The 143203-nt window shown below is 44.4% G+C and overlaps 4 protein-coding genes and 1 non-coding gene across 8 annotated transcripts in view; 3 read left to right on the plus strand and 2 right to left on the minus strand.

The window, feature by feature from the left end:
- Nucleotides 1-5750: 5750 nt before the first annotated feature.
- Narf (nuclear prelamin A recognition factor) lies at nt 5751-22947 on the plus strand. 2 transcript variants are annotated; one of them, XM_028884961.2, is made up of 11 exons: nt 5751-5917; nt 7081-7161; nt 10322-10465; nt 12695-12827; nt 14514-14648; nt 14900-15018; nt 16089-16218; nt 18468-18531; nt 19815-19952; nt 20341-20498; nt 22458-22947. In XM_028884961.2, the coding sequence occupies exons 1-11, from the start codon at nt 5891-5893 to the stop codon at nt 22697-22699; spliced, it is 1371 nt and encodes a 456-aa protein (XP_028740794.1). In that variant the 5' UTR covers nt 5751-5890; the 3' UTR covers nt 22700-22947. The 2 variants fall into 2 exon arrangements, with proteins under 2 accessions (XP_028740794.1, XP_028740795.1); XM_028884962.2 differs by lacking the exon at nt 7081-7161.
- Nucleotides 22948-33270: 10323 nt separating this feature from the next.
- Nucleotides 33271-81482, plus strand: Foxk2 (forkhead box K2). Of its 3 annotated transcripts, none has more exons than XM_028884964.2 (9): nt 33271-33766; nt 56690-56884; nt 59035-59182; nt 62587-62733; nt 69084-69277; nt 69918-70093; nt 71784-72080; nt 72807-73016; nt 78305-81482. In XM_028884964.2, exons 1-9 carry the CDS (start codon nt 33375-33377, stop codon nt 78499-78501), a joined length of 1956 nt encoding a protein of 651 aa, XP_028740797.1. In that variant the 5' UTR covers nt 33271-33374; the 3' UTR covers nt 78502-81482. The 3 variants fall into 3 exon arrangements, with proteins under 3 accessions (XP_028740797.1, XP_028740798.1, XP_037057291.1); XM_028884965.2 differs by having other exon boundaries at nt 78308-81482; XM_037201396.1 differs by lacking the exon at nt 33271-33766 and adding an exon at nt 55873-55940.
- LOC114703964 lies at nt 71593-71699 on the plus strand. Its single transcript, XR_003736209.1, has one exon. It is a non-coding gene; the product is annotated as a U6 spliceosomal RNA (small nuclear RNA).
- Nucleotides 81483-90168: 8686 nt separating the features above from the next.
- Wdr45b (WD repeat domain 45B) lies at nt 90169-111863 on the minus strand. The gene is made up of 10 exons (XM_028884966.1): nt 111647-111863; nt 107935-108009; nt 104338-104439; nt 102261-102348; nt 100611-100705; nt 98938-99128; nt 93519-93604; nt 92562-92663; nt 91744-91865; nt 90169-91415 (listed from the first exon to the last, which is right to left on the minus strand). The coding sequence occupies exons 1-10, from the start codon at nt 111711-111713 to the stop codon at nt 91309-91311; spliced, it is 1035 nt and encodes a 344-aa protein (XP_028740799.1). The 5' UTR covers nt 111714-111863; the 3' UTR covers nt 90169-91308.
- Nucleotides 111864-115198: 3335 nt separating this feature from the next.
- Rab40b (RAB40B, member RAS oncogene family) overlaps nt 115199-143203 on the minus strand; it is a 33842-nt gene continuing 5837 nt past the window's right edge. Inside the window, exons 2-6 of the mRNA XM_028884967.2 lie at nt 121946-122006; nt 118748-118808; nt 117969-118046; nt 116956-117178; nt 115199-116385 (exon numbers count right to left, since the gene is read on the minus strand). Coding sequence (XP_028740800.1) covers nt 116114-116385; nt 116956-117178; nt 117969-118046; nt 118748-118808; nt 121946-122006 — 695 coding nt within the window. The 3' untranslated portion in view covers nt 115199-116113. The remainder of the gene's footprint in view (nt 116386-116955; nt 117179-117968; nt 118047-118747; nt 118809-121945; nt 122007-143203) is intronic.

The raw sequence follows: 143203 nt of genomic DNA on the forward strand, positions 1-143203 counted from the left end.
CGATACCAGAGAATGGAAAGGGCTGCCTAATAAAACTGCTGGCGAACAACTATCTAGTCATTCAAGGGCCATCAGAACCATTTGCAGAATTTGTAGATCGCCTGCTTCAAATAGCAGGTAGAGTATTTGGGGATGTTGACCAAGCCATACCTATAGTAAAGCAACTGGTCTTTGAAAATGCCAATAAATATTGCAAAGAGGCCATTAGGCCTCATAAAAATAAGAGCTTAAATGATTATCTTAAACTATGTAGAGATATAGACGGACATCACATCATAGGACAGGTAATAACTTCAGCCATAAGGGGGAAATATTCTGGAGGAGTACAGTGTATGGAGCCCTGGATACACCTGTCCCAACCCCAGTTTCCCACCATCCCATCCAGTTTATTCCTCAAAGGAATCCCTTTCTGTCCAAGACCTTATCAGAAGTACCCCTGGAAGCACAGGATTGGACCTCTGCGCCTCCGCCAGAGCAGTATTAACATCTCAGATGGGCCCCCAGGCTCTCAGTACTGGAGTCAAGGGCCCACTACCTGCAGTGTCTTTAGGTCTGATTCTGGGCAGGAGCAGTGCTCTTATGCTAAGTATTAGAGTAATTCCAGGAGTGATAGATGAAGACTCTGAAGGAGAAATTAGAATCATGGTTGAGGCTGGAAAGGGGGTGACAGTTATTCCCCAGGGTGCTTGCATAGCACAATTGCTTTTGATGCCTCGATTTCAAACTCCTTCTCTTAAACCACACAGAGGTGAGGGTGGATTTCGCTCTACAGGCCCTTTAGCCTGCTGGGTTTCCACCTTAGAACAAAGACCCACGCTAAATTTAAAAATTAATGATCGCAGTTTTCAGGGTCTTTTAGATACTGGTGCTGACACTTCAGTTATCTCTATAAAGCATTGGTCCAAAGGTTGGCCCCTTAAAAATTCCACCTCTAACCTACAAGGTATCAGCACAGCTCAGATGCCATTACAGAGCAGGCTACTCTTAAATTGGAAGGATGAGGAAGGTCATGCAGGAACTTTTCAACCCTTTGTGCTACCTGACATTCCAGTGAACTTGTGGGGACGGGATGTGTTAGAAGGTATGGGAGCAGTGCTTACTACACAGCCTGTACAACAGATGCTGAAGAGTCAGGGCTACTGCCCAGGCAGAGGCTTAGGGGAAATGTTGCAAGAAGATCCACTACCTATGGCAGACAAAAGCTGTGTTACTAGATGTCCTGGGGATACTAGAGAATTAGGCTGTTGCTCAGATTATATTTAAGGGAATCAAAGTTCAGTGTTCAAACTTTTGGTAAGGAGCCAGATATTGTGGTGACCCCATACACCCAGTCTCAAATAGCATGATTACAAGCTAATGATAAATGATTAGACCATATTGACATGCTCCATGCAGCGTCGGTTTGATACTCATTACCCCTCCAATGATGTGTGTCAATTTTTTAAATTGTATCCTGTTATATTTCCCAAGATGGTACAGATGACTCCTATTCCTCAGGCCCGTGTGGTATTTACTGATGGCACTTCACATGGTTTTGTTGTGGTAGTTTCTGGTAACATAGTGAAGAGAATGAAAGTCCAGGGCACTTCCACCCAGATGGTGGAGGTACAAGCACTGTTGCTTGCTTTACAGATGTTTTCTGATGAGCCTGTAAATATCTATACTGATAGCCAATATGTGACACATGCCATTATGCCTTTGGAGACAACAGCCTACATACCATCCATCTCTCCCATTCATGAATATTTATTGCAAGTGCAAGGACTCATATGGTCCTGCTCACATAACCTTTATGCGGGCCATATTAGAGCTCGTACTCTATTGCCTGGACTTCCAAACAAAGATAATCAGAGGGTTGATGTCATTACTCGTATGGCTGTCACATTAATTTGTTCTGCCTTTGAAAAGGCTACTCAGTTGCATCAACGTTATCATCTTAATGCTGGATCTCTTTGTCATCATACCGGCATAACCCCGGAACAAGCCATCCAGATAGCTAAATCATGTCCTATTTGTGCTGAATTTTTACCTGTTCCTCATTTGGGAGTTAATCCCCAAGGACTTTTACCTAATCATGTGTGGCACATGGACATCACACACGTGCCTTCCTTTGGAAAATTACAATATGCCCATGTGTCTATCAATACATATTCCTCTCTAATTTTTGCCTCTGCCTATTCAGGTGAAAAGGTTAAGAATGTAAAGAATCATTGTCTTCATGCTTTTGCTTATATGGGAGTGCCAAAATGCATAAAGACTGATAATGGTCCCGCCTACGGCAGTACAGGATTTTCAAAATTCTGCCAAGACTTTTCTATTGTTAATAAGACTGGTATTCCTTATAATCCTCAAGGACAGGCTATAGTAGAATGCTGCCATCATACCTCAAAAACATATTTTGCTAAAGTAAAAAGGGGGGGAGTTAGGGGCTCAGCTCTCCTCTCCACATTCTATTCTTTCCCTTGTTTTATGTATTTTAAATTTTTTGTCAGTGGATTCTGCTGGAATATCTGCTGCAGATAAGCACTGGAGGGCTCCTGTTGCAAATCATCCTCTGGTACGATGGAAGGATCTTTCTACTGGCACTTGGAGGGGATCCGATCTGGTGTTGGTGTGGGCCCAGGGTTCTGTTTGTGTCTTTCTGCAGGATAATAAGGTTCCTCTTTGGGTTCCTGAGCACTGTGTGTGCCCTGTGGCTGCTGCCGAATCCCAACATGGCAGAGACCTATTGGGCCTTTGTAAAAAACTCTCCCCTTCTGATGCCAATGGGAATTGAGAGCCCAATACCGCCAGCCTTGGCAAGCATTAACCTAAGCCTAGGAACTGTAGCCATGTGGTTGGATTCTTCAGAAGGTAATGTATGGTAACTGCTTTTTCAAGTGTGTTTGAGAACATGTCACCCAGAAACCTTGGAGATTAAGGATAACCCTGGAGGTCACTGACCTCCATTTGTTAACAGTAGCATGCCAGCTAAGCCTTTTCATTTTTGTAATTCTCTTCAAGCTGGTATAGTACATACCTTTTAAGGAGTGACTCTGTGCAACATTTATTGGCCTCCTGAAATTCATCTAGCCTCCTTTGAAGATACCTTAAAATTTATGAGCCTGAATGTAGCCATTATGAGACCATGTTCTGCTCCTTGTTTGCGATCTGTTTTTTCTTTATGTTTCTCAGTTGTTCTCTTGCAGACCTGCCAGCCTAAGTAGTGCTGGGATCAAGAAAAATGGGCCTTGGTGGTTCATGTTCCTGGAGTTGTGTCCATGCCAGTGGATCGTGGCAATTAGACACAGATTATGCTCACACGCTCCAGAAGAGAATTTGACATCGCTGCTGCCATTGTTGTTGTTATAGCAGTGATGGCCACTGCTGCTACTGTTTCTGGGATTGCCATTTCATAATTGGTTACTACAGCTAGCACAGTGGAGACCCTGGCAGCAATAGTAGCTACCACAGTTAATTACTATTTCATTCTATTGGGCATGATAAATTTAATTCAACAGTTATATACATTTTTATTGGCTTTGAAAGTTATAAAATTTATAAACTCAAGTTCCACTTGCTTTTGGGATACCATCTTAGGAGGACTCCAATTTGCAGTAAGGTTCCTTAAAGAAGGGAATGGCTCAATTGCCTTTAGCCTACTGGCTATGGGTGGTTTGGACTTTTGTTGGTCTTTTCTATGTCAAACGCACAGGTTGCAAGCCCAGCACCACTTTGAGATCTTTGGCAGCAGTTAACTCTGCAGCTCACACATGATTGAGCCTGCATGATAATGAGTATTCAGAGACGGGTAATGCCTGGGGGGCACTCATCAACCTAAGACAGAGCACCTGTATGGCCTGGGCAGGTATCTCCATGATGGGTAAGGTGACCTGCTGACGTCCCATGCAACCTAAGTCAGAAGCTCATTTTTTAGTAAAAAGGGGGAACCTGTAGGGCCCTGGCCCCCCATTTTGGGTAGCTATTGCCTTGCTTGCTGACCTTGACCAGATGTCCTCCCTATGCTGATTCCCTGCTGGTTTCCTTCTTCCTGAACGCTCACTGGAGGTTCTTTGTTCATGTATCCTGCATTTGGTGTAAACAGCTTAGATGCAAGAATATAGAACATTCGGTAGCGAACTTCTGCCCTCTGGGCTTCTTTCATTGTGCTGTAAGCCTGTATTTAAGGCCTCCTCCCTCCTTCAATAAACGGCATTTGGCTTTCTGCTGAGGCGAATGACCCACTGTCTTTTGTCTGTTTTTTGATCCACAGCCCCTCGCTCGGACATGGTGAACAGGTGATGGTAGCTAGTGCAACACTTAAATTCATAAGTGTATTTCTTTTTGTTTTATGAGTGTTTTGCCAGCATGTGTGTGTCTGTGGCCTCCAGTAGAGGCCAGAAGAGGGTATTTCATCCCCAGAAGTGAAGCTAGGGATTTTTTTTTTCTTGTCGGTCATATGGATCCTAGGAGGATAAAAGGGTGCGGTGGCGGGGGGGGGGGGGGGATAATAGTGTTTTCCTGGTATGAGGGATTAACTGCTTGCATTTTGCTTTTGTAATGAGGGGAGGGAGTAAAACAATTTTCTTGCACAGCTGTGGATTCCCTACATAATTGTAATGTACACCTTTGATATCCACCTTTACAAACCCTTCCTTTAGCCCCCTTCTGGCATGTTCTTTGGCTCTAAGACTGCCATCCCTCTGGTAGCTATAAGAATAAATTCAAGCTGGGCGGTGGTGGCGCACGCCTTTAATCCCAGCACTTGGGAGGCAGAGGCAGGCGGATCTCTGTGAGTTCGAGGCCAGCCTGGACTACCAAGTGAGTTCCAGGAAAGGCGCAAAGCTACACAGAGAAACCCTGTCTCGAAAAACCAAAAAAAAAAAAAAAAAGAATAAATTCATTTAATCTAAATTTGAGTTGAGTTTAAGTCTTTGGTCTTTCTCACTGGATTCCAACGCCACAACAAAAGAATGAGGCATTTGGTCTGCCTTTGAGACAGATAGCAGTGTAGGATAGGTTGGCTTTGATTTTACCATTCTCTTGCCTCAACCTCCTGAGTACTGGGATTACAAACCTTTGCTAACATGCTTGCTTATCCTACCTGACTTTGCTGTCCTGGAAGTCGCTCTGTAGACTAGAGATTGGTCTGCCTCTGCCTCCCGAGTGCTGGGTTTAAAGTTTGAGCCACCACGTCCAGCCAAACTTTAGTACTTTCTTAATTGTAAGTGATATATGGTATAATACCACGCCAAACGTCAAGGTCAGCCAGCCTATGTTTAGTCTTCCCTCCACACTCAGCCAGCTAAGCAACGCAAACCTACTGCGCATGTGCACTTTTGCTGCACCAGCCTACGTGAGACTTTGCTAGATGGTCATGGCGGTGACAGAGGGCGGTGCCTACCACGCCCTCGAGGAGCTGCAGTAGAACTGAGCTTAGGACACTGACTTCACTGAGCTGGCCAGGCTGCGCCTCGGCGCAAGGCGCTCTGCAGTTGCTGCGGACCGCTTCCTCCACTCGGTCAGCGCATTCTTTCTGCCTCATACACCTACCATTACCTCTTTCACCGCCAGAAAAAAACCTAACAGGAGATTATGCCGCCTGTCAACTTCCGCCCGAAGGTCAAGCTCCTCCCCCATTTTCTGATTGGCTTCAGGGAGGGGCTTACCACTTCCAGGCACTCTCATTGGCCTAGGAGGATATCGCCCTCGTACTCTTCTCATTGGCCCAGGGGTGTGGCTCATCTTGTTTCGACTCTTTCATTGGTCTACCACAGTCCTGGGGGCGGGGCCACCGCCGATGAAGACAACAAAGGGTCGCGGGTCGCTAGCCAGTGGCAGGTGGCGGTGTTCCAGTCTTCCTTATTCCACATAGCTGGGGTGCGTCGGCCTCCAGCCAGTCCTGCTCCAGATGAGGTGTGAGCACTGCACACGAAAGGTGAGTGCGGCGTCCGGTGGGACTGGGTGCGAAAGCCGAGACTGCAAAATGTGCTGAATGTCGGGCTCGCCCGGTGTGCACCCTCCTTTCTGTTATGTCAGTCTCTGATAGCCGTCACCTGGCTGCCGAGGACTAGGCGGCGAGCTGGCAGTAGGCCACTGCGGGCGGGTGCACCGCCTGACTAGTCGTGGAAGCTACTGTTCTGCGGCCAGTGCCCGATCGCAGTCCCGGCACCTTGTTGTGGAAGTAAACGATTAATGAAGTGATCAGAAATGCATTGAGCGGCTCTTACATTAAAACAAGGACAACAAACTTGCATACTTATAGTATCAGTGAAAACAAGTGGAGAAGGAAATAAGCGCAAGCCCTTCTGTCCTGCTCCACTAGGTGATAGAAGCGACTGACAACCACCACACTTGCTGCCACATGGTGATAGTGGTGTGGTGCATGTGTAGGAATCTTTTCTTTTCTTTCAGGGATTGTATCATATACAAACACCCCATAAGTTGTTCTTTTTTAATTACCACCATAAGTGGTAAATAAACATCTTTCAGGGAATCACCTGTATTTTTGTGTAATAGCCACATCTAAGTGTTCTTGTACTCATTAAGGTTATATCACTTCTGTTGTTAATTATCAAAAACAATGCAGATGAGGTGTGTGTGTGTGTGTGTGGTGTGTGCGCGGCTCGTGTTTCTGTGTATCCATGCTTAAATAGGAATGATTTTATTTCTATAGAAATGGTTTCTAGAAGTAAGATTAACTGCTCAGGATATGTTTTGGTTTTTGGCAATGAAGAGAATCACACTAAATTATTCTTGGCTGAGCTTGGTGGTACATACCTGTGATTGAGAGATTAGCCAGGAAATCATGTACCCAAAGTTAGTGCAATTTATCAAGAACCTACGTCATTTAAAAAAAAAAAAATCTGGTACAGTAGCACACACCTTAATTCTAGCACTCAGGAGGCAGAGGCAGGAGGATCTCTGTGAGTAGTTCGAGGTCAGCCTGCTCTACATAGTGACTTCCAGGGCTATATAGAAAGACCTGATCTCAAAGAAAGCTGAAATAAAATAAAGAAGAATTTTCCCCTTCTAACATTCTAACATTTCCTTGTCATTCCCCCCACTTTTTTTTTTTTTTTTTTTTTTTTTTTTTTTAAGGAATGTAGTAAAAAATCAAAAACTGATGACCAGGAGAATGTGTCCACTGATGTATCAAGTCCAGCCCAGGAGAATGAAGAGGCAAGTAAACATTCCAGTTGTGTCAGCCTAATGTGAGTGGAGTAGCTGCTGCTGAGTTTTCTCCCGCTAGACATTCATAGCACCTTGCACTTCACTGCTCTAAGAAAGATTGAAGTAAAAAGTGGTAAGGGCCATGTATAGGACAGTCTTGATTTATCTCAAACATACCAGGCTAGGTACTGAGAAATAGCATCATCCTGGTGCACTGTTGAAAGCTGTATTCTATAAAATGTAAGGAACTTAGATTATGTAACATGTGAAAAGATATAACTCAAGTTTCATGATTCTTTAAGCTTGGTGTTTAAATGGCTGTTTCTTTAGTTCAGTTCTTGTTTTAGCTAGTAATGATGCTTATTTGTAATTATTGTATCACACTCTGAGCTGGGTTTTAGACCTACTTCATGCTCTTGAGGGGCATTTGCCTCTGCATGTGTCTTGCTATGTTCTGGATTCACAGAGAAAGTTACAGTCACTGTTCTCTTAGAAAATATTAGGACTAGTCAGGCATAATGGCATACCTCTGGAGTCTCAGTTTGAGTCCAGTCTAAGCTATACATGAAACCTTATCTCAAAAACAATAACTAAGGATTTAAGTCAACTGATAGAGTACTTGGTTAGCTATCCTGAGGCCCTAAGGTCAATCACAAACAAACAAATTGATTTTAGAGCTAGTTAGGTAGTTCAGCTAGTAAAGACACTTGCCACCAAGCCTCAGGATGCCAGCTTGATTCCCAAGACCTGTATGTGACATATGAACACATAGGTGACAGGAGAGAACCAGCTTTCACAAGTTGCCTTTCTACCTCTATACCAACACATATGCCATGACTCGACCCCCCCTTCCCCTGTCCCACTATTAAGCAAGCAAGCAGTCAGTGTAAAAAACAAAAACAACAACAACAACAACAAAAAAAAAACAAAAAAGCCAGCTTTTTTTTATATAAGTGGAGAATTAATAACATGGGAGAAATAGGTTACTAGGATTTTCCTCTTAGATTTAGTAGTTCTGCTGTACTGATGGGCATAGTTCTGGCTCTCCTGTGTGCATTATTGTGCTTTGGAGACTAAGCCTTTGGGGAAGAGCAGTGCACCAAGGGTGTGCCAGTTTGGGCCAGTGCTTTAGACAGCAGGACTGCTCCCTAATGTCCACACTATTGTATGACTTTGGAAAGAAATCTAATCCCATTGGAATGCTAGTACATACTTCAGAAGTAGAGGCAGAGTGTCATGAGTTTGAGGCCTACCTAGACTACACAGCAAAATGAAATAAACCCACAATACTTTGTGGCCCTATTTCTTATCAGTGTTGTGGGGAGTTGGGTTTCTTCTCTCCCAGGGTTCTGGTAAGGATGAGATAAGTTTGAACACAGTCTAACCAGCACCTTGGTAGTTTAGTATGGACATACTTTTTTTTTTTTTTTTTGGTTTTTAGAAACAGGGTTTCTCTGTGTAGTCTTGGTGCCTGTCCTGGATCTCGCTCTGTAGACCAGCTTGCCTCGAACTCACAGAGATCTGCCTGCCTCTGCCTCCCAAGTGCTGGGATTAAAGGTGTGCACCACCACCACCTGGCTGGACATACTTTTTAAAAGGCTGAGGGGTGTTTGGGAGGAGTTGGTACACTGGGCCCTAAAGGTTAGAATTCAAAATAGGATGGAACATCTGATGGATGTCTGCACCATATAAATGCCTGGTGTTCATTGATGTCAGAGGAGGATGTTTGAATCCCCTGGAACTGGAATTACAAATAGTTATTAATTACAAATAGTTGTTGCTGGCAACTGAACCTGGGTCTTCTAAAGAGCAGCTAGTGCCCTTAGCTGCTGAGCCATCCCCAGCTTCTATTTATTGATCTTTCTTTTTGAGACAGGGTCACACTATGTATCCCTATGGCTTGGAACCATGCTGGCCGTAAGCCCAATGATTCTTTCTCTGTCTCAGGAGTCCTGAGATTAAAGGCATGTGCCACATCACCTGGCTTATTTTATTTTTTACTAATACAATTTGAACCTAGAGCCTTGCACTTGCTAGGAGTGGTGTGTCAGTCACCTACACCTCTAGCACCTAAGCACCTTCTAGGCTCTTAGAGGGGCTGGGGAGCATAAGGAAAATAAAATGCCAACCTCTGTGAGGCCATTAGGAAGGGACAAGCAAGTTGACACTGTGTTAGTTGGCACTGAAAATAAATCTCAGGATGCCAGCTCTGTTAGGGCCAATAGGTGAGTGAGAGCTCATTTGGAATATTCCCTGTGAAAGAACTCAAGAACAAAGCCAGTGTGACTGAATGTGAGCCCCTGGGCCGGGCCGGGCGGGGCAGGCAAAAGCTGTGCTGTGGGCCCTGTTCCAGAGAATGCTGTCAGGGGCTTTGAGCAGTGGAAATGTGACTTGTGCTTTAGTAGATTTCTCTGGGACCAAAAAGAGACAGAGTGGGGCACAGGGGTGAATACAAAATGGGGTTAAAGGGACCAAGGTCATATTCCAGGTGATCAGTCTCCCTTTATTGAAGTAAGGTGGGGCAGAAATGAGCACCAGCATTCCCAGAAATGAGCTGGGAGCTGAGGTCTGTGTTGCATACAGGAGGAAACCTCAAGCAAGTCCTGACTGTATGGAAAGTCTGCTCAGCAGTGTGGAGCTGGAAGAGTAGGCAGGGAAACCTGAGGCTTGTTCACAGGCACTGGACAGGAAGGGTGGAAGAAGAGGATGTGGAGATAGCCTTTAGGCCAGTTTGCAGCAGGCAGGAGTATCATCTTTCCACACGATAACACTGGGGCTAGTTTACCCTTGCTTGTCATCTGCATGATCCTAAGTGCCATCAAGAGCCTGTGCTGTGACATGTGCCTCCACTGCCGTGAACTGTTCAGAACAGAGACCATTGCCTAGTAGCTCCTCCTGACACTTCAGGCCTGACTTTGTCTCCATGTTAAGTGTAGATTCTTTTTTATTGTGCTTATGCAGTTACCTTCCCTAAAGAAATGATGCTACCAAAACAAAACAACAAAACAAACAAACAGGTGGATCTCTGAGTTCGAGGCCAGCCTGGTCTACAGAAAAGAGTTCTAGGACAGCTACACAGAGAAACCCTGTCTCAAAAAACTGAAGAAGAAAAAAAAAAAAAAAAAAAAAAAAGGAAAAGAAACAGTGTTAACACCATTTTCTTTCCTAGAAGGGAGAATTCCATAAGTTGGCAGATGCGAAGATATTTCTGAGTGACTGCCTGGCCTGTGACAGCTGTGTGACCGTGGAGGAAGGAGTCCAGCTTTCCCAGCAGAGTGCCAAGGACTTCTTCCATGTCTTGAATCTTAATAAGGTATGGTGTCTGCTGGAACTGATGGTGCAGGCCTGTAATTCCAACTACTGGGAAACTGAGGCAGGAGAATTGCAAGTTCAAGACCACCCTGGGCAACTTAACAAGACCTTGTCTATGAATGAGTGAATGAATGAATGAATGAATAGCTCATTGATAGAACACTTGTACTAGGTTCATTCCTGAAAATAGATAGATAGATAGATAGATAGATAGATAGATAGATAGATAGATAGATAGGTATGATAAAGTCCTAGTTAGGGTTACCATCTATTACTGTGATAAAACACTATGACCAAAACCAAGTTTGGGAGGAAAGGGTTTATTTGGCTTATACTTCCACATCTTGATGCAGATGAGTTCTTTTTTTTTTTTTTTTTTTTTAAATTATTATGTATACAGAGGAGGGTGCCAGATCTCATTACAGATGATTGTGAGCCACCATGTGGTGGCTGGGAATTGAACTCAGGACCTCTGGAAGAGCAGCCAGTGCTCTTAACCTCTGAGCCATCTCTCCAGCCCATACTTCCACATCTTATCGCATCATTGAAGGGAAAGTCAGGTTAGGAGCTCAAACTGGGCAGGAACCTGGAGGCAGGAGCTGATGTTCCTGGAGGAGTGCTGCTTACTAGCTTGCTCATCATGGCTTGCTCAGCCTGCTTTCTTATAGAACCCAGGACCACCAGCCTGGGAAGGCACCACTCAAAATAGGCCCTTTCCCATCCATCACTAATAAAGAAAATGCCCTGCAGCTGGCTTTTTTCCCCCTTAAACAGTGTTCTGCTTGCATGCATGCCTGCAAGCCAGAAGAGTGCACCAGATCTCATTATAGATAGTTGTGAGCCACCATGCGGTTGCTGGGAATTGAACTTAGGCCAGTGCTCTTAACCTTTGAGCCATCGCTCCAGCCCTGCTGCAGCTGTATCTTATGGAGACATTTTCTCAGTTGAGTTTCCCTCCTTTCAGATAACTCTAGCTTATATCAAGTTCACATAAAACTAGCCAGCATAGATAGATGGTAGATAGATGATAGATAGATGATAGATAGATAGATAGATGATAGGTAGATAGAGAGATGATAGATGATAGATGATAGATAGATGATTAGATAAAGAAAAATATCCAGGGTACTTGCCAGCCAGCCATGACCTGAGGATCTGACCCCATCAGTGTGGGTCAATGCTCCTTGATTCTTTGTATCTGCAACTTGTTCTTGATGTGATGGGGTTCACTGATGCTTTGCAAAACATATTACATTCTATTGCTACATTCCACAATGTTGATTGTTGTAGGTGTGTTGGAATTCTATGGTTAATGTGTCAGTTTTGTGTATGGCATTTTATAAACTTAGCATATGACTGATTTGCCAAAGTATTTTAGTTTTATAAGTTTATTAGATGAAAAAAAATTCAATTTTGTAACCATTACCTTTTTGTGTTGTGTGACAGGATCTAATATATATCTGAGGCTGGTCTCAAATTTTCTATTCCCCTGTCTCAGCCTCTACAGTGCTAGGAGTATAGGCATGTGCTGCCATGACAGAAGTTTTGTACATCTTGTTTTTGGATAAACTGGTACAAAGTAACATTGGTGATAAGTAGTACTGGTTAAAACCTTCCTTTGGATATTAGTAGAAATGCTTTTAAGTTTACTTCTAAATTGGATTTTGTTAGTAATTTATTGTCAGTATCCCTGTCATCCTGCATTTCACCTGCAGATAATGAGCCCCATCTGGAGCCTCATAGATAACACTGGAGGCCTAGGTGTACAGATGTGCTGCTGATCCTCCTGCCTCCTATCTCCTGAGTGATAAGTTTATAAGTCAACTACTTACCGCCACACCAAGATCCTATTCATCTTTTTTGTTTGTTTTTTGAGACAGGGTTTTTCTTTTCTGTGATAGTCCTGGCTGCCTTAGAACTTGCTCTATAGCCTACATCTTTTTCTTTTCTTTATTTTTTTTAAAATTTGTTTTAAAACTTTTATGTTTTGCTGGGCTATAGTGGTACATGCCTTTGGAGGCAGAGGCAGGTGAATCTCTGAGTTCGAGGCCAGCCTGGTCTACAGAGTGAATTCCAGGACAGCCAGGGCCATATGAAGAAGAGAAACCCTGTCTCAAAACAAAGAAACAAACAAACAAAAATTTCATTTACTATGAATTTTCCATTAAGGTGTCTTACTTTGCTCCTGATACAATCAATACACATGTGACATTATTGTTTTTTCTTCTAGAAATGTGACACCTCAAAGCACAGAGTGCTGGTTGTGTCTGTGTGTCCTCAGTCTCTGCCTTATTTTGCTGCTAAATTCAACCTCAGTGTCACTGATGCATCCAGAAGACTCTGTGGCTTCCTCAAAAGTCTTGGTGAGTCAATCTCTTTTTTAGTTTTTGAGACAGATTTTTTTTCTGTGTAGCCCTGGCTGTCTTGGAACTCAATTTGTAAACCAGGCTGGCCTCAAACTCACAGAGATCTGTCTACCTCTGCCTCCCAAGTACTGGGCTTAAAGGTGTGTGCTACCACTGCCTGGCCAGTTACTTTTATAATACTGTAGGAGTATACTTTCAGTTCATGAAAGGTCGTTTTTTTATTTTTCAAGTTCAGTTTTCAAGGGCATAGGATAGAAAAACTTGGGAGAAATTCATGAAATGTCAAAGGACCCCATCCCTTGTGTCAGGAATCCAGCTTCCTACCAGTGGTAGGTGGGGGTGTTACATACCCTGTGTTGTGCGAAGATAGATGTTTTGTTACAATGAGATTGACTGGTCTGTAGTAAGAGGTGACCCCCTGCTGACAGTAGACAGTGACTACTAGGAGGCTCTATACTTGCCTCTAGCTCACAGAATGATTATTTGATACTTATTTCTGCAATGACTAATGTCCATTTTCCTAAGAACCTTTTCTAGCTAGGTAAGCTGTAGCCCTCACCTACATCTCTAGCCCCAGGCATGTGTTTTTTATGTGAGGAATGAAAGGTAATTTGCTCCAGTGGTCACATAGCTTTAATCCCAGCACTGGGAGGCAGAGACAGGTGGATCTCTGAGTTCAAGACCAGCTTGGTGTACATGGTAAGCACTAGGCCATCCACAGATATACAGTGAGACCCTATCTGGAAAAAAAAAGAGCTAGGTGTGGCAGCCAAGTCCTATAACTTCAGCATTGGAAGAATGGAGACAGGTCGTTTTCAGGGGCTCCCTAGCTAGCCAGTCTAGCCAAAATAGCACACTTCAGATTCTGTGAGAAAACTATCTCAACAAGTAAGGTTCAGCAAAATGGTTCAGCAAGTAAGGGCTCTCTCCAATACAGGAGAGTGCTGGTGTAAATTCACTGTCCCTCAACACCATACATAAAAGTGAGAGTCAGGAAGATACTGTAGCACATCTATAAGTAGCACTCAGGAAGCAGAGGCAGGAGGATCATCCATGAGTTCAAGGACAGCCTGGTGACCATAGTGAGTTCCAGGCTGGCTAGGACTATATAACAAGACTTTATTTCAAACAATAAACAAGTAAAATGCCCAGTCTGAACCAGGCTACTGTTGTAAGAAAAGTATCAAGTCTAACTGTGGTCAGGTGGTAAGGAGAGGCAGGTGTCATCAAATCTGTGATCTGTGTTTATGTCTGAAACAGTTGAGGAAGAACTGGGGTGCTCAAAAGCTGGGGATGGTTGTGTCTACCTATAGTGCTCACATTCCTGGGCTCGCATCCACCTGGGCTACATAGGAAGACCTTGTCAAAAATAACCACAAGGTTGGGGATTTAGCTCAGTAGTAGAGCGCTTGCCTAGCAAGCACAAGGCCCTGGGTTCGATCCTCAGCTCCAAAAAAAGGAAAAACAAAAAGCCAAGTGTTGTGGTCCATGCTTTTCATCATGGCACTTAGGAATCAGATATATCATCACAAGTTCAAGGCTAGCCTAGTCTACATGACCTAATAAGCTCTGGACCAGTAAGGGCTGCATAGTAAGACCTTGTCTTAATATAAAATGAAAATCAGATGTGATCTGGATCCATACTTGGTCTGAGAGAAACATCCATGTCTCTCTTTCCTGCAGGGGTGCACTATGTATTTGACACCACAATCGCTGCAGATTTCAGCATATTGGAGAGTCAGAAGGAATTTGTACGCCGGTATCACCAGCATAGTGAGGAGCAGCGTGAACTGCCCATGTTGACCTCTGCCTGTCCTGGTAAGCACAAGCCTGCTGGTACCATTTCACCAGAACTGTAGAAAAAATGTGGCCCTGGATTTGGTTGGAAGTGGGCAGGCCTATCTCACTCAACCTTGTAGAGCAGGTCACCTTATGAATAGGGACAATGTAGAGGAGGTGTCTTGGCTCATCCTGGGATGACAGTCTCAGTCAGAGGGCAGGAGGAAGCAGAGGGAACTGACTTCATGTGTTCTTTCTCTCCATCTTTCTGTTTCTCCTTCTCTCTTTAGGTTGGGTCAGATATGCTGAGCGTGTGCTGGGCCGCCCAGTCATCCCACATCTCTGCACTGCTAAGTCCCCCCAGCAGGTCATGGGCTCCTTGGTGAAGGATTACTTTGCTAGACAGCAGGTAAGCCAGCCTCTCCAGAGAACAGCAGCAAAGGGTGGACTCAAGGTGAGTAAGGCCTGAGGGGAACACTGGACCTCATCTATGGAGACACTGCCTGATTGCTTCTGTTCTGGGTACCTCAGGAAGCTAAGCCTCACCTCTATCCTGGCTTTTTGCTCCAGGCCACAGATGCCCACCCCGCTCCCAGCCTGCCTTTTTTTTTTTTTTTTTTTTAAGATTTATTTAGGGCTGGAGAGATGGCTCAGCGGTTAAGAGCACTCACTGCTCTTCCAGAGGTCCTGAGTTCAATTCCCAGCAACCACATGGTGGCTCATAACCATCTGTAACGAGATCTGGTGCCCTCTTCTGGCCTGCAGTCATACATGCTGTATACATAATAAATAAATAAATAAATAAATAAATAAATAAAGGATTTGTTTATTTATTATGTATACAGTGTTCTGCTTAAATGCCAGAAGAGGGCACTAAATGGAATTATAGATGGTTGTATGCTGGGAATTGAACTCAGGACCTCTGGAAGAGCAGCCAGTGTTCTTAACCTCTGAGCCACCTCTCCAGCCCTGCCCCCTCCTCCCCACTTGCCCTCTTATACCTGCTCTGAGAGTTCTGGTGTTTCTTAGTCTTCTCAGGGCTTCCAGCCCTGTGCTGTCTGAGTGGAGCCCAAAGTTACAGATCTGATTGCAGCTGCTAGTAGGAACAGCTGGGCCTAGAGTTCTGGGCTGTAGCAACCTCTTGGCTTAACCCCTAGAGGCCTAGATCAAGGTATGTTTCCTCTTGGACTCTGCCCCTGCCCTGAGTGTGGCTTTTCTACTCTGGCCTAAATGTAAAAGTCACTGGGCAACTGGCTCTTGGTTTGCCTCAGGAGAGGAATGGCCTAGATGTTGTTACTTGAACAGCTTCAGAAAGTCTTCCAGTAAAACAAGTGGAACACAGACCTGTTCTTACCTGTGCAGAGCTCATGAGGCAGCACCATACATGGGGTAGGGTGGGAGCAGCATTTGGGACTCCCCCATGCTCTAGTTGCCATCATTGCTTCCCTGAAGCTCTAAGCTGTGTGCTGTCCTCTGCAGAATCTGTCTCCAGAGAAAATTTTCCATGTTGTCGTGGCTCCTTGCTATGATAAGAAGCTGGAGGCTCTTCGAGAAGGACTTTCCACTACTTTGAATGGTGCCAGGGGCACTGACTGTGTGCTGACTTCAGGTGAGAGGTGGACTCAGAAAGTGAGCATGTCTCTGACAGGCCAGTCTGGCTAAGCTGTCTGATGGCACTGATAGCTAATTAGGATTTTTGGGAGCTCAGTGGCCTAAAGTGAACAGGAAGATTCTTCATCTTGCCTCCTCTCAGTCTTCCTCCAGATGAGTCAGGACTGTGGAGAACGATATTGGCAACATGGCTCTTAGGTGATGTGTTTTTATATCACAGCCCATCAGCATTCTTTCCTGTAGAGGGCAAAATGTGCTTGTGCACTGGAGAAGCCAGGAAGGTTAAACATGTAAGCATCCTTCAGAGTAAAGAAATGCTTAACCTGTCCCCCTCCTGGAATTCTGGTAGTAGGTGTAGTTTACTATCTGTTGAGCCAGGCTTTGCCTGTATCCTCCAGAATTTAGGTTTTACTTATTCTAGACCCTTTCCCCATCAATCTTGAGCATTGTTTCTAGGCCATAAAACCCATCCTTATGAGAGATGTCTTTTGTACTTTACAACAGCCTGAGTGACTTCTATGTTATCTTAGGGTCAGACCAAATCCTGACTCCCATGGGCATTATGTTTACTTCAGTCATTATCCCTAGACCCTTATCTTGAGCATTGCTTCTAAGTCAATAAGAAACCTTATCTTAGGGATGTATTTTGTAAAGAGCTTCAATATAAATATGTCTTAAGCTTTGTGGTAATCACAGGGCCAAGTTAATTGTTATCAGAAAACTTGTTTCCAAAATTGTGCTGTGCTTAAATATAGCTGAAGTAAATGAACTGGTGGTCGGGGCTGGAGAGATGGCTCAGAGGTCCAGAGGTCCTGAGTTCAATTCCCAGCAACCATATGGTGGCTCACAACCATCTATAATGAGATCTGGTGCCCTCTTCTGGCATGTAGGCAGAACACTGTATACATAATGAATTTAAAAAAAAAAAAAACAACAACAAGAATGAACTGGTGGTCAGACTCTCAAAGTCTTGGCCCAGCACCAGTACCAAAAATCAGGCTGAATTTTCATTCTCATCTCCTTGTGGATGCCTGCTTGTAAAACCTGCAAAGACCCTCCACACTTTCCCACAGTGAGAAAACCAGTATACTATAGGACACAAAGAATGTTTTACACTGAATGAAGTGGAAAATTCATTTATACTCTAGTAATGTTGCATTTAGTGGCCCTGTTGGTAGCACTTTGCTTTAGGGCAGCCGTTCTCAACCTGTGGGTTGCAACCCCAACAGGGGTCACATATCAGATATTTACATTATGATTCATAACAGTAGAACAATTATAGTTATGGAGTAGCAAGGAGAATAATTTTATGTTTGGGGTCACCACACATGAGGAATTTTATAAAAGGGGTTGAAGCATTAGGAAAGTTGAGAACCACTGCTTTAGAGACTGGCAAATTTGGTTGGGGATGAAAATTATCCACTGGTGTCCTGGGAGCTTTTCAGAAGAAAGAAGACCAAGAGTGCTTGTGGGGAGCTTGTTAGGATCCAGGCTTGTCTACTTGAATCAGACTCAGAAAACTGATCCTTGAAGGTGTTTAGACCAGGGTCAAGAGGCCTGGTTATCTCTCAGGATGACCTTGAAGATCAGGAACCCTCTTCCTCCCTTTCCTGGGATTCTAACTTTGACCAAGGTGGGACAGTGTGGCAGGGAGGGCAAGGTGTTCAGTGGTGCTGTTCTATACTTCCTGAGCAGGGGTCCCAGTGCCTCTCTACTTACATTGATGGAATAAGAACCTTCAGGGGACTGTCTTAGAACCACATTGAGAACTCAACCTGTGCTGTGTGTTAATGATGTCCTACTGTTGTCTAGGGGACTCTACCAGGAGTTTTTCTTGGGAACCCTTATGTAGAAAAGTGGTGGTATACAAAGTGCTTCTGGTTATGAGCAGCTTTTGATGCACAGTGTCCACATGTCACAACGTAGCAGTATGGTGTGCATACACAGGCTACCACTTTGAGGCAGCGTGAAGCAACTACAGAATTACCTCAGTTCAGGGTTCAAAAGAGGATTGTGTTTTCACATTTTTTTTTGTTTTTGTTTTTTGTTTTTGTTTTTTGTTTTAGTGTTTTTCTGATGTTAGCATTATTTTTTCCTGGTGAGGAGCTCCTGATAAATAAAATGGGTTATACAGCAAGGAGGGATCCTAGGTTTCTAATGTAGACTTTCTCTGGGAGAAGCAAAGCCTGGCCCAGAGTTCTGGGCCACCTGTCCTTTCAGTAACTCATGCCTCTTGTTTTTCTCCAGGTGAAATTGCTCAGATAATGGAGCAAAGTGACCTCTCTGTGAAAGACACTGCTGTGGATACTTTGTAAGTGGCATCTTTGTAAGTTGGGAGGGGCCTCTGGTGAGCTTAGCAGGCCCCAGGGCTGCCCTAATGAGATCATGTGAGTACTGAGACAGGTTCCTGCAGCCTTACCAACCTGGCCTTTGAAACAGATTCAGGCAGGATCCTGGACTGGGACACTATTCTCTAGTACTGCCAGGGGATTTGGGAGTTTACTGTATCCTTCAGGAAGAAAGGCAATCATAGAAGCTATGTGGAGCAGAGCCACACATCTAACACTGTGGCTCCCTCTGGTCTCCTTGCACCAAGAACACAGCTGCTGGGTTTCTGTTTCCCATGGTGACCCTGATGCCAGCTAGGACTGGCTTTTGCTGCATCCTTGGGTCCCATACAAAGTATAATGCAAAGACCAAGTGAACAACCTTTGGCCTGGGTGCTACATTTGTGTCACCTTTTATGGGAGGTGAGATGGAAGTTTGTAGAATTACAACAGCTGGAGTACCTGCTGCTGGAGCCTACCTGGTGATCCAGGGTGACCAAGGGTCCTCATTTCTGGCCTGGACATGCTTAAGTCACCACACCACTGTCCTGCCCTGAATGCATATGTAGCTGCTCAAAGAAGCAAGTGAGTGAACCCAGTGACATAGCCCCACTTGCAGTCTTGGGTTAGATGTGAGATGACATTTCATGTTGATCATTAGACCTTATTAAGAATATGCTTTTGGAGTCATTTGGAGATGACTCGGTGGGTTAAGAGCATTTACTGCTCTTTCAGAGGATCCAGGTTTGGTTCTTAGCACCCACATGCTGGCTCCCCAAAGTTTAAATACCTGCAAGGACTAACCTTTAGTGGCTCCCTGGATCCTGTTCCTATAAAAACTGAGTTAGTATTTTGTCTTAGTCAGGGTTTCTATTGCTGTGATGAAATACCATGACCAAAGAGCAAGTTGGGGAGGAAGGGGTTTATTTGGCTTACACTTCCACTGAAGGAGGTCAGGACAGGAACTCAAACAGGGCAGGATCCTGGAGGCAGGAGCTGATGCAGAGGCATGCAGGAGTGCTGCTTACAAGCTTGCTTCCCCGGGCTTGTTCAGCTTGCTTTCTTATAGAACCCGTGACCACCAACCCTCCCCGTTGGGCCCTCCCTGTTGATCACTAATTGAGAAAATGCCTTACAGCTGGAGGCATTTCCTGAACGGATGCTTCTTCCTCTCTGATTACTCTAGCTTGCATGTCAAGTTGACACAGAAAAGTACATACTTGCTGCCTCTTTATCAGCACTAATGATTTTATCCTATCTGTTTGAGGTTTGGAGATGTGAAGGAGGTGGCAGTATGGCGTCACGATGGAGTGAGCTCGGATGGGCATCTGGCCCACGTCTTCAGACATGCAGCCAAAGAGTTGTTTGGCGAGCACGTAGAGGAGATCACCTACCGTGCACTAAGGTTTGAGCCAGCATATCTACAGCTGTGTACCCAGCAGTGGTGCTGCGAGATCAGCCAGAGCCAGGGTGTGCTGTCTGTGCCTATACGCAGAATGTGCAGTGTGCCTGATGGGTGTGGTGTGCATGGCTGTTCTCCCCATGGCTGCTCTGAGAGCAAAGCCAGCACTGGACAGAAGGGCCTTTTGTGTGTCCCCCACTGAAATTATCTTGATAACATTCAAAACTTAAATTGAAAAATGGGCAAATGTGGTAAACGTAGCACTGGGGAGACTGAGGGGAAACTGAGTGAGTTCAAGGTCACCCTGGTCCACATAGTAAGACTGTACCTCAAACAAACAGAAATGATCTTTAGGTCACTAACCATTAAAATCCATTTTATTGATTTATAGAAACAAAGACTTCCATGAGGTTACCCTTGAGAAGAATGGGGAGGTTTTACTGCGCTTTGCTGCAGCATATGGCTTTCGCAATATCCAGAACATGATCCTGAAACTCAAGAAGGGCAAATTCCCGTATCACTTCGTGGAGGTCCTCGCATGTCCCAGAGGTAAGGGGTGCAGAAGGCCCACTAATAGCCGCTAATGCAGGGCATGTTGCTTCCTCATGCCATGAAGGTTCCCTTCCCTCAATTGTAGTGTGAAAAGTGGAAAGTTGTATCCTTAGACATTCCCTTGTAAGTGCCATATGTGAGCCCCACGTGGTACCAGATGGGAACCAGCTCCTAAGGTCACTAACATGGAGTTGGTACACAGGGACTATGAGGAGAAGCGGATCCTGTGAAGAGTGGCAGTAGGAAGGGACTCTAAGAGGTCCCCCTGCTGCAAAGGGAAATTAAAACTATCCAGGTGTAAAGACCCAGGCAGGTGAGGAAAGTTCTCATCTAGGGTGGAGAGAAATGAGAGCAGGCCAGAACTAAGATAAGTTGTAGTGCCTGGAATCTCTTGCTGAGAGAAGGTATAGGTATTGGAGAATGAGGGGAGCCTCTGATTTGAAGTGGTCTGGGTGTGAAGGAGCTGTCTCAAGACCAGGAATGCCCAGGTCACCCTGAGTTTGGGGTGATAAAAGGTACTCAAGTAGGAACACTAGAGTTCTCAGAAAGGCCCAGAGGGAGCCAGGCAAGGTATACCATCAGAAATGAAGAAAGGATCCGTAAAGAGTGAGACAAAGGAGAGGCCTATATTTCTAGTCCGTGTCCTACAGGATCTTCTAGAGGAGGGAAGCTGCCAGCGGCCAGCATTTGAGAGGGGGATGAGAGCAGGGGCAGCTACTTTTCCCGTTGGAACCCTGTGCTACAGTGAGCAGAGACAAGATGGCTGGTGGGTGGAGCCTCTGGGAGGGCCCATCTTGCTTTCTGGGGAAAACTGTGCATAGGCCTGGAAAGGAGAGGAAGTGGGTGCATGCCCACTGAAAAAGTGGACATCAAAAGTCCAGCTGTTACGTGGCTTGGATCAGTGGAGAGTGAAGTTTAACCAGGTGGGAATTTGTTCCTGTTTTTCCCCATTGGTGCTGCAGTCTGAACCCAAAGCATTGTATATGGTAGCTAAGTGCTTTCATATAGCTTTCCACTGAGCTATATATTCCCAGCCTATCTCCTGGTTCTTTTAATTGAAAGTCTTGATTCTAGGAGTGGAACTTGAGCCTTCTAGACATACACTCTACCTCCAAGCTATTGTACTTAATGCATTTTGGGGTGTGTGTGTGTGTGTGTGTGTGTGTGTGTGTGTGTGTGTGTGAGAGAGAGAGAGAGAGAGAGAGAGAGAGAGAGAGAGAGAGAGAGAGAGAGAGAGAGAGAGGGAGAGAGAGAGATCTGCAGGTTTAAGAGTGGGTAGTACTGACAATAGAAGACACATACTTACTTAGACTACATGGATGCTCATGGAGAGCTCATAGCTCACTCAGCCCTAATGCAGCCTTGTTGGGCCTACACACTGACAACAGTGTGTCACTGTGTGCAAGTAGTTGTGCTCACAGCTTTTCAACCATTCCATGCTCTTTGGGTAATTATCAGAAGAAGCCAGGAATCCAGATAGGAGAAAGCTGCCCACTTCTAAAGGCTTTTAGGTAAAACCAGTTTATGGTGGGGCTGGAGAGATGGCTCAGAGGTTAAGGGCAGTGGCGGCTCTTCCAGAGGACCCAGGTTCAATTCCCAGCTCCCACATGGCAGCATACAACTGTCTGTGGTTCCATTTCCAGGGGATCTGACATCTTTACACAGACATACAGGCAAAACACCAATGTACATAAAATAAAAATAAATAAATTATTAAAAAGAAAAACAGTTTATGGGTAATGTATATGGTAAAACTAAAGAACATCCAGGGCTGTCCTCCTGGGCAGGCTCCATGATACCCTCAGAGAATACTCTGAGCCCCAGAAACAAGCTCAGGTCACATGGTACTGCCTGTTTCATGCTTCTCTTGCTTCCAGCTGTGACCCTTGATGTACAGCTCCCCTGTAACTGGCTGCCCCACAGGGAAATAGAGGTCCACCTGTGTGTATCTTTCAGGATGCTTAAATGGCAGAGGCCAAGCACAGAGAGAGGACGGCCACACAGATCGTGCACTACTGCGGCAAATGGAAGGGATCTACTCCGGCATTCCTGTGCGGCCCCCAGAGAGCAGTGCACATGTGCAGGAGTTGTACCAGGAGTGGCTGGAGGGTACTGAGTCCCCCAAAGTCCAGGAGGTGCTGCACACCACATACCAGAGCTTGGAGGCCTGCACAGACAGCTTGGATATCAAGTGGTGACAAAGCCAGGAGGGCAGGCGGGGACAGCGCTGAGTGGAGAGTGGTGGACGCTTCAACAACAGCGGGTCGCTCCAGTTTTGGCAGTGCTCCTCCGACACATGCAGTTTCACCTGGTGCTATCTTTGTAGTGTGTGAGGGACTGGAATGTTTTCACATGGGAGAAGCCTTTTTCTTCTCTGAGTATTCTTTTAATCCAAAATTATAAGAAAGATCCCAAAGAGTGAGGCCAGGGACATAACCCTGTCTTTCAGGTTTTGTTTGTTTGTTTTTATCGAAAATGTGTTCATGTTTTTGTTTGGTTGTTTTTGTTTTTCGAGACAGGGTTTCTTTGTGTAGCCTTAGCTGTCCTGGATCTTGCTCTGTGGATCAGGATGGCCTTGAACTCACAGAGATCTGCCTGCCTTTGCCTCCCAAGTGCTAGGACTAAAGGCGTGTGCCACCACCGCCCATCTCAAAATGTGTTCTTAAAGACTCAAGCCCCTGGAGTTGTGATCCATGAGCCTCAGTTTATTGCTGCAGAAATGAGGATGTCAGGAAGGGCCAGGCTGCTGTAAGGTAGATAACTATGGCTTCTGCACAGGCCCAGTCTTCCTGCCCAGTTTGGCTCTTTTCTTTCTTCTTCTTCTTCTTCTTCTTCTTCTTCTTCTTCTTCTTCTTCTTCTTCTTCTTCTTCTTCTTCTTCTTCTTCTTCTTCTTCTTTTTCTTCTTCTCCTCCTCCTCCTCCTCCTCCTCCTCCTTCATTTTTTTTTTTGGAGCTGAGGACCGAACTCAGGGCCTTGTGCTTGCTAGGCAAGCGCTCTACCACTGAGCTAAATCCTCAACCCCCAGTTTGGCTCTTTTACTTGTACACATTTTTGAAAATAATTTTGAATTCTAGGGCCAGTAAGATGGCTCATTGGTACGAACCTGAATTTGACAACCTTAGTTTGACCTGTGGAGCCCACTTGGTGGAAGGAGAGACCAACTCCCATAAATTATCCACAGGCACCGTGGTGTGCATGTGTGCCACCAAGGTCACCCCCTAAAAAGTAATTTTAAAGAAAATTATACTAATTTTAAGTTGTAGTAACAGTGAGCCATGCTCTTCGTAGTCACCAAAGATCAGCAGCTACTACAACTCTTGGCAAGCTGGATCATTGGTGGGTGAGTCAGTTTCTACCTGACCTGTGCATTCAGCTTTGAGTTGGACTCATCTCATAGCAGAGGAGAGGAAAGGCAGATGAAGAGTGTCAGCTATGCACTGAGTGGAACACTGGCTTAGCATATATGAGGACCTGATTTGATCCAATGTACATTTAAAAACAAATAAGTAGAGTAGAAAATTAAGAGGGTAGCCCACTTAGGCTTTGGGTTCTAAGGAGGTCCAGCTCATCGGTTACCTTCACGGGGCAGGAAGATAGAGTTGAGGCTCCATGGACCCTGGAATGGGTGAAACTGCTTTCTAATGTCCAGCCTCCTCTAAACTCCTCCCCAGAGCCTTTTGGCATAAACAGGATTGTCTTTTCATACAAATAGGCATGGCTTGCGACCTCAGCTCCACAAAGCCCACTGTTCTGTGGCATCATCCCTTTAGCCCTCACTACTGCTGCTGTGAGCATGCCTTAGAAAGGAGAACTGGTGTATCCACACACAGAAATAGCTGCCCAATGACAAAACCTACACAATCATGTGCCACATACTAGAGTTCATCCAGGAGACAATGCCTGAAGAAGCAGAGGTGGTTTTATAAGCACTTGGGTTTTGCTCATGTGTGTGATTACCTTGACTCCTCGGTGTTGTCAGCTTTGGTTTATGTTTTATTACTCCCGTGAGTGTCTAAGTGCATCGCTGGGTATGTTGTAAACCAGCGGTTCTTAACCTGTGGGTCTCAACTCTCCAATAGGGATTGCATATCAGATATCCTGTGCATCAGATATGAACATTATGATTCATAACAGTAGCAATATTACATGAAGTAGCAATGGAAAGAATTTTATGGTTGGGGGTCAGGACAACATGAGGAAATGTATTAAAGGGTTGCAGCATTAGGAAAGTTGAGAACCACTGTTATAAATTACAATTTTTTGCTTTCAGTCCATATGCCTTGGTACCTATCCCCCAAAGTAACTGATTATGGAATAAACAATGCAACAGGGTCTGAGTGTAGAATTGAACGACCCAGATGCTGTTCTGCTTATCCTGGACTAAACCCTGCAATTTGCAGCCCTTACCATCACCTAGCCTGAATGATATTACCTTGTTTCTGAGTCCCTTCCTGATAGGTCAGGAGGATGCCCAGCAGGCTCAGGGCACTGAGAGTCAATGTAGGAAGGGATTGACTTCCTAAAAACTTCATGGCACTATCCATGACAGCAGCTGAGGCTAGGTGCTATGATATGAGATGTAGGGCCTTCTGTTTTGCTGATGATAGGTTATGGCCCTGTGAGCTTTTCAAGACTGCAAGTGTCTTTCTGTTCATCCATCACAGTGGAAGCATGAACAGGGTGGTGGTGGCACATGCCTGTGACCTCAGTATTTGGAAGGCAAAGGCAGGTGAATCTCTTAAGTTCAAGGCCAGCCTGGTCTAAAGAGCATGTTCCAGGACAGCCAGGGGTGCACAAAGAAACCCTGTCTTGAAAAAACCCAAAGCAAAAACAAAAACAGTTTAAGCACAAAGTAAGCAAGGCCTTGACAGACAAGACCTGGTCAAAGCAGCATGACAACTGTAGTCAGAGTAGACAGTGTCTCCTGATGAGTGACTGGTTCTAACATGAGAAGACAGCACAATCCCAGATTCATATCTGCCCAGTACTCTCTTTTACAGTGCCTATGGTCTAGCTTGGCAGAGGACCAATTTCTTAGTTGGTTTCCTACCTGGCCTGAGCTGTATTGGTTTATGCCACTGTGGATAACCATGCTTAAACACGATGAAATTCTGTCACAAAAACAACAAATTGGGTTTCTTTTGCAGGTAATTTAGAAATGGTTCTGTCAGGGTGGGGGCCATAGTTCAGGAGCAGAGTGTGTGCCTATTGTACCTGGGCACTGAGTTCATCCTCTAAAACCACAAAAGCAGAAAGTTGGGGGGAAAAGATTCACTGCATTCTTCCTGGTAACGTGCACTTGGGATTGCTGCAAGATCTGACTTGCAGTATGTGCCCTACTCATTGGTTGACACCTGGGCTTGCCAGGTGCATTTCAAATGAGCCAGCCATAGAAGTTGGAGTTGCAGCTGGTGCTGAGTGGGTGCAGCACTCATCTGAAGGGCACAGCTAGCTGTAAGGGTAATGCACCAGGCACACTACATGTTGGTTCCCTTCTGCATCTACAGATGGGAAATTGCCTGAAGAGTTTACTTTGGCTTACCATTTGAAAGGGTGCAGTCCATTATGGAAGAGAAAATGCCTCACATCTCACCTTTCATGAAGCACAGTATTGCCTGTGGATATGTCTCCTTGTAAATACTAAGTTGAAATGGATGTAAACTGAATGCAGTTTTTAAAAGATTTATTACGACTTTTATTTGTGTGTGTGTGTGTGTGTGTGTGTGTGTGTCTATGTGAGTGAAAGTCGGGTGTGTATGGGTATCCACAGAGGCCAGAAGAGGGTGTTGGATGCCCTGGAGATGGAGTTAACAGGCACTTGTGAGGTGGGAATTGAACTTTTGGTCCTCTAGAAGAGCAGCAAGAGCTAACTGCTGAGCCATCTTTCTAAATCCCTGGGTGTAGTTTTGCTTAAATGAGTGTGTGTGTGTGTGTGTGTGTGTGTGTGTGTGTGTGTGTGTCTGTCTGTCTGTCTGTCTGTCTGTCTGTCTAGTGCTGGGAATGGAACTCAGGAATGTCATGTGCTAGGCAAAAGCTACCACTGAGCTACATTTCTAACACACACACACAAAACCCCTTTCTCTCACACTCTATTTTGAGACAAGGTCTCACTAAGTCACCCAAGCTAGCTTTGAGCTCACGCTGTAGCCTGGGCTGGCCTTGAAGTTTTCTGTCCTCATGCCTCTACTTCCCAAGTGCTAGGATTGTAGATGCACACCACCATACCCTGTCTATACAGTGTTGAGACTGAATCCAGAGTCTGGGACTATACTAAGCAGGCTCTGAGAGCTGAGCTATGTCCCCAGCTCTGTCTCTCTTTTCCCTTTCCTGCCCTCCCCTCTGCTTTTTCTCTTTCTCTCTTCTTCCTCCCCCCTTCCCTTTCTCCTTTCCTCCTTTCCTTTTATTCCACCTCCACCCCCCTGAAACAACCTGGTGCCCAGATTGGCCTTGAATTCTGGCTCAAGGGATCCACTCAACCAACCAAGTAGATGTGACTCTAGGCTCATATCACTGCTGGAGAAATTTTTATAGAGGAAGTCTCAGAATCATGCCTTCTCAGCCAGATATGGGGATATACACCTTTGATCACAGCACTTATAGGGTAAAGGTGGGTGGATCTCTGAGTTGGAAGCTGGTCTAGTCTACATAGTCTCAGACTAGCCAGAACTAAATGGTAGAGATGCTATCTCAAAAACCAACCAACCAACCAACCAAACAAACAAACAAAAAACCCAAACCTCCTTTCCTCCAGCCTTCCTTCCCTGCTTCCTTTCTTCCACCTTCTGTGTTTTTGAGACAGGCATGTACCACCCAGCCACATTCCCATCTCCTTCCCCAACCCCATTTCCTGCCCCTCCAACTCCCTCTCTCCTGTTTTGCTTTGAGATACAGTCACATTTAGTGAAGGCTTGCTTTGAACTGATTCTCCTGCGCCTATCATCTCCCAAGTGCTGGGGCTACAGGCATGAGCCACCATGCCCAGTAACACTCCCTTTCAAATCCTGACAGTAAATTTAGGGATAGGGGTGGTTGGAGAGATTGCTCAGCAGATAAGTATGCTTGCTGCTTTTTCAGAGAACCCAAGTTTGGATCCCAGGACCCACATCAGGTGACTTAACTTTTTTTTTTTTTGGCTTTTTTGAGACAGGGTTTCTCTGTGTAGCTTTGGAGCTTTTCCTGGAAGTTGCTCTGTAGACCAGGCTGGCCTCGAACTCACAGAGATCTGCTTGCCTTTGCCTCCCGAGTGCTGGGATTAAAGGCTTGCGCCACCAATGCCCGGTGACTTAACCACTTTTAACTATGGCTCCAGAGGATCTGATACCCTCTTCTGGCCTCTGTAAGTACCCACATGTACCTGGCACACAAATAAAGAAAAAAAAACTTTAACCTTTAATAACAGCACTGGAGGGCTGGAGAGATGGCTCAGAGGTTAAGAGCACTGGCTGCTCTTCCAGAGGTCTTGAGTTCAATTCCCAGCAACCACATGGTGGCTCACAACCATCTGTAATGAGATCTGGTGCCCTCTTCTGGCCTGCAGGGATACATGCAGGCAGAACACTGTACACATAATTAATAAATAAATCTTTTTAAAAAAATAATAACAGCACTGGAGGCAGAGGCAGGTGGATCTCTGTGGTTCAAGGCCAGCTTGGTCCACATAGCAAGTTCCAGTCCTGCCAGGGCTACACAGTGAGACTATCTCATAAACAAACAAACAAGAAATAAACCAGGCAGTGGTAATACATTCTTTTAATCTAAGCACTCAGGAGGCAGAGGCAGATAAATCTGTCAGTTTGAGGCCAGCCTGGTTGACAGAGCGAGTTCTAGGACAGCCAGGATGACACACAGAAACACTGTCTTAAAAAACAAAAAGGAAGGCAAAACCTAGAATATTTTTTAAAATTCAAGAAGTTTATTTTAAAAAGATAAGATCTATTTTCCTTGCCTAGCATGCATAAAGTCCTAGGTCCATCCTGAGCACCACATAAACAGGCATAATAAGTGCTTTTTATCCCAGGTTTTGGGAGGTGGTGTTAGAACCAGAAGTTCAAGGTCATCCTCAAACAGTGTCTTTGGCCAGCCTGGGGTACATGATACCTTGTTTTAAAAAAATAGTTTGAGGGCTGAGAGATGGCTCAGAGGTTAAGAGCACCGACTGCTCTTCCAGAGGTCCTGAGTTCAATTCCCAGCAACCACATGGTGGCTCACAACCATCTGTAATGAGATCTGGCGCCCTCCTATGTATACATAATAAATAAATAAATCTTTAAAAAAAAATAGTTTGAAATGAAGAAAAGGAAGCCAACCATCTCCCATAGTGTCTCACAAATTCCTCAGTTGCTTCACATCAATGCCTGGTCTTTATGTCAGTCAATTTTAGTCCCTCCAATAGGTATAAGGATTTTTGTTTTACATTTGTTTTTGGAGAAAGTATTTCCAGCTATTGAAGTGATCTTAAACATACTTCTGCCATTTTGTAGCTGTGTATTTATATAAATCGGTGTTCTTAGTAGTGATAATCAGAAAATCAAAATTTGCTGGAGTATACATTAAATCTCAGTACTTGGGGTGCAGAAAAGGGTGACTGAATTCCAAGCCAGTAAGGCTACGCAGTGAGACCCTGTCTCCAACAAACAAAGCATATGGATCAACTCTGAAAATCATCAAAGATGTATGTCTGCAGATAATGTTCGCTTGCAGGATCACAAAGTGCAAGGAGGAGGAGTGAACAGGAGGAGGAGTGGACACAGGAGGAGGAGTGGACACAGGAGGAGGAGGAGTGGACACAGGAGGAGGAGTGGACACAGGAGGAGGAGGAGTGGACACAGGGGGGAGGGAGGAGGAGGAGTGGACACAGGAGGAGGAGGAGTGGACACAGGAGGAGGAGTGGACACAGGAGGAGGAGAGTGGACACAGGAGGAGGAGGAGAGGACACAGGAGGAGGAGTGGACACAGGAGGAGGAGGAGTGGACACAGGAGGAGGAGGAGTGGACACAGCGAGGAGGAGGAGTGGACACAGGAGGAGGAGAGTGGACACAGGAGGAGGAGGAGGGAGACAGGAGGAGGAGGAGTGGACACAGGAGGAGGAACAGGAGGGGAGTGGACAGGAGGAGGAGGAGTGGACACAGGAGGAGGAGGAGTGGACAGGAGGAGGAGTGGACACAGGAGGAGGAGGAGTGGACACAGGAGGAGGAGGAGTGGACACAGGAGGAGGAGGAGTGGACACAGGAGGAGGAGGAGTGGACACAGGAGGAGGAGGAGTGGACACAGGAGGAGGAGTGGACAGGAGGAGGAGGAGGGACACAGGAGGAGGAGTGGACACAGGAGGGAGGAGTGGACACAGGAGGAGGAGTGGACACAGGAGGAGGAGGAGTGGACACAGGAGGAGGAGGAGAGGACACAGGAGGAGGAGAGGACACAAGGAGGAGGACACAGGAGGAGGAGTGGACACAGGAGGAGGAGGAGTGACACAGGAGGAGGAGGGTGGACACAGGAGGAGGAGGAGTGGACACAGGAGGAGGAGTGGACACAGGAGGAGGAGGAGTGGACACAGGAGGAGGAGGAGTGGACACAGGAGGAGGAGGAGTGGACACAGGAGGAGGAGGAGAGTGGACACAGGAGGAGGAGTGGACACAGGAGGAGGAGTGGACACAGGAGGAGGAGGAGTGGACACAGGAGGAGGAGTGGACACAGGAGGAGGAGGAGTGGACACAGGAGGAGGAGTGGACACAGGAGGAGGAGGAGTGGACACAGGAGGAGGAGGAGTGGACACAGGAGGAGGAGTGGACACAGGAGGAGGAGGAGTGGACACAGGAGGAGGAGGAGTGGACACAGGAGGAGGAGGAGTGGACACAGGAGGAGGAGGAGTGGACACAGGAGGAGGAGTGGACACAGGAGGAGGAGGAGTGGACACGAGGAGATGGAACAGGAGGAGGAGTGGACACAGGAGGAGGAGGAGTGGACACAGGAGGAGGAGGAGTGGACACAGGAGGAGGAGGAGTGGACACAGGAGGAGGAGTGGACACAGGAGGAGGAGGAGTGGACACAGGAGGAGGAGGGAGGAGGAGGAGTGGACACAGGAGGAGGAGGAGTGGACACGAAGGAGGAGGAGGAGTGGACACAGGAGGAGGGGGACACAGGAGGGAGGAGTGGACACAGGAGGAGGAGGGGGGGAGGAGGAGTGGACACAGGGAGGAGGAGGAGTGGACACAGGAGGAGGAGTGGACACAGGAGGAGGAGGAGTGGACACAGGAGGAGGAGTGGACACAGGAGGGAGGAGTGGACACAGGGAGGAGAGAGGAGGAGTGGACACAGGAGGAGGAGGAGTGGACACAGGAGGAGGAGGAGTGGACACAGGAGGAGGAGTGGACACAGGAGGAGGAGGAGTGGACACAGGAGGGAGGAGGAGTGGACACAGGAGGAGGAGTGGACACAGGAGGAGGAGGAGTGGACACAGGAGGAGGAGGAGTGGACACAGGAGGAGGAGGTGGACACAGGAGGAGGAGGAGTGGACACAGGAGGAGGAGGGAGGAGGAGTGGACACAGGAGGAGGAGTGGACACAGGAGGAGGAGTGGACACAGGAGGAGGAGGAGTGGACACAGGAGGAGGAGGAGTGGACACAGGGAGGAGGGAGGGAGGAGGAGGAGGAGTGGACACAGGAGGAGGAGTGGACACAGGAGGAGGAGGAGTGGACACAGGAGGAGGAGGAGTGGACACAGGAGGAGGAGGAGTGGACACAGGAGGAGGAGTGGACACAGGGAGGAGGGGGGGGGAGGAGTGGACACAGGAGGAGGAGTGGACACAGGAGGAGGAGGAGTGGACACAGGAGGAGGAGTGGACACAGGAGGAGGAGTGGACACAGGAGGAGGAGTGGACACAGGAGGAGGAGTGGACACAGGAGGAGGAGGAGTGGACACAGGAGGAGGAGGAGTGGACACAGGAGGAGGAGTGGACACAGGAGAGAGGACATTTGCAGGCAGATCCTGGGTACTCACTGGTCAGGCAGCCCTGCCAAAATGGTGAACTCCAGGTTCATTGAGAGATCTTGTCTCAAAAAAAGGGGAAAAAATCCATTGAGGAAGCCATCCTGACATCAATCCCTGTGTCCACACGTCCCACAGTGGGAAACACTAGCTCTTCTACAATACATACACATAAATAGACAAGCACATGCATCCTATTAGTATGCAGATTTGTTTTAATCTAATAAAATGTAAACTTATATGTACATTGAATAATTGCCTTAAAATAAATATATGATTTATTGTAAGTGTTTGATTTGGCCATATATAGTGGTATATGCCTTTAATCCCGACACTTGGGGAGTAGAAGTGGGTGGATCCCTGAGTTTCAGGTGATCCTGGCCTACACAGTAAGTAGGGCTATAGAATAAGACTCTGTCTTTCTCTCCCCACAAAAAGTACCATAACCAACCACAAAAGCCAAACAAAGCAACATAACTAGTTGTATGTTTATTTTATATACCTGTAATAGCCAGGGTTGTGTGAAAAGTTATTGGACAAAAATTGGTGGAGAGTGGAAAAAGATTTAGCCCTGTTATAGATAGATGTTTGAAGCATGCTGCAGAACCTTAAAACAGCCCTGGACCCAAACATGTATAAAGCGGGAGCTCAGTCGGTGTCTGCAGTGAGGGCAAATCATTTCTTGCCTTTTCCTTTGACTGTGTTTTGTCTCTAGACTCTTACCTAGTTACCATTCCCAAGGTTATCTCTACATCATCTACAATCCCTAAACGAATAATGAATCGTCTTCTTCCATATTTATAGTACAAAGCAGTTTGAACCTTTAGCAATTTATACTGTAATTACAGACATATATGTCAAATAAGATATGTAAATGTTATAGCGACACATTGATTTCCATTACATTTATCGTAAGACACAGAGAATGAATTAAAATGCAAAATCTTCTGGGGCTTCTATTTAGAAGCTCTTGCCCAGAATGTGCAGATTAAGTCCAGCCTGTTCTCAACCTTTCCACTATACTATCCCTGACCTGAACTCCTTTTGTGCCTTAGAGAACACTGCATCCCATCGCCTGCACCTAGGGGCCACCATATTGGTGTGACGTTCTTCGTGACCACGTGCCTCCCTCAGCAGTGCCAAAGCAGGTGCACCGACTGCCCTTCGGTCCTGGAAAAGACACTGGGGCCTAAGCGTCACCTCTGTATTGGCACTGGCTTCATGAGCCCCTCACAGCCTGCTCGATCGGCATGGCTCTGCTGTTCTCACGGCCCCCGGGGTGGTTTCTTTTTTTATGGGAATGATGGGATCTCTCACACACAAACTGGCAAAATGCTTAGATTTTTGCAGTCATTGGTATGAATGACCGAGTGCAGAACTAGAATACTAGGGTAGTTTTGAAGTACAGCCCTGAGCGGTGGCACACTAGTCAATTCGGCGGGTTTCCGAGCAGCGTGCGTGGCTCTGCGCAGCCTAGGGCGGAGTAAAAGAGTGGCCACCGGCACTCGGGGCGCACCCGCGCCCGTCGTGACCTTGGACCCCCGCTCACCCCGCGAACGCGCGCGGCCCCACGCCGGCTCCTTATCCGTCCCGGGTTTTCCGCGCCGCCGCGGCCGACCTGCGTCGCGCGACGCCGCCGGACGTGCGGGCGCTCGGCGGCGCAGCTCGCCATTGGCCGGGCTTGGTAGCCCCACTGCGTGCGCCGTGCCTATTGGCCAGCGTGCCCGTCCGTCGTAGGGCCCGGCGCGCGGCCGTGCGAGCTCCCGCCCTCGCAGCTCTCCTCGCCGGCCGGCGGTCTCGGCGACCGTGCTCGGCTCGCGCGGCCCACGACCGCGCCCGGGCCTCGGCCCGCCAGGGCGCCCGCGCGGATCGGCCGGGCCTCGCAGGCGATGGCGGCCGCGGCGGCGCTCTCGGGCGCGGGCGCCCCTCCCGCGGGCGGCGGGGCTGGGGGCGGCGGATCCCCGCCGGGCGGCTGGGCCGTGGCGCGGCTCGAAGGCCGCGAGTTCGAGTACCTCATGAAGAAGCGTTCGGTGACCATCGGGCGCAACTCGTCGCAGGGCTCGGTAGATGTGAGCATGGGTCATTCGAGCTTCATCTCGCGGCGCCACCTGGAGATCTTCACGCCCCCGGGCGGCGGCCATAGCGCTGCCGCCCCGGAACCCGCGCAGCCCCGGCCGGACGCGGGCGGCGACTTCTACCTGCGCTGTCTCGGCAAGAACGGCGTGTTCGTGGACGGGGTGTTCCAGCGGCGCGGGGCGCCGCCGCTGCAGCTGCCGCGCGTGTGAGTGGCGGGCGGGGGCTGCGGCCTGGACCTGACCCACACTAGCCACCCCTAGGGAGGGAGGGACCCAGACCCACTACCCGTGAGCAGGCAGGACTCAGACCCACGTCAGCTACCCACGAGCAGGATCAGACCCTGAACCAGACCTTTGGTCACCATCAGGGAAGGATCCTGACCGCTATCCAGGAGCAAGGCTAGACTCACCACCAGTACCCATTCACTGTCCATAACCAAGACCTACAGCCAGAACCTAGACTTAGGAACCCACCCTAGTTTAATACCCACTACCAGAACTGGACCACATCCCCAAACTCCGCCAGGAACATTTAACCTGCTGGTCCACCCATGCCTGCCTTCATACTGTCAGATCCCGTGCACTGGTATTCCAGCCCCACAACCCTTTGTCCAGTCTGACATGGGACTCCCAGGACACAGACCGTCGTCATTTCTGCCGTCAGCCTTCGGCTCTCCTTACCATCATCACCTGTGTTGGTGGGTGGAAGTTTTATGGGCTCTCTGTGCCTTCCGGGAGTTTGCATAAGTTGTTCATCATCATCAGGGAGGTCGCACCCAAGGGAGATGTTAAGCTGTGTATGGTAGAAAACTGGCCCGAACTGAAATACCCATCTTAAATGAAGAATAGATGTCTGTTACTTTTTGTTGTTGTTGTTGTTCACGTTTTTAGTGCCAAAAAGTTTTGATGGTAGTGTCTTAAGCCTATCAGTATTCTTTTCCCAGTAGTTTTATAGCCTAAAAATGGAAAACTCCAAACATGAAGGATTTAGGAACTGTCCAGAACCTTAGAAATCTGGAGAAACTGGATACCTTCAACACAATATATTTTTAAAAAGCATCTCTAGCCAGGTGTGGTGGCTACAACCTGTAATCCCAGCACTCTAGGGGCTAAGACAGTAGGTAGAAATTTGAGTTCCAGGCCCAGTTGGACTGTGTAGTAAACTCTAAACCAGTTTGGGTTGCATGGTGAGACACTGTCTCATAAAACGAAAAACAGAACAAAAGGTGTTTGGTTTTTAAGGAATTAAAAGGTTATATACAGTGACAAGTGAGCCTCATAGGGACTGTCAGTTGTGGTATAAAACAATTTCATTTACTTCTGTGGTTGGATAAAGTTATCATTTACTGTGCTTGAAAAACAACTTAGCTCTCCAGGAAATGCTAATTATTCCCCAGGGATTCCTTTCTAGATCATTGCTAGTGTAGCTTTTGCCACAGACTGAAGTTTTTAACTGCTTTCAGTTTTTGGAGATACTGATAAGAGCTGTGCTTTTTACTAGGTTGATATGTGTGTATGCTGTATTTTATAGCCTTGGAAGGGTGTTCTAGCATGGGCCACTGCTTGGCTACAAAGTTCACTTATTTTTTAAAAAATTAACAGTCTCAGAAGTTAAGAGCACTTGTTGCTCTTGCAGAGGACCTAGCTTCAATTTGCAGCATCCAAATTATAACTCCAACCATTTGTAACTCTAGTTTAGGCATCAGATGCTCTCTTCTGAAGGCTCTGATCACCAGGCATGCACACAGTGCACAGACATACATGCAGGCAAATACTCACACACATAAAATAAAATTAGTTTAAATTACATTTGTTGCTAGGTATAGTATACCTTTAATCCCAGTACTCAGGAGGCAGAGGCAGGTGGATCTCTGAGTTCAAGGTCAGCCTGGTCTACATAGAGAGTACCAGAACAGCCAGGGCTAATATAGAGAGACTCTGTCTATAAATAAATAAGTAAGTAAGTAAAATTACATTTGCTTATGTGTGTGCCTTGTTTACATCTGCCACAGCACACACATGGAGGCCAGAGGACAGCAGTTTTCCCAGTCAGTTCTCTCTCAACTGTATGGGTCCTGGGTATCAGACTCAGATTATCAGGTGTGGCAGCATGGACCCTTACCAGTGAGCCATCTTGCTGGCCTGTAAGTTCTTTTTTATTTTTATTTTTTATTATTATTTCAAATTAAATTTAAAAATTCTAGATTTAAAAAAAACTTAAGAGTATGTGTCTGTGTATTGGTATGTGTATGTGAGGGTAGGTGTCCTCAGGCATCAGAGGATCCTCTGTAGTTGGAGTTGAAGGTGATTATGAACCATCTGACAGAGGTGCTGGGAACTAAACTCAGGTCTTCTGAAGGAGCAGTACGTGTTCTTAACTGATGAACCATCTCTCCAGCCCCAAATTATTTTTAAATCTTTTTTTTTTAATTTTATTTTTATTTCATGTGTATAGGTGTTTTACCTGCAAGTGTATGTCTGTGTACCACATGTGTGCCTGGTGCCTTCACAGGCCAGAAGAGGGCTTTGGATTCCCTGGAGCTGAAGTTACACAGTTGTGAGCTGCCATGTTTGTCCTGAGAATTGAACCTGGGTCCTTTGAAAGAATAGCCAGTGCTCTTAACCACTGTGCCAAGACCAAGGGCCCAAATTAATTTTAAGTTTAAACAAATACACGTACATGCACGTGTGTTAAAGAAAATTATGCTGAGGCTGAAATATTTTTTATTTTTATATTTTTGAGACAATTGGTTTCTGATTGGAGACCAAGGTGACCTTGAACTGGAAATCTTCCTGTCGCCATCTGGGAGCTGAGATTACATAGTGCTCACTACACCTGGTGTAAATACTTGTTTTAAGACATGTTCTTCCTCTATAGGCTAGGCAGACTTGGAATTCATTATGGTTTTAGACTGGCCTTGAACTCCTAGTGAGTCATCCACCCCAGCCTTTTTCTTTTTCTTTGTTTTTCTACACAGGGTTTCTCTGAGTAGCCCTGGCTGTCCTGGAACTCTGTAGACCAGGCTGGCCTCGAACTCAGAGCTCTGCCTCCCAAGTGCTGGGATTAAAGTTGTACACCACTACAGCCTGGCATCCACCAAACCTGAGTGCCAGGATCTATGAACTACCATGACTGACTCTGCTTGGAAATATTCTTAGATATTTGTTTGTTGGTTTTCCTGTTGAAAATCATAGTACACTGGAAAAAAAAAAAACAGTCCATGGTTTGATCTCTTATTTAAACCACCATGATTTTATTCTAATTCCAACTTTTATGTTTGCATTTTGTAGTTTGCTTTAAAAATTCAGAGAGGTGCCCTGGCATCTTAGTGCATGCTACCCAACACTTGGGAGGAAGAGGCAGGAGGACCTCTGAGTTCAGGCTATAAGTGCCACCCTGCCTAAGAAAACAAAGTTCAAAGATAATTTGGAAGAATAATGAAGTGCAATAGTTTAGGTTTAAAGTGTGATTGTTTTCTTTGAAATAGTATGTTCTGTGTGTATTTGGCATACATATTTGTAACGGACTATCTTGGCTTTGGTGAATATCTTTAGTAACTGGTTTGGGTAGTGCAGGTGTCTCTGCAGTGGCTGGGGAGCCCTGTGCCCACTGTGGATGGGTACTTGGGACTCAGTATGTAGATGGGTACTTGGGACATTAACAGGGGCATGTATTTTCCGAAGACAAAACCCCCCATGTGATTCTGAAGACCTTGCTTTTCAGTCAGGTATGCAAGGCCATATATAAGGGAAATGTGACATTTTCATTTTGAGACCCTGTGACTCACTGGAAGCACTGGTGCTCTGGACCAGGATCTGTGGGAGCTCCTGAAAATGGCAGGTAGAGGTAGCCTTCCACTTGAGTGAGCCTATAACCTAGCACTGGAGTAGACGGAATCCAAGCTGGATGTGATCTTAGGGGACATGCAGCAGCCCGAGTGTGGGTGTCTGGACTGTGGGACAGTGCTTCCACTCTAGTTTCCGTCCTGTCCCCCACAGGCGCAGGTATTCGAATATGTGGCCCCCAGTTGGGGACCATTGGAGAGGTTTAGGAAGTATGCCTTGCAGGGGTATGTCACTGAGGGTAGGGTTTTCTTTTTTTCTTTCTTTCTTTTTTTTTTCTTCCAGAAAAGGATTTCTCTTTTAGCTCTGGCTGTCCTGGAAATTAGTTTGTAGACCAGGCTGGCCTTGAACTCAGGGATCTACCTGCCTCTGCCACCTGAGTGCTGAAATTAAAGATGTGTGCCACCACAGCCCAGCCTGGCCCAACTCTTTCTTTCTTTCTTTTTTTTTTTTTTTTAGGTTTATTTATTTATTTTATAAATGAGTGCTCTATCTGCACACATGTCTTTATGCCAGAAAAGGACATCAGATCTCACTATAGATGGTTGTGGGCTACCATGTGGTTGCTGGGAATTGAACTCAGGACCTCTGGAAGAGCAGTCAGTGCTCTTTAACTGCTAACCCATCTCTCTAGCCCACTTTCCCCTTTTAAATATTGATTGATTGATTGATTTACTGCCCCAGTTTTTAAAAGAAACATTCATCTGTGTGTGTGTGTGTGTGTGTGTGTGTGTGTGTGTGTGTGTGTGTCCTTGTCCAGAGCACAAGCAGTCAGGAAAACTTGTGGAAGTCCCTCCTACCATGTGGGTTCTAGAGATGGAACTCAGGTCAATAGGCTCGATGGCAATTGTCTTTTCCTGCTGAGCCATCAATTTTGAACTTTGAGACAGGGTCTCTTTACAGAGCCTTGGCTGCTGGCTATCCTGGAACTCACTTGGTAGACTAGGTTGGTATTGAACTCACAGATCTTCCTGGCTCTGCTCCCGAGTGATGGAATTAAAGCTCTGTGCCACCACGAACAGCCAGGGTTTTTTTTTTTTTTTTTCTCCTTCTTCTTCTTCTTCTTCTTCTTCTTCTTCTTTCTTCTTCTTCTTTTCTTCTTCTTCTTCTTTCTTCTTTCTTCTTTCTTCTTTCTTCTTTCTTCTTTCTTCTTTCTTTCTTCTTCTTTCTTCTTTCTTCTTTCTTTCTTCTTTCTTCTTTCTTCTTCTTTCTTCTCCTTTCTTCTCCTTTCTTCTCCTTTCTTCTTCTTCTTCCCCAGAGACATGGTTTCTCTGTACAACAGTCCTAGCTTTCCTGGAACTTGCTTTGTAAACCAGGCTGGCCTCGAACTCACAGAGATCCGCCTGCCTCTGCTTCCCAAGTGCTGGGATTAAAAATGTACACCACCACTGCTCGGCCCCAGCCAGTTTTTGACATGTTTTGAGAAACAAGCTTGTGTCTTGTTACTTAGGATAGTCATTTGCAAACCTCCTGGCTGACAGCAAGGATCGATTCCTTAATAGACAGTAGCCACATTCAGCCTGCCACTCAGCCTTTCTGGGTTCTAGTTCCCTCCTTCATGCTGGGGATAAGTGTCTACATCACAACACAGTTGCTGCTGGACACCTGAGGCCACATTTGTTTTATCCATCATAATCCTTAGCATGGTGCTTGGAACCTGGTCCTGAGGGCCATGAGACTCTGGCACACAGCTGGGCCCCACTGCTGTCTCTGGCAGCCCCTTCTGCTGCTGTCCACCCCATCTTTCATCTTGGCAGCACCGAGGATCCTGGGAGAAGGAAAGTGGAGGACTGGTTTGTGTGTAGTATCAGTTTGGAGGCCTGCTTGCTCATTAGCCTTATACCTTTGGTACTGTTTTTCTCTTTTCTTTTTAAACCTTATTTTGCTTATATAGGGTGTTTTGCATACATATGTTTATGTATACCACATGACTGCCTCATGCCCACGGAAGCTAGAAAAGGGGCATTTAATTCCCAGGGACTGGAGCTAGAGAAGTTTGGACTGTCATGTAGGTGCTAGGAATTGAGTCTGGGTGCTTTGGAAGAACAACCAGTACTCTTAACTGCTGATTCATCTCTCCAGCCCCTGTCTGTCTATCTGACTTTCTTCCTTTTGTAGCCCTGGTTGTCCAAGAACTATCTCTGCAGACCAAGTTGGCCTCAAACTCAGAGATCCTCCTGCCTCTGCCTTCTGAGTTCTGGAACTAAAGGCATGTGCAACCACCACCTGATCCTGTTTTTCTTTTTAAGCTTTTAATTTTCATTTAATTTTACAATTTACTTTCCTGTTAGGGGGAGAAAGGAGCTATTAATTTTGAAATTGCATTCATTGTTCCATTCTTCAGAGATAAAACAGCAGTTTCTACTTGTCTTTTTGGTTAGTTGTTTTGGTTTGGTTTTTGAGCTACAAGTCTCTGTAGCTCAGGTTGGCTTTGAATTTTGTGGTGCTCCTTCTACATCTACCTCTTGAATGCTAGGATTACAGACATGTGCCATCTTGCCTGGTTCTGATTGTCCTCATAGAGGATGGGAATGGTCATAAGAGTTTGACCACTGCTTCCTAGAGGCTGGGTCTCCTGGACAATGGCAGGAAGTAGATAGATGTGGGACTGCCAGTGGAGGAATCCTGTTTCAGGGCTCCCACCCTGATGCCAGACAATCTTCCAGGATGACCATTGTCGAGGAGGCCCACTACCGCTCCCCAGGGTGAATGGGGATATCTTAATTCTGGGATCGGTTTGTTGGAGGTTGGAAGTTCAAAGGAGGTTGGAGATAGTAGAATGGTCATAGAGCTGTCATTATCTTTGGATCTGTCACCCTTGGATCTTGTGTAGTATTCCCATAAGAATAAAATAAGGGTTCTCTTCTTTGTCTCTTATGGCTTGGGGGCTTTCTAAATTCCTGGTTTCTTTTCCCTTCATTTAGTACCTGGGTATTCTTCAGTTTCCAGTATGAGGTGCTGCTTTCTCCATTTTGACTTGTGAGCCACCTTCTGTTTCATAGTAGGTGGAGAGTCAGCACTTACTCTTCTTATAGGATCCCATCAGAGTCTGGAGTTTGGAAAGTTGATGCTGTGATTGTCCCTCTTGGTTTCTGTCAGTCTCTAAATTGCTTTTTATTTATATTTTTTAAATTCATATTTATATTTATATATGAGACCTAGGACATACCTTTTTCTGGGAGGAATGGGCATTTGAAGCGGAACTCTATAAGGTTTGAAAGTCTTCTCTTGCCTTCCAGGTGGCACAGCAGCTTAGGGTACCCTGGGAGTGGTTGGTAACACACTGTTCTCAAGAACAGCCTGGCAGTAGCCCCTTGTGTTGCCAAGTTAGAGAGGCAAGAGGGTTTCCTTGCTCTCCACAGCATTTTGTGGTCTGCTGTCATTATCATCTTGAGTTCTAATTCCTCTTTTCACACAGCTTTTTCCCCTACTAGTCTTCCAGATCCCAAAAAGATGTGCTATCCCTAGAAATGGCACATCATAGCTGCCTGGAATCTGTCGGTATTTGCTGGTTTAACATGCTACTCTTAAGCAAACATGTTCAGGTGCTGATATCATAGGATGGGATTCTAGCTGGATGTGGCTCCATCTGCTCTCCTCCCCATGTTCTAGAAGGTCACTCTGGATCCCCAGTTGCAGAAGCACAGGACAGCTTTTTGCTCTATTGGAAATATTTCAGGAGAGGATTCTGTAGTAAGTAACAAATTTCTCCATTGTGAAAATGCAACTATTTTTGTTTTGTGAAAGACGTGTTTTTTTTTTTTTTTTTTAAACCAGAAAGAGAAAGAGGGTTTCTAAAACAAGTTAATTTCTAAGAAAAACAATTAGTATTTTGGATAATAATTCTTTTTTTTTTTGTTTTTGTTTTTTCTCTGTGTAGTCCTGGTTGTCCTAGAACTCGCTGGTAACCAGACTGGCCTTGGAATTCACAGAGATCCTCCTGCCTCTGCCTCCCAAATGCCAAGTGCTGAGATTAAAGGTGTGTTCCACCACCACCTGGTTTATGTTTGATTTTTTTTTTTTTTAATTTTTAAAATTTCTTTGTTTTTATTTTATGGCATTGGTGTTTTGCCTGTATGTATGTCTATGTGAGGGTGTTGGATGCCCTGGAACTGGAGTTAGAGACAGTTGTGAGTGGCCATGTGGGTGCTGGGAATTGAACTCAGAACCTCTGGAAGCGCAGCCAGTGCTCTTAACTGATGAGCCATCTCTCCAGCCCTGCTTATGTTTGTTTTTCAAAGCAATTTATAACATTTTAAATTATGACAATATGTTTAAGTCAGCTTTCATGCTTCTGGTCCTACTTAGAAATGAGTCTTTCAATTTACTAATTTGATTTTACAGTCTGGCATGCTGGTACACGATGCCGTTTCTGTTGTTCAAAGCAGTATTTAGCACCCTATCAAGTTGTTACCTCTCTTATCCCAGGAGTGGTGGTACAGGAAGATGTAAGGATTCTTCCTGAGATCTCAGCGTAGTTGAGAGGTACTGCTTTCCCTCCACATGGATTTGGAGTATGTGTGGGCCTTCTAGATTGTAGCTACTTTGAAGAGGATTCCAGTTCTTTAGAAAGTATGTGCTTTTTGCTCCAGTTGACCATTTGACAAAGCTTATATGCCTTATAAAGTGAAAGCTATAGTAATACAAGAAGTGGTTCCAGTGTCTCTTCTCAAGACATTAGGCAATGTGGACATGTTTGTTAGGTATATGTAGAGGACTGGTATATTGGTATCCAGAGACTAAAGACCAGAGATGTTGGTACAAATTCCACAGTACTCAGGACAGACCCGTACAATGGATGACAGTCCAGGTGTTTAGAATGACAGTTTTATATCACTCTTAGTCTTTTAAGTGGTAAGCTTGGTATGTTTTTCAAAATATTTTGTGTGTGTGTGTGTGTGTGTGTGTGTGTGTGTGTGTGTGTGTGCGCGCGCGCGCGCGGACATATAAGGACAACTTAGGAAATTGATTTTCTCCATCATGTATGTGGGTTCAAGGATCACACTGAGGCTTAAGGCAAATGCCTTTATCACTGAGACATTCTTTTTTCCCTTGGCAGATTAAAAAAAAATACATGTGTATGATTTGTGGGGAGCTAATGTGTGTCATGGTACATGTGTGGAGGTCAGAATAATCTCAGGTGTCTGTCCTTGCCTTTTACCTTGAGACTGGGTTTCTTGTTTTGCTGCCATATAAGGTAGGTTAGTTGGTCTAAAAGCTCCTGAAAAGTCTTCTGTCTGCCTCCCACCTTGAGGCTGTATTACAGACCACATCTGGTATTACGTGAGTTCTGGACATCTGCCCTCAGGTCCATATGTTTACAAGGCAAGTTTTACTGGCAGAGCCACCTCCCCAGCACTATTACTTTCTTTTGTGAAACTAATACACACATTTCTACTGCAAATGAGAACACCAATGTTTCCTTTGTGTGTAGGTGTGTGTACATGCACATGGAGGCCGGAGGTCACCCTTGGGCATTGTTGCTCAGATGCTGCAATTGGGTTTTTAGACAGGATCTCTCACTGGTACCCTCTCTTGCCTCCCTAGTGCTGGAATTAAAAATGCTTGCCACTACATCTGGCTTTTTACATGGGTACTAGGGGGTCAGACTCAGGCCCTTGTGCTTAGGCAGCAGATCTTTTCCTGGGCTAACTTACCAGCGCCTCATTTTTTTTTTTTCCTTACAACTCCAATTTTTAGAAATCATATGTACTGCATAGTTTTATGCCATCTGAGAGGAAGAGATCTCAATTGAGAAAATGGCTCCATAAGCTCAGGCTGTAGGCAAGCCTGTAGGGCATTTTCTTAATTAGTGATTAGTTGGGGAGGGCCCAGCCCATTGCGGTGGTGGGGCATCCTTGGGCTGGTGGTCCTGGGTTCTTTAAGAAAGCAGGCTGAGTGAGCCATGGGGAGCAAGTCAGTAAGTCCTCCATGATCTCCAGGTTTCTGCCCTGCTTGAGTTCCTGTCCTGACTTCTTTAGATGATGAAGTGTGATATGGAAGCATAAGCCAAATAAACTGTTTTCCTCCCCAAATTGTTTTGGTCATGGTGTTTCATCACAGCAGTAGTAACCCTAACTAAGACTCCATAAAAAATCTTAATTTTCTACCCTAATTATAAACACCCGATCATACTCTTCAGTGTTCATTCTTTCTTTCTGTCTCTCTCCCTCTCCCCCCTTTGCCTGTCCTTTCCTCCCCTCCTCTTTTGAGATAGGGTCTCACTATGTGTTCTTGGCTGACCTGTAACTCTGTATATAGACCATGCTAACCTCAAACTCAGAGATCTTTAGGCCTCTGCTTCCTCATTGTTGGGATACCTGGCTCCCAATATTCTCTTTAATGAGTTTTATCCCAGGGTCTAGATTTCCTGAGCCTGTTGGTACTTCTTGGGTGAAATAAAACATGCTATTGATGTCACTGATCTATATTCAGATCCCGGATATTTCTTAAAAATTACAAGCATTGCCGGGCGGTGGTGGCGCACGCCTTTAATCCCAGCACTCGGGAGGCAGAGCCAGGCGGATCTCTGTGAGTTCGAGGCCAGCCTGGGCTACCAAGTGAGCTCCAGGAAAGGCGCAAAGCTAAGCAGAGAAACCCTGTCTCGAAAAACCAAAAAAAAAAAAAAAAAAAAAAAAATTACAAGCATTAAATTAGCAAAAGATTCTTCATATTCAAAGAGTATAGAAAATGAATGTAAAAAGAAAACTGCTCAAAAGTCTTCATATGCATAAATTACCCCAATTATTGTTGTACTATCTGTCCTAGCAGAGTAGTACAGTTTACCCATGTTAACTAACCAGCAAGAAAGAATGAAATAAAATAAAATTTACTTCTAAACTGACTTTCATAACCGTTGCCATTGTATTTTCAGAATGACTCCATTCACATAGTCACAATGACTGTAGACACAAATTTGAGAGACACTCTCTCTCGCTTTACTGCGAACTCCTTTGAGAACTTAGTTCTCTTTCAAGCTGGATATGCCTATAACTTATGAGAGAGACATCTCAATTTTGCCCTCACAATAGTGTCTGAATTATGTCTGTAACAAAAGCTGCTCTGGGCTCTTAGGTCCTCTCACTGCTGGCTGACACTTGAGGTGCCCTTGTGGTAGAGGGAAGGACCTTAGTTCTAGAGCTGAGAATGGAGTCCTGGAGATTCTTTGTTAATGATTCTAAGCAGACTGAATCTTTTTTGGAGGGGGCGGGGTGGATTTTCTTTGTAGAAAACCTGAAAAGATTCTAGGGTCAAGATTGAATTAAACATTTGTAATGGTTATATTGAAGCCTCAAAAGGTGGTTCCACAGTAGCTTGGAAAAAAATATTGTAGTTCTGAAAAAAACTAAAATTCCAAACTCCAGGTTACTGGGTTTCTGTGTTGGTGTTACCCAGCTAGAACCCTGACTGCTTTCAACAGAGCATGCCTTTTCTAACCCTGCAGAAGGAGCCTGGGAGGGTCTAGGCCCTGTGTGCGACCACTAGCCAGATTTTCAGAATATAACATTTTGCTGTGTTCTGATTGGCACAGAAGCTCTGTTCCAAGGTGGTGGTAGCTATAGTTCTTCCACTAGACATTTGTACTTCTGTCCAGTTGACTTGAGTTTGACATAGTCTTCTTGGACACATTTATGGTTAATGAGGGTTGGGTCAACACTGGTTGGAGTTTTGTTTTGCTTTTTCGAGACAGGGTTTCACGTCCTCGACAAGCTCTGTAGATCACACTGGCCTCGAACTCACAGAGATGCACCTGCCTCTGCCTCCTAAGTGCTGGGATTGAAGGCGTGCACCACCACTGCCCAGCTGTTTTGTTTTATTTTTTGTTTTACTTCTGCCACCCTGGTTTATTGGAGGGAAGGTGGACTGGTATGTATTAGAGTCGCCATAGCTAAACTAATTGTTAGCTTCCCAAGATACTGAGACTCACTCAGCTGCAGTAGCAAAACTCAGGTTTGTTAGAGACAATTAGAAGAGTGTAAAAATGCTGTTTTGCCATTTCTAAACTGTTAGAGGGGTCATTTTCATGGCCATCTGAGTTTGGTGCAGAAATATGTGGCTTAAAAGTTAGCTGTGCATTCTTTTTAAAAATTATTTATTTTTATTTTATGTGCATTGGTGTTTTGCCTCCATGTATATCTGTGTGAAGGTGTTAGAACTCCTGGAGCTGGAGTTACAGACAGTGGTGAGCTGTCATGTAGGTGCTGGGAATTTGAACCCAGGTCCTCAGGAAGAGCAGCCAGTCCTCTTAACTGCTAAGCCATCTCTCCATCCTCCATCCTGGCTTTTTAATGAGTCTTTGTCTACTGTGCCCACTTTCCTACTGGAGCATATCCTAAATAGACCTAAATAACCATTCAGGTCCTGAGTATGTGTTTTGTAGATCTGGATGACTCCTCTTCAAGTTCTCTTCCTGGAGTTATAACCTGTGACCTCCGCTAGGTCAAAAGACTTAGTGGGACTCAGGTGTTTGCTAGTGAATTGTTCAATGTAGGCTAAAAAAAAAGCTATATATAGGTCAGAGGACACACACACACACACACACACACACACACACCACACACACACACACACAACCCATGGGAGTTGGTTCTCTCTACTGTATGAGTTCCAGAGATAGAATTCAGGTTGGCAGGCTTGGCAGCCAGTGCCTTCACGTGTTGAGCCATCTCACTGGCCCTTGATGTAGGCTTTTTATTTTATTTTTGTCTTTGTTTTGAGATAGGGTTTCTCTGTGTAGCCCTGGCTGTCTTGGGACTCCTCTCCAGACCAGGCTGGCCTCTAACTTGGAGATCAGCCTGCCTCTGCCACCTGAATGTTGAGATTAAATGCCTGTGCCACCAGCCCATCAATGTAAGCTTTTAAAACTTGACTTTTGGGGGGTGCAGAGATGGCTCACCAGTTAACAGCACTGGCTGCTCTTACAGAGGACCTGGTTTGGTTCCTAGCACCCACACACATATTGCACACACACACAGAGACACAAAAATAAAAGTAAATTTTAGGGTCAGATGTCGTGGTGCAGTAGAAGCAGACAGAGATCTCTGAGTTGAAAGCCAGCCTGGTCTATAAGTCACAGGCCAGACAGTGAGACCCTATCTCAAAAAAACCAAAAATCTTAGAACAGTAAAACTCGAGAGGTGGCTGGAGAAATGGCTCAGCAGTTGTGAGCACTTGCTGCTCTTGCAGGGGACCCATTTTCTGTTACAGCATCCACAGCGGACTGTAATTCCAGTCCCAAAGAATCCATTGCCCTCTTCTGGCCTCTGGGCACCAGGCATGCACATGGTACACAAACATACATACAAATAAAAGACCCTTATATATAAGATAAAAGTAAATCCCTAAACAAAACAAAATAAAAAAACCTCCGGGTTTAATGAATGCTGCAGATCAAGACAGGAATGTTAGAGGCAATTCAACCTTGGTTCTATAATTACTCCTCTACTTTCGGGAAATCTGGGGAATCAAACCCCTGCCTTTATACATGTTGTATTAATGTTCTACCTTTGATCTACACCCTCAGTCAAACCCACCTCCCAGTTCCCTTAGACAGGGTCTCATTATGTAGACCAGGCTGGCCTCAAACTCGAGATTTGCCTGCCTGTGCCTCCTTGTGTTGAGATGATGATATGGGCTGACATGCCCAGCCACCTATTCATGATTTAGTTGATGATGGACTATCCAAAGTGGCTTTTGTTTTTGTACTATGTGTTTTAAAGGTAAATATGGCTGATACATGGAGAGGCAACCTGTGGAAGCCTAGGTACATACACATATAGTTTCTTTAAGTAAAAATGTGTATCAATATATATAACTGAAGGTGGTAATTGAAAACCATTATTGGTTTGTTAGAGGAACAAGTCAGACCTGCTGTTGGTCTTATTTTGGTGCTAGACAGAAGGACCTGGTCTTCCCTATATTCCTGCCATTATTGCTTGTTTTTGCTTCTCCCACAGATCATCTGTGACTCCAACTCTCATCTGACCTAGATTCCTGTCTTCGTGTCTTGGGCTGGGAGTAGGGTGTGGTGGTCTCTGTTTATTTGCTTATTCATTATGGTGATTGAGTGTCTAAACTGGAGCATATCCTTCTCCTAAACCAGGCCTTTTCCAGTTGTACGTACTATCCTGACTGGGCCAGCCTGAGTTTAGTGACTTGGTAGCTCAACAACTTTCACTTTCCTCCCCTCCACTTCCTTCCCTGTTTCTTACAGAATACTGTCAAACTATTTGAAATTAGCTTCTCAACGATTTAAAAAAAAAAACTTTTTAGTTTGTTTTGAAACAGCTGATCTGGACCTCTGAAGACCAAGCTGTCTTCACACTTGCTGCCATCCTCCTGCATCTGCCTCCTAAGTGATAGGACTAACAAACTTATCCTGTTCTTTTGTAGAAGTTTTTTCTCTGTGTGCATTTTCCTTCCTTCCTTCCTTCCTTCCTTCCTTCCTTCCTTCCTTCCTTCCTTCCTTCCTTCCTTCCTTCCTTCCTTCCTTTCTTTCTTTCTCTTTTTTTTTGGAGAGGGTCTCTCTATGCAGCCCTGGCTGTTCTGGAGATCTCTAGTTCAAGGCTGGCCTTGAACTCAGATCTTCTGTTGCTTGAACTCAGAACCCAGTCTCCTGAGTGCTGGGATTAAAGGGGTGAGTTACCACACCCAGCTTTCTTTCTTTTTTAAAGATTTATTTTGTTTTTAATTATATGTATGTGTGTCTATATGTGCTTGTGAGTGCAGGTGCCCAGGGAGGCCAGAGATATCAGATACCCTGGATCTGGAGTTGTAGGTGATTGTGAACTGTCATAGTTTCATTGCTGGGACATGAACTCTGATCCTTGCAATTAGTACACTCACTTAACCACTGAGCCAGCTCTCCAGCCGCCAGATTTTATTTCATTTGTTTGTTTCTTGAGACAGGAAGAGCAGCCAGTGCTCTTGAGCCGTCTCCAGTCTGACTTTGCTCTTTTTAAAAGAAAAAAATTGTTTTAGATTTATTTATTTCTGGGCTGGAGGGATGGCTCAGTGGTTAAGAGCACTGCTTGTTCTTCCAGAGGTCCTGAGTTCAATTCCCAGCAACCACATGGTGGCTCACAACTACCTGTAATGAGATCTGGTGCCCTCTTCTGGTCTGCAGGTGTACATGCAGATAGAGCATTGTATATGTAATAAATAAATAAATCTTTTTTTTAAAGATTTATTTATTTCTGTGTATGAGTATTTTGCTTGCATGTAAGTCTGTGAGCCACAATGGTCAGAAGGAGGCATCAGATCCTATGGAACAGCTATTGTGAGTAGTTGTGAGCAGCCATGTGAATACTGGAAACAGAATCCAAGTCTTCTGTAAGAGAAGCAACTACGCTCAACCATTGAGCCATCTCTTTGGCTTCGGGTGGTTTGTATTTTTGTTTTTTTTGTTTGACAGAGTTTCTCTATGTAGCCTTGGCTGTCCTTGAACTCAAAGATTCACCTGCCTCTGCCTCCCAAGTGCTGGAATTAAAGCTGAACACCACCACTGCCTGGCTAGTTTGGGGTTTTTGTGTTTCCTTTTCAGCCTGTTTATAGGCTATGAAGCTGTTCTGTTTATGGTAAGACATCTGCTATTTTTCTAAGTTTGCATTAGATACTTTTCTGTTTCAATGATAAAATACCACGACCAAGGCAATTTATAAAAAGGAAGGGTTTATTCGCACTTACCGTTCCAGAAGATTGATAGTCCATCATTATCATGGCCATGGTGGGGAAGCATGACAGCTAGAGCAGCAAGTGAAGAGTTCACATCTTTAACAAGGAGAGTTGGAGGGGAGAGTGAGAGAGAGTGAGCGGGAGAGTGCACTGGAAAGCCAAGTGACATGCTTACTCTGTCAAGGCCACATACATCTCCTAAGCCTGCTAGAACTTTGCCAATAGCTGGGGACCAAGTACTCAAATAACTTAGGATGTGGGGGACATCTCATTCAAACCACCACATTGTTTTAATTAATAATATCAGATGTAGTTTTCCCCCTCATCTCACTCCCAAGGAGAGTTTGAAGAAATCATAAAGGAGGAAAATGTACTTGACAGTCCTTGTCTGCATTTCTGGTAAATTAGAGCAAATGGATCAGATGTAATAACCTGAGCAGATTAGGATTTTCTGTTTGATCTCTTTGAATTCTGTTTTTCCTATGATAAGAAATCAAGACCCGTTTTTAAAAATGTGTGTTTGGTGTCTGAGATTATAAGAAATGAAGTCAATTTGGGGCAGCAAGATGGCTCATTCGATAGATAGAAGTGGTTACCACCAAGCCTGAGCATCTGGGCTCTGAATTCAATCCTCAAAACTTACATAGTAGAAGGAGAGAATCAGCTGTGGTGGACACTTCCTCCCCCAAATAAATAAGTAAAAATGTCAAAAAACATAAATTAGCCAAATAAAAGTTTTAACAAAGAGCTGATTGATCACTGTGGAGATTAAATTCTTTCTTTGTATGAATTAATACTGTCTATAAGGATCTGAAATTTTAAACAATTTAAGACTGTGTGTCAAGGGTGCAAGCTAGTAGGGTTTTTTGGTTAGGCTTTTGTTGGTTTACTTTCTGGTTTTGTGAAAAGAGGATTACTAAATTTGCTACCCAGGCCTGTCTCAGACAGGAAGAGAATTCTGGTTTCTCATTTTGACTGGGTTGATAATATCGTTTCTTTTGGATTTAAGGTAAATGGAAGATGATTCTTATCTTGCTGTGGGAGGGAGTGATAGCCTGGTTCACTGTGTTCCATTTGCAGTCGTGCTAAGCAAACCTCCTCTGTAGAGTCTGTTCCTGAGGCTAAAGTTGGCATGTGGTAGGAACAGTTGAATCTTGGGAAATAGGGAATCTAAGGAAAATAAATGTCATTTCCTGTTGTCAAGTTAAAACATAAAAGGATAAATGGTGAACTCCCTTTTAGAATGAAATTTTGTTTGTTCATTTTGTGGTACTAGGGGAAGGGATTGAACTTAGGTCCTCATAGATCCCAGGCAAGCATTCTACCAACTCAGCCATTTTAACCCTAGAATGGAATTGTGTTTTGTTTTGTTTTTGGAGACAGGGTTTCTTGGTGTAGCCCTAGCTGTCCTGGAACTTAGACCAGGCTGGCCTCAAACTCAGAGATCTGCCTGTCTCTGCCTCCTGAGTGCTGGCTTAAAGGCTTGTGCCACTTTGCCCGCCTCAAAATGTCTTTTTTTTTTTTTTTTTTTTTTTTTTGGTGGGCGGGGGTTGTTTTTTTGAGACAGGGTTTCTCTGTGTAGCTTTGGAGCCTTTTCTGGAACTCACTCTGTAGCCCAGACTGGCCTCAAACTCAAAGAGATCCACCTGCCTCTGCCTCCCAAGTGCTGGGATTAAAGGTGTGCACCACCACCACCACCACCACCACCACCACCACCACCACCACCACCACCACCACCGCCTGGCTTCAAAATGTCATTTTTTAAAATTGTATTTTGAGCAGCTACAGGTTCAGTGTGTTAAGGGTAAAGAGATTTCCTTTAATAGTCTGCCCAGTGACCAAGGATCATATAAACTATGAGTCAAAATTTTGCTTAACTCACTAGGCAGCAGCTGAATACTTTTGTCTAGTGTAGTATGTGAACCTCTGCTCCTTGCAGCCATGTTGGGCTTTAAGACATGCCCAGTAGAGGGCAAGAGTTACCAGCTTGCTTCTTTGCTTGTTTCTCTGGATAATTTTGGGCCTGCTGAGAGAGTGATCAGAAATACTGGTAAGTATCCTGGGAACATTTATTACCTATCAGTAACAATAGAAATACTAATTAGTGGTCTAGGACAGCAGCTTAGTGGACTTACTCCTTTCCTTATAATCATCTAATTTGCCTCTTCAACAAATCAGGATATTTTAGAGAAATTCTGTGAGAAGTGGTACTGTGTTAGATACAGTACTTGTAGGGGTCTCACTGGAAACCTACAGGTCTGGTGGACTTAAGAAAAGTGGACACTATATGGGCTGTATGTGATTTCACACTCACAGTACCTTGTGATCCACACTGTTAGACTTCTGAGGCAAAAACACAAGGATGTTCTCACTAAGTGGGGCAATTGAAGGCTATAAATAACTCTACTACTTCAATGCAGGTCAGAATGGGCTGTCAGGGGATTTGAGGTTAGATTTTCAGAACCTTTGCTTTTGGAATTTGGACAAAGGACTGTAGACCTGTATAAGATACAAAGGCAATCACTGGGGAAGGGCAGGAAGAATAAAATGCTAAGAGTAGCATGCTCGGGCAGCTCTGCTGTTTCTTCCTTCCAGGTTTTCTCCTTAGTCCTAGTCTTTCCATAGCCTGTGGGTTCATCACCTGCCTACCCACTTCTCTGAATACACAGAACTACTTACCTGTTCCTTCTTCTCACTTGAGCATTCCTCTAGTCCCTGCTGAGTCACTAAGAGATAGATAGCATTTTTATCATCATCATTGCTTCTTTACTGTAATACAAATGCAGAAGTATCCTGACCCAGGTAAAACTTAATGAAGGCCACCTCTGTGGCCTGTCAAAGTTAGGATGCATATCATCAGTGTCCGTCTTGACTGTTACCCCTCCCATACTGTGCCTCCTGAAACCACTGTCCTGAATTCTAAACCATATATTAGATGTCTATGCTTTTAGATGTATATGGAATAAAGAATAGACTCTGAGGTGAAGGGATTTAGATAGTATGCTTATGAAATTAGTCTATGTCTTTAACATAACTGTGGTTCATTTCATTTTTGTAAAGCTTGCTTTTTATTTCTTTTGTTTGTTTGTTTTTTTGAGACAGGGTTTCTGTGTGTAACCCTGACTGTCCTGGAACTCACTCTGTAGACCAGGCTGGCTTCGAACTCACAGAGATCTGCTTGCCCATGCCTCATGAGTGCTGGGATTAAAGGTGTGTACCACCACTGCCCAGCTTCATTTTTGTAAAGCTTTTTTTTCTAAAAAAATAAATCTATTTATTATGTATACAATGTTCTACCTGCATGTATGCTTGCTTGGATGCCAGAAGAGGGTACCAGATCTCATTATAGATGGTGGTGAGCCACCATGTGGATGCTGGGAATTGAACTCAGGACCTCTAGGAAGAGCAGCCAGTGCTCCTAACCTCTAAGCTGTCTCTCCAGCCCTCTATAAAGCTTTTAAGAATGCAAATTTAGTAAGATTTATTCTACTACTTATAGACACATAATTTTATTTGGAGCTATTATGGATAATGCTGTTATGAATATTCTCAAGTGTTTTGCCTGCTTCACTCTCAGGACTGTCATGGTTACAGGTACATACTACCATGTCTAGCTCTTTGGATAGATTTTAAGTTAGGAGGCTTTCCTAAAAAATTAGTTATCCCCAAACTTTTATTTATTTATTTATTTATTTATTTATTTATTTATTTATTATTTTAGCATTTGTTTATTGAGATTAAGTACCATTCTGTGGATCAGACCATCTTGGAACATCATATAGTTCAAGCTGGCCTGAATTCTTGGTAGTGCTGCCTCAGCTTTTCAATATTGAGATTACAAGTGTGTGAAACTATGCAGCTGTGCCTGGCTGGCTTTGTTCCTTTGAAACAGGGTCTCACTATGTTGCCCAGGCTGGTATGGAACTCTGAGTGATCCTCCTTCCTGCCTCAACCTCCAAGAAAGAATTTCTGTTTTACTTATTTTGAGGCAGGGTCTCACTGTATAGCCTTGGTTGGCCTAAAACTTGCTATGTAGACCAGGCTAGCCTCTAGTCTGGCCTTCCACGTGCTAGTATTAAAGGAATACACCACCACACCCAGATAAAGTATGTTTTTGCTTATTTTATTTTATTTTATTTTATTTTATTTTACTTGAATGCATATGTGTGTCTTGCCTGCATGTATGCCTGTGCACATGTGCGCCTGGTACCCATGGAGATCAGAAGATAGCATCAGATCTCCTGGAACTGGAGTTAGATAGTTGTGAGCTGCTATGTGGGTTTTAGGAACTGAGCCCAGGTCCTCCACAAGAGCAATAAGTGCTCTTACCCATTGAGCCATCTCTCCAGCCTCCAAAAGGATGTTTGTTTGTTTGTTTTTTTTTTGTTTGTTTGTTTGTGGCGGAGTTGAGACAGGGTTTCTCTGTGTAGTTTTGGTGCCTGTCCTGAATCTTACTCTGTAAACCAGGCTGGCCTGGAACTCACAGAGATCTGCCCCCTGAGTGCTGGGACTAAAGGTGTGTGCCACCACCTCCCAGTCAAAAGGATGTTTTTAAATAGAAACGTGTTGTTGTTCTGTTGGATGTTTGTTTGTTTGAAACAGGGTATCTTAATGTAGTCCTTGCACTTGCTTTGTAGACCAAGCTGGCCTTGAACTCACAGAGATCCACCTGCCTCTGCCTTCTGAGAATATTCTAGTGTATATTTTTTTGGTGAGCTCATCTATGTTTCTGCTGGGTTTGCTTCTTAGCTTTCTCTTGCCTGGCTGAGGGGTGGTGCTTGCATTTACCTTTTATGGTTATAGCCATATAAAAGATACTGTGAACTGTAGCTCAGAGTGCTTTGCTTCATCAGCCTTGACATTTTCCCTCTTTTCATTTCTGGTACTTTAGCAGGTATTGTAGTTTGAATTTGTGTTTCCCTGCTAGCTGATAACATGAGGATCTTTTCATGTGCTTATTAGCCATTCCAGTGACATTTTTTAAGACAGTCCTCTTGAGTGCAGGTGTGATGTAGAGTGTTGGGATCTAAGGCACATTTAGGTGGGCTTGTGGCATTTGTCACCGCAGGTGCCTGAGTGTGGTGGAGGACAATCTTGTTATCAAGAGTTCTGATAAGGAAATACTTCACCCAGAGTCAAACATGTAAAAACTCTTTACTGCTATGTGATTATCAACTTCATTAGTGATTAGAGAAAAAGTACTTCTAGACTTTAAACTCACTTTGTTCAGACCCTTCCAGGTAAAGCAACAGTAACACTTAGTCTAGGGTGTCACTTCAGAGTTAATGTACACCCTGAACTGTGGTCAGAGTGATTTTCAGGGGTAGGGAAAAGGACACCACTGTGGTTGGTTTGGTGGTTTGTGTTTTTTGTTTTGTTTTTTCGAGACAGGGTTTCTCTGTGTAGCTTTGTACCTTTCTTGGAACTCACTCTGTAGACCAGGCTGGCCTCGAACTCACAGAGATCTTCTTGCCTCTGCCTCTCGAGTGCTGGGATTAAAGGCGTGCACCACCACCGCCCGGCTTGTTTGTTTTTAAATTAATTATTGTTGTATGTCTGTGAGTATGCACACTTTTCACAGGACATTTTTCAGGAGTTCTTTATTTCCACCCTGGGTTCTGGAGTTCAAACTTAGGTGATCAGGCCCATACAGCAGGTACTTTTACCCACCAAGCTATCCTGACTTGGTTGGTATTTCTAATAAGCTCTCTTTGAAGTATACTTTATATAGAACAGAACAAACCTAATTTGAGGGAGCCTTTCAAAGAGTTGATTGATGCTCGTGTACATCCTGGCAGTGTCCATCCCAGTCTGGAGAATAGAGCACCACATTTACCCTCAGAATTGCAAGCATCCTCTTCCTGCGGGAGCCCTGGTAGTCACTGCTGTGTTACCCTGGATTAGTCGTGTGGTTTTCAGGATTTCATTAAATACAATCAGGTGGAGCAAACTCTTGTGTTGACTTTCTTTGAATGATGTTTTTGAGATGCATCTGTGTTACTTGCATGAGTGATTTTCCTTTGCATTCGTTGAGTGGCATTCTGTTGCATGGGAGAACCATTTGTGGATCCATTCTCCATTTGCTTGGTATCTGTGTCCTGATGTCATCAGCTCCTATCTGCTCCATTTGTTCTCCTGTTGCTCTGTGTTTGTTCCTTCTCTTTTCCTACTGGTTTGAAGCTAGACACACACTCTTATCACTTAGCTAATCATTACCTTTTTACTCTTTATTTTGAGATGGGGTCTCACTCTATAGCCCAGGCAGGCCTTGAGCTTGTGACCCTTTCCTCTGCTTTCTGAGTAGCTGGCATAACAAGCCTATACCACAATTGAGCCAGCTTTTCCAACAACATTTTCAGACAGAACAGTGGTGTAGAGCTCTTTTCAGAGTCTTGGTTAATAGAATTAGGGGACAGAATTGTTGAGACAAAATTGGTTGTGTAAGGAAACTCAGATGAGCCACCCAAACTGCTCATCACAAGCCACTGGGACACTGCACCAGGTCATGAGAGTCTTTGGAATCAAGGTTCGCTGGTAGGTATGCACAGAAGCAAGTCCATCTGTGGAAATGTACTGCCCACTAATGTTTCATTCATTCTGTGTATGGGTGCTCTGGTTAACTAAGGCCGTTAATGTTACCAAGTTTCAGTGTTATTTGATTCCTGAGAGGACATTTAAACAGTTGGGCTCATTGGAAGTGGTCTTTTTTTCTTTCTTCTTCCAAACTCCTCTAGCCTAGAAAGATGAATTTTTTTCTTTAAAAATTTATGTTTTTGTTTTTGTTTTTTTGATATAGGGCTCGTGTGGCTAAGGCTGACTTTGACTGGTCCTCCTGCCTCCATGTCTGATGTGCTGGGATTGCAGGTGTGTACCATGACATCAGTTTCAGAATTGAAATTTAAGAAAGTGTTTTAAGAAGTTGGCTCAACAGTTAAACACACTGGCTGCTCTTGTAGAGGACCCAGATTCAGTTACCACATGGTGGCCTGCAACTCTCTATAACTCCAGTTATAGGGGATCTGATGCCCTCTTCTGACCTCCATGAGTACCAGGAACTCACACAGTATACAGACACATCTTTAATCCCAGTGTTCAGTGTGGTGATATATTGTATACCCTAATAAACATGTAAAGGGAACTTAGGTGTTGCTGGGGACTACACCTGGCAGACATTTGATTTTCTTTTTTTTTTTTTTTTTTTTTTTTTTCCTATTTTTGGTCTATACTTTTTATTTTCTTATGCTGGTCTGAGTCTCTCTCTCTCTCTCTCTGTCTCTCTCTCTGTGTGTGTGTGTGTGTGTGTGTGTGTGTTCGTGTGTGTGTGTTCTGTCTGGACCTCTCGTCTGTCTTTTTGGGGTGAAGGGCATGTCTCACTCATGTAGCCTAGGTTGCCCTCTACCTTTGTTCAGCTAGAGTTGGTCTAGAACTCTTACTCCTACCTCCCAAGTGCTGGGTTCACAGGTGGATGCCACTGTGTCTAGTGTTGTATGAAACACCTTATTTGTGGTCTCATTCATTAGATGACTGGTACATTATGGGTGGGCTTTGAAGTGTTGAAGCCCAGGCTTCTGGTGGACAGCAGACGGGAACTGACCATCGGTTTTTGTTTCCAGGTGCACTTTCAGGTTCCCGAGCACAAATATCAAGATCACATTCACAGCCCTGTCCAGTGAGAAGAGAGAGAAGCAAGAAGCCCCAGAGTCGCCCGTGAAGCCTGTGCAGCCCCACATCTCACCCCTGACCATCAACATTCCAGACACTATGGCCCACCTCATCAGCCCCCTTCCCTCTCCCACGGGAACCATCAGGTATAGCAGAGGCTGAAGGTAGCACATTCACAGGTTTTTTAGCCACATAGGTGTACTCAAAGTGACCCTATCTATTTTCACTGTAACTGGCTATCAGGAGTTTACTTAAAGTTTCTGTGTTGTGAATTGTAGTTCTCACATGTTGGTAGGTTGTGGGATTACTGTTTTGTTTGTATCCTTTTGGGGTTTTGTTTTGTTTTAAAGATTTATTTATTATGTATACAGTGTTCTGCCTACATGCATGCTTGCAGGCCAGAAGAGGGCACCAGATCTCATTACAGATGGTTGTGAGCCACCATGTGGTTGCTGGGAATTGAACTCAGGACCTCTGGAAGAACAGCCAATGCTCTTAACCGCTGAGCCATCCCTCCAGCCCCTGGTTTGTTTTTTTTTTTTTTTTTTTTTTTTTTTTTTTAACCAGAGCCATTTCTGTGGCCTTGGAATTACCCTTTGGAGTCTGGTGAGCACACCAGTGGTTATATAACTGAAGGCAATTGCACTCTTCCCAAGTCTCCCAAGTTACTGCTACCCAGAGGTAAGGCCTAGGGTCCCATGATCCCTTCCACTATCCATAACTGATGGTTAAGAGGGCTTGCCTTGTGCAGATCTGGTATGAGTTTATGATTACATTGATCGTGTCCTATCTAGAGGTGGAGATTTCACTACCCTTGTCTCCATCTTCCAGTTTATTCCCTGAGCCTTAGAGGGGATAGTATAAATGGCTTATTTCTGACTGAGCTCTCGTCCATCATTTATTCTCAGAATTGTGGGTATTCATGTGTTCCTTCACTTGCTGGTGGCAGAGAAAAGCATTGAGGGGAGCTGTGGTGGCAGGGGGTGGAACTGGGGTCTTTGGGGTCTCTAACCCTGATGACTAAGTCTGGGGCTCTTCCTTCCGTCTCTCCCCTCCCCTCTCCCCCCAATCCCTGAATTCACAGAGGTCCTCCTGCCTCTGCCCCTGCTTCTGGATCCCAGCTCTAAGTCTAGTCCTGTTCCACTTTTTAAAATATGTATTTTCATTGAAGAACTGACAGATTAATTATATTTCTTCCAAAACTTCTCATAGAGTGAGAGTGATTGAGTCTTTAGGTACCATACTTGGAAGCTGAAATTTAAATTTTTAAGGGGCCAGAGAAATGGCTCAGTCTTAGAGCACTTCCTGCTCTTACAGAGGGACCCAGGTTCAGTTCCTAGCACAGCGTAGCAGCTCACAAACATCCAATTCCAGTTCCAGGAAATCCAACACCCTCTTCTGGCCTCCACACACACCAGGCATGCATATGGTACATGTATACATAGGTAAACACTTCAAACATGTAACATAAATCTTTTTTAAAAAAAATTTAACTTTGGGGCTGGAGAAATGTCTCAGAAGTTAAGAAAACTGGCTGCTTTTCCAGAGGACCCAGGTTTACTTCCCAGCATCTACATGGTAGCTCATAGCCATCTATAACTCCAGCTTCAGAGAATCTGATACCCTCACACAGACATACATACAGGCAAAACACTAATGCACATAAAATTTTAAAAAAAAGTTAAATTGCTGTTGGCTGTGATGGCTTACTTTCTCTGGCAGAATAAATGGAACACTGCCTTCTCACAGTTTGTCTTGACAGTTGCATTTCCTGACACATTGCTACATGAAGAAATCTTAAACACCACAAAGAATTCCTAGAAGTACATTTTTTTTCTTAAGAAATACTGCTATTCTTGGGTTTGGGATTTAACTCAGTGGTAGAGCGCAAGGCCCTGGGTTCGATCCTCAGCTGGGGAAGTGGGGGTGGATACTGCTATTCTCGTTTTTCTTCTTTTCAGTTTAGCTAGATAGACATGGTAGCACATACAATTCCAGTGCTTCAGAAACTAAGGCCAGAAAATTGCATGTTTAAGACCAGCCTGAAGTACAGAATGAAGGGCTGTTTGAGGAAAAGTAAGTGGCTCTGGAGAAATGTAACTCCAATTCTAGGAGATCCAACACCCTATCCTGGCTTCCTTTAGGCACTCACATAAGCATACATGAGGCAAAACACATTTAAAAAAATTAAATAAATACATCTTTAAAAAGAAATGTTTGTTTTCCCTGATCTGAAATATTTATTGTAAAACAGTGCTGTTGCTATAAAGTAGACTTTCTCCCTCCTCTTTCACAGTGCTGCAAACTCCTGCCCATCCAGTCCCCGGGGAGCAGGATCTTCAGGGTACAAAATGGGCCGTGTGATACCATCTGACCTCAATTTAATGGCTGACAATTCACAGCCAGAAAATGAAAAGGAAGCTTCAGGTGGAGACAGCCCAAAGGTAAATGTCTATAGTCTTGTACCTGGGCCTGGGGAACATTATGTAAACATTGGTCATCTGTGTGACAAGTCCTTTTAGGAACACCATGTTGTTGTAGTTCAGTTTCCCTGTTGTTGTGATAAAACCCTGACCAAAAGCAACTTGGGGGAGGAAAGGGTTGCTGTGTCTTACACATCCATATAATGGTCCATTACTGAGGAAAGTCAGGACAGGAATCCAGAAGCAGCAACTGAAGCAGAGACCATGAGAGGAATGCTGCTGCTTACTGGCCTTTTGCTTGCTTATACCGTCCAGAATCACCTGCCCAGTGGTGACATGCTAACAGTGGCTTAGCCCCTTTCACATCAATAATTAATCAAGAAAATGCACCACAGATATTCCTATAGGCTACTTTGATAGAGGTAATTCCTCAATTGAGCTCTTCCCCATTGATCCTCGTTTATGTCAAGTGGACAAAAACTAACCAGCACACCACCTCAGTGAAATAGGCATCTATATGGATTTGATTAAGTTCTTTTTTTTTTTTTTTTTTTTTTAGATTTATTTATTTATTATGTATACAGTATTCTGCCTACATGCCAGAAGAGGGCACCAGATCAAATTTTAGATGGCTGTGAGCCACCATGTGGTTGCTGGGAATTGAACTCAGGACCTCTGGAAGAACAGCCAGTGCTCTTAACCTCTGAGCCATCACTCCAGCCCCGTGTAGTGCATTTTTTAAATCCTTCACCACACAATTGAAGACCCTAGGGCAACTGTAGGCACAGTGCTGATAGCTGAATATGTATGAAATTGTTAGTAACAGAAAAGCTGTTGTTGTAGTGTTAAGAGAAAGAACAGTCTGTACTTGTTGCTCCTTCCATTATATATTTGAAAAATGTGACATGTTCACACACAACACAACAGGGCCATGGAGTGAGCAAGTCATAGCGGTGTACCTTGTGCACACAGAGGCATTCTTCTGTGGTAGAGTGAAACATCACAGTAGAAAGGTAGTGACTATACTGTCAGAGCTAATAGTGGTCTTTATGAGGCAGGAGTTGTAGACTAAGGGCCATGCAGGAGCTGCTGGGTACTGGCTCTACTGATGCTCACTTTGCAAAATTTGTTCCACCCATTTGGATATATTCTGAGCATTTTCTATATTAAATTATTTAAAAATAAAAGTATTTTTATGCTCAGTATGGTATGCCTTTAATTTCAGCACTTGGGAGGAGAGAGGTGGGAGGATCTCTTGAGTTCAAGGCCATTCTAGTCTGCGTAGCAAGTTTCAGACCATTGGAGGTAGTTAGTGAGACATTGTTTCTAAAAACACAAAAACAGCATTTTTAAGGCCAGCAAAATAGATTAGCAGATAAAGGCACTTGTCACAAAGACTGAAGGTCTGAGTTTGATTCCTGGGATCCACATAGTAAAAAAAGAGAACTGACTCCCGGAACAAATGAAGACATCCTTAGAAACTTGTAAGAAAAAAGCCCTAGGGATACATTGGCCATTTGATCAGGGATGGAGTTGAGCACATGGTGTAAGGACAGCTTCTCATCCACATCTCGGACTCAGGTTCTGTTATCCCTGGTTCTTTTCCTAGAAACTTGGAATGGGCTCTTGTGGGTGCTTAGGCAGAGCCTTTTGTAGCCTAAGTGATAGCAAAATAAGGTTAGCTATTTAAAGTGGGCTGTGGTAGTCTTCTGGATGCTGGCATTGGTTGGATGGTTAAGGTTTTCCATATGGAGAATTGCCAAACATCTCTGTACCAACAACTTACAGGACAAAACTGTCTCGTCTTTGATCAGCTCTGTTCTTTTATGCCTTCTGATTCTGCCCCTATCCCTAAGTGCATCTCTAGTGAGATGGTGTTCTTGTTCTTATTTTGTTTTTTGAGATAGGGTCTTATTCTGTAGGCTGGCCTTAAATTCACTATGTAGCACAATAATGGTTTGTTTTAGAACTATGTAAAATCTAAAAATAAAAGTCAGGGTTGGAGAAGAGTCTGGAGATGTAGCTCAGCAGTTAAGAATACTAACTACTCTTCCAAAGGACATGGGATCAAATCTTAGCACCCACATGGTGGCTAACAAACTATAACTCCAGTTCTAAGTGAATCTGATTCTCTCTTCTGTCCTACATGGCACGGCATACACATGGTGCAGATATAAATGTACAGGCAAAATACCCACACATTAAACAAACAAACAAACAAGTAAATAAAGTATATGCTTTATATGTGAATAGTTTACATCCTTGCAGTGATGGTGATCAAATCCAGGTCTTATACTGAATGTGCTTTGAATAAGTGATATTATTTGAATATATTCTTTTACAGATTGCTTCCTTTTCTTTTTTAAAGATCTATTTATTTATTTATTTATTTATTTATTTATTTATTTATTTATTATACAGTGTTCTGCCTGCATGTATGCCTGCACACCAGAAGACAGCACCAGATCTCATTATAGATGGTTGTGAGCCATCATGTGCTTGCTGGGAATTGAACTCAGGATCTCTGAAGAGCAGCCAGTGCTCTTAACCTCTGAGCCATCTCTCCAGCCTGCAGATTGCTTCTTTTAATTTATATTGTTTTGCTATTTTCCAGAAGTTCATATAGGAACTAGGAACTCTGTCCTCAGAGGCTTTTGCTGATACATGTGGGATTTTAATATGCTGGAAAAATGGAGCTGTCAGCAGACTAGAATAAGCAGTGACTCTGTTTGAGTTCTTTATAGGCATCATTTTACATGTAGTGCTCTTGTGACTTCTGGTGTATGGGAAGATCCCCATCAGCACCACGATTGGGCTGCTGCTTGCTCTGCATCCCACCTGGACTTAACAGTTCCTCTCCATGTCATAGGGTGCTTCTTGATATGAATTGCTTTGGATTTCACTGAAGTCCAGTGGCCTTGATCAGTTTTATTTTCTCCTATGTGATTACCCCCAACTCCATAGCATTTCTCTGTGTTACACCCCTGGCTGTCCTGAAACTCTTTGTAGACCAGGCTGGCCTCAAACTCAGAGATCCACCTCCTACTGCTTCCTGGGTACTGGGATTAAAGGCATGTACCACCACTCCTGGCTTCTTATATGATTTTTAATCTTTCTGTGGTGTTCTACAATTTTTCTACTTATTTTTCCCAAATCTTCCCGATTATATTACTTTTATAATAGAAACACCATTGTTGCCAGGTGATGGTGACACACACCTTTCATCCCAGCACTTGAGAGGCAGAGGCAGTCAGATCTCTGAGTTTGAGGCCAACCTGGTCTACAGAGGGAGTTCCAGGACAGCTAAGTCTACACAGAGAAACCCTGTATTGGAAAACAACAGCAACAACAAAAAACCCAGCACTGTTGCAAGAACACCTAAAAGAATGCTCTTGACTCTTAGGTGCTTTTTTTCTCTAACACAGGATGACTCAAAGCCACCTTACTCCTATGCACAGTTGATAGTACAAGCAATCACGATGGCTCCTGATAAGCAGCTCACCCTCAATGGAATTTATACACACATCACTAAAAACTACCCATACTACAGGACTGCGGACAAGGGCTGGCAGGTAAGTCCATTTCAGCTCACTCTCATCCTGTGCGTTGAAGATGCTGCTTGTCCAGAGAAGATGTTAAAATTCTGCTTTTTAAATGCTAGAAGTCATTGGAGGAGGGAGTCTCCCACTGAAGTGCTAGGCCTCATAGTTCCCTGCTCTTCTACACAGAAGGAGCAGTGGTTCTGAAGAAAACTGAAACGGATGCTTTTACTATCCAGGAAATCAGGTTTTCCATGGGATACATAAAGCCTGGGATAGTAAACTGAAGTCTATTCTTACTCGTTCACCTCTGTCTGCTTCGGGAAATATAGGAACTTTATATTTCACAGAGACAGTTTTTTAAACAATTTTACTGGTGTTATCCCTCTTTTTAGAATTGAGGGTTTTTGGTTGTTTTGGTTTTGTTTTTGGTTTTTTCAAGACAGGGTTTCTCTGTGTGGGTGTCCTGGATCTCGCTCTGTAAACCAGGCTGGCCTCAAACTCACAGAGATCTGCCTGCCTCTGCCTCCTAAGTGTTGGGATTAAAGCGACACCACTGCTGGCTAGAATAGAGTTTTTATTCTTGGCCTGTATTATATACAGTTACTTTGCAGAATTCTCCCCATCTAAAGAACCTGCACTTCCAGCCTCTTCACAGTGCTGCTGCTCCGGGGGCTGGGGTTTCCCAGAAGGGTTTGTTTAGGTTTGGTTTTTGATTTTTGGGTTTGTTTGTTTGTTTTTTGAGAAAGGGTCTCACCATGCAGCTCTGGCTGTCCCGGAACTCACAATGTAGACCAGGCTAGCCTTGAACTCACAGAGATCTGCCTGGCTCTGCCTTACAAGTGCAAAGATGAAAGGTGTGTGTCTCCCTGGCCTCCCCATAAGTTTTAACCCATACACTGCACAGGCTTTTCTCTGTGTATCCATTCTGTGTTGCCATTTTCTGGATGTGTAGAAAACTTCAGAAATTGAGGTGATTTGGGAAGGCTTAGGTTTGGAATGCAGAATGTTAAAAAAAAAAAAAAAAAAAAAAAAAACAATAAAAGAGAGGTATTGTGAATTTTTAAAAATTTACTAAATAACCAGGAATGACAACAGCATTATTTGAGACTTTGGTTTGATGAACAAAGATAATTTTTTTAAATTTTTTATTTATTTTTTGGGCGGTGGGGTGGGGTGGAGGGTTGAGACAGGATTTCTCTGTGTAGCTTTGTGCCTTTCCTGGAACTCACAGAGATTCGCCTGCCTCTGCCTCCTGAGTGCTGGGATTAAAGGCATGCGCCACCACAACCCGCCCCCCCCAATGTTCAGTTGAGATTGTAACATGGGTGTGTGGGTGGGTGATTTTTCTGTTTATTGAAAGAGAAAAAAGAAACACTTTAAAAATTATTCTGCTCTAGAACACTGTTAATCAACCTGGCTTTGAATTCACAGAGATCTATCTGCCTTTGCCTGCTGGGTGCTGGGATTAAAGGTGTGTGCTACCATGCTTAGTTCTAAAAGCTGTTTTTACTTGCAGATATATAAACATGTTAAAACTAGATTCTTGCTGTTGAATTTTAAGGGATCTTTAATCATAGAAGGTGAAAAGTAAGACCCTCATCTCCCTCCCTGCCTCTCTTTCCTGATGTACACAAGCTGTGTTTCTTAATCCCCAAGGGAGTCACAGGATTAGGAGAACATTGCCATTTTCTGTTCTGTGTGAAGGGCCTTAACATAGTACATATTAAATTCCAGCTGTATTGAGCAGGCAGTGCTCTTAACCCCTGAGCCATCTCTTCAGCCCCACATTGACGTTTTAATCTGTGAGAATAGGCTTTGAGTTCAAGTAGAGTAATCGCTCAGCTTGTCCTAGGTTTGACTCTCAGCACTCCCCCCCCCCCAGCATGACATTTTTCTTAAAACACTATGATGATTTTTAAAAGTCTCAAAGAATACTGACTTCAATCCACTCTGCTCAGGTGACCACGGAGACCATGGAATACAGTCAGTGTGAGCATGTGAAGGCCCTTAAGGTCTAATGTTTTTTTGTTTGTTTGTTTGCTTGGGGTTTTTTCTTGTTTGTTTTGTTGTTGTTTGGTTTTTTTGTTTTTTTGTTTTTTTCCAAGACAGGGATTCTCTGCATAGTTTGGTGCCTGTCCTGAATCTCACTCTGTAGACCATGCTGGCCTAGAACTAATAGAGATCTGCCTGTCTCTGCCTCCTGAGTGCTGGGATTAAAGGCGTGTGCCACCACCGCCTGGCTTGTTACTGTTTTTTAACGTTCAGAATTCTGATGATTTGAAATACCTGTTTCCAGGGGCCTCGACGAGGTATTTCTGAAAGCTTGAGTAAGACTTCAGTGTGGTTGGTTATGTCTGTGTGTTTCTGGTATATACTTCCCTGAGGGATCCTGAGCTCACAAAGCTTTCTTGCAAAAGAGCTTGGAAGGGTAAGGCCAGCTTGTGCTGTAAGACATGACCCTGGGCTCTGATTCTTGCCAACAACTGGGAATGACTTTACAACCACTTAAGACAGGGAAGTACAATGCAACTGCGAGAGACCCTTTGCTGTTGAATGGCTGTTAACTCTTCTTTTACCCAGACATATTCTCTGTACAGATCAAGGTTCATACGATGACTGTGCCTCTCACCTGAGTGTGGCTGCTCCAGGAATGCTTCATGCCTTCTGGCTCCACATAATTTAGGGGTAGAGGGATTGCCTGCTCCAGAATCTCTTTTAACTCATGGGCATGCATTTTTAACTTGCTCCTATCCTTGACTTTGGGATATTGACATTTATTAGGTCTTTTACTGCCATGAGAGCTGGGCTACCTTTCCAAAAACTATCACTTAAATCTCCATATGTCATACCTTATTTATTCGGACATTTCTTTTGGGGGAGGGGAAGGGAAGATATCTCAATAGAACAGCCTGTTTAAGAAAAGTGGATTTCCAGGGCTGGAGAAATATATCAATTGGTTAAAAAAAAAAAAAAATCAACAGTTACAACTTGTGCACAAGGACTTGAGTTCCATCCACAGAATCCATGTAAAAATCTAGCTGCTGGAGAGGTTGAATACGGTCATCTCTCTTGGACTCACTGGCCAGATAGCCATAGGCTGTCAGAGACCCTGTCTCTGTACCAATGTGTTTGGCTCCTAACAAATGAACCTCAAAGCTGTTTTCTGGCCTACACACACATTGGCACACACAGGCACAGAGGTGGGTTTCCACCTGAGTCCTCTTCTCTAGCAGTGGGTTTGGAGGATATGAGTGCCCCCCCCCATCTCAAAAGCTTGTGTCCCTAATTCAGTCTGACTTTTAGGATATTAACAGGGTCTGCTCATTGAACAGCTTTTTTGTTAATTTACACAGGAAATTCTACCATAAAATGGTACAGTCTGAGTGATTGTATAGAAAGAATATTCATGTTTATATTTTCTGTCACAGTACCTCCCCCTCTCACCTCTTGCCTATCAAGTCTCCCTGTGTTGCCTAGGCTGGCCTCAAACTTGTGATATTCCTGCCTCAGCCTCCTATATAGCTGGGGTTACAAATGTACTGTAATACCTGCTTCCAAAATGATTACTTATAATTTTATAATTATACCCAGCCTGGAGTGGGATGTTTACTGTGCCTATAAAAAAGTATGAAAAGACTGGGCTGTCATCCTGTGAAGAGACCAAAGCATCAGATAAGAATGCACTGAGTGATAGGAGCTGGAGCTCAGGTACTAAGCTGGGATGGCTGCCTACTGGGAATGCTCAGAGCTGAGGATCACTGGTTTTGGGTGCCCTTTATATTTAGCATTGAAGAACTGCAGCCTTCTTTGTGTCTCTGAAGAAAGACAGAATTACTATAGCATGAATCCTAATTGATCTTAATAAAAACATGAGGCAGTTATGGGGTAAGTGCTGAAAGATCAGAGAGACAAAGGAACAAGCCACAGTCACCTCTCACCTCACCAACTCCTCAGCCGAAAGGACTGAGCTCCTGTTTTTTTCCTGTCTTATATTCCTTTCTTCGCCCAGCTATATCACTTCCTGTCTCAACCTCCCTAGTGCTGGGATTAAAGGTACATGAGCCTCCCAAGTACTGGGAGCAAAGGCATAAGATCCCAAGTGCTGGGATTAAAGGTGTGTGCCACCATTGCCTGGCCTCTTCTCTAACTAGTGGCTGGCTTTGACCTCTGATCTTAAGGCCAGCTTTATTTGTTAGAGTATACACAAAATATCACCAAAAATTACTCTTAAGATTACACTAATTTATAGGTCACCAGAGTATCAGTTAGGATTTTCATACTTTTAAGAGCAGATTGAAGGCGCATTAATCTTAGGCTTGGCCATAGTATATAGACCTAAAATTATATGGAAAATGCGTGCTTTTCTGTTTGTCCCTGAACTAAGTATCTTGTCACTTCCTCCTATTTTAAGAGTGTTGGTTAGGGAATTGTAGGTGACCATTTATGAATTTGACCCCATACTGTATACAGATTTCTGGAAGGGGGTGGTTAGGTGGATTCTGTTAATACTCTGAACTGAAAGTATCAGTCCCCTGATCCCAAGTACTACATGAGTCTCGTAAGCACGTGAGTGGTAGCAGAGGAACAGCTTTCATGGCTCATGGTGGGTGGAAAGCCTAGTTACCGCTTCCATTTTCCCATTATGCTAATAACATGCAAACCAAGTTGTTCCCATGGGCTAGTGTAGCCGGTGTCTATGGAATGTCTTCTATACTGCGGCTTTGTGCTCTGAGTGTGGGACTAGAGTCTAATGTTTCTAGCGTGCTCATGTTTGATGGCAGTTTGGCACATAAAGGCAAGTACAGATTTTCTACTGGAGCATCATGTTGCCCTCAAAGTTTTAGATTTGGGTTTTTATTTTGTTTTGGTTTGTGTTTTGCTCTTTTGAGACAGGGTTTCTCTGTGTGACTGCCCTGACTGTCCTGGAACTCTCTGTGTAGACCAGTCTGGCCTCGAATTCACAGAGATCCACCTGCCTCTGCCTCCCAAGTTCTGGGACTGAAGGCGTGCGCCACCACTGTCCGGTGATTTGGGAGTTCTGAATTAGGGGTGCTGAGCCTGTGTCATCTTTGTCTGGGTTGATTTTCCTAACATACAGCCTTTGACTCTGCCTCTCCTCCAAACCTGAAAGGTCTGAATGCAGCTGGTGAAGGCTTGCCTTCTGTGTATGATGGGCACCAAGAACAGTCCCCTTTGATTTTCTGGAATTGGAAGAAAGGTTGGTTGTCAGCAACACCTGATAACAAAACATCGTATCACGTATCTTGGTTTATAACAGTATTCTAAATCTCAATGAGTCAGACACAGCCAGGCCCCTTCACACTGCTCACGATGTAACTCAGGTCCACAGAATAGTCAGAGGCCTGGTTTCCTGCCTGTGACTAGTTGCTTCTGGAACAGTCCCTGGGATTGATTATAAAGTAATGCTGAACAATGTTCAATTTGTTAGATTTCTTAGCTGCCTGTGTCAAGTCAGAGCTTCAGGCCATGGCTAGTTTTATTAGAAGATTAATGGGAAATTGAGAAAATTAGGGATTTTTTTGGATATCCCCAGATTTTATTTTGAGTTATTACCATTTTGAAATTTTGATTTTAAATGTACTCAGAGTTGTAAGAATAAGAGATAATAGCTGTTAATTCATGACTTTTCATCCTACATGTACTTCAGTGGTGTGGTCACATTCAGGTCACAACAGGCACTATCTCAGACTCCTGGAAAACTTGAAGCTGAACTTTCTGAAGAAGAAAGAGTGACTGCTTAGGAGTTGGTTTTTCTCGGCTTTCCTAATGGAGTTATTGACAAAGTTCAAATAAATACATGGATGTTCTTTCAAATGCAGAGCCAAGTACTTGACTGGAAGGTGGAGTCAGTTATAACTCCTGGTCTTTGCTGACTTGCAAAATAAATACTTTATACTATACTAGTTAGTATACTAGTTATATAGCATGACAGATTCTGTCAGATAATTATGTGCAAAAACATGAAATAACAAACATTTTTAAAGGAGTGGCTTCTGTCAGCTGTTTATCTTCAAACAGAAAGAGTTGGCGATTTAGTCTTGATTCCACCTGGCAAAAGTCAAGGAGGCAGTGACAGGCCTGTGTCCTGCCTTAGAAGGAGGTAGACATGGGAGATGGCAGAGCCCTCATCTTTCCCATGCCCAGGTTCCCCCTCCACCTGAGATTCCCTGAGTTGTGGCCACAAAGGCTCCAACCCAGAGCAGTCTCATTCAGCCAGGGAGTGCTGGGCCTCGAAGCCTCACTCTTGTGTCTGCATTGAGCATCTAGGTTTCTGCTTTACAGGACACTAAGGCTTGGGCACATCTTCTTTTCTCAACAAAGAATTATATGAATTCTACGTATTTTTTTATGTTTCATAGAATTCAATTCGCCACAATCTCTCTCTGAACCGTTATTTCATCAAAGTGCCACGTTCCCAGGAAGAACCAGGCAAAGGCTCCTTCTGGAGGATAGATCCAGCCTCCGAGAGCAAGCTGGTAGAGCAGGCTTTTAGGAAGAGACGGCCTAGGGGCGTGCCTTGCTTTAGAACCCCCCTGGGACCGCTCTCCTCTAGGTAAGGACACAGGAACCAGAGACCGCACCCACAGTTGGTAATATCACCTCGGTGTGCTGGTGAGCTTCTTTCCAAAAATGAAGGCTTGCGGATGCCCTTCCTGGCGTTGGGGTGGGAGTTGGGGAAAAGGTTGGTTATGTTTCTGTTTCATACTGTCACGGGTTCCACCTGTTTGTTAGCTGATTCCTTGAACTTGATGCACATCTTAAAGTAATTAGACCCCATTAGGCAAGGTCATGGGACCACATGGTGTTTTCCTTCCTTTTGGCATGTGAAAAATCCTTTAAATCTACCTTCAGTTCTATAAACTCAAGATTTCTCATTTGCCTGATTTTAAAACAAACACTTATTGACACTGTTTTTAATGGAAAATAAATGAGCTTATGAGAAGCCTTAAGGCCTCACAATCTGCTCACAGCTGCGTCCTGCTGGCTAGCTGCACAGGAACTGCTCAGGGAGGAGGGTACCAGCCTTTTCATGGAACTGAGCAGCCTCTGACATGCATGGGAGAGAAAGTCAGAACACAGAACTACACTCAATTGGCAGGAGACAGAAGGCTCCCCTTTACAAAGTGAGATTGAATGGATAAGTCCTCTAGAGCATCACTGTGAAAATCCACTGTCTTCTTTTGGTGACCCAGGAGTGCCCCAGCCTCTCCCAACCACGCGGGAGTGTTGTCTGCTCACTCGAGTGGCGCCCAGACCCCTGAGAGCCTGTCGAGGGAGGGCTCCCCTGCCCCCTTGGAACCTGAGCCTGGCGCCTCACAGCCCAAACTTGCCGTCATCCAGGAGGCGCGGTTTGCCCAGAGTGCACCAGGTGAGACCACAGGAGGAGAGGTGGTGATGGTTAGGCAGTGGGGCCAGACAAAGATGCCTGTATTTGGCATTAAAGCAGTGGTAGAACCCTTAGGAAGCTGTGTACCTTGTGCCTGGTACTTATGTATAGTACCTGCATTTTATGTGGAATGTTTTGGAAAACCCAGTGGCACTGGGAAGTTTTTTTTCTTCTCTCCTCTTCTCCCCTCCCCTCTCCTTTTCTTTTTCTTTCTTTCTTTCTTTCTTCCTTCCTTCCTTCCTTCCTTCCTTCCTTCCTTCCTTCCTTTCTTTCTTTCTTTCTTTCTTTCTTTCTTTCTTTCTTTCTTTCTTTCTTTCTTTCTTTTCTTTCTTTCTTTCTTTTCTTTCCTTCCTTCCTTCCTTCCTTCCTTCCTTCCTTCCTTCCTTCCTTTCTTTTTTTTGGTTTTTTGAGACAGGGTTTCTCTGTGTACCTTTGCACCTTTCCTTGGAACTTGTTTTAGAGACCAGGCTGGCCTCGAACTCACAAAGATCCGCCTGCCTCTGCCTCCTGAGTGCTGGGATTAAAGGTGTGTGCCACCACCGCCCGGCCCCTTTTCTTTTTTTATCAGAGTCCAGGTGTGGTAGTGATAGTACCCCAACCAAGAAGCTGAGGCAAGAGGATTGCTGTGAGGTTAGGGCCAGCCTGGGATACAGAGTAAAACCCTGTTTCTAAAAACAAAATTCAAAAGACTATTTCTCAATTACTTTATTAAAAAAAAAAAAAATCCTCTTCCCATTAAAAGAAGTTACACAAACTAAGCACTGATTGGAATAAAAATATATCCATTCAATGAGTAGATGAATATTGCCACTTCATTTGCAAAATCATAATATAGAATAAAATGTGTGCCTGGGTAAGGTTGAAAGATGAGCGTTTTAACACTAAGCATGATGGATGGTCCAGAGAAACTGTAGGCTGCCACCTGTCTGCAGCTGCTGATGTCCACTTGCTGAAAGCCAAAGGGAGTGACTCTGGAAGTCTAGGTCTGCTTCTGAGCTTTGTGCCTCTGTCCTACCAGGGTGAGGATGGCTCGTGTCTCTGGGCCCTCATATAGGGCATATTCTTGAAGGAGTAACCATTGAAAAGTTTTGTGAGAAATCAAAACAAAGCAAAGTTTGCAGTTTTTAATAATTAGATATGGAAACTAAAAGTCCCTGTTAAGATACTACATTTTCAGCAGAAGAGATGGCTCTGCGGTTGAGAGCCTTCTCTGCTCTTGCAGAGGACCTGGGTTCATGTTCACAACTACATTGTGGTTTGCAACTATCCATAATTCCAGTTCCAGTGTATTCAGTGCCCTCTTCTAACCTCTGTGGGCACCAGGCACACATATGGTGCACAAACATAAAAGCAAGCAGAACACTCAAACAGGTAAACAAAAATAAATCTTGAAAAATTTTAATAAAAATATACTACGTGTCTCTCGTTAGTAATGTTCTGTATTTTAAAGTGTAGTGTTCATGTTAAAAGAGCTGAGTGTGGTGCTCGCTTTGGCAGCACATATACTAAAATTGGAACGATACAGAGAAGATTAGCATGGCCCCTGCACAAGGATGACACACAAATTCGTGAAGTGTTCCATATTTAAAAAAAAAAAAAAAAAAGAGCTGAGTGTGGAAACTGAGACCGAGGGCCATGTACGCCTTAACCCTGCTCGTGTCTTCTCCCACAGGGTCACCTCTCTCTAGTCAGCCTGTCCTAATCACTGTTCAGCGGCAGCTGCCCCCGGCCATCAAGCCTGTCACCTATACTGTTGCAACCCCAGTGACCACGCCCACCTCTCAGCCGCCTGTTGTGCAGACGGTCCATGTTGTCCACCAGATACCAGCAGTGTCGGTGACCAGTGTGGCTGGACTGGCCCCAGCAAACACATACACAGTTGCTGGACAAGCTGTGGTCACTCAGGCTGCGGTGCTGGCTCCTCCTAAGGCAGAACCACAAGAGAATGGCGACCACAGAGAAGTCAAAGGTGAGCAAGGAGATGGCATCTCCTGTTGGCTTTTCATTCCCATGTAAATCCACAGGCTCGGCTGTCCTGGCCTGTTTTAATAAGTTCCTTAGTTTTTGTGGATTGATTGTTTCTTCCTCTTCTGGGTAGCCATGCTGGAAATAGGGTCCACATACACATACATCCTAGATAAACCTTATATCACTAAGTACACAACACACACACACACACACACACACACACACACACACACACACACACGAATCCAGGTACCCTCTCAGGTCAGAGGTGATGGGTCCTCTTGGACCTAGAAGTTATTGACCAACATGGGTGCTGGGAATCAAAACCAGGTCCTCTATGAGAGTAGTATGTCCTCTTAGCCATTGAGCCATCTCTCCATCCCATTACTTGGTTTTAAACATTTTTGCAATACTAGGCGTCAAACCCTGTACATGTCAGGCAAGTGCTTTATGGCTGAGGTATGTCCCCAGGTTTTTTTGTATTTTTTATTTTTTTTAAGACACAGTTTCAAGTTGCCCCGACTAGTCTTGAACTTACTTTGTAGGCCAGTACCCAGACTGGCCTTAACTTGCAATCTTCTTGTCTTATCCTTGACAGTAGCTGGGGTGGCAGTCCTGTGATACCCATGTTGGAATTAGGCTTGTGCCATCATGACTTGTTTTTAAACTGCTGAAATCTTGGCTTTGCAACAGTATATCATCTCTTTTCCTTTTCTTTTGATTTCAGTGAAAGTAGAACCTGTCCCTGCAATTAGCCCAGCCACACTAGGCGCTGCTAGCCGAATCATCCAGACATCCCAGGGTACCCCTGTTCAGACAGTGACCATAGTACAACAGGCGCCTTTAGGTCAACACCAGCTTCCAATAAAAACTGTAACGCAGAATGGAACTCATGTGGTACCAATGCCTACAGCAGTGCACAGCCAGGTGAACAACGGTAAGACGCATTTGTTCGTGTCTCTTACTGGCTCTCTAGATGTTTCAACTGGGAGCAGAGGTTCTTAACTCATGGACAGAATCATCCCATGTTTGGTTCTGATTTGACTTCGCATTTTTGTCTTAGAAATGTTTGAGTTTTGAAGCCATGGGAAGTGCAAGTGATGCTGTGGGAGTTGGCCATGGGGGCTCACATTAGAGTAACTACAGCCCCTTTGTCCCTGGAAATATTTTTTATTTTCTTTTATTCATTTACTTATTTATATTGTGTGTGCATGGGTGCTGTGCCTGTGTGTACGTCTGTGTAATGCATGCATTCAGTGCCCACAGAGGCCAGAAGGTGTCAGACACCCCCGGAACTAGAGTTGCAGACAGTTGTCAGCTGCCTTGTGGCTGTTGGGAACTGAACATGGTTTCTCTGTAAGAGCAGCCAGTGTTCTTAATCACTGAGATATTTTTGCAATCTCTCCCCAGAAATTTTTACAACATCCTAGATATATAGAAATATATAGATTTGCCAATAGGTGTCTCTTTGTCTCTGGGACAAATACCTAACAATTTAATTTAATGTAACAAGGGTTTGTTTGGGCTCAGAGTTTAAGAATATAGTCTATCATGGAGCTTGAGGCAGCTGGTCACATTGTGTCTACTGTTAGCAAGCAGAAAGAGATAAACTCTGGTGCCCAGTGGGAATATAAACTGTGTGTGTTGTATGTGAAGGTCCGAGGACAACTTTGTTGAGTTGGTTCTTTTATGTGGGTCAGGGATCAACCTTAGGTTGTCTCATGGGAGCAGCAAGCACCTTTACCTGCCCAGCTAGCTTACAGTGGCCTACAAGACAAACGTGTGCTTAGTTACTTGTTAGAGAATTTAATCTTGCCTTCATATTTGATACTGTAGGACTTACAGTAGCTTCACATTGTTCAGCATTGATAAGTTCGTTAAAAAAATTGGGGCTAGAGAAATTAAGTGATTAAGAGTACTTACTATTCTTCTAGAGGTTATGAGTTCAGCAAACACCTATAACTCCAGCTCCACTGGATCTGACAGTGTCCTCTGGCTTCTCCAGGTACCCACATTGACAAGTTTGCACATACACATAGAGATTCACAAACATGCACATAAATAAAAATCTTATAAAAAAGTTAGAAAACACCAGGCAGCAGTGGTGCACACCTTTAATCCCAGCACTCAGGAGGCAGAGCCAGGAGAATCTCTGTGAGTTCAAGGCCAGCCTGGTCTACAGAGTGAGATCCAGGACAGCCACCAAAACTACACAGAGAAACCCTGTTTCAAAAAACCAAAAAAAAAAAATTATAAAACTGTATGGTAGGGTACATGTGCCATACATAGCACACATGTGGAGGTCAGGACAACTTTGTGGGTCTGTTCTTTTTTTCCACATTTGTGTAGGTTTTTAGAATTGAATTCTAGTGGTCAAGCAGCAGGTGCTTTTACCTGCTTTATAGTCTAACTATAAAGACTGTATGTATAGTCACCAATGCTGAGGAGACAATATCTCATACATAGTACAAAATAGAATATGTAAGGTCATTAGTTGTTGGATACTCTGTTCTAATCCCAATACTTTTTTTTTTTTTTGCTTTTTCGAGACAGGGTTTCTCTGTGTAGCTTTGCGCCTTTCCTGGAACTCACTTGGTAGCCCAGGCTGGCCTCGAACTCACAGAGATCCGCCTGGCTCTGCCTGCTGAGTACTGGGATTAAAGGCGTGCGCCACCACCGCCTGGCTCCCAATACAAATTTTATTGAATGATTTTTTTTAAATGAAAATTGTTAGCAATTCAAGCAGTGTTTGAACATTTTAACAGTGCAATGCAAAATATGCTAATTTGGTATTTAAATGCTGGGGAATACTGGTAGGGAAATACTCTTCTTTTTCCCATAATTAAACCTCCATGTTACTATGGTAGTAGGAAACTTTGTATATACATTACACATTGCATTTCATAACAAAGATTCAGGAGTCTGAGCCAAGGTGTTTCCTGAAGCCTTTGGTGGCATTGCGTGGCATAGTGTGGCATTGCGTGGCATAGTGTGACATTGCGTGGCATAGTGGCATGAGCAGTGCCAGTGCTTGTTTAGAACTCGGGCTCTGACACTTAGATTCATTATGTGTTTGTGGGTTTTTTGGGAGGGGTCATTGCCTATTCAGAAACTGTCTGTTGTTGGCCAGTTTGTAAGGGGGGCACCTCCGTGTTCAGTGTTGTGACCCAGATATAAGAAGCTGTATGTTAGTACAGGAATGCCACTACTTAAGCATCCTCAAATTTTTTTGAGGCTTTGCTGTGTAGCAGTGTTCTCACTGTTGAGATGTTTGACTTCTGAATTTTGAGAGATTGAAGAAACTGGAAGTAGAGAATGCTGCTCTTGGTGCCCATTGTTCTCATCCATGGAAAATTTCCAGGGAAGGAGAACTGTGGTGTACACACACACACACACACACACACACACACACACACACACACACACACACACACACGAATAAACAGATGGAAACCAGTGGTAGAACCAAGCATCCTCTTTAAACCTGCCTGATGGAGCACTTTGTTTTTTGTTTTTAAAGATTTACCCCTGAAACTGGAGTTAGAGTTGGTTATGAGCCACCTGACCTGAGTGATGTTGGGAACTAGACTTGGATCCTCTGGAAGGGCAGCAAGTGTTCTTAAACAGGCTGATTGTGATTGGCCCTTAGTTCACTCAGGATTGTGGGACACTAGAGAATTTATAATGCACACAAAATTACTGGCTCTTAGGGTTGTTGGCCTGTTTAATGTCAAGACTCTGCCTACTGTTGAAGATACGTGGCAGAAGGCAGGGTTGCAGTTGTTTTTTTTTTTTTTTTTTTTTTTTTTTTGTTGTTGTTGTTTGTTCATTTGGTTTCTTGAGACAGGTTTTCTCTGTAGCCCTGACTATCCTGGTACTCTGTAGACTGGAATGACCTTGAACTCAGAGATCTGCCTGCCTCTTCCAAATGCCGGGATGAAAGGAGTGCACCACCACTGCCCAGCCAGGTTATTTTATAATGCATGCAGTCCCTCATAATGTCTCTGATCTACCTGGAGAAGTCTTCATGCCAAAGTCCTGCCTTGTGCTGTTACAGTGGCGATAACCTGAAGTCACAGCAGTGACATTGTATCCTGTGTTGATGTTCCACCTATACTTCCCAGATACATGTATTTGAGGGTATACATCTTTTTCCAGTTAAACCTCTGTGGTCTTGTCTGTCTACAAACCCTTGGAGGAGGTGGGAGTCCAGTGAGGACCAGCACAGCAGCTCTTTCTCTTTGCAGTGCTCCCAGTTCATAGTCTTAGCTTGGGTCGGGAGGCTCTCCTGCTCATGTTGGATTCATGTCTTTTTCCTCACAGTTCAGGAAGTGGGCAGGGCAGAACCTGTGTGGGAGCTGTTTGTATAAGTACACAGGCTGGAGCTGAGGAAGAACACCTCTGACTTGAGGCTGTGAAGTCAAGATTTGAGTTCCAAGACAAGCTAGAGATAGCCTGGGCTTGAGGATGCCTAGGCCACGTACCCAGGCCCTCAGCACTTATGTCCTACATGATTTAGGGGTGATTAGGCAGCTGGCCAAGCTAAGCACCAACACATCAGGAAGAACTGAGAAGGGTGGCTAGTGCCTTCTCCATAGCAGCTTGATGACATGACTGCCACTTAGAGTTGGATATGCCCTTCGCAGACTTTAACATGTTTTCCCAAGTGCTCATGGCAGTTCATGCTGCATGTACAGTGGGGTAGGAATATGACGGAGCTTGTCTAGCACGCACAAGACTCTGAGTTCCTAATAACCAGCAGGCTGTGTGTGTAGGACAGGAGCAGGGTCTTCACTTCCTTTACAGCAGTGTTCATGCTGTGATCCTATTTAACTGGTGCCTGTTGAGCTATGAGGCTCTGCTCTAAAGTGTCTGGCAACTCAAAGGGGCTTTGTCTGTACCTGGGCTGGAGGACAGTGTTCTGTCCCTCCATAGGCAGTGAGCTAGTCTGAAGTTAGGCAGCCAGTGTGCTCTTGGTGTAGCTTCCTTCTTGTTCCCTGGTGACTTGATGACTTACATGTCTCGGGAATGCCACCACCTGTGACAAGGAGAGCTTAAGCTTGAAAGAACAGTGGCAACCTCCCATTGGCACATTGGAGCTATTTAGAGAAACAACCAGCAGGACTAATGTACACGAGTATATGCATGTATGAGAAAAGAGACCTCGCAGGTTGTGGTGGCACATGCTGATAAGATATTCATGAGGCTAAGGCAGGAGGATCACAACTTGAGAAAAATCAACTTTAAGGAGTCTACTCATTTAGGTGTGAGGCCAGTTAAGTCAGACCTTCCAGACAGAAAAGAGGATTGCTGCAGTGTGAAGGCTAAATGTAGAACAGAGCTCTTCTCTCAATGAGAATCCTCAGTCTTGTTAATGTCGTGAGACTCATCTAGGTTGGCAGGTACTTTGCTCAGTATTTATCTCATGTAAACAGTTGCTTCAATAGAACTCCTTGGGATCATTCTGATGACATGTAGGTACTGTGGCTCACTCAGACAAGTTGGCATTGCCTGACTCAGCTGGAAGTTTAGCCTTTAAAACAGTCAGGGCTGGGTTGCTGTTGCACTGGGGCAGAGGGAGATGGAGTTCCAGGCCAGCCAAAGCTATGTAGTGAGACTGGGAAAAAAAAAAGAGGGGAATGGAGGGCCTGTGGGTATCTCATGGATGTGTTCTCCCCAAAAGACATTTATTGCACTCAGGGAGAGGGCGGGTACACATGAAGGCCAGAGGGCAACTGTGGGGGTCAGTTTTCTCCTTCCACCATGTATGTTCTAAGTCAAGTTCTCAGATTTAATGGCAAGTTCGAAGTTAACTTGCTAGTGTAAGCGTGTCTACTTTATAGACAAATGCTTTTAGGTAATGGGTTGAACAGGTGAAATATGGCTGTCTTTGAAACCAGAATAGCCTCATTTCTTCCTTGGTAGGAAATAGCTTTCTGTTCTCCAGGTGAACAGAAGCCACCTTGTCTTGACAACACTGAGCTCAAGTATCTTATGCATCTTTAGAAGCTACAAAATTTATCCTGTTGATGGAAATACCCACTAGCCAGGCTTTGACTGCTGCTGCTTTCCTGATTCCCTCTGTTTAGGATCCTCTGCCTTTGGCCCTACAGAACCATCCCTGGGATTCTATGAAAGGTTCAGTAGATTTGGAGTGCTAGGGTGGGCTTTGTGGTCAAGGTTTTATGCAATAGCACGGGGTTCTGATTCACTGTTTCTCTTCAGCAGTGGCGAGTCCTCTCCATATGTTGGCAACCCATGCATCAGCATCGGCATCCCTGCCCACAAAGCGCCAGAATGGTGACCAGGCAGAACAGCCAGAGCTCAAGCGAATTAAAGCAGAAGATGGTGAGAGCATTGTCATTGCCCTGAGTGTGGATGCACCACCAGCAGCTATGCGAGAAAAGGGGATCCAGAACTAGCTGCTGGGAGACCTTTTCTTCAGACATCAACTTTGTGGTGCCAAAAGGAGATGCTGCCTCTTACTGAAGCAGGGAGCGCATCCTCAGTGGGTAAAGGGCCCTGCGGTTGGACTTCACCTCTTAGCACTGAAAACATGAACCCAGGTGGCCTTAAAACTCCTTAATTTAAAGACAAGTTACACTTGAACAGACCCACAACAGCAACCCTGGTTCCAGAGGTGGTGTCTCCTACAGAGCACTCGCTGGGCTGTCATCTGTGGGCTCAGCTTTTACTACAAGCAAGAACTCCAGGTCATGAAGGACTGAGTCTCTTGTGTGGATGCAGCACATGCTGCATGTGGATCTCTCTGACTTTCCTTTAGGGGACAGAGCCACAGCCATCGGCTGCCCTCATAGGACCTGATGACTGCGGCTGAGAGACAAGACAGTATTTTGTTGTCTACATGTGGAATTAGAATACTTGGAGATGTCCTTTCTTTACTAAATAATGGGGTCTTTGACATTTCATATCACTCCATTTCTACTCTGGAAATTTGAGATTCATTTGGGGGAAAGAACGTCATTCTGTTTGTTTCTGTGGTTTGTTTTCAGCCCATGGGATGGTTTGCTCTAGTCTGTCCTGCCTGTGTTTGGGTGGCACTCCCTTAGGATACCTACTTGCCCATTTCCGTTCAGAGCAGTTACCTGATGAATTGGACCTACCCTGTGCCAGTGTAGAGGGTGGGTGAACTGAGGCTGCATGGACCCATGAGGCCAGGGGGCATGGGGCACGGGACCCCGGGAGCCTTCTAGCCTCTGGGCTGCACGTACCTGCTCTTGTGGGTTTTGTCGTCTATTTCTTTATGTTGACTTTGTCTCTGGCGTAATTTCCCACTCTAGTAAAATGAGTCTCCTACATATTGTGTATGCTTAAAGCAACAGACCCCTCCCTCCCTCCCTTGGGAAACAGATCCAGGCTTTTTTCACACCTTTTTAGACTGAGGTCATAGATCTCTCCCAGAACCTGGGGAGTCTTAGGGGTCAGCTCTCGCTTCTGGCATCTGACTGGTTATCTGCATGGCACACTCACGGCATGAGCTGTTGGAGAGATGTTGCCAGTTAACTTGAGGGTCTTAGAAGGAAGACCCAGTGGCCAAGTATCAAGCATCCAGGCCAATTTCTGATTCTTAAGAGGTTTCTCTGGCTTTTCAGAATGAAGTACCACACTAAGTCTGACTTATGTCATATAAGTAAAATTTAAGAGGGAAGGGTGAGGAAAGGTGGGAGGCCAGCAACCTAGCCCACACTCAGGATCACCGCTCATCTTTCCAGAGCATTCTGGACTTAGAGCTGAGCAGCAGGCAGAGGGTGTTAGTCTCATTGTGAGGTTTTTTTTTTTTTTTAATATCATCATAACGTTATTTATTTAAATGTAGTTATTTTGGTATTTAATTTTTTTTAAGAGGGGGGGAACCCTGTATTTTCCTGGTAGAATGAAATGGCTCAGAATGGTATATTTAGGCAATTTAAAACATTATTTACATAAAGACCAAATATGATAAGTCTGTTCTAAGTATTGCTTCACCCATAGTATGGAGCCGTCACAATGTTACTGCAGATGATACGTGTTGACGTTAATGGAGTTAACAAGCTGGATTTATATAACTCATCCACTTAAACAATAAAGGTGAGACATCATGTGAGTGAGCATGTGAGTGAGAACATGTTGTTCCCACAGCAGTCTGCCTTTGGACTGCAGCCTGGGGGACTGGAGCCCCTCCAAGCAGCAGTCTGCCTCCTCTACCATTTTGCAGGTAACCTTGGAATATGTATTTCTTAAAGGTTTGCAGTTTGCAAAGTACTTTGGGGTGTATTGTGCCCAGCATGTGGGTCCAGACAATGGGCCTCAGTTAATGTGGTGCTCTAGCAGGAGGCCACCCTAGTGAGGTGGGCTCAGGCACCACCAACTGAAAACATACTGTGTGTCTGGAGACATCTATGTGTAGCATGCTTGACCAGGACTTGGGTAGATGTTCCCTATGTGAGTGAAGTCTGCAGACTCGTTACCTCTGAGCTCCAAACAGACCTTAGGAGTCTGCAGGGGTTTCTTTGGGGGGATCATAGAAAAATTTTGAAGATGGAAGGAGGATTTTTTTCTTTCTTTAAGCCACATTCTCAGTCTCAAGTGAGTGAAGTGTTCTATACAGCCCCAGGCACGCACTCATCTTTAACCCTTGCTGCTGTATCGGCCATGCTGCTGCTCTGGTATAGGAATGTAAAGCTGTCAAGGAGAGGGCAGAAGCTAAGCTGTAGATTAACAGAGTACTGAACCCAGGTTTTCTTCCCAGTGTTGAAGGCACTGCTTTAGTTTATGTTCATCTGAGTTCCCAGAAGCCCCCTCCACACACCAGGGCTGGGCTCATGTGCTTTACCCCCCAACAGATGTCTGATGTGGGGACTTAAGACCCTGATACCACAAGTAGCTTGCCGCAGTTCCCAGGTCCACTGTGGCACCTCAGTGTTGAATGCTTAAGGAGTCTCTCTTTGACCTTTACCAAACGTCTGAGCTCCCTCAGGGACTAGATAACTTCAGTAGCTTTGGCTTGAACCACACAGAACACAAAGGGAAACTTACCTGTGTCCTGGGTACAGTGCATTCCAGAAAGTGTGTGGCATACTTTGTATAGATGAATTCTCCACACTGCAGAACGTGTTCACAGACAGCAGCAGGTCTCCATAAATAGCCCACCTCACTTCCTTGTCCTCGGCTTGGGGGGGGGCTGGTCACAGAGTAGCTGGAGTAGTTCAGAAGGGGTTGGGGAGTGTCAGGACTTGGGTTTTCTACGCTATGTGACACAAGGAGAGAAGTGACAATCGTGAAGTCCAGGCATCTGCTGTTACTAGAGTAAGCAGAGTGGTGATCTGTGTGCAAAGATTTGGAATTTTTAAAAAGTACCAAGTTCCTGAAATTCAATAAAATATTTTTATTAATTTTAATTGAATGCAGAGTATCGTTGTCTTTTGATAAGCAGATACATCTATCTTCTTAGCATGTGCTGGGGAACACAGATGGGCAGCAGCTCAGGCTTCATCAGGGGTGAGAGCACAGGGCGTGATAGCTGCAGCTGTACAGGCGGCTGGGTGGTATCCAGTGTTGGAGTTTTGTTACGTTAGAGTTTAAGTTGTGGTTGTTGGTGTGTAACCCGCCCCCATGCTTGCCCTTTGACCTAAGGATCAAGATCACTGAAAACAACAAGAGATGGCAAAACAAAATGTTTACCAAAAAGATATACAGGTGCTGAGATTCCTGGGTGGTAACACTGATTTCCCAGCTGCTGTCCCAAGGCTGAATATATGGAAAGTGTAGGTTGGGGATGCGTGATCAAATCCAGGAGAACTTACAGGTGACAACAGTGGCCTAACCTACACTTGAGGCAGCCCAAACTTGGGCAATGAGTGTAAGTACTAGAAACCCTTACACATGGACAGCATCTTGAGAAAGCGCTCCCGCACAGGTGACAGTGGAAGCCCACAGTGCTGGCAAGTAGTGGCATTGGGGACACTGAGGACTTAGAAGGACCTTGGCAAGAAACTGGGAGGGTTGGTTGGTAAAATGTTTACCTTGCACGTACAAGTCTGGATTCGATCCCCAGAACTTCATACATAGATGGGATAATCCTGTAATTCTAGCCCTCAGATGGTAAAGGCAGGAGAATCAGAAATCCAAGGTCATCCTTGACTCCATAGCAAGTTTGAAGCCAGTCTGGGCTACATGAGACCTGCTCAAGGGAGTAACGGGTACACTAGCTGGCTGGTGGGTCCAATAATGTTTCCCATTGCCCAATTCTTTCTATTATGGCTTCGAGCTGAACCAGTTGTAGGGTACAGGGAGGCCAAAATCTAAACCTTTTAACTAACAGCAGAAAGAGGGTGCCTGGGAGACAGAATTTGGGGATACCAGCATGCATAGGAAGTTAGAAATTCTCTGTAATACTGCACCCCACAATCATCTGCAGCCATCATGGCGAAACTGACCTGAAAGATCTGTAAATTGTCCAAACAATGCATGCAGGGTATCACCTGAACAGCTCAGAACAGGCTGGGAGAAGTCCTCACACACACAAAGATGGGTGTGGCTACACAAGGTATGTGGACATGAAGTCTGCACTGTAACACGAATTCTAATTGGTCTTAATAATAAAAACCTAGAGTCAGATATCAGGAGCTGAAAAATCAGAGAAACAGTGCAACCAGCCACTGAGAAATGAATCCTCAGACCAAAAGGGCCAAGCTCCTGTCTCCGCCCCACCTTGTCACTTCCTCTCTGTCTTTCTGGCCCTATATGTTCGACGCATCTTGTGCTCTATTTTACATGAGATAAAGTTCCAATCCCTAAAAGGTGAACATTTACATCCTGAAGGGGCTAATTTGGATGCCAAGATTCAGGTGCAATTGTTAGATCCGCACCTGTGTCTACAAGATCTTCAATGATGACATCATTTATTTGTATTTTTAATTTTGGTCTTTGTTCATTATAGAAGTTTACCAAAATACTCACTTTGTGGTTTCTCCTGAATTTTTTTTTTTTTTTTTTTCGAGACAGGGTTTCTCTGTGTAGCTTTGCGCCTTTCCTGGAGCTCACTTGGTAGCCCAGGCTGGCCTCGAACTCACAGCGATCCACCTGGCTCTGCCTCCCGAGTGCTGGGATTAAAGGCGTGCGCCACCAACGCCCGGCTCTCCTGAATTTTTTGTTCTCTCTTCTATAGCTGTTCTATCATCCAGAGCAGTATGGTTTCTTACAAGAGGCATTAGGTTCTTTAATTGCTCTGAGAAGGAGTTTCCTCCACGATAACAGAAAACAACTGAACTGAATTTGACATTGGGGCCTGTGAGAGGCCCCTTAAGGCATGTCTGTCCCTTGTTGATCTACATTCATTAGTCCAATGCCTGCCTTTGCCAAGCCTTCTGCATAATCCAGAAGGGAGGGGTGTTCTGTTGGGACTACTAGAAAAAACATTGTTTCTGGGAACACCCTGCTTAGTCTCTTTTTAGGTGACCTTGTTTACCGCAATTGAAACACTTGACATTTCAATTTTTCTTCAAACCTCTGGAAATCACCTCTCCTATCCAAGCCTCATCATGTTTATAAGATTCAATATTGATTATATCTTGGATCCATTCCTCTAAGGGTGCTGCTCTTGCCTTTAACAGCCAAGTTACCCTTTTGCATTGTGCATTAGCATTTTTGAAAGCCAGAAATTCATTCATTATCTGTCTACCTGCTGAATTGGGTATCATTGTATTTACTGCTGAAGTCAATCTTTGTAAAAAATCAGTGAAGGCTTCTTTTGGGCCCTGTATCACTTTAGTAAATCACTCAGTTTTCTTTCCTACTTAATCCTGTCCTAAGCATTCAAGGCTGCTGCATGGCATAAAGCCAGGGTGTGGTCATCATATACAGATTGTGTTTCTACAATAGCGTAATAATCACCCTCTCAGCCAGGCAGTGGTGGCACATGCCTTTAATCTCTGTGAGTTAGAGGCCAGCCTGGTCTACAGAGCAAGATCCAGGACAGGCACCAAAACTACAGAGAAATCCTGTCTTGAAAAACTTAAAAAAAAAAAAAAAAAAAAAAAAAAAACCATACATAAGATCACTGGCTGCTCTTCCAAAGATCCTGAGTTCAATTTCTTGCAACCACATCGTGGCTCATAACCATCTATAATGAAATCTGGTGCCCTCTTCTGGCATGCAGGTATACATAAAAGTGGACACTACATAATAAATAAATAAATCTTTAAGAAAGCCGGGCAGTAGTGGCACACGCCTTTAATCACAGCACTCGGGGAGCAGAAGCAGGCAGATATATATTGGTTTTTCAAGTCAAGGTTTCTCTGTGTAGCTTTGTGCCTTTCCTGGAACTCGCTCTGTAGACCAGGCTGGCCTCGAACTCACAGAGATCCCCCTGCCTCTGCCTCCCGAGTGCTGGGATTAAAAGTGTGCGACAACACCACAGTTCTAAACTTATTTTTGATCTGGGATATAGTTCAGCCACATAATGCAGAGGACATGGTAGTACACACTTGGTTTTTTTTTTTGGTTTTTCAAGACAGGGTTTCTCTGTGTAGCTTTGCGCCTTACACTTGGTTGTTTTTGGTGGCATATACTCATAATCCTAGTACAGGAAGCTAGTAAATTTGAAGCCAGCTGAGCTATAGAGCCAGATTCTCTCAAAGAAATAAACTCTATTGAGATGGATTAGCAAGTAAAGGGGATTACTGCCAAACTACAGGAATTCAATCCCCAAGACCACATGGTGGAAAGGGGAGAGTCAATGCCTGCAAGTTGACCTGTAACCTCCTCACATGTGCCAAACACTGTCTAACTTGATTTTTTAAAAATGCCTACCCTGCTTCTGGTGGTTTAAATGAGAATGGCCCACATTGGCTTACATATCTGGATGCTTGGTCCCCAGTTGGTGGAACTGCTTGGCAAAGATTATTAGGTCTATCACTGGGTTCTAGGGATTCAACTTTAGTCATCATGTTTAGCAGCAAGTGCCTTTACTTACTGAAACATCCTACCGGATGGTTGTTTTTTATTTCTGTTTGTCTGTTATTTGTCTGTTTGTCTGTTATTGAGTCATCCACTACCCCATCCTGCCCCCTGCCTCTTGATTATGGATGTGAGCACTCAGCTACTGCTCCAGTACAAGGACTGAGGCTGGATTCCCAGCAACTATGTGGGCGACTCACAGTTGCTTCTAACTCCAGCTTCCTAGGATTCAGTGCCCTTTTCTGGTTTCATGGGCTCTGAGCTGCCTTGCACAACAACATCCCACCCCCACCCCATGCACATAATTTTGTTTTCTGAGACAGGGGCTATGTAGCCCGGGTTGTCCTAAAGCTCTCTATGTAGACCAGGCTAGCCTCAAAGTCACAAAGCTCCACTTACCTCTGCCTCCTCAGTGCCGAGAATAAAGGTATTCATGCACATAATTTCAAATAAAATCTTTATAGGGAGGGTTCTGGAAAGACAGTTTATCAGCAGTTAAGAGCACTTGCTATTCTTCCAGAGATTCCAGGTTCAATTCCCAGCACCTACATGGTGGCTAACAACCACCTGTAACTCCAGTTCTAGGAGATCCAGTGCCTTCTTCTGGACTCTGCAGGTACTGTACACAAATGCACACACATACATGAAGACAAAACACATAATTTTAAATAAATCTTTTAAAAAGGGGAAGATAGATGTGATCTTTCTATAAATGCAAAATACTGTTTGACAAAACTCAACTCCTAGTGTCATGCATGTGCCCTTGAGGCCTCTAAATCCTCAGCTCACAGCCAAGTACACCTCGGTTTTCTTCCATGCTACCTGATCGCACCACAGTGTGAGTTCAAACAGTGACTATAGAAGAATTTGTAACGTTCACAATGGGCCATCTGCAGTGTCTACAATCTAATACAGATGTAGTGACAACAAATGTGAGCCTCCCTCAGAGCAGAAGAGGACTAGCTGGATTTACTCTAGCCTCAGATGTGGAAACCAGCAGGTAACAGCTTTAATATGTGTACTATAAATTAGCACAAGATATAAAGAAACATATTTGAATGAGCAAATTAAACTCCTTAGTTAAGAACTAGAAACTAACTTTGGAACTGATAAACCCACCTGAAGTTAAAAGAAAAGTAAAAACAAAGAGTGACAACAGCGTGTGCCTGGACAGAATGGGCGGGACAATGACTGAGCCACACCAGTGACCTCTCAGACGATGACCAATAGAAAGCACATACCTTGAAAGAGGCAGAAAAGTATTTTAACATATGGCTTGCTTCAATGAACAGTAGGACAATATAAAAAGTGTTATTTTATGAGTCTGACTTCCTAAAAGAACTGGCTGAAAAACAACTGAATTTTGAGACTCAATAAACCTATCAATTTAAAATTCCCAATCGGGAAACCCCACATCAGAAATACAAAGACCTTATCTTATCAGCTTTCCAAATTGTAACTTTGTGAAATAGTTTTGAAAAAACAGGAACCTGGGAAGCACACAAATGTGTGACTTCATGCCACACAAGCTACAGAGCTCCCTGTTTTAATGCTCCCGCCACACATAACACACCAACCAGGCTGGTGCTCTTACAGTGCTGGTGCCCAGAGCCAATGATGGTTCTGTTTGAAATTCCACTCTCATCATTTTAAGATATTAGTCCACATTAAAATTCATACAGATGAGCCAGGCGGTGGTAGCAGTTAATCCCAGCACTTGGGAGGCAGAGGTAGGTGGATCTCTGTGAGTTCGAGGCCAACCTGGTCTACAGAGTTCCAGGACAGCCAGGACTACATAGAGAAACCCCATCTCAAAAAACCAAAAACAAGAAACAAACAAATTCATACAGATAAAAATAGTTTAAGAATACGTAAGGTCAGCATCAGTTCTTTTCTGTTTTAGGGTAGCCGGGAAACAGTGAATGAGGTGATGAATGGCAACCGCATCATTTATCATTCCAGGCCTGTTATTTTATTTTTTCAGACAGGGTCTCATGGCCTAGGCTGGCCTTGAACTTCTGATTCTTTTACTTCTCCACGAGAACAGGTGTGTAATATGCCTGTAATCAGGACACCACCAAACTATTTATGCAGCAGTGTTCTGCTTGCATGCCAGAAGAGGGCACCAGATCTCATTAAGGATGGTTGTGAGACACCATGGTAGTTTCGGGAATTGAACTCAGGACCTTTGGAAGAACAGCCAGTGCTCTTAGCCTCTAAGCCATCTCTCCAGCCCTCAAACCAGAACTTTTAAGAGTTAAGGAAGTGAGCCCAGTGGTAGTGTATTTTTGTGATCTCAGTATTCTGGAAACTTAAGCAGGACAGTCTAAGGCCAATTTGAGCTGGAGATAAAAATAAACTAGGGAAGAAGGAAAGTGGGCATGGTCCATGCCTGTTAATTCCAGCAGTTGGGAGTTGGAAGCAAGAAATCAGGAATTCACGGTCATCCTCTGCTGTACAACAGCCTGGGCTACAAGAGACAAACAATAAACCAGAACCGTAAAAATTAAAAGCTGTATGGTTAAGAAAAGACACCCACATCTATTTAACACAGAGCAGAGTGTATCAAAGAGATTCAGTCTTATAATTAGGGACAGATGGCAATAAGATCTTACAAAAGAAAAGCAGTTAGGGTTTGGCTCACATGAGAGCACTTACCTAACATGCAAGAGACCAGGAACACACAAGAAAAATTCACAGATGACTATCATCCATGTTCAGACAATCCAACCTATCTATACATGAAGATCTTATTCTTCAATGACTTGTATTGGGCAGGGCTGAGGTCAGAGCTTGTGTTCCCAGGAGAGGCAAGAGGGGATATTGGTTGAGGCTGGAAACATAACAGGAGTGTTTCAATAAATAAATTTGAAAAGAATGTGCCCAGTCTGGTCCTAGTGCTGAAGTTTAAACAAACAAGTGAATGAGCATCAAAATTGAGAACTCTCTGGAGCCCTCTGTGGTATCCAGACCTTTCATCCTATTAATCCCAACACTCCAGAGGCACAGGCAGCAGGTTCTGAGTTGGATGCCAGCCTGTCTACACAGAGAGTTCCAGGGAGATCCACAGCCTGTCTCAAATAAACAAGTAAGTAAATAAAAATTGAAAACCTTCAGACCCAGCAATTACAGCTCCTTTATTACAAAAAACAAAAACAAAACAAAACAAAACAAAACCCAAAAAAACATAGCCAAGCTTGTAAAACTTTGTGCACAATTATTTCCATTTTAACATCGATTGTGCTACCAAAAGTGCAAATATCTTTGGGCAATCACAGTATTTCTAACGTTAGAACTTGTTTTTCTTTTTTAAAGCAGCACTTGGAATGTGGATGCTCCAGGAATTCAAGGCCATCTTTAGTCACATAAGGGTTTAAGCCCAACCTGGGCTACACAAGACCCTGTTCTCAAAAAACCAACTAACTAAACAAACATTTTTAGAAAAATTAAAAATTAGCACCTAAGGCCAGGCATGGTGGCCAGCCTGGTCTACAAAGTGAGTTCCAGGCCAGCTAGGGCTGTTAAACAGAGAAACCTTGTCTCAAAATCAAAAAACTCAGCGCCTAATGCTGTTTGAAATTAAAATTTTTTCATCAAGGGCTTGGATCTTTTCTGGTGGTAGACATGTGGGACAATTTCACAACACTGTAGTTCTCTGTATGTTCTTCTATCGTTCGTTATATTTTAAATCATAAGTACTTTCCAAAATGTGAAATTTAATCAAATGCCTCTTACAGCCAACTGCAGAGAGGTTATGGATCATGACCACTAGGCTACTGACAGACCATGCTTGCACCCAGAGGCATGATTTGCCTGAAGAAAGAAAACATTAAACAAAGACTTGGTCCAACAGTGATGTTTGCCAAAAGGGCAGGAGGAATGGCCAAGGGTCCACCCAGGGTTATTTCATACATGGAGAGGTTCACTCAACCATGTAAGCCTGTGGTTTCTGAGAAAGGTAAACGAAGGTAAGGACCTGGCATCTCTTGCCGCAATGAAAAGGTAACATTTAGCTTGCTGAGAAGACTAGGCAAGGCAGAAACAAAGTGCAGTTTTTCATATCCATGTCCTGGATGATCTCAGATGCTAAGGCCACACCTAGGAAACAGCCAACCAGGAGCTTCTGGAATCCCTGGAAGTGCTGGCATTCACACATCCCCTTTTGGGTCAAGGTCCAAAATGGCACTGACAAAGCACTGGATGTTTGAAGTCTGCTGATCCCTGTAAACCTACAGAGCTTTGCCTGGCAGTCCATCAGTTCTGTCTTTATCCAGAAACAAGCAAAATCTGGGGAGCAGACAGTGCTGGAGTCTCCTCCTAAGCCTTGCTCTGTCTCCACAGGGAGCTCATGTGCACTCACTGTCCCTACAAAACAAGTAGGAGCCTGGAGGACTCCTTGCATTGTGTGCCAAAGCCGATACCAACTTCAGATGCTGAGGGAGTCCCAAGGATGATGTGGGCTAGGAAGATGACTAGGGAGGCCACTAAGGAGACTGTGCCCAATGACGTACAGCCTTAGCTGGTGACTGTAGATGGTAGGACCTCTTGTGCCACCTCATCATGTCTCATGCCAATACCATGGTGCTAGAGCACAACACTGCCTCAAATCCTGGTGTGCCATCTGCTGTCACCTGCTTGCCTCCCCAGTTCTGATGAACCAATGCACACTGTGGGAAGACCTACTCTTCAGAACCACTGCAAGCTGGAAATAACATTGAAGGATCATCACATTGTCTGCCCCCCGAAACTGCACATGTACATAAACCAGTCTGACACCAGCCAAAGTATATAGATGACTGGTGCCTCACAGTATCTTCCCATAGGGCAGCATGCTGATAGCTCTGAAACCAGGGAGTCAACACTGGTATAGCACAGGACAATGATACCAAAAAGTTTTTTTTTAATGAACTGTTCCCTCTGTACCTGCTCTCTGGCTGGCCCTAAACCATACAAACTCAGTTTCTCTTTTCAGTGGCTGTGCTGGTGAGGTAGATGTCCATATAACAGGGAACTCCACTCCCAGCTCAACAGCCTACAAGTCTGTCCTGCAGCAGACGCAGGACCCCCAATCCCATTATATACTCAGGATGAGAACATTTGGTTTCATTACACATGGCTTTGCTCTTTACAGATAGAGTACAACAAAATTAGTCACTTTTATTTCAAAGAAACAGTACAAACAAGTGTGCAAAATTAAGTTTCATGATTAAATACACATAAGGTAACATGCATACTTGACATCAAATCCACAGTTAGCCGATTACAGGAGTGTGAAGGAACTGGCAGAACTGAGAACCTGCTGCTGAGCACAATTTAAATGTTTGCAACCTGAAATCAAAACCGCAAAACTGAGCTTCTTAGAAGATATGTAAAAAAATTAAACATATACCTCAAGTGGCACAGAAACATGGACCCTGCTGCCTGTGTCAGTACCAGGATGTGCCTGCCATCCCCACTATTAGTGTGTGTCCTGTGGATGTTGGGAGATGAGACAGGGCAGACACCACAGGCCAAGGCAATTCCCTCCACACAACTGGTAGCTACAGGCACATGGACACTGCACTGAGAAGGCCCCTAAGTTAAGTAATGCTTTCTTCTGGGAGTAATTTTAAAAGTCTATGTGTTACTTTGTTCCCTAAACGTAATGGGAAGTTCTGTTTTAACCCAAACTAAACCAGGAGACCCTGCCTCCCTTGCAGCCTGAGGACTGTGCCTCAAGTGGGTGCCACAAGCATTCTGCTCTCTGGCAGGTCTGGGATGTGACTCACTCTAATGACCCAACAATGTCAGAACACTCCATAGTGTTTGCTCTGAACAGTGCTCCTCATGTGTGGTAGGAGGTACTCTACCGGATAAGCTGCTAGTATTACCCTATTGGAATTATCTAGGATGTGAGCCCTGACACACTCATTCCTACAAGCTTCCACTGACTCATGCTTGGACAGTCAGTCCCCAAGGACTGCAGGGAGCCTGCTGGCATGAAGGTATGGTGGTGCCACTAATGCTAACATCACAGTTGAACTAAAGGGTAGTGGCCAGCAAGGGCACAAGATGCCCAGAGCCACAGAGTATCTGCAGAACTGTGAGGATGATTCCTTTTGATATGGGAATGAGAAGCCTTGCTCAGGAAGGCAGACAACCATGTATGGCTTCGAGACCAAGGTCCTCGAGGGAATCCTTGAGCCCCTCACCCACAGGCCTGGGGCACTGGCACCAGCCCCAGGAATCCACAGGGCGTTGGGTGGTGGCATCAGCTGCACTCACAGGCAGAGTCACAGCTTGTCATCGGTCATCTCCAGGAACTGTGCACACACGTCCCGGACACACTCGCCCTTGGGACTGAACAGGAACTTGTAGTAGCTGCCATCTGCACAAATAGCTGGGAGAGGAGACCACATCAATACATGATTTGTTACCTCCCACAATCAAAATCAAATAAGCCTCAAGAATCCTGAGTACAGCTAGCCAAGAGTTAAAGCCTGCCAGGTACATGCCCATCCAATGAGGGTTGGCTACAGGAAAGCAGTTTGAGGTCATCTTCAGATCTGCCCTCAAAGCATTCCTGGGGACCTGGAAAGGTACTAATAGCATCCTGAAAGCTGAAGGCTTTGAGTAGGACCCACCCCAGCCACAGGAGGAGGGAAGGGAACTTTGCGAGTTGGTCCAGCCCAGAACACATGCTGAGGCCTCCCACACAGACCACTTACCAATGACTGCGTTGGGCTCTGTCCCAAAGGCACAGATGCACGGAGAGCCTGATGGAACCTGAAACTTGGAGAAGCTCCACTTGGAGCTGAAGTATTTTGGAAGGAAACTGGCTGATGCCAAACTGTAGGGACAAAAAGAAAAGAGAGGCTTTATATTCACTAAGATAATGACACAGTTACTGGCTTAATTCCAGGGTGCTGCTGAAAATTCTAAAATTCTTTTACAGTTTAGGACTGTTTTCATTTTTAATTAATTTTATTTTATGTGTATGGGTGCTTTGCCTGCACATATGTCTGTGCACCACATGGATGCCTGGTGCCCAGAGGCCAGAAGAGGCATCAGATCCCCTGGGCCTGGAGTTACAGACAACTGTAAACTGCCATGTGGGTGCTGAGAGTTGAACCAGGGCACCCTGGAGGAGCAGCCAGTGCTTCTGAGGAACCACCTCTCCATCCCTGGACTGAGTGATCTCATTTCTTACATAAAAATTCATGGTTTTGTACTAAGACAGCACAGCTCTCAGCACAGGAAGGGGCACAGGGCTCTCACGCCATCAGATTAACCCGCTAAGAGCATTGCAACATTCAGGAGCCAACCTGCCCAGAACCAAGTGTCAAAGAACTTGACAATAATGGGGCCTTGGGAGTGGGACAGTTAGTGCAGAATCAATCTACATTCAGTTTCGAATCCCACATACAGCAAATTAATGAGATATGAAAGAGCTCAACCTAAATTAACATTAGATTTGTCCTTGTAGGAAACACAGGGGATCCTCTAATTTTGGGTTGTTCCCTACCACAACACTTCTAAAACCCACCTAGACTGTTTATTCCTTTTTGGATCTTCAGCTGCAAAAATGTGCACAGTGCCATGATCACTGGACACACAGATGAGAGAAGCGTCCTGATTGAAGTTGATGCTGCAGAGAAATCAGACAGGGCTTGGGTCTGTGCAGATACAGAGGACCAGGGAGATCCAACCCTCTTGCCCTCGACACACACAATGCACTAGCCCACACCCCAGCTCTCAGCACTGCTTTATCAAAAGCAGTGACTGTAAGCATCCCCCATGGAACCAGGATCCAAGCCAAAAGTCCAGGGAACAGTCTGTCCACCAGTGCTCAGTAGGTACAACTGCTGATGCCTGTGTGCCAGTGAAGGGTGTGGGGTTTCCTCCGACAACCAGTTTCAGGAGGTTCAGGTGAGAAAGGCATACATCGCCCTGAGGAGGTGACTACCAAGTGTGCTGCAGCACAAAATGGCCACATGCATTCTGTACTGACAGCAGACATGCAGGAGTGTGCTGCACCCAAGGGCCAGGGTACACAGGTTAATCTCTCAAATTTGGCTCAATACCCAAAGGCCAGGGGTGGCCAGGGTGATGCCAGGCTCTTGCTGTAGCCATGGTATGAAATCCTGCCTGGCTGGGCTTTAGCACTACATACATTGTGGGACCTTACAGATGAAGTATTCACTCTCAAAACCAACTGGCTATAGTAATTACAGATAAATCAGCAAGGCCTCTACCATAAAATGGGAAGTAAGTACCACAGGGAAGTAAGCTGGAATAGAGGGGAGATGGAAAGAATCTGGCAAACATATCCATGCTGCAACAGGAGAGGGAAGGCTCACAATGTTCCATCTTTGTGGACATTTCCCATAATAAAAAGTAAAATCAGTAATCAAAAGAGCTCAAACCCACTAACCCAACAGCTCAGCCATACCCTCCCACCTGTGCTATCGCCCTGGTTTTACCACTCCCAACATGTCCTTACCAATAGATATTAGCTGCTTGAGATCCTCTTCGTAGCTCCTGGATTAAATGCCCTGATGAAGTATCAAATATTCTTATAAGGGTCCCCTTTGAAAAACAGTGAAGTGTTTCATTATCAACAATTTATAACTCATTAGTCTGAAAAGATTTATATTAACACCCATTGGTCCCAAAACCCCTTTCTTGACTCACCCACATCACCTAAAATTCAGCATGTCTCTTGTCTGCTAACTCAGGCACAGCATGGGAGGAGTCAGAAGACCATTTCCCTGCCTGCTGCAGTTCCTCACTCAAAGAACTGTTACTTGCTAGAGCAGTGTCACTTCCGACAGGCATCAAGAAGAGGATCAGATATTCCTCCTCTCAGGAAATGAGGCAGCAGAGAATAAAAGGAGAACATCAACACCAACTGCATTAACCTCCCTGAGGAAGAATGTGCTCAAAAGACTCCAAACGTTTCCTTAAAAGTAAAACATGAATGGTCACAGTTTTTGTGGACAATGACCTGGCGACCTCTGTACTATAATAAACCCATCTCCCAGCCCCACTCCTGGAGATGCAGCAGGTTCCTGTGCAGAACAAGGAGGAAGACTCCCTTGCTCTCAGCTGACTGAACTGCCAGATAGTGTCCTAAACAAACCTGAAATGCACTTGATCCATCTAACCAATCAACACTGCTCAGTCCTAACAATGGCAAGGCTGGGCTGGGCAGTGGTGGTGCACGCCTTTAATCCCGGCACTCAGGAGCCAGGCGATCTCTGTGAGTTCGAGGGCAGACTGGTCTACAGAGAGAGATCCAGGACAGGCACCAAAACTACACAGAGAAACCTTGTCTTGAAAAAAACAAAAACCAATGGCAAGGCTGTAAGAACCAATTCTGATAAGATGACGTTGGAGCAAATTTTGGGGAAGAAAACATTAATTATTGAGGAATCCAGTGTCATAGCAGTACTCATTAAAATTAACTTGTTAAAATAAGCAAACAGAGCTGGGTGGCGGTGGCACACGCCTTTAATCCCAGCACTCAGGAGGCAGAGGCAGGGGAATCTCTGTGAGTTTGACGCCAGCCTGGTTTCCAAAGTGAGTTCCAGGAAAGGCACAAAGCTACATAGAGAAACCCTGTCTCAAAAAAAGAAAAAATAAATAAACAAAACCAGGCAGTAGTGCACTGCTTTTAATAGCAATACTTGGAAGGCAGAGGCAGGTAGATTTCTGAGTTTGAGGCCAGCCTCGTTTATAGCGGGAGCCCTTGCCTCAAAACAAAAACCTCAAACAACAACAATCACCTCCCCCGCCCCACACCCAGAATCCAGAACAACAACAAAACTCTTGTAGTTATTAGTTTGTTTTTTTTTATTTTTATTTTTTGGATAGATTCTCACTGCAAAGGATGGCCCCAGTTGGCCCTGAGGCCATGCTCCTGCTTCAACTTCCAAATACCAGCATTACAGATGTAAGCCATTAAGCCTGGCTATAGTTAACAGTTTTATAAGTATTACATTAAATGAGTGACAGAATGGAATATAAAAAGATTTGTAATTGGCAAAATGAAACAACCTAACATTGGATAAAATTGCTTTTACATAAGAGCATATTTTATAACACATAGGTGAATATCTCATGCATTTACTGAATACTTGAGTTTTTGTTTTGTTTTGTTTTTTGAGACAAGGTTTAACAGTTCTGGCTGTCCCTGAACTCACTTTGTAGACCAGGCCTGCCTCGAACTCACAGAAATCCACCTGTCTCTCAAGTGCTCGAATTAAAGGTGTGCACCACCACTACTGGGTTGTACTTACTGAATATTTGTATCCATAAAAAGGTTGGAGCAGGGAACGATGGCATAGTAGACATCAAGTTCACTGCTTGCCAGCATTATACTTAGTAAGACTCTTTCTCAAAATCAAAATAAAACAAAACACTCCCCCAAACTACTGAGTTCTAGGTGAGTTTAGGCTACATAATGAGTTCCAGAAAAGTGTGGAATACACAGTCACACCTTGTCTTAACAAAATAAACATTGGCAGCATGGTTTGGTGTGGAATATCTGTTGTTTTTCCTGGTAGGTAGCTGTGGCTTGCTACTGTCTGTCACCCACCATTACAAGAAAGATACCCTATCACTTAAATTAGGAGGCACAGCAGGCAGATCTTTGTGAGTTCGATGCCAGCCTGGTGTACAGAGTGAGTTCTAGGATAGCCAGGGCTACACAGGAAAACCCTGTTTCAAAAAACAAACAACAAAAAAACAAGCCTGTCTTAAAAAAATCAAATTAAAACAAACAAACAAACAATTAAACCAAAATTTTGCAGGGTGTAAGGTGCATACCTTTAATCCCAGCACTTGGGAGGCAGAGGCAGGAGGATTTCTGTGAGTTTGAGGCCAGTCTGGTCTACAGAACGAGTTTCAGGTCACTCAGGGTTGTTACATAGAGAAACCCTGGCTCAAAAAGAAAGGGGTGGGGGAGGACAATACCAAAATCAAAGTCAAGTTTGTAATGAATATGTAGTTTTATTATCACTATAAAGCTGGTAAGAAAATCTAAGTCAAATCATCCTAAGTTGGCTCTGGGGTTCAGAAGTGGTAGGACACTTGCCTAGTGTGCAAAAGGCCTGAGTTTTATCTAACCCACACTGGTGAAAACAAAGGGGAAAAAAAGCACGTATGTCCTACATTTCTAATGGGATTCTAATGTGTGTGTATTCATGTATGTGAGGGTGTCTACAACTGTATATACACAATTAGAAGCCAAAGATAAAAGTTAGGTACCTGTCTCTATTGCCCCCAACCTTATTCTCTCACTGAACCTGGGACTTGGCTACAAGGACTGGCAGCAAGCCAACATGGGGCTGGGGAGATGCCTCAGTCAGTGAAGTGCTCACTGTCCAAGCATCAGGACCATCCAAAATCCATTTTAAAAAGCCAGGAATGGCACACATCTGTAATCTCAACACCAGGGATGTAGACACAGAGGGATCACTAGGGTTCACTGGTTGGTCAGCATACCTTACTTGGTAAGTTCCAGGCCAGTAACAGACTATCTCAAAAACAAGGTTATTTAAAGAACACCTAAAGTTGACCTCTAGTCTCCACACATGCATGTGCATACAATCACCTGCATATACACGAATAAGGTGCAGGAAGTTGAAAATGGAGAATCTAAGGGTAAAAGGATTTGAAAAAAATCCTTTGCCAGATGAGTCCATCCTACCTACACCAGCTTTAATTAATTTATTATTATTATTATTATTTTTTTTTAAAGACAGGCTCTTATACATACCAGACTGGCCAAGAATAGATTCTCTTACTTCTACCTCCTAAGTACTAAAATTATAGATATGCATCATTATGTCTCACCTTTTTTGTTTTGAAACAGGGTCTCACTATGTAGTTCTCACTGGCTGGCCTGGAACTCACTATGTAGACCAGACTATCCTCAAACTCACAGAGATTTACCAAGTGCTGATATTAATGCATGTGTTACCACCATACCAGGCTACTGTGTAGCCCAGGCTAGCTTAGAACTTTTTATAATCTTACTGGTTCAGCCTTTCAAAAAATAATGGTGTTTGTAAACTTGTATGCTTGGCATTTTTCTTCTGTCTTTTTTAATATTTGTTTTGAGACATGGTCTCACTATGTAACCCTGACTGGCCTGAAGCTTGCTATACAGACCAGGCTGACCTTAAGCTGCTGCTTCATCTTTTATTTTGTTGTTGTTGTTATTGTTTGTTTTTTGAGACAGGGTCCCTCTGTGTAGCCCTGGCTGTCCTCTGCCTCCCAAGTGCTGGGATTAAAGGTGTGCACCACCACTGCCTGGCAACCGTCAGCTTCTGAAAATCCATGTGCCTCTGCCTCCCAGAGGTAGGAGTACCACTATAGCTAATGTAGTTCTGGAGAGCATATTCAGGAATTTGTATATGATTAGGCAAGCATTCTATCAAATGAGCTACATCCTCAGCTGAGAAAATCCTATTTTTAAAGTTATATAATAAAACTGTACTTGTCTAGTCAGCCTGTAATCCCAGCATTTAGGAGTCTGAGGCAGAAGAATCACAAATTCTGGGCCACTGTGGACTATCTATAGTTTCTGAACTTCACTCTGAACAGCAATATTTGCAGATACCTAGGCTTCCTGGTAACCAGGACAAGAAGAGGCAGGACTTGCTTACTCTCTGCTGTATGTCCACATACACACTGACCACTGCTATCTCTCACCAACAGCTCAGGCAACAACTAGGCAGGATAGAGCGTAGCTGTGACCTGTTCTCCCAGGAGGCTGAATCCACTAACTGATACACCACTGGCTTGTGGGCTCACTCTAATTAATGATACTGGGCTTACTGTCCTAAGTAGAAACCATATTAAAAAGATACTAATTTTCAGAGGCCTGTGCAATGGTCAGCAGATAAAGATACTTGCAGCACAAACCTGGCAACCAGAGTTCAATGCCTGGGACCCACACAAATAAAGAAAGAGAACCAACTCCACAAAGCTACCCCCATCCCGCCATGCCACACATACTCAAATAATCTAAAAGTAGATATAAATTTTTGGTTTTCACTTAAGACAAAATAAAGGATAACATGGTTCTGGGGTTTTGAATAAGCAATGCTCCCCCATAGGCTCAAATATTTCAACACATAGCCACCAGTTATTGTTACTGTTTGAGGAGATTATAGAATCTCTAGGAGATAGACCCTTGCTGGAAATTCATGCCTGCCGGAGGTGGTGGCACACACCTTTAATCCCAGCACTAGGAGGCAGAGGCAGGCGGATCTCTGTGAGTTCAAGGTCAGACTAGTCTACAAAGCAAGTTGAGTTCCAGGAAAGGCGCAAAGCCTTTCCCGAAAAAAACAAAAAAAACAAACAAAAAGGAAAAAAAAAAAAAAAAAAAGAAAATTCATTGCCTACCCTCATTTACAGTTTGTTCTCTCTGTGATCTCTCAGCTTCCTGGTCTAGCTGTCTGCTGCCATGCCTCTCCTGTCATTATGGATTCCCCTCTGGAAGTGTTAAGTCAAAACAAACTCTTCCATGGTTGCTTTGGGCCATGGTGTTTTATCACAGCAACAAATAACTAATACAATGGTCAATATACCAAATTTTAAGATACGGACAATGCAGTGAGGAGATATTCTTAGGCAGGTTCGAAAGACACCTGAAGTGTCATCAGACAACCAAGACGTAAGATATGCTCTGCAGCCCTAAGTGGCCTTGAATTTAATAGCCTCTCTGTCTCAGCCTTCTGAGGGCTGGTATTACAAACATGTGCCACCACACTCAGGTCAGCATTCTATCTTTATCGTATTTCAACAACAAATTAGGCTTGTAAAGAACAGGAAATAAAGCAACGTGTGAAGGCCTGGCCTAGATCCCTTTCCATAACTAGACCAGACTGGCATGGATGGCCTGCACTCACTTTTTCAGATGCGGTTGCAATTCTTGTTCCCTGCAGGTTGAGAGCAATACAGCTCAGGACACCCTCATGTGCAGGAATGTCCACTGGTGGCTTCTCTGTGCTGGCCAGGTCCACAAGCTGTACGTGGCCGGTGTGAGTGCCGGGGAAGGCGAGAAGGGAGTTGTTACTGTTGGGACACAGGACACAGAGGCCTATGCAGAGACAGAGAAAACTGGTTGGGAGATGACACTGGCCAAAGCCTGTTTCCTCACAACCCAAACCTACTTCCTGCCTTCAAGTCTGCAGTCACAAGTTAACTATTTGTGTATTTACCTCAGAATCATAGTCACTGGAAAGAATATCGGGGCTGACAAAGCTGCTGCCCATGACACCTGTTTATAACAGGGAACATTTGCTGAACAATTTACTACTGAACACATTTATCAGGTGTCTGTCTTCCATAATGCCAGCTACTGAGAATACAATAAAAAAAATTACAAAATTTAAGAACTACTCCATTAGCAATAACACAAAAACCCTCAAATACTTGGGAGTCAATCTAGAAACAGATGTACCACACTATGCAGAGACCCAGACACACTTTCCAAGGCCATGGATGGAAAAGCCAACTTTGCCTGTATAACTCATCCACAGCCTTCAAAAGACACAGCTAAAACCTCAGCACACAAGCTGACAGGGAGAGTTATGAGGTAGAAGAAAGGTCCTAAAAGACCAAAAAATTGTATAAATAAGACTGGAATATTCATGTTACATAATTTTAAGATTAACTTTAAAGTTCTAGCAATAATGGCAGAATGGTACGGGAATATGGATCACTGGAAAGAATGGAGAGTCCAAAAGAGACTTGATTCTTACTGATCAAAACAAAAGGAACCAAAGTAATGTAACAGAAAACAAAACCAAAAACAAAAAGCCTGTATCAAAAACAACGGTCCTCAGCAGGGTGTGGTGGAGCATAGCATCTGTAAAATCCCAGCACTCAGGAGGCTGAGGCAGGAGGAGTGTGAGTTGGAAGCCAGCCTAGGCTACGAGACCCTGTCTCAATAAACAAAAGTATTCAGAGAGTTAGACATGTACATCCTGGCTGGTGTGTCAGCTACTCTGGAAGCCGAGTCAGGAGCACCTGAAGTTTAAGACTGGCCTGAGCAACCAAGCAAGACTTCATTCAAAAGAAAAAAGGAAAGAGGAAAGAGAGAGAAAAAATGAAAGAAAAGAGAAAAATAAAGAGAAATATGGGAGGTGAGTAATGTAATTTATAGCACAACGTAATTGAAGGGGAAAAATTACAATTTTTGTGACAGTATGAGGGTGACAATCGAATACACAAGTCAGTCATAAACAGTCTACTCCAAAGAAAAGACGAAAAGGCCAGGGCTCAGTGGCTCCCAGTGTGGTTAGCTGGTGGCTCAAAACTGCTGGCGAGGCAGGTAACAGAGAAAGAATCCCCCAGACTGTGGTAAGGTATAGCTTCAGAATTCTCATCCAAGATGCTAAGGGAGCTCAGGCTGGCAGGGAGGCAAAGGCTAACACTCTTTCAGAGTGTCTGAATGTGCACAGGACAGACCCACCACAGTTCCACTACTTAGATCAGGACCCACTCAGGGCACCCAGGCCTCATCTTTATCCCCACATGGACCAACTTCCCATGGCTGCTCTTCCTCTCCAGCTCTCACCTTTAGGGTTATAGCAGGTTTCAAAGACGTGCAACTGATGGGGATTGTGTGTGAATGTAAACACCTTAATCATGGAATCCAAAACCACCACAATTCTGGAAAGAAAAATGCAATCAGAGTTCCTCTCCTCAAAAGTAAAATAAGCATTTTGTGATTTCTGTTCCTATTTTGAAACTCAGCAACACAGGAAGTACCTCATACAAAAAGGACTGGGCTTTTATTGTTTTTTGTTTTGTTTTGTTTTGTGATCAGGGTCTCACTTTGTAGCTCAGCTAGCTTCAGCCTCAAATTTGAAGTAGTCCTCTTGCTTCTGATTCCTGAGTGCTGGATTGTGAATGTATACCAACACACCTGCTTTGTTTTGTTTTTTTGAGATAGGGTCTCACATAGCCCAAAGTGGCCTTGACCTTGTTATGTACTGGAGGGTGACCTTGAACTCATTATCCTCTTGCCTTCATTTCCCAAATGTTGGGATTATAGGTGTGTACCATTACTCCTGTTAGAAACAGGTCCCAGTGTGGCGGAGAAGACAAAAGCATAAGGGCTGAGCACAGCTGAGTGGGCCCATCACCTTTCAGAGGTCAGTCTCAGAGAAACTAGTAAGCTTAGAGAAACATCATGACCAGACATCTCAACTAGAGCATTAGCACAGTGAGACGTATCACAGAATTACACTCTCATACTCTTAAAACATTTCTATAATTAAGGAAATTGTGCCAGGAGTAGTCAAACATGCCTGAGAAAGTCCTTCCCGTCACTTAGGAAGCTAAGGCAGAATAGCAAGACTTTAGGGCCAATATGGGCTACCTAGTAAAACCCTGATTCAACAAACTAAAACAAGAAAAGAATAAAACACCACCTAAAAAGTTTTCAAGTAGAAGATTATTAGTTTGGGTCAAGTATTTGCGTTATTAAGGCCTCTAAGCACTGCCCTAACAAACCTAAGAATGATGCCCTAGGAACAGCTCCTATATATACTCAACTTTCTGAGTAGTTTTTTTTCTCAACAGGGAAGTCTTTTTTTTTTTTTCCATTGGTTTTTAAATCAGGGTTTCTCTGTGTAGATTTGGTGCCTGTCCTGGATCTCGCTCTGTAGACCAGGCTGGCCTTGAACTCACAGAGATCCACCTGGCTCTGCCTTCTGAGTGTTGGGATTAAAGGCGTGCATCACCACCGCCCGGCTATACAGGGAAATCTTATAAATATGATGATACATAAATCACATCCAATTAAAACCCATGTAATGAAGCTCTTCTTTCTCTTGGTCAACAAGCCAATAGGCAGAGCTCTGTAAGGCAATGCTGGGCAGGGCCTGCTACTCTCAGCAGGTGAGAGTCAATGGCAAGATCAGCTTCCAAATTCTCCTCTACTGTCAACATGGGAACACCCAGTAAAATGTAGCAATTGACAAGGCTTCACATGCAGACCTGGAGACATCCCCATGCCTACCCAGAACATCCCTCTGAAGAATCTAGAAGCCAATCAAATTTCTAGCCTTCCTCAGGGCAGAAAAACAAAAACCAAAAGAACCCTTCTGCTATGGGTCACAAGGTATAGTTACTGACATTTTAATACATTGTTCCACAGAAAATCATTGCATCTGGTCTTAAAGAAATCAAACTTCACTTAGAAGAGTAACATCAAACCCACCTATCTCTCCGCAACTTGACAGCCTTGACCTCTGTAGAGAACTCTATCTCGATGACTGTCTTCTTCTTCAGGTCATCCCAGATCATCACTGAAACACCAGAAGAGTGCATGTGATGTCACAGGTAGCCCACAGTGCCAAACTGTAGATAGCACCTAACCGATGACGCCAAACATGCCCAGAAGACATACCTAGCATTGGTGGGGTACAGCCAGGCTTATAAGGCTGGGTGGAGCTTACCCCCAGAACCCTCTCTACTCACTTGCACCTCATCCCTATGCAACAGACACAAACACAACCAAGATCTTAAGAAACCAATCTGTCTTACACTGAAGCACAGTGTCACCTCTTTGAGCTAAAAAGCAAGTCTGACTATAGTTACTAAGTGTTTAAACGCTGAGAGAAGCCTGCTTCAAAAATGAAAACTGGGGCTGAAGAGATGGCTTGTTGGTTAAGAGTGCTTTCTGCTCTTCCAGTGAACTCGAGTTCAGCATCGAGCACCCATATCTGGCAGCTCACAATCACTTACAACTTCAGTTCCAGGGAATCTGATGTCTTTTCTGGCTTCCTCTGGCACCCACAAACATGTGGTGTACACTCAAACACACATGATAGATTTTTTTTTTTTTTTAAATTGGGCTGGGAATATAGCTTATTGTTGAATATTGTCTAGTATGCCTTTCGAGGCCTTAGGTCCAGTTCCTACCACCATAAACAAAAGGGGAGAGTAGAGGACCAAGTGGGAGAAGGAATGGCAGGTGGCAAAGAGAAGGCTCAGTAGGTAAAGGTTTTTGCACTAAGTCTGGTAACCTGCGTTCAACACCTGGAATCCTCATGGTGGAAAGAGAACCAATTTCTGAAACTTCTCTCTTCCCCACCCCATGCATAAATAAATAATAATTTTAAAAACCTTTAAAAGTTACTATAGGCCAGGTGATGGTGGCACACGCCTTTAGTCCCAGCACTTGGGAGGCAGAGACAGGCGGATCTCTGTGAGTTTGAGGCCAGCCTGGGCTACAGAGCGAGTTCCAGGAAAGGCGCAAAGCTCCAGAGAAACCCTGTCTCAAAAAAAAAAAAAAAAAAAAAAAGAAAAGAAAAAAAGGACAGGTAGCTGGGAATATAAAACTTAGGTTCATTTCATAGTAGCATGAAGAAAAGGGAAGGACAAGATTCTAAAACAAAGGCATAACTGCAGGGCTAACCTGACCCGAGTGCTGACTCTATTTCCCAAGTTCACAGAGCTCTACTGAGAACAGTAAGCCTGGGACCCAGAGTCACCTCTGCCTTTGTACATGGCCCCATTTCATTCTTTTTGGGTACTTGATAATAGAACCAAGGACTCAAGACACCCCTGAGGTACCCTCCTACCCTCACAATCCTGCATCATGCCTGAGCTATTCCAATTCTCCACCAGACACTAGCTACTCTCCAAATACACCCTCAACTGACACTTTGTCTCCACCATCCCCAAGGTATGTCCTGCTCTCTTTTCAAGCAACCTTCTTCCATCTTCCCTGTGCTTTTCCCTTCTTTCTAGGTCTTTTTCTCAAGCTTTCTTCCTTCAGATGAGATCAGTTATGTTCACTTCCTCCTTCTAACAAAGGCTAAATTAAGCTCAACTAAGGGTGTGATGTCTACAGTGAAAAGCTCTCCACCCCTCATTTTAGGAGGGCCATACCTCTTATCTGTAATTTCCTCCAACATATATAACAACATGTTCACACCAATACTGTAACCCATGCACCCACAGCCAGCCTGGCTCCTTGTTCTATGTGCACAATGAGTTAATGTCTCTGAGCCCACGGCTTTCAGGAGGTGAAAAACCTTCCCTAGACTCTGCTTTACCCTGAATCATGACTTACACCATACCAACCTACAGGTGAAGTACTTCCCACCCATCAACAGTTGACATCCAGCCTTCCCATCCATCTACTTTCTAGAAACTTCTTTTCCAGTGGTTTTCAACACCTCAGAGGACTACTAGAGAGTCTCTCATGTGGTTACAGACATAGGATGTTTTACAAAGTTCAGGATACCACTATACACATGACAAAGTTTTTAAAGACAGGACTACTGTACCTTTGTTGGGAGGATATTTCGGCTTTTTTCCACCACCAACTAAAGCTAAATAGTTACAGCGAAATAACATTTCCACATGGCCAACTCCTCCTTCTAAAAATTCTGAAATGATAATTTAAAAAGGATAATTTAGTAAGTTAAAATACTTAACAAATAGAAAAAAGTGAAAACCTACAACACTCAGCATTCCACTATTTAATTTAATTATTTACTGATTTTTGAGCCAAGGTCTCACTATGGTAGCCATGGCTTTTAAACCTCACTTAAAACTTAGAGATCTGCCTGCCTCTGCCTTCTGAGTGCTAAGATTAAACACATGTACCACCATATCTGACCTAGCTAGCATTTCATTCTTACACTATTTTAAGTGTATGACTGCTTTGCCTGTATCTGTGTACCATGTGTGTGCCTAATGCCCGAAGATGCTAGAAGAGGACATAGAAACCCTGGAACTGGTATTGTGAGCTGCCACGTGGTGCTGAGAATCAATATTAGGTCCTCTGGAAGAGCAGCAAGTATTTTTTTTTTTTTTGTTATTGTTGTTGTTTTTTCGAGACGGGTTTCTCTGTGTAGCTTTGGAGCCTGTCCTGGAACTCACTCTGTAGCCCAGGCTAGCCTTGAACTCACAAAGATCTGCCAACCTCTGCCTTCTGAGTGCTGGGATTAAAGGCGTGCACCACCACACCCAGCTCCCACATTCGTATATTTTTTTTGTTTGTTTGTTTTTCAGACCGGTTTCTCTGTGTAGCTTTGCGCCTTTCCTGGAACTCGCTTTGGAGACCAGGCTGGCCTCTAACTCAGAGATCCGCCTGCCTCTGCCTCCCAAGTGCTGGGAGGATTAAAGGTGTGCGCCACCACTGCCTGGCGCCCAAAATTCGTATTTTAAGATGCAACAAGACCTATAGATGAAGAAGCAAGCAGTTGTGGTATATACCTGTAACCCCAGTACTCAGGAGGCTAAGGCAGGAGGATTAAGAACACAAGATGGCTAAGTTGGTAAAGAGTTTGCCATGCAAAGCCTGACAATCTGAGTTTGAGCTCCAGAACCTATATAAATGCAGGAGAGAACAGAACCCACAAAACTCTCCTGACTTCAAATGTGCACCATGGCATGCAGGCATGCAAAAAAGGAGCATAAAGCTAGCTTGTACTATATACAAAGACTGTCTAAAAGTAAATAAATAAACAAATTCAAGTATACTAAAAGCGCTAAAGCAAAGCTAAGCCAATTAGTGACTTCATGTGTGGGGTGTTTGTGTACATGAGAATTATTTCAGCCATCTGTTGTACTAAGTGTGTGATGCTCAGGGCGTACCCAGGGCTAGATAAAGCTCAGGGGAGCACCTGCTTTGTATGCTCAAGGCCCTGAGTGGAAAGGGAGGGAGGGAGGGAGGGAGGCAGGGAAGAAGGGAGGAAGGATGGATTGGTCACAAATGATATATATGATACAACATACCATATAACAGTGACATTATTGTTAAATAATGTCATCATCACAGTGATCTTATCTTTAGTTTTGATGTCTGTATAGCTAGTTTTATGTCAACTTGACACAATAGGGTAATCTGAGAGGAGGGAACCTCAATTAAGAAAATGCCTCCCTAAGATTTAGCCTTAAGCTGGCCTGTAGAGCATTTTCTTAATTAGTGAGGGATTGATGAGAAAGGTCCAGCCCATTGTGGGGGGCCAGCATCACTGGGTTGATGGTCCTGAATTCTCTAAGAAAGCAGGCTGACCAAACCATGGGGATTAAACCAGTAAGCAGCAATTCTCCATGGCTTCTGTATCAGTTCCTGCCTTCAGATTCCTGGCCTGTTGAGTTTCTGCCTTGGTTTCTCTCAATGAATGGTTCCTTGGGATATGTAAGCCGAATAAACCCTTCCCTCTCCAAGCTGCTCTTGTTATGGTGTTTCATCATAAGAATAAAAGACAGGGAAAACAAACAAACAAACAAACAAATAAATAAATAAATAAATAAAAGCCAGGCGCTGGTGGCGCACGCCTTTAATTCCAGCACTTGGGAGGCAGAGCCAGGCGGATCTCTGTGAGTTTGAGGCCAGCCTGGTCTACAGAGCGAGATCCAGGAAAGGCGCAAAGCTACACAGAGGAACCCTGTCTCGAAAAACCAAAAAAAAAAAAAAAAAAAAAAAAAGAATAGAAGACAGTGTCTGTTTTTTGTCTGATTGCTTGTTTTTAATTTGAGACAGGATCTCACTATGTAGACCAGGCTGGCCTCAAACTCAGATCTGCCTGCTTCTGCCTCCAGAGTGCTGGGATTAAAAGCTTGTACCACCATAACCAGCTTGGTACTTTATTAGACAGGGCCTCACTTTATAGCTGGGACTCAAAATTCTTCTACCTCAGCCTCCAGAGCACTGGAATTACAGATGTGTGTGACTTCAGCTGGACGATATCTTCCGTTTACAAAGCTAAGATAGTTCTGGAATCAGAAAATTTAAAATCCAACTTTGGGGAGAAATGGATATTATTGTTAATTTTCAATGGTTTATCTGAAATTTGTTCACTTATTGTTAGTGCTTTACTATTCCAGCAGGTAAAGACCAGGAACTGTCAAATGTTTAAGAAAAAATATATAGGCCAGGCGGTGGTGGCGCACACTTTTAATCCCAGCACTCGGGAGGCAGAACCAGATGGATGTCTGTGCATTCGAGGCTAGCCTGGTCTACATAGTGAGATCCAGGACAGGCACCAAAACTATGCAGAGAAACCCTGTCTCGAAAAACCTAAAAAAAAAAAAGAAAAAAAGAAAGAAAAAATATATAGGAAGAGAAACTATGCTGAAAAACCCCCTACTTATAAAAAACTAATCATAAGTATGAAAAGCACAATTATTTTATTTATCTGTACAATTTCTGGTTGCAGCTTTTGAAAAATTCTATTTTATGAAAACACAGATTAAGGAGCTTAGCAGTTAAGAATATTGGCTGCTCTAGCCAAGGACCCAGCTTCAATTGCTAGCACTTCCTAAGTGTTAAGATCAGAATGTCAGGGTTACAGATATGTGCCATTATACCCAACTATTAAAATACTTTGTAAGTGCTATACATTTGAAGAGTTTAAGAGTCCCATACACTGGAATTAAACCCATGATCTTATTTCTCTAGTTTTACATTCATCAAGAAAAGTGTGAAAAGTACCCCTGCATTAAATATACTTTGTTCTTCCATCCAGAGGTAGCAGGGGCTGAAGATGTGTAGAGGAAGAGAAGCATAATAATTCATTAAAGATTGCAGCTTGGGCCGGCGGTGGTGGCGCACGCCTTTAATCCCAGCACTCAGGAGGCAGAGGCAGGCGGATCTCTGTGAGTTCAAGGCCAGTCTGGGCTACAGAGTGAGTTCTAGGAAAGGCTACACAGAGAAACCCTGTCTCAAAGAGGAAAAAAAAAAAAAAGAATGCAGCTTGGCCACACTTGTCCCCTAATACAGCCAGCACAAGGAACGCCTGTAAAGATACATGTCTGCCCCAGTTTACAAAGGGCCAAACTCTGCTTGCTTGTTTCTCAGTTAAGGCCCTTTCTCTAGACTGAGGTGAGGGCTAATAAGGGAGAAACCCAGGAAATGACCATCATTCCCTTACCTTGTTTCTCTTTTTCTTTGAGTGGATCGGTATTATAGACTCGAAATCCATTTTCCATCCCACACGCAAAACATCCTAAAGCAAGAAACATGAAAGAGACATATTAATCCCCATGACAGTTGCTAGCAGAAGGGGTCCAGGGAAGCCTCTATTACATGTTCAAATCATATATGCTGTGTACTAAGCCACAGCAACTTCAGAAGCATCATTTCCTGGGATGTACTTTGGATTGCCATTTAACATGCAGTTTCCTCACTATGGGGCCCTTTTCTGGCATTCCTGTGGACCAGGTTTCTGCTTAAACATTGGGCATACTACCTCTCACTAATGCCAGACTCTCACCAGACTCCCCTTCTAGAACACAGTGCTTGAGTGCTGTGTCAGGTATATTCTTAGGGGATTGTGCAGTATATTAGGAGACAGGATGGGGTCATGGAGGCTGCTCTTTTCTACCTCCAGAGAGACCTCTTAGAAGGCAGTACTGAGTGAGGTCTCCCATGACTTCATTCTTACCCATGAATTGTTCAGACTCCTCAAACTGCTGTCACAGCCACAGTGACTGACTTAGGACATCTCAGTCACTATCTCCAAATCACATACTCACATTGTCAAGGTCCAAATAAAAGGTACTGCTAGGAACTGAAAAAGCACCCAGGTCTCAAGTTTTTTGTTTTTTTGTTTTCAATTTAATGTTGCAAGGCTTGGTTCCTCGAAGCAGCTGTACAATGTGTAATGGATTTAAAGGAATACAAAGGTCCTCTGAGGTGCCATCCTACCAGCTCTGGTTCACCTCTTCATCTTTAGAGACAGAGAAAGACACCTGCTGCCTGTGTCTGGTCTCCACATAAATGTGCTTATATGGGCACCCACACCCCCTCATACACACATACAAAGTATTTTGTAAACCCAGCAAGAGCAGCCAGTCACAACACTTGGGAAGCAGAGGCAGGAGGATCTCTGAGTTTGAGGCCAGACTGGTCTACAGAGTTCCAGGACAGCCAAGGCTACACAGAGAAACCCTGTCTCAAAAAACAAACAAACAAACAAACAAGCAAGCAAACAAAAGCAAAAAAAGCCCAACCAAACACAAACCCAAAACAATAATGACAAAAAAACAAAGCAGCAAATAATACCAAAAGTAGGCTAGGTGGAGGTGATGCACCCCTTTAATCCCAGCACTCGGGAGGCAGAGCCAGGCAGATCTCTGTAAGTTCGAGGCCAGCCTGGTCTACAGAGTAAGATCCAACAGGCACCAAAACTTACACAGAGAACCCTATCTGGGGGGGGGGGGGAGAAAGAAAGAAAAAGAAAATCTATAAACCATACCAAATTATGATTGAATCAACTGCTTGATGTGAGTTCATACTGTAAATCTTAACTCTAATCAAAAACTTTGATATTAAAGTCTATTTCTTTTTCAGACAGGGTCTCATATATCCCAAGATAACCTTGGAACTTTGGATCCTCCTGCCTCCACTTCCCCAGTGCTGAGATAACAGGACTGTACCACTACTCCCAGTTAAGAGAAGTACTAGCTTAGAACAAATCCATGACCTCATGAAAGCTAGGTATTCACTCCATTAACTGAGCTACATTCCTGTGAAAGGTCTGAGTAAGAATGGCCCCCATGCCAGGCGGTGGTGGCGCACGCCTTTGATCCCAGTACTTGGGAGGCAGAAGCAGGTGGATCTCTGTAAGTTTGAGGCCAGCCTGGTCTACAGAGAGAGTTCCAAGACAGGTTCCAAAACTATACAGAGAAACTGTCTCGAAAAACAAAAACAAAAACAAAAAACAAACAAAAAGAATGGCCCCCATTAGTTCATATATCTGAATGTTTGCCGCCCAGTTGGCGAAACTGTTTCGGAAGGATTTGGAGATATGAAGGATTTGGCCTTGTTGGAAAAGTGTGTCACTGGGGCAGGGTTTGAGGTTCCAAAAGCTTAGACCATTCCCAGTCTGTCTGCTTCTTGCTTGTGGATCTCAGCTCTCAGCTACTGCTCCAGTGCGATGCCTGCCTGCCCACTATCAAGTTCCCTGCCATGATGGTCATGTACTCCAACCCTCTGAAACAGCAAGTTCCCAATAAACTCTTAGATAAGTTGCTTTGGTCGTGGTGTCTCATCAGGGCAACAGAAAAGTAACTAAGACAATGTGCCAGCTCAAAAGCTATTTTCTTCTTTTCTTTGGTTTTTGGAGACAAGGTTTATTTATCTGTGTAGCCCCAGCTGTCTTGGAACTCACTCTATAGACCAAGCTAGCTTGAAACTCAAGAAGAGATTTGCCTGCTTCTGCCTCCCAAGTGCTAGGGTCAAAGGCTTACACCACCACATCTGGCTAAAAGCTAATTTCTTAAGGAACTGTATAATTATTAATTCTGTAAAAAGTTTGATTACCAAAATTTATTCAAAAAATTACCAATCTTTTCCTGTTGTTAAAAATTCAGAATGTTCAGCCAGATGATGCTCACCGTACATTTCACCCCTAACATGTTAATACTAACTGTGCACAAGGGGACTAACACTGCAAATCATCAGGTCAGTAATTCCATGCTGCTCAAGGCCACCACACTTGAGTCGAACTGCCAATGTCTTCAAAGGTCAATATTAATGTTGCCCATCTCCAATTTAAAGGAAAGCTTTCTACACCTGTCACAGGATGTACACATTTTCTACGCCCTAGCTTGGTTTTACTTTAGAAATGTTATAGCTATCCTACAGGTTTGGATTATATTGAATGCATCCTTCAATCCTCCTGAAATGCCTAGCACATGAACTCCAAGTAAATATATACAGATGAGATACACAATAGTACTATCTGCTTAAAATTATTTATTTTTTGTACTCAAGAACCTCAAAAAAATTATTTAAAATTATCTTGAGAGGGACAATGTGAGTATGGTGTATGAAAAAGGAGTATCAGCATAGTTTAAGGCCAGCCACTGTCTACATAGTGAAACTCTCAAAAAACAAAACAGCCGGGTGTGATGGTGAAAATATTTAAGGAGGTATAGGGAGACGGATCTCTGTGAGTTCCAGGACAGCCAGGGTTACATAGAGAAACCGTGTCTCGAAAAAACAAGAAAAAAAAAAATATTGAAAGGGGAACTTGGTATCGGAGGCAGGGGATACAATCTCCACCAAGAGGGGTTCCCGCCCACATCTTGGATCACAGCAAGCACTGGCAAGAACTTCTTCCCCAAGATCCCAAACTCAAAGGGTAGTTCCCGGAAAGGCAAATCACGTAAGTCCGCTGAACAGAAGAAAATACTAGAGGGGAGAGCGAGGTGTCTTGCTGGGTCCGCATCAAGGCGAGAACCTACACCTTGGCGAAGGTGCCAGAGCACAGGAACCATGACAAACTGCCTCTCCGTGACGACACCCGATGGCAACGTAAGCGCTTAAGACCCTTACGCCGGGCAGTAAGGCTGCGTGGTCTAGGCACCCAGTAAAAAGTGAGGTTGCTCGCACACAGCGGCAGCGCGCCCGCGGGGGGACCTCGCCACATTATGGTTGCTCTGACTGGAGAAGCAGGGGTTGGGGGTGTCTCCATACAAGGTTCGGAGAGCTCCTGCCACAGAGTAAGTCTGAGGTCGCAGGGTGTAACCGAGGTCTCCCATTAGGGTCCGGGGCCCTGCAGTAAGTAGCGACAGCGTCGGGTCGGGGTCTCCCGGAAGGGTTGGGGTTTTGCCACAGAGCTGGGCCCGGAGTCTCACCATGGTCCTGGTTGAAGCCGGCATACAGCAGCCCGTTGCCGTGGGGGTTACACGGCAGGAGGTTCATGGCGCCGTTGCGGGGTCCGTCTCTCCTCAGCACCGCATACCGCTCAAAACCAGACGATCTATCCGGTCGCGCGGCGCTAGGGCCGCCGCGGCCGGAAGCGAGGGTCCTAGGGGCTTGCGTCGTGCGTGTGTCGTCAGTGCATGCGTCGTCAGTGCGCGCGGACCTGTTGGTGCGCTTGCGCACAACCAGCTAGCCAAAGACTTCCGACCCTGGGAAGTTGGTGGCGGAGGATGCCAAGCTCGTCCGTAAGGGGCGGGGCTGGACAGATCAGAGGAGGAGCTGCGGAGGGAGGGAGGTGCTTAGGCACTCAGCAGGGCAGGACTGACAGGATCGAGGACTTGTCACCGAGCAGACCGCGTCCGACACGCCTGCGCACAACCCACAGTTTCCCCGAACCCGGAGCCACGATTCCACGGAACACACGTTCCACCAGAAGCAGCCTCCTTGTAATGGCACCTGCGTTTTTCAGCGGACAACCCCCGCTCCACCCAAGAAACAGACTATCCGCTGTGTCTTTCTGGGCTCTCCAGCAGTCTGACACGTTTTTCCACATACACAAATTCCCCAAGAGACATCTCCTAACTCCAAGAGTCTCATAGGACACGACCCCATAGGAAAGTCGTCCCCACCGGCACTTAACCTCGGGAGACTGTTAGTTGGGGTGCCTGGTCACAGAGGTTTGGACTCCAGTTAGACCAGAGTCAAACTGAATGGCTATGGAAGCTGGTGCTTCTGCTCTACTATTCATTCTCTGGTTCCCTTCTTTCTCACTGGCCCCTCCCTAACTTTACTATTCTTTCTCCCTAGTGAAGACATATAGCATCTTGGAAGCAGAGAGCCGTCATGCGGGAGTCCTGTCCTTGAAATTCTGGCCTCCAGAACTTCAGAACTATGAGAATCATATTTCTATTATTTATAAAGTACCCCGTCTTGGTAATATTTGTGGCAGTTCTTCAAATGACCCAAGAGATTCTCATCCTCCTCTCTGCCCCACCCAACAACCTAGGAAGGAAGTGAGTTAGTTGCACAGGGAGAGTTTGTCAGCCCCCTTCCCACCTTGCAGCCTGATTTCAGTTACCTCACTACAAGCAGCTTTGATTTTGCTTAGGAAACCCACATTTAATTTGATAAAGCTTTTTTTTTTTTTTCCAGCAGAGTAAACCTGGAATCTCCAAATGTTTGCAAAAACAAACATCATGGCACCTATAATGCCCTTATTTTGTCTACATAATTTTAAAAGACTCTCTCTCTCTCTCTCTGTGTGTGTGTGTGTGTGTGTGTGTGTATGCCATATGGGTGAGAGTTACCTTGGAAGCCAGAAGAGGAAGTTGGATCCTCTGGAGCTGGAGTTACAGGTGGGTATAAGCCACCAGATGCGGATGCTGAGAACCAAATTCAGGCCCTGGAAGAGTAGCAGATGCTCTTAACTACTGAGCAATCTCTCTAGCCCAGGTGTCTAAATAATATCAGGTAAAAAATACAAAGCTTTCTTGGTAGGAAATTTTCTGCTTAACAGTCATTTTCACAGGGCATCTGAAGACATACTTTTGTGTGATATATTTTGAATCTCAGTTTTTGGAGAGAAGCTCACAAACCTTAAAGTGTGTGCTCACGCTCAGACTTTCCAGTGAGTGCCACGGGGGGGGGGGGGAGTGACAAAGGTTCACGGGGTTTGAAATATATTTCAGTTATACTTCCTTTTTTTGTTTATTTTTTTATTTTTGGTTTTTTTGGGGGGTATTCAAAGACAGGTTTTCTCTGTGTAGTTTTGGTGCCTGTCCTGGATCTCGCTCTGTAGACCAGGCTGGCCTCGAACTTACAGGGATCTGCCTGGCTCTGCCTCCCGAGTGCTGGGATTAAAGGCATGCGCCACCAACGCCTGGCTATTTTTTTTTTTTTTTTTTTTTTTTTGAGACAGGGTTTCTCTATGTAGTCTTGGCTTTCCTGGAACTCACTCTGTAGACCAGGCTGGCCTTGAACTCATAGAGATCCACCTGGCTCTGCCTCCTGAGTGCTGGGATTAAAGGCGTGCGCAGAGGTTATACTCTCTGTGTATTCACCACCAAAGCATGAATACTTTTACTTAATAGTCTCTGTTCGGTAACTTTCATTCTACAGAAATGTAATTTGATTTGCTGTAGTACTTGCTGGTTCTATTACTTTATCAGGTTGCTATAATAAACTGTCACAGACTTGGTATAAAAAATGTGAGTATCAATTCTACAACATTCCTGGAAGGCAGAGGTCCAAAATCAAAGTGCAAGGAGGGCTGTATTCACTCTCAAAGGTCCTGGGGAAGAACTCTTCCTGCCTCTTCCAGTTACCACTGACTTCCTGTGGAAGACCAAGACTTCTAGGTAGCCTGTATATTCCATAAAAATCAGGTTTCAAAAGGCTTCAGGTCACAGGAACTTAGAAAAAACAGGTTTGGACATGGTGTTTTATGCTTCTGATGTACTCAGGAAGCTGAGGCAGAAGAAGCTGTGTGGCCTAGCTTAGCCAGGGATCCATCCCGCACAGCCCACCATCCATCCCAGCAGCACTGAAGAGAAGGGGAAAGACACTTAGAGAACTTTCTTTAATTGACCTATACTTTCATCTCCCTGGCTAAGAACCTGAGAAAGAGAGAGATGCTAAGTCATGGCTGTCCCTGCCCTAGATGTTCTCTCCATCAGTGGCACAGGTTGGCCACTGTCAAGAAGGCCTTATTCGTTCAGGTTTCACTGGCTATATACACTCACCTGTTTCTCTGTGGATATCTGTTCATTTCATCTCTACATAGCTGGACCCCCACCCTCCAGCTTCAAGCCTTCAGTGGCACAGAAGGCTGTGCTCCATCTTCTTAGGACATTGTTACTATGTATCTAGAGTCCTGTAAATTGTTAAATCTGTAAATCACTAACAAAAAACTTAGAATATCTGAGCTTTGGTTCAGTTTTCCTGTTATATAATCCTGGCTATGTCCTGCTTCCTAAGCAGCAGGACCAGAAAAGAGGCCGATACTTGAGCCTCTGTAGAGTCAGTAGGCTTTCGGCAAAGAGAGTGGCAAGGGTTTCATCTCTAGAGAAACACCTAGTCACAGTTCTCTGCTCCCAATAAGGGACAATAAACCTCTGACATTTGCCAGGAGACACACGAGTGTTGTCTTTTAGTACTTTTACTTTATTTTGTTGAGAAATGGTCTCACTCTCTAACTTTGGAACTCACTATGTAGTTCCAGGTTGGTCTAAACATCACAGCCATATTGCTCCACCCTCCCAAGAACTGGGGTGACAGACATTAGCCACTATACCCACCACCACTTCCTTTCTCTGCATTTCTTATCCAGGAAAGAAATCTTTCCCAAAGGTTATAAAGGACAAAAACTAAACTTTGTGGTAAGCATCATGAACCAAAACTACCCTTTTTGGCCACACCAAGCAAGGAGACAAGTGGAGAAAAGCGCTGTTACTTATCTAGATCTAGAAAGAGATATCATGACTCTGTAAAGAGAGGAACAAGTATCTACTTTATTGAGAAATATTTCCCTAAATAATACTGTTTTTACTTCATTCTTTACTGAAATACCTCTCTCCTTGCTAATCTGTTGAAACAATGCTGGTTATGTTCAACATAATTGGAGATATCTTTGGCATTTTCTTCCTGTAGCTTCATAACATGTAGGACACTTTGTACAAAAAATGTAGGTTTACAGAAAAATATGAATATAGATTACTTATTAATCCCAAAATGTAGTAAATGACATAGCAAAAACTTTATCAAATCCATGTCCTACCCAAATGGGACAGATCTGTTATACACAATCTCTATGTGCAACTGCAGCATTTTTTTTTTATAAATTGGAACTTTGACATTAAAAAGAGGTTTATAAAAGGCCCCTCTTGTAATATCAGTGATGCTAGCCTATCTGATTATCATTGTTTCTGAAATTTCCATGAATATGTATTCACTACACACATTTATCAGCCATATAAAAGCAGTTACAGAAAAAGTTGCACATGATAAAAGCAACATCCATAATTTCATATTACCAAGAGTAGGGCAGAATATTAATTTTTTCCTTTGTACACACAAGTCTAGAACAAGAGCTTCATGCACATCCACACAGAAGTGTCAGTCACAGCACACTGGGCATTCGTACTACATCAGTGGCATAGGCATTCCAAATGAAGTAGCATCATTACTGTAAGAGATGGAGAATATGTTTCTTGAGTCTAGAATGGTCTCTGTCCTCAGACTTTCCTAGAGAGCCAGCCCTCTTTTTACTTTTTAATTTTGAGGCAGGGTCTCACTAGTTGCCCAGGCTAGCCTTGGATGCAGGTGGGCCTTGAGCATGTGATCCTCCTGCTTCAGCCTCTTGAGTAGCTGGGATGATAGGCCTGTGCCACCAATTCTAGTTCCTAAGAAATTTTGCAGCTATTCCTGGTACAGTTTCTGGGTGGGCTCTGGGGTGGGCGGCTGGTCCTGGCTTTGCAGAAGCTGCTCCTCTTGTGGCTGGAGCTAGCAGTTAGGGAGTAGGAGCGGCCATGCATCATCCTGGTGTTCAGGCCATTGGCCATAGAGAATGACTTAAGGTGGCTTCTTAAGGCAACAGGAAGAGGAAGCTTGTCCACTAGGTGCACAGGTGTGCAGGACACCACAGCACGGCAACAGAGGTCCTGCAGACTCAGTACTTGTAAAAAGAAAAGAGAACCACTTACATTATGTTTTCCATGATTAGGGATATTTACCAGAGGAAGTCCCACATCTGATTGCCTCCCTCCGGGAACTGAGGACCTCTACTGTGAGGCTGTGTCACTGGTGAATGTAGCAAACCCTGTTCTGCCGCCACCTCTGCCCATGTACAGACCACACAAAAACCTTCTCATGAGCTTTCTTCCACAGCTGTAATAATTACTTCTTTCAAATACATTTGCTTAAAAAATGAACATCTATCTGTCTATCTATCTATCTATCTATCTATCTATCTATCTATCTATGTGAGTGTATGCACACGTGCGTGCATGACCCAACCTACACATGGAGGCCAAAAACCTTCCATGAAGGTTCCAGGGATAAAATTCACGTTGGTAGGTTGGCAGCCAAATACCTTTACCCACTCAGCCATAGTCCCTAAATGAATTTGATTTTTGAGAATGGCCACAGAAGCCTTGAGATAAGTCCTAGGAGGCAGACAATTGTGCAGGGATTATGAAACCACCTTACATCTGATTAGGCTAAAGGAGACTGGCCCTCCGCATACCCTTGCTCGGTCTCCAGAGACGGTCCATTCCATGCCGCAGCAGCACGATCCTAGCCAGCTCCGTGAAGGATTCTGTAATGTTGAAGTTGCACAGAGGGCTAACCTCAAAGAAGGTCACACCCAGGCGCTCAGCGTAGGCCTGGGCCTGCTCAGTGGGCACCTGCCGCTTGAATGCCAGGTGCAGCCGGTTTCCCACCAAGATTTTAGGAACCCCAGGGGCATGCTAGAGCATGAGAAAGGCAAGGAAAATGGTTTGAGTGGTGTACCCCTACAAATTCATGTCCACCCAGAACCTCAGAATGGTACCTTATTTGTAAATATGGTCCTTGTTTATGTAACAACTTAAGATGAAGTCTTACTGAATTGCAGGGTTAGGGGCTATTCTAATGACTGCTGTCCTCATAGCGGGAGGAGAGGACACAGAGGGGGCACAGGGCAATGCCATGTGACAGAGAAAGGGGAGTGACTGCCAAGAGTCACCAAGCTGCAACCACCAGAGGCTGGGATAGGCAGGAAGAATCTTGTCCTGGAGCTTTTGGAAGAACATGGTCCTACCAATTTATGTCCTCCAGAACTTGGAGAAAGTTAATGTTGTTTTAAAACACTCAACCTGTGGCCCTTTATTAGGAAAGTCACGAGATCCTCATCAGCAAGCCTGGTGCTCACCCACTAGGCCTCAACCAGCAGTTGGACAAGCAGCAGCCCCTTCGTGGTACTGTAGTGGTATTTGCTCCGCCCTGCCATACAATGGCAGGCAGCACCGCCTCCTTCCGGTCATGGGTGGAGCAAATACCCATTCACTACTCTGTCCACCCACCCATCCCATTAACTTGGAGTGGGGCAAGCAGAACCTGCATGCCTGAGCAGAGGCACAGGAGAGCCCAGTTCCCTGAGCCTTGAGGTCCTCTGGTCACACTGTTGGGTCCAGCTATGAGGTGAAGCTTTCTCCCTGTTGTTGAACCTCTGGCCAACAGTCACATGGGTCAATCCTTGGCCAAGGTCACGAATCATACCTCATCAATCTCCTTAATCCATCGATTGATGCCATCAAAGGACCATCGGTTGGCAATGTCATAGACCAGGATCACACCCTGGGAGAGAAGTCACAAAGGTCAACACGCAGCAGAACACAAGAGGCAAGCTTGGTCCAGAGACTTGCAGAAACAAAACTATTTTTAAAAAATCAAGACAGTATCTCATTGTATAGATGAGGCTGGCCTGGAACTTACTGAGATCCACCTGCTTCTGTCTCCCAAGTGCTGGGATTAAAGTTATACACCACTATGCCTGGTCCCTAACTAATCATCTTACATACTTTGACAAAAGCATATAATTTTGATTTATCTATTCCTTATAAGAGTTATATTATTATTTCCAATGATGTTTCATGCACTCACTGACAGATGCTTAAATAAAAAGTTGAGCTAGAGTCTGAAACGCATAACCATAAATTTGTCTGGGGCATATGATGTGGGGACATTGACACCTAATGCAAAGCAAGTCCCTCCCCCACATATAGTGCCCACCTAGACATGCTTACACATAGATAGGAAGCTCAAATACAGATATGCACATGCATGTACACACACATTCAGGCACTCATGAGATTGCATGCCCACACATGGCATCTGTGATGCTGAAAAAACATAAGCCACCAGATTATAGCATCAGTTTATATATAAGCTTAACTGCTTTATCTTCCAATTTAGCCATAAAAGAAATGGCTAAGTAAGAATTTGTAAATGTTATTTCTCAAAATCAATTTGATCTCCAGGCTTGGAATGCTGTTTACCTGTGCTCCTCTGGAATACGAGCGGAATATGGTACAAAATCTCCCCTGCCCTGAGGTGTCCCTGGAAAAGATGTTGGAGACTGTTAAGAGGAAATTGGTGTTTCTTCTTGATAACCATTTCTCAAACTTTGGAAGCCACACCAAGTACCTTTTACAGTCTTTGTGTTGGTGGCCATTACCTGCCAATCCAAGACAAAGTCACAAAGCCATCCTGAATTTTCTGGAGTGATCTTGGCAGCAACATACCCTTTGGGCTCATTCTCATTTTCATTATTGTTTTTATAGTGTGTGTGTGTGTGTGTGTGTGTGTGTGTGTGTGTGTGTATTCAAGAGCTTGTGTCTGTGCACAAGCACAGGCACAAGCCATGATACATGTGTGAAAGTTACAGGACAATTTGTGGGAACCGATCCTTCCACTCTGTGAGTATTGAGGATCAAACCCAGGTTATCAGACTTGGTGGCAAGCACCTTTACCCATTGAGCTGTCTTATTACTCTGTGGCCTCAGCCTCCTGAGCACCAAGATTAAAAGTGGACACCACTACACCTGACTGGTTGTTCTGAGACAGGGTTTCTTTGTGTAACCCAGCCTTGACTCAAACTTTCAGTGATCCTCTTGTTTCCTACCCCTAGTGCTGAGATAATGGACATATGGCACCAAGCTTATCCTTAGTATATATATATTACAAAAAAAGATTTGTTTGTTTTCATTAATGTGTACCTATGTGACTGTGTGAGATTTTGTGCACTGGGTGAATGCTGCAGAGGCCAGAAGAGTGTGTCAGATTCTCTGGAACTGGAGTTACTTGGTAACCCTGAGCCATGTGTAGTACTAGGGACCAAACCCAGGTTCTCTGGAAGAACAGCAAGTGCTCTTAATACTGATATATCTTTCCAGCCCCTAATGTGTACTTTAAAAGTCAAACTAGAAGCCGGGCAGTGGTGGCGCACGCCTTTAATCCCAGCACTCGGGAGGCAGAGCCAGGCGGATCTCTGTGAGTTCAAGGCCAGCCTGGGCTACCAAGTGAGTTCCAGGAAAGGCACAAAGCTATACAGGGAAACCCTGTCTCGAAAAACCAAAAAAAAAAAAAAAAGTCAAACTAGAACTAGGCATGGGGGCACATGCCTTTAATCCCTGTACTCTGGAGACAGAGACAGGCAGATGTCTCTGAGTTCAAGACCAGCCTGCTCTATATAGCAAGTTCCCACCACCCAGGGCTACAAAGTGAAACCCTATCTCAACAAAACAAAACAAAAGTCAGGCTAGAAACCTACCAGTGGGTTTTAACATTATTCTCAGACATTTAAGTAAACCAAATATAATTTTAAGTTATTTTAAGGTTGGGGATATAGCTTGGTGGCAGTATATTTCCCTCACGCAAGCAAGACACTGGGTTCCATCCCTAACACAGAATATTTTTTTTTCCATGTTTAGGCAAGATCCTTCCCTGACATCCAGTTGCTCCATATGCAGATTCTCCGGATATGTCCCCAAGTTGATCAACATAAGGGACTGACAGGACTTCTACTCTGTGGATGATGACACACACCAGGAGTGTGGTACTCAGAAGGCTAGGTCAGCATGCCAAGAAACTACCAGGACAAAGGAAGATGTTACCAGGGTGAGTTCCTGGTATTGTACACTCATTGTGGTAACTCTCCAGAAAGAGTGCACTGCTTCTTCAGTCTTTTTAAAAAGCTATGTAGATACACATCTACACATTCGGTTAACATACCCACTTCAGCATTACTCTTGGGAATGAAGAATTTCCAAAGGCCATGACTATAAGGTGTGTCTTCACAATGCCCATGGAACAGGTATGTTTTTGCTGTACATCATCTGTAACTGGTGACTATCCCAACACCTGAGAGGAGTGCTGGGGCTCAGGAAGGGCACGAGCTAGAGGCATTGGCTTTGGTCAAAGACATGGGAAGAACTATCTCACTGTTCTGAGAAGTAAAGTAATCGAAGATTTAAGGGCCAGCCTCAACAAAACTTACATGAGAGCCACTAGAAAGTCTGTAGCAAGAAGACAGTAAGATTGAGTTGTATCTGCTGGCCTTGTGTGATGCTGTTAATCACATAGGCGCACGGTGAGAGCCGTGTACATAACCACAGCCCCCTCTTCAGACATGGGAGGAGAAATACGCTGGCCTTAGACATCAGGAAACTGTGTGACTGTGTAGAGGGGTCAGTGTGGACACAGCAACTGACACCACCTGAAAGAGCCTCAGGTTGTACAGGGACTGGGATTAGTTTTTATTTTTTGTTTGAGATTTTATTTATTTTTATTTTATGTGTATGGGTGCTTTGCCTGCAATTATGTTTGTGCACCACATGTGTGTAGTGCCCACAGAGGCCAGAAGGTGTCAGATCCTCTGAAACTTGAGTTATGGACGGTTGTGAGCCACCATGTAGGTTCTTGAAATCAAACCCAGGTCTTCTGTAAGAGCAGTCAATGCTCTTAACCATTGGGCCATCTCTCCAATAACTGGGATTAGTTTTGAGCATGGTGAGAGTGAGTCCCTGAGGCCTCTGGAGGAGTGCAGTAGGGGCTTGGCTTCCTGGAAAAAGTCAGCAGGAGCTGGAGACTCAGGAGAGACCAATTCCACTGCGAATTAGGCCATGTACACTTCTATAGACTTGGCATTTTTAAGCAGAGCCAGTGGAGCTAGAAGTGCAGCCTCAGATGATTTCCCCAAAGACCACGGGGGCTCAGAAGGGAGAATGAGCCCCAAATTCCCAGGCTTAGGTCCTGGAGCATGAGGAGGACAGAGGCTGTTTGGCTTAACTCAAGACTGGTGTGGTACCTGTAGGGGAGACAGAGTAGAGGGAGCTGTAGTCCAGGAGGTCAACAAGGCTTCTGCCCTTGAAACCAGGACACCCTGCCCTCTGTTCTGTACACTCAGAATTGGGGGTAGGAGAACTGGGTTATCCTGGTCACTCTGCTTCCATGCCTGGCAGCACCAGGTGAAGTGAAACAGGAAACAGGTGACAACAAGGTGTCTTGTACCAAGGGCTCTTTCTTGGACATAGTTTAGCCCTAGGAGCACAGCCCCTTAAATAATGGGGTAATGGGCTTCAATAGGCTCAGACAACTGGGTCAACACCTTTTGAGGAAAGCCACTAGCTCAAGCTAGGACTAAAGGGCCTGGTTCCAGGACCAGAACATGCTGACCAGCATAGCCCCGAACTCACCAAAGCTGTAGTTTCACCCTTCGGCCATCTAGCAGGATGGTGGTTGTCTTGTGATCAATTCCTGCAAAAGGGTTGAGGACATATTAGGTTTGGGACTGGATGTATTTTCTCAGCCATCACCAATAACAGAACTATGAAGTATGTGAACTCTTTTTTTTTTTAAGATTTATTTATTTATTATGTATACAGCATGTATGACTGCAGGCCAGAAGAGGGCACCAGATCTCATTACAGATGGTTGTGAGCCACCATGTGGTTGCTGGGAATTGAACTCAGGACCTCTGGAAGAGCAGGCAGTGCTCTTAACCTCTGAGCCATCACTCCAGCCCCCAAGTATGTGAAACTCTTGCATTGAGAGAGAAAAAGGTTTCTCATCATATAGCTTCAAGTTCACAGGCAGATGTGACATCTCTGAAGATTCCCTTAGACCCCAGACTGACCTCCCAGTGGACAGCCACTCAGATTCAAGCACTCTAGCATCCATGTTGGCTGCCATCAGCTCAGTGCCTGGGTGCTTCCCCACTGAGTATGTTGGGCCTTGGTCATCCCCCACTGCTGTCTTCAGGATGGGCACTGAGCCAGGGGGGATGAGTGACCCCATGATGCTGACTTGGACCTTCTACTCCCAAGAACCACTCTAAGTCTTCACAGAGCTATGTATGGCCTAGTGGCTGGTGGATTTGCTGTAGTGCCATAGCCAGCTGAGTTCTCCATCACTTATCTGTCCCTTCTCACCTCTGCCCCTTGCTCTAGCCACCCTACACTGCACATGAAAGCTAAGCTCAGCTGTTTCCAAGGGAACATAGTTAAAATAGTAGGCCTGGCAGTAGGAATGTGTCCCCTGGGAATTATACTAGGAATGTGAAGGCAATGCAGTCTGGGAGCAGAAAGGGAGATGCCAACTCTGATTCTGTGTATGCACAGGAAGGTAGGCTTGGGGAAACAGCCTCAAGCTAAGTGACCTCTAGACTATACATTATGAGCAGTTTTCTAAGCTTTCCTCTCTTTTTAAGTTCGTGTGTGTGTGTGTGTGTGTGTGTGTGTGTGTGTGCATATGTGTGATGTACGTTTGTGCACATGTGCTTGAGGATGTGAATACATGTGTGACCAGCATGTATGAAGGTCAGAGGTTAATCTCAGGTCAGTCTCTCCACCGTAAGATTTTAATTATGTATGTGTATGCATGTGTGTGTGTGTGTGTGTGAGAGAGAGAGAGAGAGAGAGACAGACAGACAGACAGACAGACAGACAGACACATTTTATGTTGTGGTATACATGGAGGTTAGAGGACAACTTCCAGGAGTCAATTCTCTACTTCTATCTTTGTATGAGTCTCAAGGATCAAACCCAGGTTGTCACTGTCACCAACTGTCTCCTCCAGGGTTCCCAAAATGCCTCTGAATTGGGCTCTAATGTGGATGCTAAGGGTCAGGGGTAGTGTCTGAACTAAGATCATCATGCTCTCATGGCAAGCGCTTTCTACCACAGCCATTTCACCAGCTCCTCAGATCTTGTGTTTTAATTTTTATTACGTTCATGGGCACCTGGGCAGGAATGCATGTCACACACTTATGCACTTGTGTGAAGTTTAGAAGACAACCTCTTCTTCCACCTTGTGGGTTCCAGGGATCTAATTCAGGTTTGTTGTTGTTGTTTTTCAAGACAGGGTTTCTCTGTGCAGCCTTGTCTGTCCTGGAACTCGCTCTGTAGACCAGACTAGCCTCAAACTCAAAGAGATTTGTCTGCCCCTGCCTCTCGAGTGCTGGGACTAAAGGCATTGGCCACCAATACCCAGCTGAATTCAGGTTCTTATGCCTAGTGGCAAGAGCTTTTACCCGCTGTCCCCTCTCACTAGCCCCCTAAAACGTGTGTGTGTGCGCGCGTGCGCGTGCGCGTGTGTGTGTGTGTGTGTGTGTGTGTGTGTGTGTGTGTGTGTGTGTGTTTTGCTGGGGATGGAACTCAAGGCCTCACAAATGCTAGGTAAGTGTCTTACCAAAGGCCCGCATCCCAGATTCCTCCAAAATTTTGTTTTGTTTTATTTTTTTGAGACAGGTCTCATATAGTCTAGGCTGACCTCAAACTATCGATATAGCTAAAGAAGACCTTCCCCTTGTTTTCCACTTCCCATGTATTGGGATGACAGGCATGTACTATCATGCCCAGCCTCCAAAAACTATTTTTAAGAACAAATAATATCCTCCTTCATGCCACCAGAAACCGTTTTTCTGCTTTTTAATGAAACCATTAAAACTATTTAGTGGGCTGGAGGGATGACTTGGGGATTAAGAACACTGGCTGCTCTTCTAGAAAACCCAGCTTCAGTTCCTAGCACCCAGTTGGCCTCCGTGGACACTGCATACATGTGGTACACAGATATACATTCAGGCAAAACACCAATACACATAAAAATAAATCTTTAAAAAAAAAGAACAACAACAACAAAAAGAACCATCTTCTGGGGCTGGAGAGATGGCTCAGTAGTTAAAAGCACTGGCTGTTCTTTCAGGGTACCCAGGTTCAGTTCTCAGACCTGCATGGCAGTTCACAGCCATCTGTCATTGTAGTTCCTGGGGATGCTATGTCCTCTGCTGGCCTCTACAGGCACAAGGCACATACATGATGCACATACAGGCAAAACACTCATATATATATATTATATATATATGTGTGTGTGTAATATATATAATATATATATAATAAAATAATTTTTTAAAAGAAAAAAACATCTCCTGAGCCTGGTGTTGTGGTGATTCATGCCTATAATCTCAACACTGGGGAGGTAGAAGCAGGAGGATCGGGAATTCAAGATTATCTTTACCTACATAGCAAATTTGATGCTAGCATGGGCTACCTGATACTCTTTTGAAAGAAAGAAAAAGGTAAAGAAAGAAAAAATGAAAATGAAAAATGAGGGCTGGAGAGATGGTTCAGAGGTTAAGAGCACTGGCTGTTCTTCCAGAGGTCCTGAGTCCAATTCCCAGCAACCACATGGTGGCTCACAACCATCTGTAATGAGATCTGGTGCCCTCTTCTCGTCTGCAGGCAGAACACTGTATATATAATAAATAAATTAATTAAAAAAAAGAAAATGAAAAATGAAATGAATGAAACTGTGTGCATTCACTTCTGGTGCCCCTGGATGATAGCCAGATCTGGAGACTAGAACATACTAAGAGCTGATGAGAATAGGACCCAGAAACTGAGCCCAGTAAAGGACACCAGCAAGGGACACCTGAAAGGGGCACACCCTTTGTGTCACAAATGCCACAACTTTTGTAACCCTAAAAATCAAAACTGCCAACTAGTGAGACACACTAGTTTTTTTTTTTGTTGTTGTTATTTGTTTGTTTGTTTTGGTTTTGGTTTTTTTGAGACAGAGTTTCTCTATGTAGCCCTGGCTGTCCTAGAACTCACTCTGTAGACCAGACTGGCCTCAAACTCAGAGATCCACCTGTTTCTGCCTCCCAAGTGGAGTGCTGGGATTAAAGGTGTTCGACACTACTGCCTGACTCTCTCTCTCTCTCTCTCTTCTCTCTCTCTCTCTCTCTCTCTCTTTCAAGATAGAGTCTCACCGTGTAACCTTGGTTAGCCTAGAACTTACTATATAGACCAGGCTGGGCACAAACTCACAGAGATCAGCCTGCTTCTGCCTCCCTAGTGTGCCCAGTTGGAAAAGTAGATCTTGTATGAGTCAGGTGTACAACTTGGCCGTGCTTCTTTTGATCTTCAACACTAAAGGAACAGCCTTGGAGCTCAGTGCAGTCACCTGGAAGAATCTAGAGGTCTGGGTTTCAACCACAGGTTACCATTCCCAGGAGAAGTGTTGCAACTTCATCTCCATAGTGCAGGGCACAGGGAAGCAGGACGAAGCCCGTATATGAGTTCTACTAGGTAGCTCCTCCCCAGGTCTGCAGGGAGAGAAGATGCCTCAGCAGTTGAGGTCTCTATACTCTGGCTCCATGTGGACAGAACAGTGGTTGAACCAGTCCTGATTACACAGCACCATGGGGCTGGAACTCTTTCTGAACTCACCTGTCAGTCCCCTCTACCCCACCATACATTCCCCAGTGTTATTTACCTCTTGGAACACACTCCCTCCTGTTTCTGGTCTGACTCCCTTATCCAAGCCCCAGCTCCTGCGCTCTCAGTTCCCTAACAGTCCATGTTCCAGAGTAAGGTTCCCCATCTGTCTCCTGTTAAGCTGACATTCTATCCACAGGAGAGAGCCCCATCATTCCAGTGGACAGCTAAATCAGTGGAGGAATGAAATCCCACTCCTTAGAGAGAATGCCTCTGCTGTTCTTTTTAAGAAACTTGGAGTCAGAAGCATAGAACCTCCTAGCTCATTAGTGGGAATGCACAAAGATGCTGGTATGCCTGTGACTTTGGACATTCCTTGGCCTGGCTTGTCTCACCCCTAACAGCCCCTCCCCCCCTCCACCTTTATGTTCTCTTGTCTTTATCTATTTCCTAGCCTGCAGGATGGTGGGGGACATTTTCAGCATCATATGCTGACTTCATTTCCACAATGAATGGCTACAGCTATTGCATGTTTCTATTTCTCTCAAATGAGGACTCTCCAGGTGGCTTCCTCATGTGACCACAGGAGAGAATCCCTTCAGGAGAAAGAAAAGTCCTCTCCCTTCCGTGAGGAACCCATTCTGTCATCCCAGCACAGTAGCCTCCTCACAGACCCTCAAATCCACGGAATGCATAGGACTATCAAACACAGGTGTTGTGCAGTGATCAGCACTGAGGCATACAAAACTTGACATATACACAACAAATAGAATGTGGATAGGGTTAACTTTGAAAATGTTTCTTTCCCCTGGAATGCTAAAGACTTTTCACTCTCTCCACGAAGCAATGAATAAAAACACTTGGAAATCTATTTTGAATGAGGAAATAATAATTTTGATCTCAGCATGTCTGTCTCCAGACAAGCAGAGTGCCCACCCTTCACAGGCTGGAGGACATTTAATTTTGGTTTTTGAGGAAACTACCCTCTGCCTAGGCAGGCTGGCTCTTACAGCCTTGAACATCTTTTTGCTCAGTCATACTTACAATCATGTTTGATCATAAGGACTGACTGTACATATGGTGGAGGTCCCATAAGATTACTTCTCCTGGAAACATTGTAGCACTCTTCCTGTGGGCATGGCCTAAGGTGTTCCTCGGTGAAAACTGGCTAGTGATGCATTCTTTAGAATGTGTCCCTATTGCTACATGGCACTAGGCTGTTCTGTAACAACTATAACAATATGGGATGAAATTTTTAAGCACTTACAAGTTTTATTACATTATTTGTGAGAGACAGTGTTTCTGGTCACACACATGTGTCACAGCCTGTGTGGGGGTCAGAAAAAAAAAAAAAAAACTTGCAGCAGTTCATTCTTTCCTTCCACTGTGTGGGCCCTGGAAACGAGCTGAGGTCATCAGCTTGGTAGCAATCCTCTTTACCCACTGAGCTATCCACTGGCCTTCCTGCAGCCTCCACACCTTACTAGCTTTGTGAAAAAGAACTAGATTTGGCTTTTGTTTTCATCAAAGTCATGAGTCTCTGGCTTTCTCAAGTTATTCTGAGATCCAGTAGAAACATTGCAAGCCATCCCACTCTACCCATATCCCATTCTCTATTTGATATATTTTTTCTTTTTTCTTTTTTTGGTTTTTCGAGACAGGGTTTCTCTGTGTAGCTTTGCGCCTTTTTCCTGGAACTCACTTGGTAGTCCAGGCTGGCCTCGAACTCACAGAGATCCGCCTGGCTTTGCCTCCCGAGTGCTGGGATTAAAGGCGTGTGCCACCACCACCTGGCTCTATTTGATATTTTTTTACTCCCTTCACTAGCCATTATTTTGACATTTTTTTGGCTTTTTGAGACAAGATTTCATGTAGTCCAGGCTAGCCTTGAACTTGATATGTACCATAGCTGGCCTTGAATTCCCGATTTTGCCTCCCAAATGCTGAGATTATAGATGTGTCCCACCACAACCATAAAATTGTTTTGGTTTTTGTTCATTTGTCTTTTTTGAGACAGAGTCTTAGTGTGTAGCCCAGGCTGGTCTCAAATTTATGGCAACTCTTGCCTCTGCTTCCTTCCTATGTTTATAAGGCTACCATGCCTACCTACATTTTAACCTTTATTAATCATTATTTTGTTATATTTCTCCAATTTTTTGGTAACTTGTGTTCTTTTTTTTTTTTCAGAGCTGAGGACTGAACCCAGGGCCTTGCACTTGCTAGGCAAGAGCTCTTCCACTGAGCTAAATCCCCAACCCCGGTAACTTGTGTTCTTGATTTCTGAGTTTTCACTTTGCAGAATTAACTGACTTCCCATCACAAAAAGTAAAAACGTAATTCTCTCCATGCCTCCGGCTATAATTCTGTCTCTTCCTATGCATTTGTACATGGACAAACAGATCCCCCTAGAAGAGTCATGTTGTTATTTTAGCTAGGCCAGTTTTAATGTTGTTATGACCAGATAAACAGTCCACACTATACTGTGCTATTCTTCATGGATAAACTTTTGACTTTTTTTTTAAATTTGGGTGTGTGTGTGTGTATGAGTGACTGGTTGCCCACAGAGGCCAGAAAAGAGGTGAGCAGTTGAGAGCAGACTAATGTGGGTATAGGAACTGAACTTGGGTCCTTTGGAAGTCTTCCAGAAGTACACCAAGTGTTCTTAACTGTGTCATCTCTTCAGCCATGAACTTTTGTTAAAGTTAAATGCTGCCTCTGGACCAGTGAGATGGCTCACTGGGCAAGGGATTGTCACACAGGCCCTGAGCTTGATTTGTGGACCCCACGTTCAAGAGATAAGAGAAATCCTGGAAAAAAAAAAAGAGAGAAAAATCCTGAAAGTTGTTCTCTGGACCCTTTTAATCTCAGGCCACACATCTTTCCATTTTGAGAATCATTGTGGTTATTTTATTTTATTTTATTTTATGTGTGTTTTGCCTGCATGTGTGTACAGTACCCAGTGAAGGCCAGAAGAGGGCATTAGATCCTCTGGAACTGAAGTTCCAGATGGTTGTGAGCAGCCATGTGAGTGCTGGGGATATAACCCATGTCCTCTGGGAAGCCAGCCAGTTTTCTTCACTGCCTCAGAAACATTCTGTTTTTGAGTCATTTGTTTTTGAGACAGAATCTAATGTCTCTCTGGATAGACTCAAACTCAAAATGTAGTCAGGATAGTCTTGAACTCCAGATACTCCTGCCTCTACCTCCCAAGTACTGGTTTGTGTCGTGCTTGAACTGAGGAGCTTTCTTGAATTGTGTATCTGTTTTCTCCTTCTGGAACATTGTCAATAAGATACTAAACACTGTGAACTTGTCCCATAAGTTTCTTTTCTTATTTTTCATTTTTATTTTTTCTCTCTTGCTCTCAGTCTTTTTCAAATTTTATTTTATCTTCTATTCCTTCTTTGAGATAGATCTTCATTTCTGTTACTACCATATTTTCAGTTTCCAAGATCTGCCTTGATTTTTACTGAATTAGTCCTTTCTGAGATTCTGTTCTGGCATGGACCAGCTATCCTGCAAACAATATTGGACACAGCAGAAAAACCAGCAACCTAAGAGTGCTGGAGATGGCTTCACAGAGGGACAGACTGCTCACTATGTGCTCTATGTGGCATGATTACTGACAACATTCACCCAGTTTGGAGGTCCTGGGCCAGCTTCCTCCCAAGGTGAGAAACAGCAAACCCGAGAAGCAGCCCAACACAGAGGCTTGAACATGGAGGTCATCTGTGGACAGCACTGAGATCCAGCTACTCTTGAAATAAGACCTGCCCTAATTGACCAGACACATGACGTGGGAATATCTTTTCTGCTTAAACTACTTTTGAGTTAATCTTTTTGTTCATCAAAAATGTTCAAGGCATAATGCCTGGAGGAAGGAAAAGAAAAGGAAAATATGCGGAGAGAGAAAGAAGGGGGAGAGAGTGGGAGTTCCAGGAGCCTGTCCTAGAACTCACTCTGTAGCTCAGGCTGGCCTTGAACTCACAGGGATCCGCCTGCCTCTGCCTCCCTAGTGTTGGGATTAAAGGCGTGTGTCACCATCACCTGGCTGTTTTGTGTTGTTGTTTGGTTTTGTTTTGAGACAGGGTCACACTGTATAGTTCTGTCTGGCCTAGAGCTTGCAGACAAGGCTGGCCTTAAACTCACAGTGATCCACCTGTCTCTGACTCCTGAGTGCTGTGATTAAAGGAGTAAGGAGTAAATCACCACACCAGGCCTCTGACACCCTCTTCTGGTCTCTGTGGGCACTCATGTGTACATACCCACAAACATAAACATAAAAAAATACACAAAAAAATTAAAAAGAAAAAACCTAGAACAGCAACAACTAATTAATTAGACTCAGACTTCCATTATTAAAGTGATTAGCTGCTCCCAAATGACCAGTTCCAAAAGGTGGGAACCAGCAGGCTTGGCCTCAGAACACTGAGGACTGTGAGTGACTTTCCCAGCATCTGTGCTATGTCCCTATGGGGCCTTCACTTCCTTTAAGGCAATGGGTGCTTTGACCTTTCTTCATAGTCCACTTTGCCTCCAATCTGGGTACTGTTTCCCCCAGCACCTCTTTGTAGCCCTGTAAGAGAGGATTTAGGACAGGGCTAGGTAGGATGCTTTCTCAGACTATTGGAGTTATTCTTAACAAAAAATGCCATAAATAATGTTGATTCTAAACAACTGAAATCCATTTCCCACAACTCTGGAGAAGGGAGTATAAGATCAAGCACCAGCAGATTCAGATCTGGGAAGTGTGGCTTCCTGGTTCCCAATGGTGCCGTCTCTCAGCATAGGAGGCCAGGGGGCTTTCTTGGCTCTGTTGTAATTCATCAGTGAGACTCCACACCATCACCTAACCTTTCCACATCAACATATAAACTTGAATGAAGGAACACATTCAATTTGTCGAATGTGGGGTGGGGAGACAGAGCTTTCACCCCACTTCTACTGGATAGGGTAGTCACTCAAGCCAGGCAAGCGGCAAGCATAACCCACTGGGGTCTGCAGGTCTGTTGGAGTGCCATCATGATCAATGCACAGATGTACAGACCCTGACACCAGCAGCTTCTTCAGCTTCCCCTGGGTCTCAGTTTTCCTGGCTGGAAGGATACACCTGACACAACTCAGTGGTCCTTGCCTGTGGTGGGCATAGCCATGTCTTTTCAGCACCTTGGGTCCCAGGTAATAAGGGTACCCAGCCTTTGGGCCGCACATGCCACCCCATGTGGGTCCATGTCTCTTCCAGGTTGCTCCTGGAGCATCCATGATCCCCTGTGCTCTGATGGGTTCTCACTCACCATCTCTGTGGGCTTGTCACTCAATGCTCTGCAAGCATTCTAATTTAAAAAATTAATGTCAGTTAACTTTTTTTCTGACTAGGAAGTGCTATAAAATCATTAGGAATGATTCACAACTTTAATTGTAAACACAGAAGTTGCCTTTCTATTGTTTATATAGCCGATGTTGGCACCTGTGTCTCCTGGCATGCTTTTTAACCTTTGTGGAACCTATTTTCTTTTTCTTTTAAGGAAAAATTAACATCCAACTGTCTTCGAATTAATACCGGGAGTGAAGTGGACTCTGCATTTGGCCCCAGCCTTAGTTAACAGACCTAACTCTTTTGAGTTGATTATGACGAGAGTTTCACAAAAATAGCCCAAACCAGTAACTGCTGCTATCCTCCAACTAACTGGAAGGCAAAAGGCCTTCAACCTGGCCATGGAGGGAGCTGTGCCACCAAGTGGAGGCTGTTCAGGTGCTGCCATCTGTGGTCAACCTCCTCTGGAACTTCCCTGATGCTCTATCATGCCATAGACCTGTGGTGCTCTGGGGCCTGGCTTGGGAGCATTCCATCAGCATTCCACAGCCCTCTACCCTGGGCCTCATCCACGTGCAGGGGAGAGGCAGAGGAAACCCAGTCTTCAAGTGTCCAATTATCCATTACCTGAGTCAATCACACATGCATTCTAGACTTCTAGGGTCAGAGGTCTTGTCCCCGAGAGACTAAAAACCCTTTGCTTAGGACACACCTGCCTCTTTCAGGACTCCTGATGCTTGGATGAGGTCTTTGCCTTGCGGTGGTGCTTAGATCCTGGCACCTGACCAGGGTCTGTGGCCTGCCTCCTCCAGCACTCCCACAGAGTCTGGATGTCAGGTTCTGGGAAAAGCTACCAGTTAAACATCTCTCTCTCTCTCTCTCTCTCTCTCTCTCTCTCTCTCTCTCTCTCTCTCTCTCCTCCCTCCCTCCCTCCCCCTCTCTCTTATCCATCCATCCATCCATCCATCCATCCACCCATCCATCCATTATCTAATATGGCCACATAGCACATAGACACAGAAGTTAAAGGCTCGGACAGCTGGGTTTAAGTTCACACAATACAAGAATCCTTCATAAACTTAGTTTCTGAGATATTTTGCTTTATTCTGTCCCATGTTTTCTTGATATCAGCTCCTCATTTGTTGCCTTATCATATTTCTTTTTTGTTACATTCTGATCCACAAGATCTTATACTAATGCTGTCAGTGTTAGCATAAAAGATACAATTAAAGTTCATTGAACATGACTAACTCACTCCGCCTATGAGATGTGATGGGCAGTGAGATGGCCCTGTGGGTAAAGGTGCTCGAACCCATATTTGATCCCTGGGACACAGTTGGTGGAAGAAGAGAACTGGTTCCTGCAAGTTTTCCTCTGACCTCCACATGTGTGACATGACACACGATAAGGTGTATGTACACACACACACACACACACACACACACAATAAATACTGAAAAAGAATATGATTAAAATAAGAGAAGTTTCTAAAACAAAGCCTGTCAGAATGGCCATTAAATGAGTCAGAATAACAAGGTTATTAAGAGAAAGATAATTTTAACCTTAAAAAAAAAAACCCACACACAAAAAGAAAAAAATCAAACACCAAGCTATTCTCCACACACTTAGATGAATAAGTGATTTAGTAATCTATTTTGATTCTTCTACCAGCTGCTTCTTTCTATTTCTGGGAGTGAGCTGACAGGAATGTGCCCCTTTACACAGGATCACTTATGGTGCAAATATTGATTAAATGTAATTTATAACATGTTTATTTCTGAGCATCTACTTTTGAGTAATGCATCAGGTTGAATGTAATATAAGCTATCAGATTAGTTGCTGGGGATGGAGGGGACTTGGGAGTGAGGAGAATGCTCTGTAAGTAGATGGTGGTTGCACAACACTGAATGTACTCAGTGTTACTCTAATAAAGTCAGTCTAAAATGGTTCACTCTGATATTAAATGTATGATTTTTTACCAGATCAGAAGAGCCTGGCCTTTTACCTCCTCCCCAGGACACACCATTTACCTTGTTAGTTTACTCATCTGGGCAAGTGTGTTAAGGAAAGCCAACTTCTATTTTTAGCAGCATCCTGTTCTAAATATGCACAGAGAACACCACTGTGGTTATTGCACATCATAGAAAGAATCCTGTGCCCTTCTTGGGGTCCATTTTTGGTATAGCAGACACTGTATAGAACACACACCATGTGTATACAATGGGAAGGGAAGGGCCTCATTGGAACCTAACTCAGAGGATGTGAGGGAGGCTCTGGTGGTTGTGACTACACTCAGCTCAAGGATAGCAAGTCACTTGTCTGTTCTAGGAGACAAGTTAGAATGGCTTGAACAGGGAGCCCCCTTCCCCATTAACCTAGAAGATGCTAGGACCTGACTTTAGAGACTCATGATGTCAAGACACCAAACTTCAAAAATATCCTGGGATTAGGAAGGGCAGGCGACTGGAAGTATGAGGGCCTGTTACCGTGCATATAAATAGCAAAAATGAAGGAACTGGGTTCCCATAGAACACACAGAAGCATTGTCCTGGTGTGTGTGAGTTATTGACCCTAATGGGCTAAGAGCTGTGTGGTCCAGAGAACAAACATGAGCATGAGAAGACTAGAAAAAGACATCCTCTTGGGAAGAGGGTTTTCTACAGAGCATAGAGCCACCTCCTTCCCTGGTAACCTGTGGGCCCCTTAAGGCACACTGGCTCAGTGCATATCCTGAGTCTGGGTGCTAAAATGGACATTCTGTGGCCACAATTCCCTGGAACTAAGAAAAGGCACAGGCTGAATTATCCTGCTCAGGGCCTGGCACAGCTCAAGTTGGTCAATTTTTCTACCATTGTTGAAACACCTAAGAAAATAAAGGAGAAAAGATTTGTTTTCCCTCACAGTTTGAGAAGTTTCGGTCCACAGTCAGCTGACTCCTTTGCTTTTGCCCTGAAGTGAGACAATGCATTGAGGTGGTGGAACAGGGCTGCTTACCTTATGGCACCCAAAAAGCAGAGAGAGGAGGGGGCCAAGGACAATGTGTAGTCCCCAAGAGCATGTCCCCAAGTACCTACTCTCTTCAACTAGGTCCCATAGTCTCTACCACCTCCTAATAATGCCATCAAATTATAAACCCATCAATGGATTAGTCAATCCATTGATGAAGTCCAAACCCTCACAATCCAGTCACCTCCCAGAAGTCCACCAGCTGGCAAACAAGCCTTTATCACATGACCTTTCTAGAACATACAACCAAACCTTAACAAGGATCTGAGCTCAGCCTTGACCTCCATCTCTGCCAGCTAGGAATCAGCTTATAGAGCTGAGGTGACTAACTGCTCATGAGAACCTCAATGGCCTCAGACTCTATGTCTAGTTCTCTCCCAGGGTACACCACAATAAGGGAAACACCCTCTAGACAAGGCAAAATGATCCTGTATAATCATGTCCCTGCTAGGCCCCTAGCCTCATATCCAGTAGCAATTTCATTTCCACTGACTGTTATCCTCTCAGGGATGGGCTCTGAGGGCTTGGCCATGTGGGAGGCCAGACTTAAGCTCTACTTTTACTCCAGTTCATTGTATGTGTCCACAAACATCTGTCCAGTAAGCAGAGCTGACCAGACACTGGAGCCTGGGAGAGTTCCAGCAGCTACTTCAAGCCACACAGCCATCTTCTGGAGGTGAACATATAATGAATATGGATACTAACATGATGGTGCACACCTGTTACCACAGTAATTAGGAGGCTTAAGCAGGAGGATCTTGAATTTGAAGTTAGCCTGGTCTGTATGGTGAGACCCTGTCTCAAAACAAAACAAAACCAAGAGCTGAGGATATAGCTCAGTGGTAGAAAGCTTGCCTAACATTAATAAAGCCCTTGGTTCAGTCTCCACAATCTCACTTCTCACTGACCAACCCCTGTGACATCCTAGGTATTTCCTTGCACTTTCAGTCCATTGCCTCTCTACATGGTCTCCCTGTCACATAGTAATACTATAGTAAATAGAATTTTTAACATTATTAGTATGAAACTGATACAATATACAGTTCTAAAATATACTTTCTTCTTTTGTTTTTTTTTTTTTAAATTTTTTTATTTTAGATAGGGTTTCTCTGTGTATCCCTAGCTGTCCTGGAACTCACTCTGCAGACTAGGCTGGCCTCAAACTCACAGAGATCCACCTGCTTCTGCCTCCCAAAGGCAGGGATTAAAGGTGTCAGCTACCATCACTTAGCTTAAAATATATGTTCTTATAGTTTGGGTAATATTCTTCAATTTTTCAAGTCAACAAAACTTTCTAATCTAATTAACAATATGTGTTTATATGTATACATATGATTGTGTATTCAGTGCTGCAGATACTGTATTTTTTTAAATTTTTCTTTTTTTTTTTTTTTTTTTTTTCGAAGGTTTTCTGTGTAGCTTTGTGCTTTTGGCTCATTGTAGCCAGGTGCTCGAATCACGAGATCGCCTGCTCTGCCTCCGATGCTGGATTAAAGCGTCCCACCCCCGCTAAATTTTTCTTTTTTTAAAGGTTTCTTTTTTATGTGAGTGCTTTGTCTGCATGTATGTTTGCCCACCAGCAGAGAGCATCAGATTCCATTATAGAAGTTTGTAAGTTACCATGTAGTTGTTGGGAATTGAACTCAGGACCTCTAGAACAGAATATCCAGTTCTCTTAATTTCTGAACTACCTTTCCAGCTCCTCCATATATAATTTGAATTTCCTCTAATGTAGTGAAGGATAGTAAATGGGTAGTAATGTCAATTATTAGAAATAAAAGGCTACTAGAGATAGGTAAAAATTACTTTCAAGTGAGGTTGGAGAAATAACTCAGTGAGCACCGGCTGCTCCTGCAAAGGACCTGGGTCTAGTTCCCAGCACACATGGTAGCTAACAAATGACTGTAACTCCAGTTCCAAAGGCCCGATGCCCTCTTCTCATCTCCATGGGCACTGGATGAACATAGTGTATAGACATATGTGCAGGCAAAACACCCATTCACATAAAATAAAAATAAATAAATCTTTTAAGAGTTACTTTCACATTTATCTTTCTTTTCTCCTTTGTAATTTAGAAAATGTTACTGGAGATATTGGGTAAAGACAACTAAAACCAATGACCAGGGCAAAGCCTCTGCGCCACCAGCAAGTTCATAGGGCCGGGGTGGCCCAGTCGCCATGGGACCATGAAAGCCTAACAGGAACACTCCTGTGGTGAGGATCCTAAGCATGAGGCTTACTTTGAGGGAGGTCAACATGGGCCAGGGTAGCCAGCTGTAAGAAGAGGTCCTTTGGGGGATCCCAAGTTCTTGGTACTGCCTTCATGAGAAGGGTCACACCAGGTTGAGGATGTAGCTCAGCTGGCAGAGTACGTACTTGTCCTAGCATGCACAAAGCTTTGTGTTTGATGCTCAGTCCTGCATAACCAGTCACGGGGGTATATGTCTATGACCCAGCACTCGGGGGCTGGATATAGGAGGGTTAGAAGTTCAAGGTTGTCAGGTGTGGTGTCATACACTTTAATCCCAGCACTCAGGAGACAGAAGTAGGGCAGATCTACGAGTACGAAGACAATCTGATCTACAGAGTTTCAAGCCAGCCAGGGCTATGTAGTAAGACTTTTCTCAAAAAAGTCCAAGGTCATCCTTGGCTACATAGCAAACTCTTGGCCTGCCTTGCAAAATCGTCTTTAAAATGGGGGGGGGGTATTGCCATCTGTGTTGGATTGAATAGTGTCACTCTAAATTTTATATCTTCCTGGAATCCCAGAATGTAACCTTATTTAGGAATGGAAAATAGGGTCTTTTCATATGGAACCAAGATGGCGCCATAATGAATTAATTTGGGCCCTAAATCCAGCGCCTGATAGGCTTATAATGATAAGGAGATGTAGAGATGTACAACACAGGCAGAGACTAGAGCCAGACTGCTTTATGCCAAAGAACCAAGGATAAATGATACCAAGAAGTGGGGTGGCAAGGAAGGGCCCTTGCCTCAGGTTGTCAGAGGGAGCAAGGGCAGCTGACACCCTGACTCCGGGCGCTGCCTTTCGCTCTATGAAAGAGTCATTGCTGGTACTGTAAGGCCTCATTTATGTCAATTGTCACAGCAGCCAGGAAGCCTTCCTCTGCTAGAAGCACGTGATAGGCCCCTCTTCCCTGCACCACCCTTCAACAGCCTGAGGGACAAGTTTGATGGCATTGGTTTCAGCACCATGCTGAACTGACTCTACCTAAGCCCCACAGAGAGTCAGTGACCTCCCAACACACAGCATTCTGACTGGAAGAAACCAATTTCATCTATGGATAGGTATTGTTAATCTAAGAGAGAACTGTGTACTCTTCACAGTAGTCAATGCATGTTTTCCTGTTAAGATAATAACCTTTTGTATTAATAATTGATCATCTACATGTCAAGGCCAATTGCTGTTTAATATGGATATTTATGATTCTTCCTCTATAAACCTGCTTTGCTTTTATTTTTAATTAAACCAATCAAACCAATCCTACCACAAGTCACAATATTAATAACACACTGTCAATTCAAATGTCATGTTTGGAGGAGGATAATTTACCATTAACTGCAGGAGGTTAGGATACACAGCCCAAACAATATAGTAACAGTTTGAGGCCCATTTTACCTCAGGCGCAAAACCTGAGGAGCATTTGTGAGGGCCTATGTAATTCTTTACCACATTATAGGAGTCTTTCTAAGACATGACCATCAGCATCTAGTACCAGACAGATCTGCTGAGACCACAGCACCCTGGATTTTGGCCTGGCTGTCAAGCCCTGACACTGACACACAAAGGGAGCATCTCCCTACCTGGGCTCCTGATGGTACAAGTGTATTGCTGTCACTCTCTCAGCTGAGGCTAGGGAACAAAAATCATATGGCAGTTTCCCCATTAGTGAAGGGTCCAAGACTGTGTACCTGGTGGAATTCTATACAACAGTGTTCCTGAATTCTATACAATGTGTTAAGAGTTTAAAAATCAGTGGGCTGGAGAGATGGCTCTGTGGTTAAGAGCACTGGCTTCTCTTGCAGACAACCTGGGTTCAATCCCCATATGGCACCCATATGGCAACTCACAACCATCTGTAATTCCAGATTCAGGGGACTCAACGTCCCCTTCTGGCCTCAGCAAGCACTGTATGCATGTGGTGTACAGAAATACGTTTGATGTCAAACACCCTTACCCACTGCACTGAGCCATCTAGCCAGCCCCAAAGTCCAAATTCTTATTCCATAGATGTAAAATGTTTAAAATGACACACGAGTCATACCATTTCAGCCACGTTCAAACAGTGGTTCTTTGTGTAGGTTGTTGCAGCATACAGGAGGAAAAGCCAGATTCACAGAAAGCTGTTCATTTAGAAGAAAGTGACACTAACGACACATGCAACTTGCTGGGTTGGTGTATTCTCACAGAAAAATCCTCTCAAGTTCAGTTACTCTTCCAAGACAGTGTAATTATGTTTCATTTTATAAGGTATACAATAATAGTTTCCTGCTTTGGTGTCAATTTTCAATAAAGTTTTAATTGTGGGGTAAAAAAAGGAGTTTAAGATCTATGCCAGTAATGGTGGCACATGCCTTTAATCCCAGCACTCAGGAGACAGAGGCAGGCAGATCTGAGTTCAAGGCCAGCATGTCTTCATAGTAAGTTCTTACCAGAAATACATAGTGAAACTCAGTCTCAAAAATAAAACAATAGGAACAACTAACCGTGCGAAGAGTTTAGTATCATGGAATGCCAAGTTCACTTAAGGAAAAAGCAAAGTGTATAGCCAAATTGATTCATAAAAGAAAAATAAGGGGCTGGGAATTTAGCTCAGTAGTAGAACACTTGCCTAGCAAGCACAAGGCCCTGGGTTCGGTCCTCAGCTCCAGAAAGAAAAAGAAAAGAAAAGAAAAACAAAGCTGTAGGCTGGTGAGATGAATGACATGAAGGGTTCAGTGAGAAAGGGTACTTGTCATCAAGTCTGATGACCTGAAATCCATCCCTGAAATGCACATGGTAGAAGGGAGAGAATTAATTCCCATAATTTGTCTGTGGTCCCAAGCCATATGCCATGGCATACATTTAATTAAATACATAGCATACATAATAAATAAATAAAATATTAAAAGAAGAAATAAAAATGGAAAAATAAAACTAAAACCATCTAAATTACCCAAAGATCAAGCACATAGTTCCATAATTATGGACCTCTGTACATGCCAACAAAACTTAAAGAAGAGTGCTAGGTGGGCTGAAGAGAGTAGTTGTCATTCTCCCAGAGAACCCACACGGTGGCTAACGACTCACTATAAACCCAGTTCCAGGGGATCCAGTGCTCTCTTGTGATCTCTGTGGGCACCGCATGGAGGTGGTACACAGACATGCCTGCAGGCAAAACACCCATATTTGTTGTTTTTTTTTTTTTTTTAAAGAAGAGAAACCCTGTGTCCACTTCACAGAAGTCAACGTATACCAGGTACTAGAGACACAGCTGCTTACAAACCAAGGAGCAGCAGCTTCACTTTAACAACCCACAGTCCACCAGCATGGACAACGGACAGTGTGCGCCAGGTGGAGACAGGTGAGGACAGTGCCTGGTCTGCGCCAAGTTTACTGGACATTCCGTGCTGATGCCTCATCCACACCACTTGTGGGTGGAAAGCCACCTCCAAGTAATAAAGGGCTAATGGTGAAGCCCAAAACTTATCACAAATTTTAAAAAGCTTACAAAGGGTGAGACCAACTGGACTGAGCCAATTTTTGTTGGTTTGTTTGTTTTGAGACAGGGTTTCTCTGGGTAACAGCCCTGGCTGTCCTGAAACTCACTCTGTAGACCAGGCTGGCCTCGAACTCACAGAGATCTGCCTGCCTCTGCCTCCCGAGTGCTGAGATTAAAGGTGTGTGCCACCACCACCCACCTTGGACTGAACCAACATAAAATGTGAAGAAATTCCTAGGAGCTGTGCTTTTAAGTCATAAACATTTAAAAAATGAGACTTTTTTAATTTTTAAAAATGAGATTAAAAAAAAAAAAAAAAAAAAAAAACCTCAGGATAGCTTTGAGCTTCATATAGCCAAACAATGACCTGGAACTTATGAACCACCTCTACCACCTGAGTGATAGGATGACAGGTGTGTAAATCTAGAACTTCGTGCAGGTTAGGCAGGTAAGCACTCTATCTACATACTCAGTCCACATCCCAAGCCCCATATAAACACTTCTGAAAATTATTTTGAGGCTGGAGTTCAGCAGGTAAAGGAATTTGCTGCAAAACCTGAAGTCCATCCCAGGATTCATATAGTGGAAGGAGAGAATTGCCTCCTGCAAGTTGTCCTCTACACGTGAGCTGTAGTACACACACACACACACACACACACACACACAGGATTCATATAGTGGAAGGAGATAATTGCCTCCTGCAAGTTGTCCTCTACACGTGAGCTGTAGTACACACACACACACACACACACACACACACACACACACACAGGATTCATATATGAAGAATAATTGCCCTGCAAGTTGTCCTCTACACGTGAGCTGTAGTACACACACACACACACACACACACACACACACACACACACACAGAGTTAATAAAATGTATACATTTTAAAATATATAAATTTTATTTATGACTCTGTAGGACCTCTATCTCATAGGTTTTTAAGTGTAAGCCCATGGGACACTGCAGAGTTTTTCAGTGTTTTATTTGTACATAATCATTCTCTGGCAGCAAATTCAGCTAGATACATCTGAGAATAAAGTTTGAAATATACTTTAAAAAATCTTACACTGAAAAAAGCACCCATAGCCTGCAAGTGGGCCTGATATGGCCCATTGCTCTAGATGCCCAAAGTTGCAGTCCTCACACTAAAGGCAGAGGGATTGCAAGTTCAAGACTCATCAGGACTACAGAGTGAATTCAAGGCTAGGCTCAACAACCTAGTAAGAACCCATCTCAAAAATACAAAGTAACAAAAGAAGGCATGGCTTGGTGGCACATACCTTTAATATTTTTAATACTTTTATGCTCAAGAGGCAGAGGCAGTCAGATCTCTGTGAGTTCCAGGCCAGCTAAAGCTACATAGTAAAACCTCATATCAAAAAACAAACAAACAAGACAAAAAAAAAAAACCAACAGCAACAACAAAAACAAACAAACAAATGAAAAAACAGGGCTATGTTTGAACATTGCCTCGAACCTAGGAGACCCTAGGTTCAATACCAGTACCACACACAAAGATGCAAATGCTACTTTATTATTTTCAAGCACACAGAAGCATTTCTGAACGTTAAAAATTTCACTTAAAAAATTGACTGTATGCTCATAAGTGGTACCACGGTCTGTAACGCAGTAGGAAGTCAGACCCTCTTTAGAGAGCTTCCCCAGAGGGAATGGGTTCAAGTTAGAACTCTTGAGTTCACACTGGGAAGCAATGACTTTATACATCATGTTTTAAGTCTTAAAGTGGTTGCCATGGGAAACCCGCAGGGTAGCTATGTAAATGAGCAAATGTACGGTTGCCTGCAGAACAGAAAGAGGAGGAAACAACAGCTCTGGGAGGAACATTTGTCAGGACCAAAAAGAAAAGAGAAAAGATTACAGCTGGGTCACCGAATAAAGAAGCCTTAGTGTTCCTTGTATAGAAGGAGCATTAAAAACAGGGACTTCCCTGAGCATTATTTCTTAGAGATAGACTTCTGAGGGTGGTGGGGATCTAGGCAGCCCCCTGAGCCAGCCTACCTGTCCACATCCTGGCTCCTCCACACACTAAACAATCTTAAGGGCATTATTCACCCTCTCATGGCCTGATAATATAACTTGTTCCACTAAATGATTCTTGAACACTCTCAATACATGGGAATTATTATTATTACCTGTTGGTGAAAATGAAATAAAAAAAATAGGAGATTTTCCTGAGAAAAAGGAGCTGGAAGGGCTGGAGAGATGGTTCAGTGGTTAATAGCACTGGCTGCTCTTCCAGAGGACTGGGTTCAATTCCCAGCACCCACATGGCAGCTAACAACTGTCTGTAATTCAGCTCCAAGTGATTTGACATCCTCACACAGATATACATGCAGGCAAACACCAATGTGCATAAAATAAAAATAAATAAATCATAAAAAAAGGAGCTGGAGACATAGCCAAAAACGGAAGTAGTCAGAAAACATGGCATGCCTGTTCTGCTGGAAACATTTGGGAGCAGCAGATGTAGTATTTGGGGTCTGTTTAATCCACTTCCCTTCCTTACCATTAATGAAATTCACAAAATGCAGGAAAGTCCTCAGTGAGGGAAAGGAAGGTCAAGAGCTGGTGTGGGACGTACTGGCCACCGAGGCAAAGGGGTGGGTGACCTGGGTGGGGTGTGCAGGGGAAGAAAGGCGGCTACCAACCCTCTTCTTCCCATGCCTGCTTGGAAAAAAAATAAACAGAACATTCCAGAAGGGTTGAATTGGAAACCTGCTTGCTGGACAAGAGTGAGAACCCTGGGAGAGACCAGTGCAGGAGAAGAATCAGCACAGTCACCACAGAAACAGAAGACAGCTCCCCTAGGAAACTGGCCCCATAGTAAGGGTCCTCATAAGCTGCACGACCCAGAACCCAAGACCCTTTGCCTTCCAGCTGCAGGACACAGGACAGTAAAATGACCAAGATGGCACATGGGAAGGTTTTTATCTACACACGGCTAGGCAAGGAGAACACACCTCCTTCAGCAAGACAGGAAGAGCTTGCATGAATGATGCATGCCGGGGGGTGGGGGGCAGACCACCTGCCATGGTTAAGATGAACGTCCCCAGCGGCGTACAAGCTTAATTCACTTTTGGGAAAGGTAGAACCTTTGAGGGGGCTGGTGTGAAGTCTTGGGTCACAGTGGAACCTCAGCTGCCTCTTTGCTTTCCTCTCCCCAT

Source organism: Peromyscus leucopus, chromosome 8b, assembly GCF_004664715.2.
Source record: "Peromyscus leucopus breed LL Stock chromosome 8b, UCI_PerLeu_2.1, whole genome shotgun sequence".
In the NCBI taxonomy this organism is placed as follows: Eukaryota; Metazoa; Chordata; class Mammalia; order Rodentia; family Cricetidae; genus Peromyscus; species Peromyscus leucopus.

Coding starts and splice junctions, on each gene's coding strand:
- Narf (XM_028884961.2), top strand. CDS start 5,891: ATGAGGTGTGAGCACTGCACACGAAAG. Junction 18,532..19,814: donor GACACTGCTGTGGATACTTT/GTAAGTGGCATC, acceptor TATCTGTTTGAG/GTTTGGAGATGTGAAGGAGG. Junction 20,499..22,457: donor GGTCCTCGCATGTCCCAGAG/GTAAGGGGTGCA, acceptor TGTATCTTTCAG/GATGCTTAAATGGCAGAGGC.
- Foxk2 (XM_028884964.2), top strand. CDS start 33,375: ATGGCGGCCGCGGCGGCGCTCTCGGGCGCGGGCGCCCCTCCCGCGGGC. Junction 33,767..56,689: donor CCGCTGCAGCTGCCGCGCGT/GTGAGTGGCGGG, acceptor TTTTGTTTCCAG/GTGCACTTTCAGGTTCCCGA. Junction 70,094..71,783: donor GTTTGCCCAGAGTGCACCAG/GTGAGACCACAG, acceptor CTTCTCCCACAG/GGTCACCTCTCTCTAGTCAG.
- Wdr45b (XM_028884966.1), bottom strand. CDS start 111,713: ATGAACCTCCTGCCGTGTAACCCCCACGGCAACGGGCTGCTGTATGCC. Junction 108,010..111,646: donor CGGCTTCAACCAGGACCATG/GTGAGACTCCGG, acceptor TTCTTGCTTTAG/GATGTTTTGCGTGTGGGATG. Junction 104,440..107,934: donor CAAAGAAAAAGAGAAACAAG/GTAAGGGAATGA, acceptor TTATCATTTCAG/AATTTTTAGAAGGAGGAGTT.